This window comes from Emydura macquarii, unplaced genomic scaffold (assembly GCF_026122565.2).
Source record: "Emydura macquarii macquarii isolate MOO-44397 ecotype Brisbane River unplaced genomic scaffold, CSIRO-AGI_Emac_v2 contig_2636, whole genome shotgun sequence".
In the NCBI taxonomy this organism is placed as follows: domain Eukaryota; kingdom Metazoa; phylum Chordata; order Testudines; family Chelidae; genus Emydura; species Emydura macquarii.
In genome coordinates, this window is record NW_027132773.1 from 18280611 (window position 1) to 18424789 (window position 144179).

General features: G+C 39.8%; 1 protein-coding gene across 2 annotated transcripts; it reads left to right on the forward strand.

Moving 5' to 3' along the window:
- The first annotated feature begins 34014 nt into the window (after positions 1-34014).
- Positions 34015-104697, forward strand: MDFIC (MyoD family inhibitor domain containing). Of its 2 annotated transcripts, XR_010922856.1 has the most exons (6): positions 34015-34282; positions 34648-34812; positions 44337-44468; positions 79632-79907; positions 101006-101341; positions 102237-104697. XR_010922856.1 is itself a non-coding variant. In XM_067564237.1 (5 exons), the coding sequence occupies exons 2-5, from the start codon at positions 34719-34721 to the stop codon at positions 101251-101253; spliced, it is 750 nt and encodes a 249-aa protein (XP_067420338.1). In that variant the 5' UTR covers positions 34015-34282; positions 34648-34718; the 3' UTR covers positions 101254-101541. The 2 variants fall into 2 exon arrangements, 1 of the variants encoding a protein (XP_067420338.1); XM_067564237.1 differs by lacking the exon at positions 102237-104697 and having other exon boundaries at positions 101006-101541.
- Positions 104698-144179: the final 39482 nt, after the last annotated feature.

Sequence of the window (144179 nt, forward strand, 5' to 3'; positions counted from 1 at the left end):
GGAAAGGGTGGTAACACTTGCCGTAGTTTATAAACTATGGTACCTCAATCCTTTTAGGCATTCAACAGTCTGGAGGACTTAACGATTCTGGAGATTCTTGAATGGCAATGGCACATTTTGTTCCAAGCTATCAGAGGCCAGAAAGCTATGTATGCTAAAGGACCCAGAAAGTACACCCTTCCCTGAAATGTGACTACCTATCTAGAGTTTCTACTCTGGGAAAAGTTTGCAGCTATCAGCACCCAGAGTTAGATCCAAATCCATGGGGATAATCAGCATGATGTTGCACTAGCTTTCACGTGGATTACTGCCTCCCTGTAAGCTACTGAAAGCTCACTGCGTTCGTGCAGTTACTCTGGTGTATCTATGGCTTACGAGACAACCTATTTGGACTACATCTATGTGTGGACTACATGCAAACATCCGACATTGCACACACTTAATACTGTAAACATGGACTCTATGCTTACCACAGGAACTGCTGTGATCCATAATAGGAAATATGAGAGTCCTGTAGCACCTTAAAGACTAACAAATTTCTACAGGCATAAGCTTTCGTGGGCTGCAACCCACTTCGTCAGATGCAACCTCCCCCACAAAACACACTTCCAGCGTACGTTGGTAACAAAGAACTGCAAAGCACCACTTCCTTCCCTGGCATACAACCACTGGTGTATTTTGGACAGTTAATTTGTCATCCATGCACTACATTCCCTTCCTGCACAGTTTACAGACTGCTTGATGGCTCTGGTACAGCTGATTCGTACAGTGCGGTATACTAAAAGGGAAGGAAATAAGAAGCTCTTATTTTTAACATGCTTTAATCAAGCATATCTTTTCCCTCTACATGAGTGTCTAGTAAAAATTTCATTATAAAAATTGTTTAACTGGTTTTTGTGCTTTCCAGTATTCATTTTGAATCTACCACCCCTGGTAGTGGTGGTGGGTTAGAGAGGCTGAAATGCTGGTGTGCATTTTGCCATCAGCAGATATATGCTGCTGCCTGCAGCTGGTGGTAATAATAATTGCATTGGGTCATAACCCAGAAATCCCTCCCACTTATGTATTAATAACTGCAAACATGGAGTCAGAAACTTACAAGGCTCGGGGGCTACTTTTGGATCTTCTGGCAGTTTCTGCTGGCAGTTATGCAGCTGGCTGCTCCTCTGGGTGACCATCAAACAGCTCCTCTGAGTACAGATCCAGGATGTCCTGTAGCTGCTCTGCGGGCAAAGCATGAGCACCAAAGTCATTTTGCTAGCCTGATCCTCTTGCCACCAGCTCCCTTCTGGTGCTGTATTAGGTTTGGGTTTCAGAAAGTCACTATCCCAGCTGATCAGGCTATTGTGAACAGCTGGGGACTCAGTACTCCTCACAATTCCCAGCACACTGTCAAAGTCCTTGTAAAAGAATCAGAATGATGGGGAGTTCTCAGAGGTCTGGTTCTCCTGCCTGGCTTTCTGATAGTTGCTCTTGAGCTGCTTGATCCACTACCTGCGTTGGTTGCCAGTCTGTTGAATCCCCAATGCTGCCAGCTTCTCTCTTTCTCAGCACACGCCATCATTTCTGGTACTTATCAAAGTCAAACATCTTGCTTTCCTTGTGCCAAAGATTTACTAGAACCTGACACTAGTCCCATGGCCAGCTAGCAGTGTGCTTGGCAAAGAACGACGTGTCGTCGCTGGCCACAAGTAATGCAGGAGATGTTTCACTCTGTTGGCAGTGCAGGGGTCAGAATAAAATGCAAGAATTAAATGCCAGGCAGCTGTATGTGAAACAGGGGTTATTTCTATTTCCTGGGAGTTGTCTGGCTAGTCCTGAGTCAGAGAAGCCAAGGAACACAGGGATTGTGGGCTGGTATTGGCAGACTCTATCTGCCTGAGCTGTGTCCACACTGCAGAATGATGGAATTTGGACCCAAGTCCCCATGGAACTTAGCCTCAGATGTACCCTCTATGGTCCTGGGGCCCAGGTCCTGAGGCCTGTGGATAGAAGGGGGATTTGGTCTCGAACCAGAGTCTGAACCTAGGCATACATGGCAGTGTAGACATATGCAGAGAGGTTAAATGATTTGCCCAAGATCACACCAAAAAGGAATTATAACCCAGATTGCCTGACTCCAATCCTAGGCAGCCTTTACATAAGTGTATATATTTGTATTAAACATAGAAATTTATAGGTGTGCCTGGGCCAGTCTTGCATCTTCAAGAACTAAATGAAAAATACACTATCCAGTATTTCTCTGTTATAATCAGTGGGTCTTTAATTATTTGTTTGTTAGTAGTAATACTATTTTTGCTACTTTCACAGCCAATATTATATTGTTTTGGTGTATCTTTCTTCTATTTGTTGTTTGTTTTTTGTTACTCATAGATGCCCCAGGTCAGACTGAAGACTGCTGTGCTAGGTGCTGTACAAGCACATAGTAAGAGACAGACCCTGCCCTGGAGAGCTCACAGTCTAAGGCTTAGTACTCACTTACTAAGAAATTCAGTGGCAGTCCATGGGAGTTACGTAAGCTATGCAGAGTAGCTTACATAACTCCCGTCAACTTCCTAACTGCCCTTTAGCGTGCTGTCTCCACTGTGCTGCGCCGACGGGAAATGTGTTCCTGTCGAAGCAGCGCTATGCCTTTTGAGGAGGTGGTTTAATTGAATCCATTTCTGGATCGATTGAGCGGCAGTGAAGACCTGATTGATCTGAATAGATTGATCTGACGGCGGTGAATTTGCTGCCATCGGTGTGTACGTACCCTTAATAGATGAAACAGAGAAAAGAAAATAAGAACAGCTACAGTGGGTCAGACTAATAGTCCATGTAGCCCAGCATCCTGTCTTCTGACAGTGGCCAATGCCAGGTGCTTCAGAAGGAATGAACAGAACAGGTAATCGTTAAGTGATCCATCCTGTTGGCCCTTCCCAGCCTCTGACATATAGCAATCCCTGCCTATCGTGGCTAATAGCCATGATGAACCTATTCTCCATGTACTTACCTAGTTCTTTTTTTAACCCTGTTATAGTCTTGGCCTTCACAACATCCTTTGGCAAGGAGTTGTGTGAAGAAATACTTCCCCTTTTGTTCATTTTAAACCTGCTGCCTATTAATTTCATCTGATGATCCCTAGTTTTTCTGTTATGAGAAGGAGTAAATAACACTTCCTTATTTACTTTTTCCACACCAGTCATGGTTTTGTAGACCTCTATCATATCCCCCTTTAGTCGGCTTTTTTTTCCAATCTGAAAAGTCCCAGTCTTATTATTCTCTCCTTGGATGGAAGCTTTACCACACCCCTAATGATTTTAGTTTCTCTTTTCTGTACCTTTTCCAATTCCAATATCACTTTTTTGAGATGGGGTGAGCAGATCTGCACACAGGATTCAGTATATGGGTGTACCATGGATTTATAAAGAGGCAATACAATATTTTTTGTCTCATTATCTATCTTTCCTAATGATTACCAACATTGTTAGCTTTTGTGACTGCCCCTGCACATTGAGTTAATGTTTTCAGAGAACTATCCACAATGACTCCAAAATCCAAGATCCCATCATTTTATATGTATAGTTGGGATTATTTTCTAATGTGAATTATTTTGCATTTATTAACATTTTGTTGATCAGTCACCCAGTTTTGGGAGATTCTTTTGTAACTCTTTGCAGTCTGGTTTGGACTTACAATACTACTCAGGATAGTTATCATCTGCAAATTTTACCACCTCACTGTTTACTCCTTTTTCCAGATCATTTATGGATATGTTGAACAGTACTAGTACCAGTATCGACCCCTGGGGGAAACCATTATTTACATCTCTCCATTCTGAAAACTAATAACTTATTCCTATCCTTTGTTTCCTACCTTTTTAACCAGTTACTGATCCAGAAGAGGACCTTCCCTCTTATCCCATGACTGCTTACTTTGCTTAAAAGCCTTTGTTGAGGGACCTTGTCAAAGGCTTTCTGAAACTAAGTACACTATATCCACTGGATCACCCTTGTCCACGTGTTTGTTTATCCTCTCAAAGAATTCTGGTAGATTGGTAAGGCATGATTTCCCTTTAGAAAAACCATGTTGACTCTTCTCTAACAAATAGTATTCATCTGTGGTTCTGATAATTCTGTTATTTACTATAGTTTCAACCAATTTGCCTGGTACTGAATTTAGGCTTACTGGCCTGTAATTGCTGGGATCGCCTTTGGAGCCTTCTTAAAAATTGGCATCACAATAGCTATCCTCCAGTCATCTGGTACAGAAGCTGATTTAAATGATAGGTTACATACCACAGTTCTGCAATTTCACATTTGAGTTCCTTCAGAATTCTTGGATACCATCTGGTCCTGGTGATTTATTACCGTTTGTTTTATTGATCTGTTCCAAAATCTCCTCAATGTGGGACAGTTCCTCAGATTTGTCACCTAAAAAGAATCTCTCAGGTTTGGGAATCTCCTTCACATCCTCAGCCATGAAGGCCAATGCAAAGAATTCATTTAGTTTCTCTGTAATAGCCTTATTGTCCTTGAATGCGCCTTTAGCATCTTGATCATCCAGTGGCCACACTGGTTGTTTAGCAGGCTTCCTGCTTCTGATGTACTTATGCTTTTTTGCTGTTATTTTTTTAATCTTGGCTATTTGTTCTTCAGCTTTTTTGGCCTTCCGAATTATATTTTTACACTTCACTTACAAGAGTTTATGCTCCTTTCTATTTTCTTTCTATTAAAGTGGGAAAAAAGAAGTAGATTATCTCATTTACAGATATGGATCTGAGGCACAGAGAAGATAAAATGACTTGCCCAAGATCACACACAAAGTCTGTGACAGAGCCCAGGTTTGAACCCAGATCTCCTGAATCCCACTCCAGCACTTTAACTAGAAGATCCTCCTTTCTCCTATACTCTATCTATTACTAATGTCTTCTGAGAACTCACAAAGGCTTTTTTTTTCCTTCTCTGTGGAATCATGGAGAGAAAACATGACATCTATATGCATTGCTGCCTACCTCTGGCTGTTTGAATACCAGTGACTGTCTTTGAGGAGAGATGAGAGCTATTAAATAAATAATGAATAATAAAACAACAGTAATCAGAGTATCCTAATCGTTTGTGCTGTTCTAGTTTTCAAAGACAATCCTCTGCTGGCTACACAGGGGGCTGGTAGAACTTACATCAGCATAGCTACGTCACCAGCACTGCAGCTGTGCTGCTGTAGGGGTCTAAGAGTAAACCTACCCAGGGACACTGAAAAGAATTTGAAACAGCAATGAGGTTTAAGTGACATTCACACCTCATAGTCTGTGCTATTTACAATTATTTTGGAATCCTGCAAGAGAAGCATGAGCAGCTGACTGAGACTACAAATGCTGCAGGTAACAGGAGCATGGATCAGCCATTGAGACTATACTATTGCAAGTCTGGCTATGATCCTTCAGATACTAAGCCAAATGTTAAACACAGTCTAGATGAATGACTAAACACTAAACTGCTCTCTGGCAGCTCTCCTAAGAATGGAGATTCTTTACTGCTGTGAGCAGAGCACCTAAAGCCATCATATTATCCAAACTTCTGCTTTCAAACTCTATCTTTATTTGTCTCTATCTCTACATGGTGTTACTACTATATTTGAATACCACTTTATTCCTAGCTATTGAACATACTGTAGTGTTGTTGTAATACCTCTTTTACCATTTTACTTAACATCTTTCTCAATGTCTGCTATCCTATTCAACGTAATTTTGTCCCCTGGTGTTCCAACTTTCTCTCTCTCTTTTTTTTTTTTTTAAACGTCCCAGCCTACTTCATTGCCTGTTGATGTTCTGTATCTTGTTCTGTATGCTCCATACCTTATTTTTCTCTGGTAATGTGAAGCAAGAGATATGAGGCATGTTGGAGATGGGGCACAACAGGGACGTACAGCAGTGCCGCATAAAGATAAAAAAAACTGAGACAGGCATAACAGAAAACTAGGGAAGCTCACAGTCATTCTGCTTCGTCACTAAAAATAAGCTTTTGCAAGGAGCTGTATGTGATTCTCGGTGGAGACCCAACCACTATGCCACCACGCAGTGTAGATACCTTGGAGGAATCCGAGGCCAGGATGAATGAGGACAAGTCTGTGGATGAGGAGGAGGATGAGGTTGAAGAGAAGAGGGTGCAGGCGAGTGGGGTATGCCTTCTCCCTGAAAGCCAGGAGCTGTTTGCTACACAGGAGCAGGCCAGCCGGATACAGGAAATGGTGACAGACTGGGATGCTGGGGAAGGCACATCTGGTGAGTATGCACTGCAAATTGCATTTCTTTTGTTATATCCCCAGTCCACAATCTTGTACCAGCAGAATAAAGTGATCTGTGTGTGTGGTGGTGGGGCTGTGCTTCCTTATAGTTGGTGTGCTTAAGCATTGGGTTCACCTCAGAAAAGATTATTTATGTGCACAGGGATGCTCTGAGAATCCTCCATGGATATCTCCAGGAAGCTTTCATGTAGGTACTCTGCAATCCTTTGCAGAAGGTTTCTTGGGAGGGCAGCCTTATTTATTCCACCACAATAGGACACTTCCCCCATCAATCAGTTGTTAATTGTGCAGGCATCATCGCAGAACACAGCATAGCAGCATAAGGGCCAGGCCTATAGCCAGATGCTTCCAGCAAATCCTCTGTTCCCCTGTGTGACCCTCAGCAGACTGATATCACTCATGGTTACCTAGGAAAGATGGTGCATGTTTACATTACTCTCTCAAGAAAGTTTTTTGAAGTGTGTGTTGTTTGGCAGCTTGGGATGGTTTCTTGGTTCAGCACGCCACAAGTGCCTAAGCAGGACGTTGTTGCTGTGGGGCTCGGGAATCTGCAAAGGGGAGCCCATTTTTTTTCCTCCAGAGATGGTTAACCCTTCCCCTCCCCACACCCTTTCCACCACCTCTCTTCAAAGCCTGATTTATGGAGGACAATGGGAGCCCAACATCCATGCTGCTCTGGGAAGCATAGACTTGTGCAGCATGGGCACCGGGGATTTCCTAAAATAGATGCATTAGCCCCTTACTTACCATGGCTGGAACAGCACTCTGACCCCTGCAGTAGTTAGACAATGGTATGTGGTTCTAGCCTTCCCTTAGTAATTCAGGGGAGTTATTTTTACATTCTAACATTGCTTTTCATCTGTGGAATGAGTTAACAATGGGTATATTGTGCTTTGCTTCCCTTACAGTGGACAACATGGCCTTCAACACATCGTCTCATACTCCTGCAGAGCGCCTGTCACAAATAAGAAGGCAAATAAAAACACCTCAGGATAACATGTTCAATGAGATAATGAATGCCTCCACAGTTGCTGACACAGAGTTAAGAGCGTGGAGGATTTCATTATCTGACAAACTGGACATGGACATGGACAACAGGAAGGCAACACAGGAGTATGAGCGTTGAAGACAAGATGAGATACTGCGTATAATGCGTGATCAGTCAGACATGTTGAGCTTCAGGAAGCTCAGCAGCAGGGGAGACTCCTTCTGCAGACCCTGCAAAACTCTGAGCTAATGCACTCTTTCCTAGCCCCAACTCCCAAGTGGTCTAGGAGGAGGTTTAGCTCATTGCCGGTTGAGGGGAGCAGAAAGAGGTGACAGCCCCTTTAAGGAGAGGGAATGGGTGATTCTTTCCTGTGTGCACTGCCAAATTGGGCTCTGGTATCCCCTCTCAGCCCCAGACAATGCATGTGAAACGTTAAATTGTCATTCTTTTCTCCCCATCTGTGAAGGATCACCAATTTAAAAAGTACTGCTTTACAATTAATTACTGTTTATTGATAGGAAAGGAATAAAGGGAGGGTGAGGGTGGGTGGTGAAACTGTATTGGTGGGGGATGGGATGCAAAGTGAAAGCACGGCACAAATAAGTGATGCACATTACTGTTGTGTCTTGTTGCAAAAGCGGTTTTTCAATGCTTCCCTGAGGCACAGCACTCCATGATTGGCTCTCAGCATTGCAGTGGCATCCGGCTGCTCAAAAATGGCAGCCAGCCTATCTGCCTCCACAACCCAACTCAATGGGAACTTCTCCCCTTTTGTCTCACATACATTATGAAGCACACAGCAGGCAGAGAGAATTATTGGAAAGTTTCTTTCACTGAGCTCTAACCTAGTGAGCAAACTGCGCCAGCGTGCCTTTAAACATCCAAATGCACATTCCACCACCATTCTGCACTTGCTGAGCCTATTATTGAAACACTCCTTCTCACTGTCCAGGTGCCCAGTGTAGGGCTTCATTAGCCAGGGGAGCAAGGCGTAGGCAGGATCACCCAGGATCACTATTGGCATTCCAACATTGCCAATATTTATTTTTTGGTCAGGGAAGAAAGTGCCTGCCTGCATCTTTTTTAACAGACTTGAGTTCCTAAAGATGTGCACGTCATGCACCTTTCTAGACCACTCCACATTGATTTCAGTGAAGCATCCCCTGTGATCCACAAGGGCCTGCAACACCACTGAAAAGTATCCCTTTCGATTTATGTACTCTGTGGCAAGGTGGTCCCGTGCTAAGATAGATATGCCTTCTATGCCCACCCCACCTCCACAGTTAGGGCTCCTTCCACTATGTCCTCCACGTTTCCCAAAGTCACTACCCTTCTTGACAGAAGTCTATTAATGGCTCGGCACACTTGTATCACAGCTGCTCCCACGGTGGATTTACTGACTTCTAATTGATTCCTAACTGACTGGTAGCAATCTGGCATTGCCAGCTTCCACAGAGCGATGGCCACTTTCTTCTCCACTGTCAGAGTTGGTCTCAAGTGAGTATTCATGTGTTTCAGGGCTGCGGAGAGCTCTCTGCAAAATGATGCAATGAACGTGGTGTGATCACGCTCCTCTGAATTCTGCAGCTCGGCAGGTGAAGGTCGATTTAAATTAAATCGACTTCACTCCGCAGTGCAGACATACTCTGAGTTACATAATCATCGCATCTACTTAAAGGTCAGTCAAGTAAAGTTATATTTTGCTGGAGATGAGATGCAAACAAATGTTTGACCTTGCTGTGCCATTTTTCTTCTATCATTTGCCAAGAATCATAAAAGGAGATACAGATACCTTGAAATATTCATGAATATCTGCAGACCTGGGTTAATGGCTATCATGTCTGAGGAAACTAAAAAAGTGGCTGTCAACCTACTGAGTTACCTAATGTACAATACAATCATGTTCGATGCACATGTAAGTTTTTAAGTTATATTGTCCCTTTCCTCTCCCATTTTCTTACTTACCTTGAAAAATAATAAACTAAAATAAATAATAGAAGAAAATAAAAATGGTGCCATCCTACCAGAGGCTTAAATCTAAGCCAAATACAAAATACTGATTTTGTTTTAATAGCTATTAACACATGACCATTAAATTACTTTTTTTTATTAAAGTATTGTAGATACAAGCAGTCCTTTTACATTGTATATGGTCTGGCAATTGGGATTACTATCTGAGTAGATGTTAGGTGCCTAGTAGAAGGCGAATCAGTGTATTTTATGCTGAAGCAGTTTGAAACATGTTTAGAAAAGATGGTATTTTGATGTTAAGAAAATCAACTGCATAATACACTTGCAGCATTCTTCTCAAGAGTCTCAATGCAAACTAACATGTATTGCCTCAAAGAAGCAACGTGTATGTCAAGAGGAATAAACACTCAGTAAACCAGACATGCATTTTATCAATACTCTAAACACTAAAAACACATTCAACAGAATACTGGGAAAAGGTATGACTGCAAACTTTGTAACAGTTACATTTTAGATAAAGGAGACTCTTCTATGAAGTTGTATCCACTGACTTGAGCATAAATATTAATAGCACCAGCTACATCATGCTATTGCTGAGACCAAACTAGAAAGACTATCATTTTATAATTTATAAAAACATTCCTGATAGTACCCACTCATTATAGCAACATCTTTAATTAAAATGCTTATCTGTTAGTACATATGCAAGAACATTGTTGTCCTGTATGCCTTATAATTGTGGATTTTTACAGGTGTATTATCATAGTCTAAAATAAAGCTGTCACTATGTAAATGTAAAGGGCTGTTATACTATTGCTGAGCTTAAATTATTGAGGCCATTAAAGACCCTATTTTGTTAAATATTTCTAATAAGTTTGTTATCTAAAGAAAATTTGTTTCCATTTGACAGGAACTCTGGCTAAATATTTTATTCATTTGTCATTTTTTTCCCTCTTGGGAGGAACTGACCAATCTTCTCATTCTCCTCTATATTCGTCGGAGGTCAGACATCTTAGCACCTCTGCTTCATATTTCATTGCTCTTGCATTTCCTCCACATGGGGCTGTGACCTGCTTTTGACCACATGAATTGTGATATAGATGGTATGAAAAGTGAGTTGGCCGTGGTGAAATGTAGACAGCAGGTGGCTATTTAGAAAATAGTTCCAGGCTAACAGATATAATATTTTAAGCATGCTGGAATGGTTCCACAGATGATCTGCCATAAATGAATAGGTCTTTTGTTGTGGGTCTTGATCTCACCACCACCACCACCCCTTCATTAGGATGAATCCATATCTTTCTAATTGGGTGTCATTTTTTATTTTTTTCAGGTTTTAGGCTATTAGTAAGTTCAATTTTTTAAATACACACTCTTGGAGCTCTAAAACCATTTTTCCTTTAACAAAGTTATTGCTTCAAGGTGTTTTATTTTCAGAAGGCGCAACAGTATTGCTATGTGTATTTATGTGGCACACCGAAAATGTATAACATAGTTCTTTTTATATCTGTGAAATGGCATTACTTTCCAAAGAAGGGACAGACTGATTTGCCATGTCCTTAACAAGAAACCAATTGATTAATAAATAATATTGTAGGAGTGTTACAGAAACGTGGTCCAGTATGCTTTCAGAGATAATTATCCTGCCCTCTCAGTGGTACAAGAACCTGCAAACTGGAACTTGAGGGGTTCTGGACTGCTGACACTTTCACATCACCACTACAGACTTAGGTGAGGCTCCTATGGAAGGCCCCTTCGAGCAGGACTCACCAAGCAGTATTGCCCAATAGGACCTGAGTGGTAGCCCTTCTCAGCCCACTGATTGGCTGGTACTAGTACTTAAACCAGGAAACTAGGAAGGGAAGTTGCCTGAGCAATAAGACAGACTCCGTGCCTAGCTCTGCTCCAGATCCTGCTTGTGATAGACCTTAGATTCTGGCTTCCAACCCTGGTTTGTCTTCGACTCTGCTCTTTGACTGATGTCTGTAACCTGCTGCCCGATCACAGTCTCCTGATGCCTGACTCTCTGTTGGCCTGTCTTGGACTCTGACTTCCTGGTACCTGATTCCCAACTCCTGCTCCAACCACTAGATATGATTGCCTTTGTCCCATTTGGGACAGTTAGCTCAGGCCACCTTCAGGCCCCCCCACAAATCCATCCAACTCCTCCATAGATGATGGAAGGGGTAGGCAGTCGTCCAATCAGTGGCTCCCTCAGGGCCTGGCTCCTGCAGGACCAAGTCACCTGCCTGCAGGCTGAGTTCTTCGCCCTATAGACCCATGTTACCAGTGTGCACTCAAAGCGCATACTCTGCTCTAGCCCAGTTACAGGCTCAGGTGATGCAGCTCACTGCTGAAACACAAGCACAAGCAGTTCGTACGCTCATGGGAAAATGTTGCGACACTACAGCACCCGAACCAGACCCTTCGGTGCTGCTGCATGAACAGTTTGACAGGATCATTGGAAATTCTGGAGTTTCCTGAATCAATGCAGGCTTTTCTTCCTGCTCTGACCCTGAGTACACCTCACAGACCAGACTAAGGTGGGGCTAGTAGTCAGCCTGCTCTGCAGTGAAGCACTTGATTGGAACAGAACAGCCCAGTTGGAACAGAACAGCCCAGTACTCTCCAAATGGGACGTTTTCCTGCAAGCCTGCGTGACCATCTTTGGTCTGCACTTAGTCCACTCTGCAGAGGCTGTTGTCTGGAAGCTTCACTGGGGTAAGGGCTGGCCACGTCCTGTGCCACCCATTTCTGACATTTCATGGCTAATGTTGAATGGAATGAGAGAGCAAAACTTTACCAATTCCAGTTGGAGCTCAATGATGAGGTAAAAAATGAGCTAGCCCACATCAAAAACCCCACCTCCCTGGGCGCTTTTATTGACCTTGTCCAGAGCATTGGCTCTCTCCACTGCGTGAACAGAAAGAGGAAAGGGGAGGTGGCCCAACATCCCCACGCTTGTTCTCCACACCAAGTCCTGTAAAACCAAGCCCTGAACACAAGCAGGTCAACTTGGGTTGCCGACATCTGACCCCAGAGGGGAGAGAGAGTTAATGACAGCAGAACCTCTGTTTTTATTGTGGAGGACCAAGACACGTCCCTGGCTCCTGCATAGCTCAGAAGAACTCGGGAAATGGACCAGCCCAGGCCCAATAGGGAGTGCAGCCTACACATCACCAGAACTCCATGCACAAGAACCACCCCCATGTCCTCAAGTAGAACATGACCTGAGAAATATAGTGTCTTTCCACATTTCCAGTTATTACTGCAGTTGCAGATCTTGAGACAGGTGCAGCAGATCTCCCCCCAATTAGCTATGACAGACTCTGGGGCTGCTGCAGACTTTATAGATGTCGAGCAGACACAACTCTCCAGATCACACTTTGGCTGAAACCCACACTGGACCTGGTGGAGATGATTGATGAGTTGTCCCTATTGTTGGACTCAAGAGACCATCCCATTAGAGGCTGTAGTGGAAGATCACCAAGAAACAATATGCTTTGATATGATCTGCTCTCCATTCTTCCCAATAATTCTTGGTATTCCTTGATTGGAATGGCATGACCTGTGTATTTCCTGGTGGCGGTGCAGCATTAGCTTCCCCTCTGAATACTGTGAGAAAGCGTGTCTTCAACAAAGCAACCAACCGCCAAGTGACCTGCACCCAGGGCCCCAGATGGGATGAGCCCCCTCCCATCTCCAGAAGCAAAACCCAGGACAGCAGAGGCTAGCCAGGTAAGAGTGGCTCCAGGCCAGAACCTCAGCCTCCCTGACAAGAATCGTGACTACCTGGATGTGTTCAAGAAGAAAAATGCACACTCACTACCCGCTTCCCCCATACAGACTACGACTATTCAATAGACCTCCACCATGGGGCAAAGGTGCCCCTACATGTCCATGTCTGTGCCTACATGTTCATGTCTGGAGGCGCTACATGGGTATATCCAGAAAAATCTTACCAAGGGCTTCATTCAGTGATTCACCTCTCCAGCAGGGGAACCAGTTCGCTTTGTGAAAAAGGACAGGTCACTACATCTGTGCAGACTACTGCACATTGAACCAAGCTACTATCCATAATTGGTGATCCATGCCCCTCATTCTAGAATTGCTGGACCGCCTGTGAACTGCAAGATCTTCATAAAACTAAATTATTGGGGGAATACAATCTAGTTGCATAAGGCATAGGCAGGGCCCCCACATGGGGTGGGAGGAGGGAAGGGCACACTTTACCTGGGCTTGGAGGCCCTGGGGGGCCTGGCCCAGGCTAAACCCCCCACAGGTATGTGTGTGGGAGGGGACCTGTGTTACTGTTTGTACTGGGCCCAAAAAATTATGCTTGGGCCCTGGACATAGGGACAAATGGAAGACCAATTCCAAATGGAAGACCAATACGGGCACTTTGAATACTTGGTGATACCATTTGTCTTACGCATTGCCCCTGCAATATTCCATAAATCACATATTCATATATATCCTGGACCCATATATATCTATATATATCTATATATATATATCATATATACCTGGATACCTTGATGATAAATTGATATTTTCCAAGAACTTGGAGCACCACTACCACTGTATTCAGTCTGTCCTGGGGACACTATGGAAGCATGGTTTGTATGCTAAACTGGAAAAGTACACCTTTGACCAAGCCACCATTGAATTTTTGGGTACATCATCTCCCTGGAGGGAATCCAGATGTATCCATAGAAGATGGAAGCCATCCACAACTGGATGGTGCCCTGAAGGAACTTCAGCACTTCCTGGGCTTTGCAAATTTTTATAGGAGATTCATTGCCAACTTCTCCCAACTAACAACTCTCCTGACTTCCCTCCACTGCAAAGCATATGATTCGGTTGGTCACCTGAAGTCCATCTCACTTTTGACCAGCTAAAGGCCATCTTCATCGTGACTCGGATCCTGTTACACAGTTGTAGATGCATCCAATGTGGCCCTAGAGGTGGTACTCTCGTAATGACTCAGACCCCAGTCAGTTCTGCACCCTTGTACATTCTATTCTTGAAAACTTATCCCTGTAGAAATAAACTATGAAATACTGGACAAAGAGCTGTTCACCATAAAAATAGCATTTGAAGAATATTGTCACTACCCTTGGTACCCAGTTCACTGAACATAAGAACCCCAATTACCCTTGCAAAGCCCAAGCTTTGAACCAGAGGCATTTAAGGTGGGCCCTGTTCTTTTCGTGGTTTGAGTTCACAATTCTACCTGGGAAAGCAAAATGGAAAATCCGATGCTCCGTTGTGGAAGGGGGAATATTGTTGGGGAAGCGAAGAACTGACTTCTGAGCCCACCTGCCTCCTCAAGACTGGTAACTTTGCCAATTATACAGTTCAGTAAGACCTGATCTCCCTCATCTGATCTGCCTCCAAAGAAGACCTGCTTGCCCAAGTCCATGCTATTGTGGGGCTAAAATGCACCATTCCGCACAGGATGGAATAACGTTCTTTGACGAGTGCATATATATGCCCCCAGGGCACTCCTGACTGGAGGTGACATGACTGAACCACAATGCTCCATTGGCAGGTAACTTTAGCTGCTGGAAGATTTCCCACATAGTTGCTCATTTTTTTTGGTGGCCCCGTGTATGGGCTGAGGTCCAAGCATACGTGGACTCCAGCGAGGGCTGTGCACGTACAAAGGCGCCCTGAACCAGGCACCTTGGCAGCTTAGTATCCCTGGATGCTCCAGCTAGGCCTTCATATCCCCATCAGGCTAGACTTATTGTGGAACACTCAGGATTTGATAGCCACACCGGAGTCTGTAGTACATCATCTCTCTGGAGGGAATCCAGATGTATCCATAGAAGGTGAAAGCCATCCACAACTGGACAGTACCCTCAAGGAACTTCAGCACTTCCTGTGCTTTGCACATTTTTATAGGCGATTCATTGCCAGCTTCTCCCAACTAATAACTCTCCTGACTTCCTTCCACCACTGAAGGTAGTGGATCTGCATGACCAAAATGGCCCTTTTCATCCCCTGCAATCATCTACCTTCAGCTGAAACTACCATCCAGATCCTGCTGCACGGACTCCCCATCACATAGTTTCTGATTGAGACCCACGGTTCACCTCTCACTTCTGGCATGAAGCATTCAGGCTACTGGACATCTGCAAATCCACCTCTACCGCATACCACCCCCAAACAAATGGACAAACTGAATGGGTGAACCCAAATACTGAAGCAGTAGTTGAGGTGCTTTGTAAATTAACATCATCAAGACAGCTGGCTCACACTTCTTACAATGCTGACCATGCCTCCAGGGAGTCAGAGCCCCTTCTTGGCTAATTATGGATTCCATCCCCATTTACACCCATTACCAGCAGCTTTCCCAAACCCTGCCATCACTGATTGGGTCCAACAGAGTCATCTCATTGTGGAAGGGGCAAAAAAAGCCTACAAAAGGCATGTGGACTGTTGGCAAGAAGAAGCTCTAGTATTTACGTTAGGCCAAAAGGTTGGCTCGCTGGCAAACACCTCCAGACCAGGTCACCCATCACAAATTGGACAACTAGTTCCTAGGACCCTTCCCAATATGCCAATGTATTAACCCAGTTGCCTTTAAACTCCAGCTTCCCCAGTCTCTCAAAATACAACCAGTTTTCTACATTGCCTTCTGAAGCCCTACACTGAGAACCCCTTTTGTGAGCAAATCACACCAACACCTCCACCAGTCAAAATCCAGGATCATGAGGAATACAAAGTACATACCATCCTTGATTCCCAATGGACGCGTGGCTGCCTGTACTATCTAATGGCCTGGGAAGGCTACCGCCCGGAAGAGTGTACTTGGGAGCTTGCCTTCCATGTCCATGCCCCTGACCTGGTGGAAGAATTCCACAAGGATCACCTGGACAAACCTGGAATGACACCAACCCAAAGGGATGGTTTCAAGTGGGAGATGATGTAAGAACCTGCAGGGCTGGAACCATGTGGGTTCTGGGTTGCTGACACTTCTGCATCATCATGAGAAACTTAGGCTGGGATCCTACAGGAGGACCCTGTAAGGCTGGACTCAGCAGGAAGTACTGTCTAGCAGGACCTGACTGGTGGCCCCTCACAGTCACTTATTGATTGACTGGTACCAGTACTTAAACCAGGAAGCCATGAAGAGGTGCTGTCTGAGAAATAATACATAGCCTGCCTGTATCTGCTCCAGACTCTGCTTGTGATAGATTCTGGTTTCTGACTCTGGTTTGTCTTTGACTTTGCTCTTTGACTGCAATCTGTAACCTTGTGCCAAATCTCAAACTTCTAGTAACCTGACCCTGCCTGCCTCCTGATGTTTGACTCCTGGTTTGCCCTCTGGCCTGTCTTGGACTCAGACCTCCTGGTACCTGACTTGGCCTGACTCCCGACTTTTGCTCCAACCACTAGGTCTGACCACCCTTATCCCAGTCGTTACAAGTGGTAGCTCTTATTTAGTTATCACATTTTCCCTCACTCTTTGAGGCAGGTGAGTGTCTAAAATGTGACCAGATCAATAATACCGCAGGTGAGTTGGACTAGACTTTAACATTGTCTTCAATTTTTTTTGACTGCCATTCTAGTACCAGAGCCTTCTAACTTCTTTCTGAATTCCTGAAGAAATTAAAGAGCAACATATGCCACAATGACACAGCGGAATTTCAACTGCTTTATACAGGCTTCCAACACCTAACACTATGTGTAGACAGAAGATCCTTGCCAGCCATTTACAACGGCAGTAGTAATAGAAACCATAAATTATATGCCAAAGTATGTGTGTTCACTCTTCAGTATCATCACTCTAATTCTACACAGGTAATCCCTCCACGTGATGATTTGTTTTTTAGCCCAGCCCTTGAGGGGAATGACATTCACTTTTTGAATTACTACATCAACTTCACTTAAATCATGCTCTCTGTGTCATATCTCAGGCAGTAATTGCATCATAGAACTTTCAAACTTCCACATATCTAGAAAAATATTCCTTTTTTTCCCTTATGTTTGTTAAAACTTCTTCTGCCTTATTGGTTCATAGGAATAATGTTCATAAGGTTGCAATATTCTAGCAATAAATAGTTCTTGCGCTTACCAAATGCCTCGGCTCCACTTCAGCATTTAATCACCCTCAAAAGCCATACATTGCCTCATATACCCCACCACCATGAACGTTATCCCTTAATCAGACTGGATTAACAAGTTTTAGAGCCATTATACATTTACATATGAACTTTGGTTGGTCACGAGAGTGATGAGCCAGATGTAGGGGTGATGTGAATGGTGGCCTAAATTACATATCAATAAGTGGGTGTAAGTTGCTGTAACCTCTTATGAATGCCAAGAAGAAAGACAGACATGTCTGTAGCAGGAAAAGTTATCAACAGGATTGTTTAACTTATATGCGTTTTATATCACCATTTAAATTTGGCCCAATATATTTATTCTGATTCAACATTCAAGAGTTAAGATTATTTCTTGACCCAAATAATGGCTACAGAAAATTTGAGTCTTTTTAAATTTGGAATTTCTTGACACTGTAACAGTTATCTATACTTTAGGTCAAGTTGGGATGTCTATCAAAAAAATAGTATCCAGCCTAACTGAAAGTTATAGGTTTAATGCAGGAATTAGCAGGTGAATGCTATGATCTTTGATGTTCAGATATTCAGCTACATGATCATATGGTCCCTTCTGGACTTCACATTTATGAATCTATTAATTTTGTCAGTTTTGTTTTATTTATTGAGATGTTAATAAGCTAACACAAATGGATGCCTATAATGGCCTGTAGGTGCCCTTGCTATTAATTAAAAAAATTAAATATAAAAATCATTATAATTCAAACAGGAACACAAGCCCCTTCCCATTTCCCTGCTATACAACATAGCACCAGTCCTGAAATGCATTACAAATCAAAATTACCCACCCTCACATTCCACAAAGCACACCACCCTAACTGTCTGAGCCATCCCCAAATGTTGCTGAGCAGACAAGCTTTACAGTGTGCCTGGAAGGTCAAGACTTTGGCAATTTAGAAACAACGTAGGTGAGGAGTGGGTTTAAGAATTCCAAAGATTAGAGAGCCCATAGAGAAGATATCCTATGAGAATCTCTCTGTCATATATGAACCCAAGTATATCAAGGGCTTCTGCTGATCACAGCTGTGTCAATGTGGTACACTACTGACTAGTACAACACTGCTGACAAACAGAAAACTAAAAGCTTTTTTTCTGTAAGTGTATTCAGTGTTTGTGAAAGGTGCTGGGAGAGAGAGTGCAGGGAATTGAAGTCTTCAGTTTTTGCACAGAATATCAGAAGCAGCAGCAGTGCAACCATACTACGCGAACAAAGTTCTTTTACTGGAATCTGCCCCATTATCAATTCCCTAAGCCTCATAAAAAAGAAAAGATTTACAAACATATTTATATATTTATTTTGATATATAAATAATAAGTTTTAAAATGTAACCAAAAGCAAAGAAGGGAAAAGTCAACTTTTTTTTTAAATTGGTAGAGGGAAAAGAATCTGGTGACAAATGATTTAACTTCATTATTGTACACCTCACCAATAAAAAAAAAAAAATTGCAGCACTGAACAACACCATGAACACTGCAATTCTCAGTATCTAGTGCCACCATATTATTTTCATTTTGTCAACCTTAACTTGCCATTTTCACGTTTACAGTGGTTTTATCTCCTGTCATTAGAACAGTCATCTGTCACATTTAAGCGATAATTATAGTTCTTTGATACTTTGATTCTACTTTGGGGTTAAAATAAGTACCCCTCTCACAGAACACTTTTTAACTATTGCATAGTAAGAACTCCAGCTCTTCTGCTACTTTTTCCTTTCAAAGGCATTTTCCTTTTTTAGTGCTATAGGTTTGCCTTACTGTTACCCTGTCTCCTCTAATAAATATTGATGAGGATAAAATATTTTATCCTTTGCCACTCGTGAGTTCTAGGCATTCACCTTCACAAATGAGGATAAATGTATAATCTCATGGTCTACTGTAGCATATCCTTCACACATGCATAGTATGAGTATATCTAAAAATGGGTGTCTAGACAGATACTTAGATAAACATTTATATGTATGTATGGTATTCTATAGAATATTTCTAAAACCTTTGCTTTAATTTACCAGATTCAAAATAATTCCTATGGGGAGAGGGTATGTGTGTGTGTGTGCGCGTGCGTGCGTGCGTGCTGCAAAACTACAGTACAAATGAATACAACATTTCAACTATTATGTGCATGATTCAAGATTCTGACTGCATACTTTTATTTTTAACTGATCTGCATTTCTGAAAATATAAATAAAATTAAGAAAAGATTATACACAACTTTTAGAAGCCATCTTGATGTTTCCTTACTTTCTTTTTCCCAGTTTTAGGGCATGTTTTCACTTGCTGTTTGATTGAGGACACACAGTATGGATATTTGTGTTGAAGTTCAGGATGTTGATTAATTAGTCCATGTTTGTATGGTGCATTGAAAATTTAAACACTGTTTAAGTGTTTGGTGGTATTTTTATTACTGAAGTAGGGAATATAGGATAAATCACAGATTAGGGAATGAGCCATCATAATGGTTGCTACCTACCACTCACTGTGACCCATGTGCTCTACTTTTCCTCCCAATAGTTCCTGATATTTTTCCCAAATTCTTTATGACCAGAAGGATGAAAACAGAAGCTTTTTTTTATGTTAGTCTGTTTTTCTCTGTGAATTGATTATTAGGGGTTGCTGCTGGTTAAACACAGTAGATCCTGCATTCTTGGGTCAAAGTGTCTCTCTTTTTTGCTACATAATTAGAGCCCTGTTTTGCTCCCATTTAAGTAAATGGTTAAACTCCCATTGGCTTCAATGGGAAGATCATGCATTTATTTCTGGCCTGAGCTCTAACTGTATCCTGGAACCACAGGCTATTGAATAGCAATGGAAACACTACTGCTGTGAGACACAATTCATAGAGTTCTTCTTGGTACACCTGCTTCACCAGGAGTGAAGTTTCTAGATACAAATTGGCTCTTTTGTTGCAGAGCATACAATCCCAGCATGCTCTGTTTTTTGAGAGGATCTCCATAATCCTTCCCCAATTTTTAGTCCAAAGGCTGATCTTCCTGACTCCAGTGGGAGTAGGAATGGTTTTAACAAAACATAAGGTATAATCCTATAGCTCTTATACAGAAAAATCTCCAATTGATTTCCTTTCTATTATGTTTACAGTGTAAATGAATTAATAGTACCAAAATCTATTCTAATCTGACACCATAACTGATATCTGAGCACCTTCCAAATTTAAGAAGTTAATCAAAAGACTGTCTGTCTATAAGAAACATGTTCTACCCCCAATTCCTGAATTGCCTGAGGCAGGAGTGAGGTTTCAGCCATCTGCTTTTAGGGCCAAGTGATCTTTTTAAAGTCTGCCCCCACAGCTGTACAGTCAGATAAGCTGTGCACAAATTCAGGGCCTTATTTAAGTTATCTCCAATGTCTTAGGGATGCAAAATCTTAGATTCCATTGCCTGGTATGGATTCCCATGCCACATAGGCCTTGTCTTTGTTGCTAAAAAAAAAAAGCACCCAAAACCCTCTCCAGGGGTTGACCTCAGCAAGTGTACCTCATGGTAAAACTAAAGTGCCTGGTCTCTACTGTTTTTTACCTCAGGATAGATCATATGCATTAGTTACCCTAAGATAAAATATACATCTTTTTAGCAGTGAAGACCAGGCAATAGACATTACATGACAACATTTCTGGGGCCAGGTCATTTCCACTGGCATGATCAGGTTGCACTGTAGTTGTCTGTTTTGTACTTGGCTTTAGGTTGTGTTCTGAAGGCCCTTACTTTTATTAGCATCAAATATCCAATCATAATTCAAAATCAAAATAATTTTGCATGAATTTTGCATGTATTTTTAAAGACCAACCTGCTAGGATCCACCCTGGAAAGCTTCAGGAGTATTTTATTTTGTTGGTTGCTGATGATTAAGGTAATTTGCAAGCAGTTGGAATTTTAAGCAAATATGTCCTTCAAGAAAATGACACACAACAGTTGTCATGTTGGATTGTTACTAAATAATCAAATAAATCTTTTTTTTTATTTGTAATGTATTGCCTGTTTTAAAAAAGCCCACTTCAAACCCCCAAATAGCTGCATGTATAAGTTTATATAAAGCTGTTTATAAGGCTTGATAACATAAAATGACATTAAATAAAATTATACTTTGTTATAACTTTTACAGCATTTTCATTAATACTTCAAAAATGGTAAGAATAAAATATATTAGAAATAGAGGAAGAGAGAAATGAAGGAATTTGTACAATGTAATAATCTTACCCACTTAACTATAATGGTAACCATTTATTTTATAAAGAGAAAACACTAAAATTTCAGTGGGTTTTTTTCTCTCCACTGTAATTTTGATAAATAATGATGCCATGACATTTACTTGATCATTCCACTAGGCAAGATTACCCTCCTCTTATTAACTTGATTCCATTGTTCTTGCTGTATTTGGGAGACTTTCTTGGTCATAGTTTCTATGCTATGACCTCTTAATTTTCCAGCAGAGGCACTATTATATTTATGTATGGTTTTATAAACATTTGATTCTTGGATTGTAGATATTTGATACTTGCTATCAATTATTTGAGTATATCTTAAAACAGACTGTGAATACTGTGTCCGAAGTAATATTAAGATTATGAATTCCTTTAGACTATGTAGTGAAATACTTAATAATAATAATAATAATAACAATAATGCTTATTAAAGTAATACATCTGAACATATTTTGAAACTTCTGGCTGTCAGTGAGGTCACTCATGTTACAATGCTCAGTAAAGGTACAATTCTAGTTAATGGATTTTTATTGTTTACTTTACCTTATTATTAAATTGCATTCCCTAATAATAATAATGGGGCACTCATCATCATCATCATCATCTCCTTTTTCTAATGCCAAAGTTGGGGTAGGCTGAGATTATGAGCAGATTCCATTCAGATCTTTTTAGATCCACCTGTTAAACATGTTTGGGGGTTGCCCAGAGAGTTTTGTATACTGTATATTGTATACCATTTCCTAGGACATCCAGGCCCCTCTCAGCATGCACTCTTCCATAGAGAACAATGTTAGGCAATCAGTATGGAGACATTCTAGCAATGTGGTGGAACCACTCTAGTTAGTGCCTTTTGATGATTTCAGGCATGCGCTGCACTTTCAGTCTTCTGTAGAAGTCATCATTTCTTAATTTGTCTAGCCTTGTCACTCCTAGGATATGATGCAAGCACCTCATTTCAAATGCTCCTTTGGCTCCACATGCTTTGTCAGGACCCATGTTTTGCATTGCATTTAATCTGATTTTAGCTGTCATGGACACTGATTTAAGGTTCCACATGTTTTTATTCAGGCACATGAATGTTCTGCTGTCAGCAGCTATCTACTTGTCACTGTCATCTTCGTAGCAGTTCTCATGGATGGAGCCCAAGTAGCAGAACCTGTCTGCTTATTCAATATCTACACTGTTAATGACTAGGTTAGCCTCTTTCTTGATATTTGATGTTACTGATAGTTTGGTGTTCACTCAATTTTAATCCCATTCTCTGGCTGTTGTGAACATGTTAATTGCTGCTTCTTGGTTATAGTCCTCCGTGGACATCATCATTAGGATATGGTCTGCATAGGTGAATGATAATTTGCTCTGATATCATGCAGCCTCCATCAGTGTTCGTAAGGAAGGTGGAAAAGACGTTTTCTAAATACAGAGCAAAAAGTGTTGGACTGAGTATGCATCTCTGTTTAACTCCTGTTTTCATTTAAAAAAAACTGTCAACTCTCGATTAACTTTTATTGCATGCCAAGCTGTGCTACACAGACTGCAGTATTTGAATCAGTTTGCTGCTAAAACCATGCTACTTGAGGACTTGCCACAGATTTTCTCTAACGGAGTCAAATGCTTACTTAAAGTGAATAAATGTACAAAACAGGGGTTTGCTGAACTCTGTGCTGCTATAAGATTTGATGAAAAGCAAATCACTGATCGATAGTGGAACATCCCAGTCTGAAGCCAGTTTGTGACTCAGAAAGGATTTCCTCTGCTCCTAATACTTCAACATTTGCTCAAAAATACAAGAGAGTTTATAGTGTTTGAAGCTTTGAAAAATACATACACTATGGCGATCTTTTAGAATACATTTGATGGACACTTTGCTCCTCTTCTAGACCTAAAGGGCACAACAGTAGAACAATTCTGGGCAGAGGTGAAAGGTGTCATTCATACCATGAGTGAGGGGGTTTTAGTGACAGGGTTGCATCCAAAACAGAAGTACTGGGTGACATTAGAGACTGAAAACCTATCAAGAAGAAAAAAGGAAGTATATCAGGAACATGTGAAAGTTGAGGGTTGTCCAGAGTGCAAAAAACAAAAAAATACAGCTCAATAAAGAAATAAAAAGAAGAGTAAAAGAGGCTGAGAGAGACTTTTTTCAGAAGGAAGGCAAAAAGCTTGAAAAACAATTTTCAAAAAGCAATGAAAAAGGCTTTTTCAGAAAGTTTGATTACTATCAAAGAAGTAAACACCTATAGCAAGTCAGCTGTGTGATATTCAGGGGAATTTTATAGCAGAAAAGGATCAGAAGTTAGAAGATGGAAAAAGTATTTTCCTCAGCTATTGAACATGAATAGTTAAGTTGACCCAGCTGTCCTTGAGGCCATCAACTGCAAAGACCACAATAAAGAACAACACCACACACTGGAAGCGGAAATTGAAACCACAATCAGGTCCCTGGAAAAAAAAAAGCACTTTGGTTCAGATAGTATACTGCCTGCAGTGTTAAAACATGGTGGAAGAGGCATGATTATGCTCTTTTTGCAAGTTATTTAATCTCATTTAGATGAAGGACGAAGTATCTGAAGAAAGGTGATCTGACAGATTGCAATAACTACAAAGGAACGTCTTATAAGTATTCCTAGCAAGGTATTCTGTAAAGTGATTCTCAGCAGAATAGAAATAGAACGATCCACTCCCGATATTTCTGAAGATTGTTGCTCATCTCGGCTGCCCAGAGTCACTCAAGACCAGATACTGTCACCCTTAGTTATCTTGAGGAGTATTTTCCTTGATCCCTCTGAAATCAAATAGTTGAAGTAAAAGCATCCAGATCCTCAGTCTTGACAGTGCAAACTAACATAAACCTAACAAGCTACCTGAGGATTCTTCCTGCATGGGGAAATCCCTGGGAAGCCAGCTCATGCCATCACCACATCACGTCTACTCAATGGGACTGTGTACAGAGTACAGTAGTATTCAACATGAGTAAGGATGGTAGAATAAAACTATAGTTGCTGTGTCTTACTGCTTTGAGGGCAGGCCTTTGTACCCCTTGCTCATATGAACACTTGTGACCCTGGAATCCCTCAATGCCAACTGCAGAGGACACACCACACCACAACTCATATCAGGCCTGACACACTCATTGCTCCAATTCACTGTTGTCAAAGTCTGTATCTTAAAGGTGTTGTGTAAAGTATTATATACAAACTGGTAACACTTTGGTCCCAAAAATCATTGTGTGATGTATGTATGGGGTGTGTTCAGAGAGTTATGAATGTGTGCTGAAAATGTTTGTTTGGCAGGCAGCACATAAAGCCGAGCCAGCCCTAGACAAAGAAATATGTATTGTCTGACCAGCTTGATTGCAGTGGGCAGTGATAAGGACATTTATGTATAAGGTAAATAAAGCCATCAAGTTAGAAATTGAGGGAGATGACTGCTCAATGATCGCGATGGGACACTGGAGTCTGCACCCCCAAGAAGCTTTCCTGGCTCTTGAAACAAACCCAATTAACTTTGGAGTAATATAAAGGAGGCAAAGAGACATTTGAGTCGTCCATCATCTAGGGACAATGGAGAGCAGCACCCCCTGAGTTCATGGAGTCAGTAGCTGGAAACTAACTATAAGTAAGAAATCTGCTTGGACAAAGATAGTAACTTGCTGAAATTAAGTTTTAGTCACTAGAAAGTGTGCTTTGTTTTGTTTTACTTGTCACCATACCTGTCTCTTTTGTTCTTATCTATTATCACTTAAATCTCTTGTCTTTGTTGATAAACTTATTCTTGTTTTATTACAAAACCATTTCAGTACCGTGTATTAAACTGGAGACTGAGTTCTCAGCTAACCTAACAGGCTGCCGTACATACTGTCTCTCTCTGGAGGGAGTGAATTTAATAACTTTGGTGAGTGTGCAGTGAGAGTGACAGGACACTGCAGTGACATATCTTTTGGGAATTGGGGTTGTTACCTGCAAGGCAAAGTTTGGACTGGCAGAGTCCTGTAGATTTTGCTGGCAAGGCAGACAAGCTGGTGTGTCAGAAAGCTGAAGATAACTTAGGAGCAGCAAAGCTCTGACTTGCTGAGGCTGAGAGGGGTAACAGTGACTCACAGTTCTGGGTACCCCAAGAGAAATGTCACAGCACTCCAACTGGTTCCAGTGGCACTTCTTGTGCAAGTAAATGTTCACCAATGGGAAAAGGATTCCCATTCTGGCATTAAATGTACATACACAGCCCTGCCAGCTAAAAACTTTAGGCTCAACCCTGAGTAAAGGGATGATGCATAGCCATGCTGTCCCAGAAGCAGCCCTGGGAAGGAAATGAGAGAGAGAGAAAGAAATGACTTTATGAAATACCTTGCAGTAAGAAAATAGTTCATTGAATTGTTACCATTCAGAACTGGTTTTCCTCAACAGTTGCACAGACATAAATGAGAAACAACCCCACAAAATGGCAGAGGTGTATGAGTGAGAAGCATGAGTGAACAGCTTCTGTGCATAAGTATAGTAACTACTTTTTATAAAAGATTTTACTATGCATTCAATATTATGGACTCATGATATGCAAATGCATTCTACTGTTAATACATATTCACAGCATACACATTAATGGTTCCAAAGGAGCTGTTACAAGATATGCTCTGAATATGTATTAGTAATAATACATAATATGTAACTAAGAGCATTCTATATTATGAATCCATAATACTGAATGCATAGTATTGTTAATATCCATTCATAGCATACACTATAACAGCTCAGAAGAAGACATTATGGGGTATGTTATGAATGCATATTAAGAATAACACACAAACTTGACTAAATCTTTATGGGTCCCTTGATCAGATACCCTGATGTAACTTAGTAATATACTGTACAGTATTCTGTTCCAATGCATTATTCATTCCATTTGTATAATAGGCATATTTTTGATATTTTTCATTTTAATATTTTGAAAGGGTTGCATAGCCTTTTTTATATGGAAATCTTTTTGTGTGTCTGGAGCTGTGTGTGTGTGCGTGCGTGCGCCCGTGTAATTTTGCGTATTGTACTTTTACTAGCTTCACTTGATGGTGACAAATTATTAGTAAAATACTTTTGAGAAATGAAAGTAACTTTAATGAGCACTTACAATTGTATGTGTGTAAAATATAAACAGAGAGTGACACTGCATCCAAATATTTATTGAGTTATAAAAGAGAAAGGAGTAACAATCAACTTGAAAATCACATTTGTCTCAACTTTATTCTACCTGTAATAGAGACAAGTAACCCCAAAGATTACTGTAACTGAAAGATGTAGGTAAGGAAAATAATTGTTTTCAGTTTATTCAGTTTGTTTACTTGTACATGTGACAGTACTTTGTGTACAGTCAGCAGCACTGTTTTGTACTTCCTGTCCCATTCACTAGCAATTTTGTATTGTTGCTCATCTGCTGTTCTTTGCTGGGAAGATCCTTCTAAAAATCAGCGGGAGAGCAGTATTTGAAGGGTATTCTTTCAAAAACCTGAATGCTTATTGAAATTAAAGATTCTTATTTACAGGCTCTCTTTAAGGTTGTATTAAAATGTGAAAAATTGAATGCTGAGAATATGCTACAAAAAAAATTAATTTCAGCCCAACTCACTTACTTGTGTTTGATTTTTGAATAATTCTTCTTGACTTGTTTGTGGGAATATAATGAATTGCTAGTTGACATTTTGTTGTGATGAAATGTCAGTTTGCATGCTTCAGTATATGATCTATTCCCTTTTTACATGAGATCTATTACCTGCTTGAGTGAACTACTTGCTTGAGCTTGCTAAGAAATAGCTGAAACTACCATAAAGCATGCCATATGATCTACTTTGCTATAAGTAGGATAAAGCTTCTTGAGCCAAATTCATTTCTGGTGTAACACCTTTGGCTTCACTGTAATTGCATCTGGGATTAATCTGTCCCATAATATTTTATTTTGCTTTACAGTGTAAGTTACATTCCTTAAATTATAATGTTGCTGAACATGTTATAAAATAAATGGGTCTTGGACATATTTCTAACCTTGGCTGAAAACACAAAGATAACTTTATTAAATATAGACAAAGTAAATGGCAAAAAATTACTTTTTCAATAAAATGTAAATGCCCAGTTTTCAATTCGTATTGGGTTCAATCCTCCACCACTTACCTGAGACAGCAAAAAGCATGCAGAAAGCTGCCTTAAATGGATAACCAAGGATTCCCCTGTCAGAGAACCATCCTCAGGTGACAGAGAGCCATCACAGTCTGCTCTATGCTACCTGCTCCGCCCCTCATAGGAAACAGGGAAAGGCCAGGCTAGGCCAGGGAGAGGTGGAATGTGGTGCACAGCCCTCCGCCAACTCCTCAGCCAGTACAGTGAGCCTTGGCGGGATTGCTACAGGTAAGATAATTTAGAGCAGTCCTTAGTCTGCTTTAGTTTACAACATTTGTTATTTCAACTGTATACAAACCTAGGAAAAATTGGTGAGGGCCCTCACCATTTTTTGCAGCTGCACCAATTGTAATTTCAATGCAGGTGAGGACTGAACCCCCTGAGTAACTCAATGGAGGTGGGGATTGGGGAATTAGAACCACAAGCCAACACCAATAAGATTACAGTTTCTTGGCCAAGGCTAGTGGATGGCATAATGTATAAAAATGTGGGTACTACCACAAGTGAGCCTACACATTGTCATGATCTTATTAGGAGTACAGCAGAGATCAATTGTCTCATTTAAATGGAACATATGATTGCACTGCACTTGTAGCAGTGAAAGGACTATATTTTATATTTCTTCAACTTTATTTCAGGCATCCATGGATTTGACTGACTTTGCTTTACTTTGATTCACTCTGGAGTATGGCAATTTAGGGCCAAGAGCCTTTTAAACAAGCCATAGACAAATTTCATACCATTTGGGGAAAAAAACCAAAAAGCTGTGCTGTGGAAACTAGGCCTTAAAGGCCAAGAGCCAATGGTATCCCACTCCACCAAACATCCTTACTCTCCTTCAAATTTCTTTTCAATACCCACTTCTTTCACCTTGCTTGTTCACTGTTGACCTTCCACAACATCAGAACTTGTAAACTTCATTTGCAGTATCAGATTCTTTTACAACATAACATTCTGTGCTTTAACTTTCATCTGTCTCCTCTTCTGTACCTCCCTTTTTTTTTTTTAATCTTCATAGTCTTTTGCTACATTTAGCCCTTGGTACATTGTAAAGATCCCAAGGTGGAGACTACCTCCTTATTCTGTTTCTGAAAAGTGCTGTGTGACATTCGAGTGTTATATGAATATTAATTATTAAAAAGTAGGAATCAGGTTTTCAGAGTCAGAAGGGATGACTTCAACTTGTACTATCTATAGCCCAACTGGTCTGAAATGGAGAAAGTTGTACTGGCTATTCTTGTCCTCTTTGCACAAAAGGCCTAAAACTCTGAGGTTCTGAGTTCCCCCTGAGAGGTGCTGAGTACCCTTACTGACAGGAGGAACTTAAAATTTTGCAAGTATTTGGGTGGACTAAGCTAACATCTGGCATCTGTTGAGCTTCTCTGCATTGTGCAAACACTATTTTTATAAAAATGGAAATTATTTTGTTTTCTTATATTTGAAACCAACCAAGGTAAGGTTATGCATAAACATCATAGAAAGCACTGTAGTGAATGGTTTCACTGCTACCCAAATCTATCTTTCAAAAAGAAACAAACGATTATCCATTAAAATTCAATGACTAGAAGTTGAAACTTGAGAAATTCAATCTAAGAATAAGGCACAACTTTTTAACAGCATGGATAATTAATCATTGGAACAACTTAATATGAGATATGGTGGATTTACTTGAAATCTTTAAATCAACACAGGATGTCTTTCTAAAAGATATGCTCTAGTTCAACCACATGTTGTTGGGCTTGATTCAGGGTGATTCTAAGGCATGTCTTATGCAGAAAGTCAGATTTGATTATCATAATGGTCTACTCTAACCTTAAAATCTTTGAATAACAAAAAGGAATTGTTTTTTTAATATAGTTTTCAGAGAAAAAGGAAATTGATGAAACTCATACAATGCCTCCAAAAAAAAAAAAAAAAAAGCTTGTTTCCCCAAATTTATCATCTTGATAATAAATGGTAGAGTCCATCTTTTACACCAGCTCTGTGAGAGAGACAATCTACTATCCCTGTAATAGTGTTTCCCCCGGCATCCTCTCTGCCCAGCAGCTGTCTAGATCTGAACTATGATCATGCCCAACTTCCATTTAATCTCTTAAAAACATTTTAAACTCCCTTTCATACCCATGTCATGGACCATCATTATGGGTTGGAAGAGTAGGTAGGGGTTTTATCATCACATAATGCAAGAACATATTGTAATATATATTTGTGCAACAGCTCAGAGCTAAGGTTGCTGTGGCAACAGGAGTGGGATGGGGCATTTTGTCATCTCTCTGTCCCATACCATATGTGAAGGGTGGTAAGGACTGGGAGGTTGATGTTAGAATCTAAACTGAGAACTTCCTGACTATGGAGTGCTGCAAATTCTCAATTATAACACTTTAGAATCATTTTCTGAGCGATTATACTGTCTACCTTAATTTAGATGAACAATGTTTTTATTAGAAGAATTATAATGTGCTGTTAAGTGAATGTTGCCTTATTGCAGTGTCTTTACTTATGCTTGACATATTCCATCAATGATGACCACAACTGAGCCCATCGGGCTTCAGGATACAGAATTCTTGGTTAATTTCTTGCTGCACATTCTAGTAAATACCTCCCTGAGCTGAATAAGAACTTTTTTGTACCCCTGGATTTCTTTTAAGTTATCTTGCTCACCAAGCAAATTTCCTAAAGCTATATCAGAGCTGAATTAATTGGCAGTCTCAACGGAGAATGTGTTTTGCTTTTATTAATTTGTTTTAAAGCGTAATGGATTAGTGGTTTGCGCATCTGATCTAGAATATGTAGACTCCCTGAAACCTTGAAACTTGGCAGAGTGGACTCATACTATCATTCATGAAATTTACTGTGAGCGTCTTACGGAAAAGACTTGAAAAATTGAGATGTCTGCTCTACATGGACATTTATGATCCAATGGCATGTTTTGGAGAAGTAGCAGTTTGCTGCAGTGTACCTGGCTAAAATTTTGCTTCTCCCACTGTTTTGTAATGTGTGCTCATTCCTCCAGAACACAGACTTCAGAGTCAAGAAGCTCTGAGTTCTAACCCTACTTTGCTGGTGACTTGCCTTCTGGCCTTAGCTAGGTCATTTTACTTTTCTGTCTCAATTACTCTGTCAGCAAAATGTGAATAATAATACTTCAGAGGCGTGTTCTGAGTAATATTTCTACATGATGCTTTATAGATATGAAGTTTTCTGTGCCATGCACCAGTTGGTTGGTACCCACCATCCCTATATACATGACTATATACATACAGTTTGTGAAGTGCTTTGGGATGCTTCAGGATAAAACATTCTGTTACTTAAATGTAAAAATATTATCTGGATTACTTTAACAAAGTTACACAAATTCCATAAAAATTATGCATGCAAATGATTATAGAATAGAACACAAATATAAATAATACCTTTGTACAAAAACAAACCAACAAACCCATATTACTTAACTTCTTGCACATATCTTTTTCGTAACAAAATAACCAAACTGAAAAGATGTATTTTGTTGTAAGGTCTGAGGCCTTGTTTTTGGGCTAAGTAGTAGCAGCCATATTAGTAGAGACAGCAGTCATAAGCTAAGTAGAAGGTGGTCACTTCTTCACATTCCTGAAATTACTTCAAAACAATGTAATATCGGGCTATTAATAAGGCGCTACTGTTATAATAGTACCTACTAACACCAGATAAAGAAACCAATATTAAGATGTTTAAAGGAAACTTTGTTTGATAGCATTCTGTCTGAAAAGGAATCACTTATCAACAGTTGTGGTTGTAAAATCTACACTACTTATTGTTTTGTCTTTATGGTACCCAATTCTCTATCGTTTATCTGAAAGATTTGTCTGGTTCTTTGATTGTTTGTCTGCATAACTAAGTGTGTACTATTTAAATCAATTAAGGTGGTGGGATATGTTTGGTTAAAGGACTGTTTCATAATGGGCTAAGATTGGTGTTTTGTAGTACTTTCGTTTAAAATGATTGGTTATGGTAAAGCTAAGCAGGACTCAAGTTTTAACTATATAAACTGAGGTCCAAAAAGAAGTTCTTTGGAACATAACTCCAGGACACAGCCCACGATCAGAGCTGCCAGACCTCAACACCCTGTCCACCATACTATGCAGAAGCTGGAGTCCCCAGATGATCTAACCTTGATTGGCCACCAGGAGAAGTTTGTCTGGTGAGTGGTGAGCATTGTATATTTAGAATGTGTATTCTGTTTTGGTAATTGTTAATAAATAGAGAATAGGGATATTACTGTGTAAGGCTCCTTCACTGGTAAAAGATCCTGCAAACCTGTAGAGAATTACACCCGGAGCTCTACGAAATGGTAAAGGGTGGGAACTTCAATTAACCAGGTTACACCCAGAGCCCTATGGCCTAGGAATGGGTGACCCTGAGTTCTAGAGTATGAATTGGGTAAGGGTAGGTGCCTTTCCCCCAGAGCCCTATAGATTGAGAAAGGGTGGGGGTGCATTAACCAAGTTATACCTTGAGGCCTATGGATTGGGATAAAGGTGTGGTGCCCTAGTGTGTGGGTAACAGTGTTGTTAAATCTACCTAAGATAATTAATTGAAATTGAAATTTGATTTTTTTATATTTTTTTTTCAAATTTCACCATTTGTATTTTTCCTTTTCCTTTTTATTTCTCACCTTATCAATAAACAATAGTGATCAGTTTCTCTTTAGTAAGCTTCACTTTCAGGTCCTCATGCACTAGCACTATTAAGTATTACTTACAGTGGTTGTCATTAAAATGTCAGTATTTTCCAAGGGATACTACAGTTGGCAGTCATCTCCTATTCTCAGAAAAGATAAATTGTGATGTCCCAGATTGCACGTAATCAGTTGCCTCACATTGGTATCTGTGATGACAATGAATATACAGTAGCACCATAGGACTGCAATCTTGTTTCAACTGAAAGCAAATGCAAAACTTCCATTTATATCATTTGGAATAATGTTGGGGCCCAAAGATGCATGATGCTTTGTAGGCAAATAAGGATGGTTCCTAACCCCAGGAATTTATAATCTACAGTGTTTGGTTGCAAACACTGCAGAGAAATGTTATTCCTTTTAAAGGAAACTTCTGTTTAGAACACTTGAGCCATGTCTTTTTAGTGCTTACAGTATCAAAACTAGCATCCACCTCTCATCTGCTCTCAAAATTTTATTACTTAGACTATTTTGTCCATTTTTCCTAATTAGTTGTGTTTTTTCAGTCTCAGAGACATGTGAAAGTATGCTTTGATGAAAGATGAGGCTCAAATATGAGGACTGAACCACATGGTGTATGATGTTAGTGGGTTTAAAGGAAATTACAATTAAATCATACACAAATGTTGACATAGAAGAGACTGCAGGATTGTAGGCCTAAATATGCTCATATAAAGCAAACATTTAATGCATGTGCTTAATTTTACTATTAGGAATGGTCCCATTGAAGTTAATGGAATACTCCTGTTAATAAAGCTAAGCACATGCAGGATCAGGGCCTCAGCCTGACAACTGAAGAATTTCTTTTCTATATTGAGGAAAATAAACCTGCAAGTGAGAGGCACATGAGGTTACTGAAGCGGGGCTGACGGAAGAAAGGAAGTGGTTTAGCTCTCTAGGTTTCTTTTCTATAAATCTTTGCTTGTTCTTTCTTTCTTCTGTGCAGACCTTCTGTATAGTTTTATACAGATGTTTTTAAAATAAAGATTTAAGGATATATTATCTTAAGTGTGCAATAATCTATAAATGTTACACTGACTCTGCTGCTGAGGAAAGGTTTTGGGCTTTACCTGTTGGGCCTAGCCTGTGTCTCAATTTTGCAGGTAAGTCACCTCAAGGAAGTTCCTACTTGCAAACTGGTTCAACCTGAAAAGTAACCTAAAGTGTTTCAAACCACCGTGAACAATTTCTAAACCAGGCAGAGGTTATCCCTGTTCAAAAGTGCGACTCCATCCCAGCCCACTGCTACAGCTGCCACCCTGCTCAGTCTTGAAAGCCTCCTTTTTGGAAGCGGGGGTTCCCCTCTCCACCTCTTCTTCCTGATGCCAGCCAGTTTGCCCAGGGCACGGGCAGGGTTAGAGCCCCACCACGGCCCAGACCCAAGCCCCGCCACGTGGGTACGAAGATGCTCCCAGTCTGGGGATGGGGCGCATGACCTCGGGTTCCTCCTCGGTCGCCCTGTCCCAGGCCAGGCTCGGGAGAACCGGACGGGCAGCAGGACCTGGGGAGCCGCCGCCCCCAAGCCTCGATCGCTGCCAGCCAGAACTGGATGTTTTCAGTCTCCGGAAATGATGAAAAAAGAAGAAGCGTTTGGTGGTTGGGGGTGAGAGAAAAAACTCCCCGCTTTGGTGTGCGCGGCGCGCTGGCCGGGAGAGGGGCGGGCTGGCCGGCCGGCCGGGGCTGCCGCAGCTGTAGGAGCCCGGGGGCTGCCCAGGAGGGTCGCGAGGCAGCCGCCGCAGCTGGAGAGGAGGCAAAGAGGCGGCCGCACCGGCAGCCTGGAGAGATGCTGCTGCTGCTGCCGCTGCTTTGGGAGCCTCTGTAAGTTTCCTCCGCGGCCGGGCAGGAGCGGGGAGTGGGAGGAGGGGGCCCCGCTGCCGCCGCAGGCGCGGAGCGTGCAGGGGCCGAGCAGAAGGCAGTGCCAAGGGTGGGGGGAGACTTTTGCTGGCTCGGCGCCCCCCGAGCCCTTGGAGCCTGCCCGGCCACCAGCTCGCGCCTGTCTGCAAAGGCGCGCCTCCCTGCTGCGCGGAGTTGCAAAGTTGCTGCTGCTGCTTCTCTCGGGCCGGGCCGGGCCGGGCCGGGCCCCTCCCCGCCGCCCTCTTGCCCTGCAGCAGCGAGTGTCCGTCCGGCGTGCAGCGCGCTCAAGTCAAAAGGCCTCGCTCTCGTGTCTGTGTTTGCTCCTTCAGGGCGGCGTGTTAGGCTGGCCCGGGGGTGGGGTGGACGCTCCTGGGACGCGGCGAGAGAGCTGGGCTGGCAGATGTCCCGAGCGAGGGAACCTCTTCCTCCGGGGCCTGACGGGCCGGCGCCAGCAGCTCCGACGGCACGCAGCGCCCTGCTCTCACTCCCTCGAGGTGAGTTGCTGTGTGAAGTTTGCTCGCTAATTGTTGCGCCTCTGCTGGGAAAGGTGCGTTTGCTGGGCTGGTGGGGGATCGGCCCTCCTCTGGTGCTCCTCTTTGACAGAGTCCGGTCCGTCTGGTGCTGGAAATGTGTGTGCCTGTGCAGTAAACAGGAAAAAAAGTAGGCGGTTGTCACCCCCCCCCCCCCCAACCAAGTTCCCCTTTATTAAAACTGGAGCCATTCAGCGACAGATGTGCTACGTCTTACAGGTCACCATGCTTTCACTGCTCAGCCTTGTGGTTTGGTTTGTAAGCACTTACCTGTGATGCCTCTCAAATTCCCAAACGGCCCTCAGAGCAGATTGAGGGAGGCAGCAGGTCTATGACCGTGGCTTGTTCAGGTTGGAAGTCACTTTTCCCCCCTTTAGACTACACTGAGATACGGAGATACTGCTGATAAACTGATAAAGTGCTTTATTAACTTGTTTTTAGTCCACTATTCAAAGGGATGCGTATAATTTGTTTTCCTCTTAGTATGACACTCTCAGAATTAAATCTTATTTTATTTTTAGTTTAGCACGGTATGAATTGATTTCTGGAAAATCTTCATGTAAATTAGTTTGACAGGGTACTTGTGTCTTCTGAAGATAACATACAGGATGTGCGGTCAGTTACTGTACATACTTATGGTCTGTGGCAGTCAGGCTTTATCTTTTTCTTTTACAGCTGGCAGTTTTGATTTCAAGAATTCTGATAGTTATATAAAATGATATAAGTCTCTGAAGAATGGGAAGGAAGAACCTAATTTCAAATTGGTTCAAGTACCAGCTATGTATAAAGTTACAACTGTATGATAAAGCCACACTTCTATGGCAATATCTTTAAATCAATAGCTTCATGAAATCAAAGTTGAAGACTCATTTGAGAAACCAGGAAGTATCCGTAGCTAAATAAAAATTTTCTGGCATGGAGAAATGTTAAATTGGCTTATACTGATCTTACTGTTTTCTTGTCCTAGAGAGTGACTCATGACTTCTAAACAGCAAAAGTTTAAAAAAAAAGAAAGAACAAAAAAGAAATAAAGATTAGATACAGAAGACCAAGCATGCAGAACTGAACTGTTAGAACCATGTTTTTGCCAGAAGGACCAGTGTCTGTAATACATATTTATTACCAACATACTTTCTTTTTTTTTTTGGTCATATAATCAAATGGCCATGGTGGTTAAACTTCGCATGTAGGCCATATATAGAAATTATAGAAGTTTGATCAATGAAATAACTGGTTTAGAAAATAACTTTATTTTAAAGATATGTAGCTTTGAATTGAGTATTTGTATTTTAATATGAAATAAAATCATTTAGCTTCCAAAATATTAGGCTTTTTATTTAATGACTTGGGACCAAATATAACATTGATTTGGAAATGGGCAAACTGTGTAAGATGAAATTTGAATTACATCTATTATATGTATATCTATCATTTTAAAAGATTACATGGTAATAATCTGAAGCATTGTAAGTACTTTGATTTGGATTTATTTGTTCACTAGTTGGGCCCTGGTCATGCTATCTGGAGTGGTTCGCGACCGTGAGTGCCAGTCTCAGGGCAGATACCCCAAACTGGTGGTATGTTCTGTAATTAGATTTCACCAACCCAGTAACAAATGTGAACTCCTGAAGTATTATATCAGTCTTACCAGGGAGTCACAGACAGCCTTTTGGGGCATTCCAGTCTATCTCTCCACATAGGCAAGCTGGACTTAGTGATAAATGGTCACTTACACCAAAGATCACAAAATATTCAGGTTGTCCCCAGTCCCAAGAGACCAGTCACCTCAGATTAATTTGTACTTAGATCTCACACTAAAGACATGCTAGTAGCCAGTCTTACAGTAAAGTAACTAAGAATTTATTCACTAAGAAAATAAATTAGTTATTTACAAGTTAGAGCAAGCAAACATATACACAAAAATGAGTCCATGATTCCAAAAAAGTGACAGCACTATAGTAATCTGTCAATTCAAAAGGTCTTTCAGGGCAGACCCAAGGGTGACCCTAGGGATCTCTGCTACAGTTTAGTGTCTGTGGCCTTGAGAGAGTCCAAACAGAAAAGATGAAAAATCTTCATATCAGCTATATTTATTTCCCTCTTCCAGAATTGAAACTGATGGGACAAGGTCTTCCGCAGTAGCCTGTGTTGGGGCAACTAGCAAAGTCTTTGTATCATGATGTCTTCCAGTGGTTAGTATGGTCTAGCTAGTCCTCCTGTTTGGGTAGGAGAATCCCTTCTCCTGTCTGAGCTCACAAGTTCAGAGCAGGCATTTTTACAGTTACAAAGCAAAACCTACCCATTACTTTATAGTACGGGATACAGACATTACAAGTAAGATTAATGTATGCAGCAGCTTAGAAGAATTTTATAGAGTCTTAACACCTCCTTAAAGTTTTACACCTGTCTCGAACAATACTAACATACAGGTGAGCTGGTCTGGTTTTCAGCTATGAATTTATCAGGGCTCAACTGACATCAACACCTTGAAAAGAGCTGGCACCGGGTCTACCAGTGTGTATCAGTCATTCTACCAATCAGCTCCTGCAAACAGTTAAGCACAAGCTCAATTTTAAGCATGTAAATAGTACCATTGAAGGATTAAGGTCTTATTTACTACAACTTTAAGATTTGGTGCATTTTTGGTCCAGCTGACCCTAAACTTGAGTAGTATTTGTTGATGTTTCTTACTTTCTTTTAGCCTAAATCTCTTTTGGAGGGGTGGGGAGAAGGAAATAAATGAGTTTATATCATTGTCAGTCATTATTCTGGCATTTCAATCAGTTTTGCAGTATATAGTTACAAAGCCAGGGTTGTCCAGGAATTCCAGAATTGAAGGTTTATTAAAAATATTTAGGACTTGATTCTTTCACCCTTATACATGTTAATCTCCTGTTGCTTGGTAAGTTACTACTCAGTGTTAGGGCGAAAGAACTGAGTTCCTAGTTTTGCATCAGTGGTTTTCAACCTGTGGTTCGTGGACCCTGGGTGTCCGCAGCCTGTGTCTGAGATTTCCAAAGGGGTCTGTACCTCCATTCAAAATATTTTAGGGGTCTGCAAAGGAAAAAAGATTGAAACCACAGTGAGGTATATCACTCTGGCCATAGGGAGAGCCCTATGACTGCACCTTTGATATACCCTTAAAGGTTTAGCTAGTGCTTGTCCATTTCCTCTCCCAATAAAGGTTAGATCTGTTTGAGTGAGGCCATGATCCTGTCCAGACAGGCCCTTTGTAGTTGCCTCCTGTGCTCCCCAGCTCCCTGGCTGTCCCCTGTGCTAGTGTTCTGTGGAGTGTAGATAAGACTGTGAAGGGCTCCTATGCCTCTGTGCATCCATGCTGGAACAGCCATAATTTGTCCTTTGTGCAAGTGTTTTCATACTTGTGTGGCTAAAGTTACTACCCAAAACCACATTAATGCACCTAAATAAGAAGTCTGATCCACTGTTTCTGAGCACCAGTAGCGCCTATTGAAGTAAAATGTCTAAAATGTTAGCACTGGCCTCACGCTGTTTATTACCATCCACAGGTAGACTTTTTATATTAAATCCCGTGCATTTAAATAAACTGTACAATATTTGATCCTCCAAACACTCTGTGCATAGAACTCCAGCTGAAGAATCAGGCCATACCTTACCCTTTTTTGGAGAAACATGTAAGAGTATTAAGCAATTTTTTACCTTGGCCTGTTATTAACTAAAAATAATCTAGTATAACAATTAGTGAACGTTGCCTAATTTTCTACAAAATAGAGAAACAAACAGTTTTAGTATGAAAGGAAGATTAATAGCTGTGCTTTAGGGAGTAACAGCTATCTAAAAGGAGATTTAGAGTATTGAAACCCACTCAAACACTTTGCTTGGAAAAATAGAAGAAATCATAGAATATTAGAGTTGGAAGGGACCTCAGGAGGTCATCAAGTCCAACCCCTTGCTCAAAGCAGGACTAACCTCAGCTAAATCATCCCAGCCAGGGCTTTGTCAAGTCGCAGCTTAAAAACCTGTAAAGATGGAGATTCCACCACCTCCCTAGGTAACCCATTCCAGTGCTTTACCACTCTCCTAATGAAAAACTTTTTCCTAATATCCAACCTAGACCTTCCCCACTGCAACTTGAGACCATTGCTCCTTGTTGTGTCATTTACTACCATTGAGAACAGCCTAGCTCCATCCTCTCTGGATTCCCCTTTTCAGGTAGTTAAAGGCTGCTATCAAATCTCCCCTCATTCTTCTCTTCTGCAGGCTAAATAAGCCTTGTTCCCTCAGCCTCTCCTCATAAGTCTTGTGATCCAGCCCCCTAATCATTTTTATTGCCCTCTGCTGGACTCTCTCCAACTTGTCCACATACTTTTTGTAGTGGGGGGTCCAAAACTGGACACAATACTACAAATGCGGCCTCAGCAGTGCCGAATAGAGGGGAATAATCACTTCCCTCAATCTGCTGGCAATGCTCCTACTAATGCATCCCAATATGTTATTAGCCTTCTTGGCAACCAGGGCACACTGCTGACTCATATCCAGCTTCTTATCCACTGTAACCCCCAAGTCCTTTTCTGCAGAACTGCTGCCTAGCCCGTCAGTCCTCAGTCTGTAGCTATGTATGGGATTTTTCTGTCCTAAGTGCAGGACTCTGCACTTGTCCTTGTTGAACCTCATCATATTTCTTTTGGCCCAATCCTCCAGTTTGTCTAGGTCCCTCTGTATCCTATCCCTACCTTCCAGGGTACCTACCACTCCCTCTAGTTTAGTGTCATCTGCAGACTTGCTGACAAATTCTGAAAATGACATCCAGCACCCTCCTCTTTCCCTGCAAAATATACTTCCATCCTAAATTCAAAATATAAAACTAATTTAGTGTATGAAGAAAGAAGAATTAATGTTAAATGCTCAGGAAGGTGGCACATGTTTCAAGCTGCACAGGTGCTTAAGTCTCATTGAGTTTGGATACTTTAGTCCTGGTGTGAATAGGGATGCTTTTCTGGGGCTATAAGAGAACACTGCACCGAGATTGGACTTGGGCTCTGGTAATCCTGCTTCATTGGGACTCCTGGAAATTCCTACAGCTACTCCTGTTGCCATAATAGTCACATTTTACCAGCAGTTCCTGGGTGTTATGAGTAATGGGGATTTTTTTCAACTGTTGGGCAATTTTAAGCAATTTTTTTTCAAACTAATTAAGTACTTACTTTGTGTGTCTCCAGATACAAAATTATCTGGCTTAATATAGTTGTGAAATTGGTTTGCTTCATAGTTGTCAGTGTTGGTTCTAAAATGGCACCAAATGAAAAGCAGAAACTTTCATAAATGCCTAACTGCAGCTTGTCCTGTAAACCGACTTCTGCTTTCAGAATCATGTGCATAGTTCCAGTGAAATGATTCACGTCCACATGGCTCTGATACATCTGTAAAGCTATTAGCTCAAACTTGAATTTCTCACTCCATCTTTTATGTTAATTTCTCTTACTTTCTCTGATTCCTGACAAGATCTTCAAAAGTGAGGCTCCTAAATTGTTTTAGACACCTGATTTTCAAGTGTTGTGCACCCACTGGCTCTAAGTGAATTCAAAGGTTCTCAGCACTGTTGAAAATCATATATGACAAGGTTCCTGTTTTGAAAAATCCTGCCTTCACACACAAGCAAAAAAAGTTTCATTACTCTAACTTTTTTTGTTGAATAAGATAAATGAACATTTTGGCAACATATTTGATAATTGATTCTGATCATATTAATTACATATTTAGAATGTATATATTTTTAGACTGTACGTGCCCTGTATGTGTCCTTGATAGTTTTTAAAAAAAATAAGGTGTGATAAATTTAAGTGGTCTGGTATTTGTTTTTTTACACTTAGGCATCACTTAAATGTCTTTTTTTTTTTTTTTTTTTTTTTAAATAAATCTAAAACCTACACTTCAAGGTATTAATGTATAGTACATCCAAAATTGCCCAAAGCAACTGGCAGATGGAAAAATATGTGAATGTGTTGTAAAATGTTTAGTTGTATTGGTATAATTTGAGGGACTGGTTTTCTCAAAGCCATTTTTTGGGGAGGCAGAGGAGAAGGGGGAGAAAGTCGAAGCATTCAGACTAAAAAGCTGCCATTGAAATGAACTAAAAGTAACTCAGTGATCTGACTTTTTAAAAACAAAAAATCTGAAGCCTTCAAATTGAACAAACAACTGCAGTAATATATGCAACCATCTGCTGACAATCTTATCTTTCCTTTCCCTCCAGTTGTGTCCTTTACTTATTTTGCTTCTTGCATCTGGTCCCTGTTTGCGTCCTGATCCTTCAATGACCTCTGACTGTGCTAAACCCTGTTGAAGTCAGCGGGGGTCTGGGTAGGAGTCATCCCATGTGGACCTCAGTGCAATGTCAGGGCCTTATACCGTAAGAGTTAGATTAACATTGGGATTTAGGCACCTAATTGCTAGTTTAGCTGCCTAAATCCAAGAATTCTACTGGGAAGCAGATCTGCTCAAAGTGAGGTATGCAATAAATCTCTTTGTGGATCTAGCCCTAAGATCTTTGGGGTAGGGACTTTCTTTTTAGGAGCAGTTCCTAGCACAAGAGGGACTTGATCCTGAGTCAGCACTGTAATACACTTGAATAACAGCAATAACTAGGGTACGAATATGGTGCTTTTATTGTATCACCTGGAAAAACTTTACAAATGTTTTGAAAAGATTGGGTTTTTGGATGAACACATTCTAATGAATATCAAACAAATTGCCTAGGATGTTAGAGTTTGGAAATAAGCTGAGTTGAATACATTGTTGTTTATTTATGCAGTGTTAAACATTCCTATCTAAGATTTTAACACCCAAATGTAGAGCATAGTGATTTTTTTTCCATATCAAGTCGCTGTGAACAGCATATCTTTTTCCTACTGGCTGTCAATTTTGAGGGTTAATTGCAATTTGCATATAGGCTGAATAATGTAATGGAGAAGAGGAGGCTAGTATACAGAGAGAAAAATCTCAAGACCAAATTTGTCTGAAACAAAAAAGTGTTATAAATTCCTGCAGAAAACCCTTGAAAAAGGCATGCACCTGTTTTGCCTGGTCATGCCATTGCTGCTCATGTCAGCTTTAGGCTTTGTTGTGACAACTTTCCGAGTTGTTGGAAATAGTCATTGTAATGCTTCAGTTTATTGACCTTGCTTTCATTAATCTTTCGTAACAGAAAATTGAATCAAACAACAAAATACCTAGAAATGCATATTTTTAACCTCCACAAATGGAGGCAATGTTTGTCTTCATGTGTGCTTGGACAGCAACCAGCACATTGTGTCAGCACTTCTGGAATCAAGAAAATAATATATAATCCAATAAATTTCTCCATTATTTGAAGCTTAGAAATGCAATCCAAGAAGCCTAAGAACTCAATTATGGGGCAATTTCCTATTTAAAAAAAAACATATTTAAATTTAGATATTCTCTGGGGGGGGGGGGGGGGGGGGGGGCGGGCGGGCGTGGAAAGGAGAAGGAAATGAGAAATTAATTCAAAGGTTATTACGTTCACTGTGTGAAATTTGAAAAAATGTTGGGGTAGACTTTGTATATGTACATTTGGGGGCAGATTCTCACTTGGTGAAGTTAATGATGTCATAATAGTTTGCACTAACTGCATGCTTGTCCTTTTGATATCCTTTCAGCAATTTAAGATACTCATTTTTAGATAATCACCAGATCAAGAGTTATTTTACTGGTTAATTGCCATACTCGTTTCTTAAATTTTGTGCCTTTGTTCTCCTAATGTTAACAATTTAATCACAATTTCAGGACCCGTTCACAGAATAGCCAATTAAGTACTGCTGGCTAGCAGTATACCATATATACATTCATAGTTTTTCAAACAGTGGATACAAAAATGAGAGAATTTAAGTATGGTTTATTCCTCAACAATGAAAAGAAGTTGAATAATGAGAATAAAACTAATAGAGAAGAAAAATTACAGGTAATGAATTATAAATTATTAACAGACCATCAGCCTTTAGAGATTGGGAAGATACCGACTTAAAACCAAATTATAACTGCTGAAGGGGTGATGACAGCTAAGGAAATTAGACTCTTATGGTTCTACACTCAAAATTCCAGTTTACTTGGCTAAAATGTAATTTGGAACCATGAGTGCCACAAAATACTTTCTTTCAGTAGGACTGTTCTTTAGTATCATCTACTACTACATCAAGGTTTAAAATAGGCTTGTGCACCATCACCTCTTACACAGAACAGTTTCCACTGCACAGTGAACCATCAGTTGTCTATCCAGTAATTCAGGATTGATATCATCGTCTTAATTTTGCTACTCCAGTTAATTTAAGAGCAAAATCTTTTAAAATGATGATTTTAATCTTTGTCTGTATGATAGAAATACAGTGCATGAAATTCTTAGATGTCACCTTTTATTAATTTAATTTCCCCCACACTCTTCAACAAGTTAGATAGTTCACTTTATTTTAGAATAGCTTTAAATAGCACACATTTATAAATGCATTCAAAAAATGTTATGCAGTTTGAAAAATTACTTCAATTTGATATCTAAAAAGTGCAGTATTTTATGAACCATTTTAACATGGAATATAGATTTTTAAACTGATGATCTATCAGTGACTGGTGCATTGTGAATAAAATAATTTTCTATGGAAGATACCTAGGAAAGTTGTCATTTATTTTGGTGAGTGAAAATATGGGTCAGTGCTTGTCAGCAGGGGGAAACTTCAGATAGGAAACTATATCTAAACATATTGCTGTTGAATCCCATAGTACTTGTAAAGAATGTTTAAGAGTATCTTGGCCAACACTGTAAAGCAAGCTTCCTTACATTTGGAGCATGTTTATTACAAAAAGAAAAGCATTTTGTAAATTTGGTTAGAAATTCATTTTAATTCAACAATGACTTAAAAAAACCCCGAAAACTGAAAGTTCTGTTACCATGGGATTTTTGACTCCATCACTTTTGGCTACTCATCAACATAAGTTCTTAGTTATATGTTGAATCATCGACCTTTGGCACAGTTCCTGTAGCTTTTGTGAAATTCCCACATAGCAAGTACTTTGTACATGAGATGCACATCTGTATGGGCAAAAATACTAGATTTTGTGTGTTAGAGGTTTTATGTGAAAATGTTTGGAAAGTAAATAAACTTTCCTAAACTCCAAACGCAGTTTGCCATGAAATTGTCTTTTAAGGTGCACTTGCATAAGAATCTATCAAATGCAAGACCACTGAAACATTAAAGAACTATTCTGATTAGACAAGGAAAAAATATGGGAAAACTGGTTGAAAACTAACATAATTGTGCATTATTTAAAAGAGATAAATAACAGTATTTACTACTGTTTTGAAAACTTGGAATGATTAATTTTTCCCTTCCAAAGAAAAGTCTTACTTAAAAAAAAAAAAAAAAAAAAAAAAAGCTACTTTGTAAAATTTGTTCCTAGATCAGTGATTTGAAATTAAAAAAAATTTTTTTTCTTTGAGTTAGAAAAATGTGACAAAGAAGATACAGCTGCAGGAGAGAGACACATAACACCACCTTCCAATAACCAAAGCATACAACCAGAGATACAAGACCAGTCTGTCTGGGGAAATTGCACTGATGGTGACCTCATCAGAAGTAAGTATTTCCAGAACAAATTGCTGTCGTTTAGGCTTGCTTTACTATTGTAATGGAGTACTGACTGTTGACTCAGTTAAATGTGTGTCAAATCAATTATGTTGCAACTATAATGTATGTCAACAGAATTTCTTCCCTGGAATGATTCCTGTCAGCATTATCAGCAAGAGGTTGAAACCAAGATATAAACAAGATGTTTTGGTGATTAGTGTGTCTCTGCATTACAGTATGCTAAGGAACTGCAGTAAAATTTACCTTTTTAAGACATAATATAATGTGATACGATGTACTTTGCCTGTAAGTTAATGACAGAATGAGTTTATGTAGCAGACAGAACAGTTATAGCATGCAACTTTACTAGGTACTATCTCCTTAAGTTTATCAAGTTATGTATTTAAGTGGCAGAGTATTTAAGGCTCAGAGCACCTTTCTCTAGAGTTAGAGCTTCCATTCAGATACATTGAGCAACAGCATTCTACAATTTTATAAGGAATGTCAAGTCCTAAAGTAGCACTCTTGCAGAGAGGTCTTGCATAACAACATGTATCTTTGGCAGACACAGAACTAGAAGAATTTTGTAAAACATATCTTCAAGCATAATAGGTAAGGAATTAAATTAATATAAGATAGCTTTCACAAGCTGCACCCCCATCTATAATTTATTTTAAAATAAGAAAAAAGCACATAATGCTATTCTCATTTTCTCTTTTTAATCAGTGATTATGCATTGTCCAGTGTGTCCTCCACAGTTGCACATGCTTAAAGATAAAATATTTTGCTATTAATTGCTAGTGCTAATACTGTGTTTACTTTAACATTCTGTGACTAGTTGAACTTTTGAAAGTCAAGGGAATGGTAGCATGGGAAACCTCTCCAATTATAAAGTGTAGTCACAAATTGACAAGGTCCTTCACCAAAGGCTCTTAAGCAAAGTAAGCGGTCATGGGGTAAGAGGGAAGGTCCTCTCCTGGATCAGTAACTGGTTAAAAGATAGAAAACAAGGGGTTAGGAGTAAATGACCAGTTTTCAGAATGGAGAGTGTTAAATAGTGGTGTCCCCCGTGAGGTTCGTACTGGGACCAGTACTGTTCAACATATTCATAAATGATCTGGAAAAAAGGGTAAACAGTGAGGTGGCAAAATTTGCAGATGGTACAAAACTACTCAAGATAGTTAAGTCCAAAGCAGACTGCGAAGAGTTATAAAGGGATCTCACAAAACTGAATGTCTGGGCAACAAAATGGCAGATGAAATTCAGTGTTGGTAAATGCAAAGTAATGCACATTGGAAAACATAATCCCAACTATACAAATAAAATGATGGAGTCTAAGTTAGCTGTTACCATTCAAGAAAGATCTTGGAGTCATTGTGGATAGTTCTCTCAAAACAGCCACTCAATGTGCAGCAATAGTCAAAATGGCTGGGAATAATTAGGGAAGAGATAGATAATAAGACAGAAAATATTGTATTGCTTCTTTATAAATCCATGGTATGCCCACATCTTGAATACTGCGTGCAGATCTGGTCACCATATCTCAAAAAAGATATATTGGAATTGGGAAAAGTACAGAAAAGGACGACTAAAATGATTTGGTTATGGAAAAACTTCCATTTGAGGAGAGAGTCATAAAACTGGAACTTCTCAGCTTGCAAAAGGGACAACCAATGGGGGCGGGGGGCATGATAGAGGTCTATAAAACCATGACTGGTGTGAAGAAAGTAGAAAAGGAAGTGTTATTTATTCCTTCTCATAACACACAAACTAGGGGTCACCAAATGAAATTAATAGGTAGGAGGTTTAAAATGAAGAAAATGAAGTATTTCTTCACACAACGCATAGTCAACCTGTGGAACTCCTTGCCAGCGGATGTTGTGAAGGCCAAGACTATAACGGGATTAAAAAAAGACCTAGAACAGTTCATGGAGGATAGGTTCATCAATGGCTATTAGCCAGGATGTGCAGGGATTGCTGTTTGCCAGAGGCTGGGAATGGCTAACAGGTTGGATCACTTGATGATTACCTGTTCTGTTCATTCCCTCTGAAGCACCTGGCATTGGCCACTGTCAGAAGACAGGATACTGGGCTGGATGGACCATTGGTCTGACCCAGCGTGGCCATTCTTATATTCTTAATAATCTAGGTGCAAAGTGCTGCTTCAACTTTCAACCTGAGCAACTTTCAACCTGAACATCCATTTAATGGTCAGAGTTGCTTCACAATCTGCATGTACTGGGCCATCTTCTGTGGAGTATCACTAGCATAGATTTGTCCCACTCTAGTCCTCATAATTCTCAACAGTTAAGCATATCTTTTCACTTGTGTTGTCCCATGTGTATGTAAGTCTTCTCCTCCCCTCTCGGTGAGCAGCCGAGTAATACTCTTTTGAAATCTTAACTTCTCCCTTTTTTAGATAACTCACTCTGTTAGTATTTTTGCCATATATTGGTTGAATTGTACTACTGGTTACATGGTTTTTAGGAAACTTAAATTTACCTAAAGGTAAATCTCTACATTTTTTATAGTTTGGGATAATAGTTATTTATATATGATGACCTAAATATATGTAAAGCTTTATGCAATTAACAGGTTCCTTATCCCAAAGGACTGTCAGTCTAAGGGCATAAGCTAGGGTAGTTCAAAATATAGTGCAGTGTATTAAGGTGTGTCTGCACTACAAGCTTTTGAGAGGCACAGCAATGGAAGTAGTTTGCCCATTGCTGTAGTAATGGAAGAATTCTTCTGTGGACCTAGTAGTGTCTATACTGTAGATTAGGTCGTGAATTTTTCACACCCTTGAGTGATGTAGCTAGGTTGATCTAAGTTTTAGGTGTAGACCAGGCCTTAGGAAAAGCAGAGTAGCTGGTAGCCAGGACTGAAAAAAGCCCTTTGGAAAAAGTGGATGTCAAAAGGTTTTGGAAAAGAAGAGAATGATGTTCTAAATGTGATAGTAGCAGACAAAAAGATTCAAAGTTGAGGGTGAGCAAAGAGAGAGATGGGCTAGAGGAGATGAGGGTAGAATTGTTCACACAAGAAGGAGGATGGGGTCCTCTGTAGGTTAAGAGAAGAAGTTTGATTTTTATGTGGGATTAGAAAAGCGGTTAGGGAGGAAGACCAAGAGTTCTGGAAAAGCAAAATCATTTGGTAGCATTATATTAGATGGACCGAAGTATAGGCATAGCACAATGTTGCAGAAATCGAGATAGGAAAACTGGTTCATGGACTCTGTTCTTGGTGGTTGGATTGGAAACAGAAGGATGATTTTTTTTCCCCTATATGTATAGGAAGACACAGCAGGGATTGGCAAGTGCCTGGAAGTAAGGAGAGTCTAAAAATGACCCCATGGGGTTGAAAGCCTGAGTGATGGGAGGGATCATCTCATCATTGATAAGAATGGCGTAGGGTAAACATCAAATAAATATTTTGGTGGGATTTTCAAAAGGCATTGGCCTAACTGCTCCCATTGAAGTCAGTATCAGTTTAACTATTGGCTTCAGTGACAGCAGAGCTAGGTCAGTGCTGCGTACCTCTAAAACTCCCACCCTTTATATTTGAGTGTTGTATAGCAGTCAGGTGCTGCCTTATGAGGAAGCATGTGTGAATAACTGCTTTGTGATAATGAATATTTGTTTCTTATTTTGCCATTGTTTTTCCTTTAATTTTCTTAATGTGGAGCAAAGTGATCCTCCAAGAAAAAGTAGTAAAAATCACGATATTAAAGTAGATTTTCTCACTGTTCATCAGTTGTGGGCATGAGGAGAGACGTAGCTTTTAAATTGTATAACAGTATTTGGCTCAGTTACATAATGCAAGAGCTATTTGTAAAAGTTTTATGCATTGGCCTACCAGATAATTGAAGCTTGAATAACAGAAACAAGTACAATAAAGAGAACCTTGTTTGTCTAAAATATTGTTTATCATCTTAATAATAAGTACTTCAGCTACTCATGACAATGATTCAAGTAAGTATATTGCATCATTCAAGGAATATTGTCTATAAAAACAAGTTTGAGACTAGAAGTAAACAATGTTTTGTGCATATGGATATATTTTACATAACACTGCCTAGTTAAATTATTAGTTTTCTGTGTTTAAATTAATTTTAAGCAAAGGACACATTGTAATTTTTGTTCAAGAATCTTGCCATCTATTCACCACAGTCCTAATGATTGTTTCTTTTTTCCATGTGGATTGTTTGTCCGCCCACACAGTTGATACATGCCTCCTTTTGTCATAAGAACCTTTTAGTTTTCATATTATAAATGTTTCCATCTGTTATTTTTTCATCTTTTTCTTTTTTTACAGATGTTTTTATCCTGCTGTGTATGTAACTAAATTAATCAGTAAGTTTTACTGGTGCACATACAATTAAACTAGATTACAGTTCTAGGGCTCTGTGTAACGAGTTCACTATTTTGCTCATTTGCATTTGTAAATTCACTTTACCAGGCAGAGTAGATAAACTGAAATACCACATCCACCCACTGCCTTAGACAAACCCCTTCACTCTACCCCTTAGCATGCAGCCCGTTCCCCAAACCAGTCGCCTAACCATCTTGCTACACTCTATGTGCTTGGACTCCCACACTTCCCTCTGTTACACCTCTCTCTCTTGCGCCCCTCCCCCCTGGGCCCAGTAATGAACACCATTACCCTACCCCTGATAAGTGGCCTATCACCAACATGCATCTTTCTCCCAGTTGATGAACATTCAGGCCATACTGCAGGCAACTTACAAGATGGAGAACTGTATTATGGAAAGCAGTGACTCTTAAAAGGACCTGGGGGTCATGATGGATAATCAGATGAACATGAGCTCCCGCTGCAATGCAGTGGCCAAAAGGGCTAATACAATTCTTGGATTAATGAATAGGAGAATATTGGGTAGGTGTTGGGAGGTTATATTACACCTGTATTTGGCACTGTTGGAATACTGTGTCCAGTTTTGGTGTCCACACAAGATGGATAAATAGATAAATCAGAGAGTTCAGAGAAGAGCCACAAGGAAGATTAAAGGATTGGAAAATATGCCTTATAGTGAGAGACTCCGAGGGCTGAATCTATTTATCTTAACAAAGAGAACGTTAAGGATGACACGATCACAGTTTGTAAATACTTATGTGGAAACAGAAATTTGATAATAGAGGGCTCTTCAGTTTAGCGGATGAAAGTATAACAGGATCCAATGGCTGAACGTTGAAACTAGACAAATTCAGACTAGAAGTAAGGCATACATTTTTAACAGAGGGAGTAATTAACCATTGGAACAACTTACCAAGAGTGGTTGTGGATTCTGTATCATTGGAAATTTTTAAATCAAGCTTGGATGCTTTCCTCAAAGATATGCTGTAGTTCAAACAGGAATTAATTCAGATAAGTCTTACGGCCTGTGTTGTACAGGAGGTCACACTAATCCGTCACAGTGGTCCCTTCTGGTCATATAATCTATGAACACTTATGTATGAAGTTAGCTATCTAACACTGACATGTTAAAAAATGCATGCTGTGACATACTTTTCTCTTGCATTTTTTTCTTTAGTTTCTTCAGATTCATTCTGATTGGAAGTAAATAATACAAATTAATTGAGTTGGTATGCGTAGGAGCCAGTGAGTGATGATGTAAATTCTTTAATTGCCTGGAGAAAGGAAGGGGGCGTGACCTTTTTGTGTGTTTTTGTTTTGTATCCCATACTGTCCATAGTGTGCTAGGCACTGCCCATGTGTGCAGGAAGGCAAAGTGTCTGCTCCAAAGGGCTTGCAGTCGATGAAGACAAACATACAAACAGTAGTGGACAGGAAAGCATCCAAGCATGAGTGTTCCGGAAGGGAGTATCAGCCCGCCATTTCTGTTGTGTTCTCACAAGTGGATATACGGTGTGTATGGTGCTAATTAGGTAGTTAACTACCCAAGAGTTAGTATTTGTACCTGCAGCACATTGCCGTGCTAAAAATAGGCTTGCAAATTTTCCAAGTGGAAACTGCTCATACAAGATATACAAGCCTTGCGGTTGGGCTGGGTCAGCTGGCCTGGGCTCTGGGGCTCAAAAATCGTGGTGCAGACATTTAGGCTTGGGTAGGAGCCCCGAGTTCTGGGACCTTGCGAGGGGAGAGTTCCAGAGCTCAGGTTCCAGCCCTAGCCCAAATGTCTACACTGCGATTTTTAGCCATGTGAGCCTGAGCCAGCTGACCCAGGGCCATCTACAGCTGTGCTGTAGGCATACCTTCACAAGCCATGGAGGATGAGGCTTTCAGAAACAAAATTGCATATGACTTTCCACAACTGATATTTGTAAGTTTCACCTAAGTTTCCTTTCTTTTTTGGTACTTTTAGAAGGCTTTTGTAATTTATCAGATGGTTTTAGTAATGCAGTTACTATAGATTTCACATCTGATTTCATGTACTACTTGTTTCCTGCACTGTAGATTTATTTATTTTTACCTGTGAATAGTGTGATTAAGTGCCAGAACTATAATTCTCTTTGAATGCACAATATCTAAACATCTTAAAGCAAGAGAGAGGCCCTGAAGAAAGTTTGGTCAAATTCTACCCATGCTTTTAATCTCCATGAAGTCCATTGAAATAGGTTTCATGAGCTGTAAAGCAGCATAATTTAGCCCAGTAGAGAAAGACATAGCTCTTCTAGTGTAATTAGCTAGATAGGTAGAAGAATGTTTGAACCTAGCCTCAGAACCTGGATGAACCGTTGTCTTGTTCTGAGACCTTGTTCAAGGACTCTGTACTACAGCACTGCAACCCTCCAATACCAGATGCTTGGTTTTGAGGCCTTCCCTGGACTTCATCCTTCAAATGGTGATCTCCTGTAATCAACCTACTCTTGACTTGAATTTTGGTAGCTCTGTGGCTCCTAGTGTAGGAGAGTTCCTCTGCATGCCAGCAGCAGCTAGAGTTTTTGATCAGCCAGGTTTTTATAGCCTTGAAAAAAATCCCAGATTCTATTGTAGCCCTTTTCCTTCTGTAGAGATTCACCGGCTGCCTTTTTATTTCAGGATTCTACAAGCATTCAGGGTACTCTTTCTCTAATAAAACTGTTATATAGCCAACCTCTTATCAAGTTTGCTTTACTCCTTAGTTGTATGTTTAAATACCTGCTAGTAGCTTTTTTCCTCCTCATCTTAGTACAGTCAGGCATTCTGTATGGAGACCCTGCTTCTGCTGAAACCCTTCTTTGATACTTGGGGGAGGGGTACCTGACGGAATATCAGATCTGTGGGAACAGAGAGTCTGCTACCCAGACATGCGAAAAATAGGCTGGGACAGCCAAGAAAAAAGAAATACTCACAACCACTCATACGCCCGTTCACGTATACCCCATAACGGTACATGCTTACCCTATTAGTCCTGTCCTGTCCTTGCCTGTTGCTGTGCACCCACACCTTTCAAAGGCTCTGTGTGGTTCCCGCTCCCCCTTCCCCCCCCCCCCCAAGCTGAAAATAAGGAAGGTGCTTGAATGTAACTGCATTTGCTTTAACTAGTGTCTGTGAAAAAGGCTATGATGCATCAGCACTGCTTGTAGCAGTGCTTCTCTCCCCCAGTCAGAGATGGGATATTAATTCTTTCACCAGTCCCAAACTACAGTGTTTTCTCACTCAAAACATACTGGCACTGAAAATGTCTCTGTTACAGTAAAAACAACATTCAGAATGGTTAAGGAGGTAGATTTTAGACCATTTAGATACAAGTTTTACAGAAAGTGTAAAGTCATCATTAATGTATGTTTTAAGAAAAAGAATGTTGGGGGGGGCAGTTTCAGTGGCTTGCTCGTTATTTACTTGTGAGGATTTAACCTCCTTTCTGGTTCTCAAGAAGGACTTTAGCTTTGTGATATTTAGGAAAACAAAAAACATCTTCCATAAATTCAAATTGTCATGAATAATTGATTAATAATAATCCAATTCTGAAAATTAAATAGCCTAAAATATGCCCGTGTTTTACAGAAAGGTCATTGCTATCCATCATTTCTCTGCTTCATTTGCCGTTTTCTCCTCTACTAAACAGCCTCCTGTGTAAGGGTTCTTCTCTTGAGAAAGAGATACTTCATCCATCTCTGGGGAGATAAACCACTATGTACATTGTGGTGTCCAGTATCTTAATTAAAGAAAAGGAGGTAAGGAAGGTGGTGTGATTATATTAGTCTAGGAAATTTAAGATCTTCTCTATTACTCAAATTTACACAGAGATTTTATTTCCTACAGTTAATTAATTAAAACAACTGCTGTTGAATAGGGTCTATTTCTGTACCTGCAATGCAGTGTTTTTGGTAGTTAATATTACAAAAATGTCCTAATTTTAAATTGCATAACTAACAGTATAGTATCTGATTTTAGAATTATCCCTTCTGCTTGATTTCAATCCAAAGATTAATTTTTCTTAGAAATCTTATAGTGCATGAAACCGTTTAAAGTTATGAGAATGAAAAATGTAGTTCTGTTAAAAATCGTTTTAGTGCTTGTAGTAACTCAAATGGCTGTGTTCAAACTTCAGAGTTGGCATGTAGGATACGTGGTCCTCTATGAGGACTAGTCATTTTGTAAGTCTCTAAAATGCTTTTAAAAAATAGATTAATAGAAATGAATGACAATAGTGTACTGATTCTAAATAGTACATCCTCATCCTTAAAAATGTAATTGCACAGTGTTCCAAATAGGATAGATGCAGTGCACGAGTAGGCATGTGACCAGAAGTGTGTCTAAACAAACAGTACTGCTTTGTTTATTTCAATGCTTAAACATTCAAATAAAGGCATGTAGGATATGATTTTGAATGTTTGATACCCTTTGACCTGTTAAACACATTCTCACTTCTTGGAGAACCTAAGCAATTTTTCATTCAACCAGATTTACCTACCTTAACCTCTCACCCATCTACCAGACTCCTCCTTTAATAACTTCTGCTTTTCCCTCTAATGTGCTTCCTCTTTCTTAACTCTCAGATCTCCTTCAGTATTTGCTGACTGGCCTTATGCCATGTGTGTTTTAACTTGCTCTTCCCTACCAGTTGTTTAATTTCTTATCTAAAATTAAATCTGTTATACCTGGTGTTTATTCAAGTGAACTATTACAGTGAAGTGGAGAAAAGGGTTTGACACCCAAAAGACTCATGACCTACCAAATATTAAGATTGCTGACAAAGGGGAATACTTTTGAAATCACTTGTATTTCAAAATGTTGTACATCAGCTAGTCCTTTCAACACTATATACAGGATGAATAATGTGACATATTGTGACAATTTTCAACCAGTAAGTACTAAAACATTAATTTTGATTATTTAACTTATTTTAAAAAAGACAATACAGGACAAGTTATACATCTTGTACTATATACAGTACTTCTGGCAAGCTTGATCTTAGATTGTACATCAGTTGTGGGAATTCTGATCTTGAGTGAGAAATTTAAGGGCTTAGGTAGCCTGGAGCAGGTCATTGCATTGTTATGTGCTGCTTGTATTCGAAAGTGGGCTCCTAATTGGTCCTTTCCAGGGCACTTGACTTTAGTCCTGATACAGGTGCATCAAACCTAGAGGAAGAGAATATAGAAGATTTGAATAAAAGTTCAGTTGCTGTAAACTGGTAAATGCAAGTGAAAAATCACAAGCCAATACCAGCAGTACACAGACAGAATATCAATCTTGGATATTCCCAATGTGGTCATCATAGTTCTGAGGTAGCACAGCCAATGGAGTCGCATTATATTTCTCCATAATGGATACTATTCACCACTACTCCTGATGATTGAACTCTGATTATTTAGATTTTATTCCACTTTTCTTCTAGTTGTTCTTTGTTATTGTGAGGAAGGCTTTTGCAAAAAGATAGGCTTTATATTGTTCCTGGAAAGGGTCCATATTGGGATCATTCTTACTTTTTGCTGTAAGATGTTTCCACTTCCCTCATCTGAGAATGCTGTACCCCTTACTCTGGAGAATTTCACCCTGGACTCTGTCATCTGCAGTATTATATTGAGTACAGTTGTCTTAGATGAAAAGACAGCATCTCAGATAGCCAGGCCCTTATAGGTTAAGGTCCTTGAAGATTAGAACCAGGACTTTGAAGTAAACCAGATATTGGAAGCCAGTAGAGTCAGCAAAATGCCAGTGATGTGCACTTAGTAACCTTTTTTGCTTAAAAAGGGGACTGCTGCATTCTGTATAATTTGAAATCTCATTTTTAATCCACAACCACAGATAGAATGAATAGCAGTGGTTTAACCACCATAGCTAATTTTTCAGCCATGTGGAATGTGTGTAACTGTCCGGGTGACTGAATGTGGAAGAAGGTTTTGTTTTTTTTTTTGTTTGTTTTTTCTTGCTATTGCCAGTCCTTGGGTATGTAGGAGCAGTCATGACTCCAAAAGGAACCTTAGACTCTGCATTGAATGATCACAGTGTTGATGCACGTGTGCCATGTATACTAATGGCCAAGATTATTTGAGTCCTTCCCTTTCTGTATTACCACGTGTCTGCGTCAACAGCACTTTGCTGTTTTGCTGAATTTGTGCTGTGAAGATGGGAAAGGTTGCTTGGATGACAATCACCAGTTCTGCATGTAGTTTAGGATTTTCATATAAATTTTAAGATGACCAGATTTGCTGTGTTTTGAGTATAAAGTAAATTGTAGCTACATTTCAGAATAGTCTGTTGTTGTTGGCACCGTATCAGATAAATTCAAGCCAAAACTGTTACACGCTGAATTGATTTTAAAAATAGTTCACTGTAATTGTAATTACTTCTCTGAATTGGAAAATATTGTGTATATTTGTCTTGTGCCTTTAAAGTGAAAGAGGAATAAAAGTGAGACCATATTCAATGTGAAAGAATATTATGGAGTCCCTGAGTAAGTGTGGCGGTTTTCAGTAATACTGGTTTCAGTTAGCCATATTTAGCATTGAAAACACCAAATTACATATTGTACAAAAACATGGTCATGTATGGTTTAAAATACTTATTTTTTTGGCAAAAATGTCCTGAACTTGAATCATTGCAGAAATTGTTAGCCTTTCTCATTTTAATTTCTATATATATTTGTGGTGTGTTTCATAGGCAAAACTTGGTGTGGGGTTACATGGCTGAAGTGTGTTAATGGCATTCAATATAATATGTGTACATGCATAGATAGAGAGAATTCACTGTGGTTTGTAATCTGTCGCTTAAATCAGCCTTGGTACAGATGACTGGAGCATAGCTAAATGTAATGCCAGGTTTTTTTTGTTTTTTTTGAAGGCTCCAGGGGCGATCGTAGCAATTACAGGCTGGTAAGCCTAACTTCACTACCAGGCAGATTGATTGAAACTATAGAAAAGAACAGAATTATGAGACACATAGATGAAGATGATGTGTTGGGGAAGAGTCAAGGTAGCTTTTGTAAAATGAAATCCTGCCTCACCAATCTATTAGAATTCTTTGGTAGACTCAACAAACATGGACAATGGTGATCCAGTTGATGTAGTGTACTTGGACTTTCAGAAAGCCTCTGGCAAGGTCCCTCACCAAAGTTTCTTAAACAAAGTCAGCACTCATGGAATAAGAGGGATCATGGATCAGTAACTGGTTAAAAGATAGAAAGCAAAGGGTAGAAATAAATGGTCATATTTCAGAATGGATAGATGTAAATAGTAGGGTTTCCCAGGGACCTGTCCTGGGACCAGTGCTGTTCAGCATGTTCATAAATGATCTGGAAAAGGGGGTAAACAAGGAAGTGGCAGAGATTGCAGACTATGCAAAATTACTCATGATAGTTAAGTCCAAAGCAGACTGCGAAGAGTTACAAAGTTATCTCAGATAACTGGGTGGCTGGACAACAAAATGGCAGATGAAATTGAGTGTTAAATGCAAAGTAATCCACACTGGAAAACGTAATTCTATCTACACATACAGAATGATGGGGTCTAAACTAGTTGTTATCATTCGAGAAAGATAGTAGTAGGGATTTAGTTTTAAAGAATAATTATTAACCTGATAGTTAAAATTATTATCTATATCACTACTAAAATAATGAGAAGTTATTTTCAAGTTCAGGAAAATATTGCCTTAAAAGGTGTGAAGGCAGTAAAGGATTTTAAAAATATTAAAAAGCCATGATATTTGAATAGGACTTTAACTCCGATCTGCCTGCTGACCAAAACTGGGATTAGTTTTAACTCAGAATGTGCATTGCTGCAACAGAAAAATTTGACCTGCTCCCCCTGACTGGTACATGCAAGTTAAATGAAGGCATTCCACATAAGCTGCCATATTTACTTTCTGATGAAAAAGGACCTGGGGTGTATTTGGGAGGATTGTATGTGTCTATATTCCATTGTTTGCTTGGTAGTGGGCACTAGAGGTCAGGTTGTAAAACAGTCTATGAACTATACCCTCTTGTTATCTCTTGATCATTATTTTCTAAAATACTCTTCATTTGAGCTGAAAAATTTCCATGCTTCATCCCTCTGGAAGATGTGTGTATGTGGGGTGTGTGTAAATGTTTTGGGAAGTTAGAGTAAAATTTGTTCAGTAATTTCTAAATTACTTAAGGTTGACAAAATACTTCCAGTGTTTAAAATAAATTATCACTTTTTTCACAAAAATTACTCAAGGTTGACCCTTGAAACTTTGCATGGAAGTCACATTCATGTCAGTAATATGTTTGTGACCAAGTTTAGGTATGAGATAAGAATTGTCTGGATAACAGTTTTGAGAAGTGACTATAAAATCACTTCTGAGCATTGGTTAACGTCATAAAGGACTTTAGATATTGCAGATATAGCTAGATTTTTTCCCAGAGCCTGATTAGTAACAAACAATCTGTATTTCCTCTGCCCAGATTTTGCTGGGAGACGTTTCATAAAGTAGTCTTATATATATGTCTGAAAAATTCTCCACACAACCCACTAAAAATCCCTCTTCCCCTGCTTTATTGGGAACAAGAGAAAATTGTGTATGGGGGGAGGAGAAATTACACATCTTACCAAAATTTTTGTTGCATTGGGTCATCTGTAAATTCTAATCAGTTTAACTGCTAAAATATGGATTTACTATGTAAAATAGCCTTAGGTCAAGCAAGACCTGTCATTAAATACATTTTAAACCCAGAGCGTAATTAATGAAAATATTGTAGATCTATGAAATTCAGAATACAGTAAATTACTGGACAATGTTAATTTTGTTTAAATTTCCAAGAAAATTTCCAAGACAATTGAATTTCCAAAGAAAATGTTTAGTGATAGTAAAGGATTTGGGGGTCAGTCTGCCATGGGTTGATGGTCTGAATAGTAACACTGAGTCCCCCATACAAGTCTCATTATATATTAGTATACTGGATGGTGGTGACGGGTGCAGATTTGCGGCTCTGAGTGACTCTAATGCAGACTTGCATATTTCCAGTTTTATATGGTTTCGCTATTTAGCATTTCCTGGCTTTTTGGTGTGTAATTACAATATTCTTATAAAAATCTTTCACTTCTTCCTCAAAAGTTCATAATATAGTTGGTAAATACTGATTCTTCAGTGGAAGTTATCACTGTGCATCTTTATATCCTTGAGTCTGTCTGTCTGTCTGTCTGTCTGTCTGTCTGTCTGTCTTAAGAAAATTTTTTGTCAGGGAAAAGTATTTGTAACAGATCTTTCTTTACACTATCTCTTTCACAATGCATCCAGCAATGCACCCATGGAACTGAAATAGTTATTGGGTCCTTCATGTATTTCTTACATATACATTGGTAGTCTTAATTATAGACAGATTTAGTAAAGTGTGTGGTACTGCAGCAAGACTTAGAAAGATTACAACTAAAAGATTGGAAATTAAAGAGATGTGAACAAGAAAATAAAACAAAGTAATTTTAACATCCTTTTATTTTTTTTATCTTTGAATAATTAAAATGGAAATAATAAAATTCTACCTCCCTTTACTTTGCTTAGATTTCCCTATCAGTCCCTCTTAATCTGCCTACTCTTCCTCATCCCCCGCTCATATTCTGGTTCCCAGTTCCCACCTGCCATGCAGGAATGCTGCTAATGCAGCTTCCACATACTTGAGTTGCCCAGCCTTGCTGTTTGTCTGTCTACAGTCCATATTATTGGTGCTCTGGTCCCTGATCCTCTGATAGATGATCATAGAACAGATCAGATATATCGAAAAGATGGATAAGTTACTTGGCAGCCCTTCCCATAACATGGGCAAAGGTCCAGTACAGTAGTCTGCTTTGTCCTGATAAAGTGCTGATCAGGAGTCAGAAACTAAAAGTTACTGCTAATATTGAAAAATTGTTTTGATTATACAGATAATTTTCTTTTAAAAATATTTATGCCAATTTTTGAAGAAATAGGGGATAGGATATGGAGCATAAACAAGGTAGATGCAGAATAATGGTTACCATAAATGCATGAGGGGTGAAGGGGAGAGAGAGTTCTCTTCTGACATATCCTCTATAAGCACAGCACGGTCCTTCCACTTTGCCATATCCACAATCCCAGCTGCTTCCTTTACTTGCTACAGCTCACTTTATTTGGGTTCTCCAGCATTGTGAAACTGAAATAATCCTTTACACCAACCACATTGCTTTAAAATTATTTTTAAAGTGTTTTTGTTTTTCGGTAAATTTAAAAATTCATCACATACGTTTGTCATATGAGGAAATGGTATAGAAGCTATGCTAACTTTAATAAAAATACTTTAACTCACTGCTTGTGTTTAATCCTTTCCTATGAGAGTGTTCTTCTTGCTCCCCATACACACATGTATTTTTAAAACCACACGCACAGATACATACACAATCATCTTTCCCATCTTTCTCAGTAGTTTCTATTTTCATTATAAAAGCATGGTCTCAGCACTATTACAATTACTGTTTCTAGTCTGTCTTCCTTCCCCTCATTTGTAGGGCCCCCCCCCTCCTTTTTCTGGACACTTTTTTTTGCTCCCTCTCTACCTGTTGTCATGCTAGCCCCAGCTATTTGCTTTCCGGTGCTCACCAGAAACTTTCTTGTGCTTCTATCTGTCTCTCTTCTGCATCAACTTCCCTGCTTTTGAGAGTTTGAAAGTCTTTTTAGTTTCACTTCTCCACTGCTTGTGTGCAAAGGTAAACCGTGAAGTAGGGAATGGAGAAAGTGACTGGCATTTAAAAAAAATGCTACAACAGAAAGATTGCATTGATCCACTTAATCTTTTATGGTATTTATAACAAAATTTAATCTAGCTTGGAAGTCTTATTGCTGCTGAAAGTGTTTATTATGACTGTTTAGACTATTGGGGATTAAAGAACAGTGCATTAACAGTTTAATGCTTTTGTAGAGTCTTGTGATAGTTGATTTTTTTTTTGGAAGTCTCAGCTCCTCGAGTCAGGTGATTTATATGAGAATTTCAACATTCATTTAACAAATAAAAAGTTTTTAGTCCTCCACGGTTGCTGAGAAAAACATGAGCCATAACAGCTCAAAACCCAGACAATAGGGAAAATAAACCATTTTAAAAATCCAATATTTAAGACAATCTCATAATTTTTTGGGGGGATGGGGGTGACTCTTTTTAATGCTTGGGGTTTGCGATACTGCAGAGTACAGCAAATGGCAACATTTTTTTGTCCACGGAAAAGTCACAGTTGAAATTAGACAGTATAATGCTGTCTAAATGGAGGGTGGTCAGGTGGATTTCCGATATACGAGTTCTTGCCATTGAAGACACATTTAAGAAAAGACCTACATGAGGAGATGGAGGTTTTTGTGTTGGAAGAGGGGTGCTTTTCCAGGTACAAAGGCAGCAAGAAAGAAGGCAGATGCAACTGTGGAAGGAAGAGAGGGGAGTAATTAGGTGAGGCACTTCTTTGTAGAAAAGGAGTGATCTTAATAACTACCCTTTTCATGAAATGGAGGCCTGGAATCCAGAAAAGTGTTGGAAAATTTAGGATAACTGGAGTAGAATGCAATCCTTGAGGAGCTTGGAGGCAAAAGATTTTGATGATTATTTCTAGGGAAATGCTCTTGTACTAAGATGATGCATTCTATTTGTAATCGGCCCTGTGCACTCCACAGCAAACTGGGACCAAATGTTATGACATCAGCCCTTAAATTTTCCAGCAGCATTACTCTATTCTTTTGCTATAAAATATCCTTCATTCCCATCCCCCATGAAAATTTGCCTCGCTGTGGCTCATAGTTTAAAATGTTGATTGATGTAAATTCTGTTGATGATTATGATGATTTTCAAAAATGAGTGTTTCATTATGATCTCATAGACTATGAGGTCAGAAGAGGCCATTATGATCATCTAGTCTGACCTCCTGCACAATGCAGGCCAGAATCTCACCCACCCACTCCTGTAATAGACCCCTAACCTATGACTTCTGAGTTACTGAAGTCCTCAAATCATGGTTTAAAGACTTCAAGATACAGAGAATCTACCAGCAGGTGACACGTGCCCCACGTGGCAGAGGAAGGTGAAAAACCCCCAGGGCCTCTGCCAATCTGTCCTCGGAGAAAATTCCTTCCCGACCCCAAATATGGTGATCAGCTAAACCCTGAGCATGTGGGCAAGACTCACCAGCCAGACAGCCACAAAGAATTCTCTGTAGTATCTCAGAACCCACCTCATCTAATATCTCTTCACAGGCCATTGGGCATATTTACAGCTAGTAGTCAAAGATAAGTTAATTGCCAAAGTAGGCTATCTCTATGCAGCTGGCTTCACACCCCAGGGGTTGGCTCCCATTATGTTTCCCAGGCAGCCCAGTTTACAACCTCCTTGTCCTCATGTGTTCCAGGTTAGGGGGGAAATTGTAGCAGACTTCAACTGCTTGATTCCCCAGCTCTCAGTCCTCAGCTGCTGCACTGTTCTTCTAAGTTGCCTGCAGCCATTTGTGTCTGCCTCTCCTTGGCTGATATCTGGACTTCAGTTCTTGCTCATCAAGCCTCCTCTTCCGAGTTTTGTGAATCAGTGCAGGGAATGTGCATTATAATCCTGTTAACTTCTTCTGGTGTGGGAATCTGCAGAGCAAGAAACATCTTTGGTAGGTCATAGCACAGGAAAGAGGCAGAAAACAAAATGTCAGGTGTCTGGCTTCAGTAAAACGAATTCTGTGTCATCTTGGAAAAATGCCAAATTATTCAGTGGCAGAATTGTGGTGTCTGTAAGGCCCTGACTGAGGTGAATGGGGCAAGTCACACCTTTGATAGCTATAGATTCAGACGCTGCAGATTCAGGTGGTGGCATTGCATCTTTTGGTTCATTTTTTTGAGATTTTCTCCACAAACATAAGGACTAAAAATGTAATCCTTTTATTTAAAAAGACAAAAGCTGAAATTATGCAGCGCAATTCTCTGTCAAAATCCATAGCCATAGAACATGTGGGGCCCTGGTTATAAGAATCTAGATAGAAAGGAGGGGAGATTGTGGGGGCTTTTATAACCTGTGTGGGGAGGAAGACTGTCTGCATGTGATGCAGCTGCTCTCTCTGCTGTGGCCAGAGGGTCTGCTCTGGAGGCTGTTCCTGTTGGGTAGGTCAGAGGCAGTGTTTTTAACTGTGTGTCTTTTTAACTCCTCCTGAACTGGACAGATACGGAAAAAGGAGTTCAACTAAAATGTTTAACACTTCAACTTAAAACAGTGTTCCTTGGCTGTGAAATCTTACAGCTGAGTTATTAAGCCCTGTAAACAAGGATTTTGTAATGGAAATCCTGACGCTCTTAGCCATAGTATCACAAATAGGGCTCCTATAATAAATGTTTCACTGATGTGCCTGCACTTTGTGTTAAGAGAATAATCACTGTTAAAGAGCAGGAAACCAGATGCTTTTTTAAAATGGGAAAGAGTTCATACAAGCCTTAGAGCATCTGCCTTCTAAACACACTCCAGCCAAGGTATTTTTCAGAAAAAGAGCCATGTTACAGGAAGCGCTTGAATGAGAATCATTCAAAAACTGAACATCAGCAGATTTCGAACATTAGCTAGGAATATTTTTAAACATGAGGTCCATTAAATAAACTGCAGCAGGGCCAAATTATAAGTTTTACAAATTAAAGGAAAGATCTTCAATTTATAACAAAAATAAGCTCTCATTTTTATTGCTGAATGCTTTTTTATAATGTTATAACAAGACTATGGCAGTCTGTTAGTATGTTAAAGCTAAAAAACAGTATTCTGCTGCCATTCTGTTAATTCCACAAGATAAGGACTTGTGAGTGCCCCTGGCCTTATCTGTACTGTGAGCGTGATTTCTTAGGTATGTATATTTTGTTCCATGATCTGCGTGGAGAATCAGAATTTTAATTTGCTGGGGGAAAAAAAAGTTGTATGGGTAATTTCATCCCATTATGGCAGTCTGCCCTACCTCCTCAGTGAATGTTCTGTTACTCATCTTGTCCTGTTAATTTGTATTTTTGTTTCTCTCCAGTTTTTATGCCTTGTTGCCCCAGTTAGTCACTGATGTACTGATGTGACATCTTAACCGGTACTTTGCTGCCAGTTATGTGACTCAAATACGAATGCTGCTTCACAAATTGTTTGGCACTAGTTTTGAGCAGCTTGCTCTTTACTTCCTCTTGGGAAACTGAGTGCATGCGTCATCTTTACAGGAAGTTCAGGCTTCATAGACCGTGGTCAGTCATCTCACTTTCTACAGTCTTGTATAGGGCAGTTTACAACTGATAGGCAAAAACTGTTTTAATAGTGGGTTAACACAGTTTTTTGTGTATCGTGTTCGTGAAATGAATCTCATGTATGAAAGGATTGTCAGGATGGATGCACACTGTCATCGTGCAGTCCAATAAGAATCCTTTCTGGATCATTATATTTCCTCTGGGAGACTAGAGTAAATTAGAAGTAAACCTGCTCTCAGATGTGCTGAATATCAGATGGATCAAATCAAAGTTGCATCTGCAGTTAAATGTTCAGTAAATGAATGCTCATAGGTATGGCAGATAATTTATTTTTCACGTTTGTTTTTGGTGCTGAAAAATAACGTTTTTAAGCATTTGAAACATGTCATGAAACAAGAGTTTATCTACATGGAGTTTTTGTACCCATTTAACTGTATCGGTATAAAACTGTAGTTAAATCAGAACAAAAGCTGCGGATACGGGCTCCAAGATTCTCCTCCCCTTTCCCCCCACCTTTCTCCACACACTTGTGCTTTTTCAAACACAAAGTAAATGTGTTGGGTGAGATTGTGTGCTACCCCCCAGGACGTACCGCACACATGGCTGAAGCCGAAGGGAAGCAGGGACAGCCACCTTTTTAGCATTCTGATGCTGAGCTGGTGCAGCCCTTGACATAAGACAGCCCAGGGTGCTGCTTTGCATTATGACATCCCTACCTGGACTTGCTGTGCATAGTTTCAAAACCCAAAAGCTGCCCTGGAATCCCCATAGTGCTCTTTGCTATGGAGATCCCCTTCTTACGCCTGTCCTGGCTCCAGGCATATCTGCTGTGATGGAGCTTGGGGCCGGTCCAGGTTCCTTTATAAAGTATCTGTCCTGGGAGAATCTCCCTGGTGAAGGGACTCTCGTGGTGTACAGGGGATGTAGTGGAGGAAAATCTCTCCCAATATGTCAGCATACTAAGTGCAAATGCATGCTGCTTCTCTATCTACCGACCCCTTGACTTTTCACCTTAGGAAGTCCTCTTGTTGGAATCTCAAGGACACCATCCCCTCTTTCAGTTTTCTCTTTCTTCTCTCTGCCCTACACCCACCCTCCCAGCTCTCAGCATTGCAACCAGTCCTCTAGCAGAGGAAGACTGGCTGTTAAGCATCATGAAGTGCACTTTTATCCGCCTCTCTTCCTTCCCCTACCTCTGCCCCAGGCCTCCATTTTATGTCACCCCACTGGAACACAGAGTGGCTGACTTCCCAGCCTGGGGATTTGGAGTCAAACTCTGGCTCTGCATGAGAGGGAAGCATTGCGCTGATGATAGATCACAGTTCCATATGTAACCTATTTATTATCGTCTATGCTTCTCGCAGTGTTAAGATGACTGCTGACTTCTTTCCTATTTCCTTTGCATTTGACAATTCTAGGAAATCATTTAGCTATCTCCATATAGCTTTTTAAATCTTTCTGCTTTTTGTTTTGCTTTTGAGTGGCTTCTTACAATTTTTGTGCTACTTTCTACTCCAGAAAGTCCCACTGACTCTGCCTGCTTCCTCTTCTGATGCTGTCTTCTCCTGGGTTGTGTGATGTCTGCCACTATTTACTAACATTATTTGGCCCTTCCACAACTCAGATATCTTGGTTTAATAATGAAAAATATCAAGCCTTTCTGCTGCTTGTAGTTCCTGCCCTTTTGCTTCCCCTCTTGTTTCATTTTCCTTTCCACTGTGCTTTAGCTGCATCTTTTTCTGTCCTCTGATGCTTAGTATCAGCTGATGCTCAGCATAGCATCAACCAAAAGAGACAAAAAGAAAAGCAGAGAGAAAATAGGTGTAGCAAAGGGGTCAGAAACACAGATCAGAGGATCTACTCCTTTTTTTTTCTAATTTTCACTGATGTTCTGCTTCCCTTGCTCTTCAAGGATATTTCCCCTTCTCTGCCTTTATTCTTTCTATTTTTGAATCACTTAGCTCTTTCTGAATCTTATTGTTAGGTCTGAGACATTCAGTGTTGGCTAATACATGGCGTTATAGAACTGACAAAAACAAAAATTGGAAACAGTGGGCTAAATTCACTCCCAAAGTATAAATCTGTTGACATAAGAAACAACTTTATTGGACTAAGTCTGGTATGAGTAGCAATGGCAATGCAATCATAGAAATCAAGGGAGATATAATTTAAAGAAGCTCCTAACTTTTTGTTTTGTTTGCTTTGTTTCTTTTGTTAAAGTGTGCATGCATGTGTCTGCATGAAGCCCAAGTCATATGAAAGTTAAATATACAAGTCACGATGTGAATAAACCTGATTAGTTTCTGGAGGCATGAATGGCAGGAGCGGGGAGAATACTGTGAAATGGTGTTAGTCTACATTTACTATCTCCACAGTCAGTCCTTGCAGAGGATGGAAATGGCTATTTTTCAGCAGTGATTTTTGTGGGGGGGGGGGAGGGAAGGGTAGCTTTCACACAGGGTCTAGCTGATGGAATTACTGATGAGAATGAGAAACTCTGCTCTCTCTATGGGTGAGGTCATTAGTCTTGTTTTAGCAAAACAGTGAGAGTCCTGTGGCATCTTAAAGACTAACAAATTTATTTGGGCATAAGCTTTCGTGGGCGGAAACCCACTTCGTCGGATGCATGAAGTGGAAACTTTAGTTTGGTAGGTATATATATACATGCAAGGATAGGTGAGTTACATCACTGTGAGCAGGGCAAGTGTTAATGAGGTAAATTCAATCAGGGTGAATGAGACCGTTCACAACAGTGGATGAGAAGGTGTGAATGTGAAAAGAGGGAACGTTATTTTTTGTAGTGGGCTAGCCACTCCCAGTCTCTATTCAGACCTAGTCTGATAGTGTCAAGTTTGCATATGAGTTTCAGATCTGCGGTTTCATGCTGGAGTTTGTTTTTTGAAGTTTTTTTTTTTGTTGAAGTATGGCAACTTTCAAGTCTGTTACGGAGTGTCCAGGGAGTTGAAGTGCTCTCCTACTGGTTTTTTAATGTTACCGTTCTTGATGTCTGATTTGTGTCTGTTTATTCTTTTGTGTAGAGACAGTCCGGTTTGGCCAATGTACATGGCAGAGGGGCATTGTTGGCACATGATGGCGTATATCACAGTAGTAGATGTGCAGGTGAACAAGCTCCTGATGGTGTGGCTGATGTGGTTAGGACCTATGATGGTGTCACTTGAGTAGATATGCGGGCAGCGTTGGCATTGCAAAAACGGAGTTTTTTTGCAAGGATACGTTTCTGGGTTGGTCTTTCTGTTGTATGGTGTGCAATAGTCTTGTTTTGTATATCCTGTAGTGCAGCTTAGTAGGTGACACAGAGGAGCCAGTATCCTGTCTTTGGTGTCTTCTGTTAAACACTTATTACTGTTTTGAGAACAGTGGAGAGCATCAAAACAGTTTTAACTATGTGGTTTAGTATATCTGCATTTCACTGGACACCGGTGTGTGTGTATGTAGTAGTATGACCATGTGTTGTAAAGTACTAATTACATGACTGTTCTAATTGTCATTCCAACTGCTCAGTTTACCTTTTGGAGCCTAGTGGTAGACTCACCTTCTTTATAAAAATAGAAATCTAGAAACCTAGCTCTGTGTTTCTCAGTGAAACAGTCAATTATGTAGGTTTGTTAGGAACTTACGAAGCATAAATTCTGTAATTTTCTTGTATATTTTTGGGAAAAGTCTTTTAATCCATTACAAGTAAATTCTTGATATTTGACTTAAGGAATTTTCAGTAGTCCAAAAATTCACAGAAGAGCTTTATTTCTGTGATCTCTGATTGGTGCATTATTTCGGACTCTCATATATATGCCCTCAAGCCTATGGGAATCGTAACCAAACTTAAAGAAAGTGAACCAAATAAAGCAACATGCTCCATTAAATACAAGGAAATCTTGGTGGAAAATAGAAGAAAAATAACTACTGTTCCCACCTCAAATTTTCTAAAAATTGAAATGCCAGAAAACACCTCAAAAAGTTAAAATACTAATTGAGTAAGTGACGATAATAAACACTAATCTGCAAAATATTAGAATGCTAACCCTAAATTAATATTAGATTACATATGTTTTATAAGATGATTATCACTGTTGTAATTGGTCCTTTTATAGATGGTTTCAATTAAAAGCAATGAGTAATTGCCAGAAAGAGAAACAAAAACACTGTCATTCTTTCCCCATCCTCTAGCAGAGCAACTTCAAAGTGTACATTGAAAGAACTAAGTCAGTAGACAAAATAACTTATGGGGAATGGAAAGTTTGTATAAAGATGTTTTAATTTAATAAAAAAGGTTTCATTATGCACAGCCTCAGAGTTAGCTTTATTTCTAGTGAATGCAAATTCCAGAGGTGAGCACATTTCTACCTAGACTGTTCTTGCTCCATCTGGTATACCTGACAAACCATTGTTTTGTGGCTCCGAGGGGAAAAGCCAGCTTCTTACTGCAAGTAACCTGAAGCCTGGCCATTTAGGGCCTGGTAGCAACCTTTTTTTAAAATTTATTTATTTATTTTTATTTGTCTATAAATGAATTGACGATTGTTGCTGTGTACAAACCAGAGATCTTCAAAAGTCTTCCCTGCTCTGGAGGTTGCTAGCTACATTGTGATCTGTTGAGAGCTTCCAGGTTGGCTTTAAAGTTAATCCCAGGTATCAGCATAGTGAAGTTTAGCCTAAACATCACACAGATGTGGATGATGATGGCAAGAGTAGCATTTGTGAGGGAACAAGAAACCTGTTGACCAGTTGAATGGCAAGGAAAGGGCAGGAAAATATCCTAATGTTTTCTATAGTTAGAATAGTAAGAAATGGACAACTTAAAATATTTGAACAGAATAATTCTGCAAGAACTCATAACTAGCTATTTTTAATTGAAAAAATTGAATAATAATTTCTTAGATGGTGACTTCTTTAACATTTGAAATGCCACTTGAAGAAAGAGGATTCATAAATGGAATATTTCACATTCTTCTTCTTTGAATGCTTGCTCATGTCGATTCCAAGTAGGTGTGCGTGTGCCGTGTGCGCAGTCGTTGGAAGGTTTTTTCCCCAGCAGTACCTGTTGGGTTGGTGCAGGTGCCCCTGGAGTGGTTCCCTCATGGCGTATATAGGACAAGAGTGTCCTCCCCAGGATAAGGAGTGCTTGTCTCAAGCAGATTCTCATGGAGGCAGCTCTTTGGCCACAACCTCCAGACCCGGCACGTCAGTGTGCGATGTTCCGGCGTCCATTCGAGACCCGGCACCAAAGAAGAATTCGGCACTGAGGGAGTCCCAGCACCACTCGCCGGCCCAAGGATCAGCGTGGCACCATTCCAATTCACCAGTGCCCTGCAAGAAGCAGAGTGCAAAGTACAGGAAAGGACGCTACTGTGTAGCGCCCCTAGTCGCAGCCCTGTCTATGTCAGCCCTGCAAAGGGCACCTCTGAGTCCGGCACACATGGACTCTCCAGCAAAGAAAAGTGAGGTGGAAGAGCTGGACCTTCTTTCCATGCTGGATATGTTCGAGGTGGCAAGGGCCTTGATTGCCATGATGGCCCTTGCCTCAGTAGACATGGCGCCAGAACTAAGACCTCTGGCACAGCATGTTGCAGTACTGTCTAGAGGCAAGCCAACAATGATGCGGTATTGGTTGCCCTCACCACGGCACCGGTCTCTGGCGCATCGTCGATGGACACCCTTGCCCCAACATTGGTCACCTGTGTCTCGGCGCCGATCTTTTGCTCGGGTGCCGATCAGCCTCATCCCTGCACTGGTCTCCTAAGCTCCTATCATCTGTGTCTTGGCACCGCTCTACGGCTCCCCCATGGTCTTCACGAAAGGAATCTTGGTCATCAGACTCAAAGGCAGAGTCCTACTCCTCCAAGCGAAGTAGGCGCAGGTTGGGAAGGCACCGCCCTGTGAAGGAGAAGGGACAGGGCCCCCTATGCGGTCATGGCCTATGCAGTGGCAGATGCTCCAGCAGTGGCCCTTCCAGACCCCGTGAGCATACCATCAGGCACAAGGGTCACAGCCTAGAGAGGCCCCTACTCAGTTGTCTCAGAGACCCAGACAAACTGTTCCCCGGAGCATAGAGCTCCTCCATGCAGTACCGAGGTCGGGGGTCGCAGGGAAACAGAGCTGCTGGCAGCGGCCAGTATGGGGCTCGATACCGAGGAAGACCCCAGCACTGGAGAGTGTCCTGAAGCAGACATCCAGGAGGCTGACATCATACCAAGGGCCTCGTTGTCTTCCTCCCTGGATGAAGCAATGGCAGGATCAAGAGCTGTCCATATCCCTACGGACAACAGAGCTCATCAAGAGCTCCTGAGACGAGTGGCCCAGAACTTGGGGTTGCAAGCAGAGGACGTTAGAGAGTCAGTGTATCCAATGGTGGATATCCTAACACCGGAGGGGCCCTTAAAGGTTGCCTTGCCTCTGATCAAGACAATCTAGAACACAACGAAAACCTTGTGGCAAACCCCTGCCTCGATTCCTCCCACGGCAAAGGGAATAGAGAGAAAATATTTTGCACCATCCAAGGGATATGAATACCTGTTTACTCATCTGCAGCCAGGTTCGCTGGTAGTGTCTGTGGTGAACAAAGGGGGAGAGACAAGGCCAGCAGGGTCCAACACCCAAATCAAAGGAGCCCAAAATACTGGACTTATTCAGGAGAAAAGTCTGTTCCACCAGTGGGCTTTAGCTACATATCGCTAATCAACAGGTGATTCTTAGCAAGCACAACTTAAATTCATGGGAGGTGATGTTGAAGTTTAAAGACCTACTCCTGTCCAGCTCCAGGACTGAGTTTGGGACCATGGTGGAAGAAGGCAAGGCGGTAGCCAGGACATCGCTCCAGGCCACGCTAGATTTAGCTGATTCAGCTACAAGGACTATGGCTTCGGGCCTCGCTATGAGACGAAGCTGCTGGCTGCAGGTGTCGGGCCTTCTGCCAGAAGTACAGTCCATGATACAGGACTTGACCTTTGAAGAAGGGAGCCTGTTTTCGGAGCAAACGGACTCTAAGCTCCATAGTCTTAAGGACTCGAGGGTGATGTTAAAATCCTTGGGGCTCCACATGCCTTCCACCCAGAGGAGGTATTTTAAGCTCCAGTCTGGACAGAGGTTCTACCCCTCTCAACCCAGGCAGGACTTTTAAGAAAAAGGGGTAGAAGCAACAGGCATAGAATGCCACAACCATCTAACCCGAGTAGAGACTTGTGCAAAGAGCCCCCTGGGCCAAAACAGAACTTTTGAAGTTATGCCCAAGGGCGACACTCCAGGACAATACCCGGATCCTTGCCTTCCTTTCCTAAACCATTTATACCGAGCTGGGACCAGAATAACATCGAACAGATGGGTTTTGCGCATGGTAGAAATGGGATACTCCCTCCAGTTTTGTTCTGCCCCATCCTCCCACCCCCCCTTCCTCATCCCTCTTCAGGGACCACTCTCACGAGCAGCTTCTCAGACAAGAAGTGCAGCAACTGCTACAGGCCGGAGCAGTAGAGTAGGTCCCCTCAGGACCGGAGGGGAAAGAGGTTTTACTCCAGATACTTCCTGATCCCCAGTATTAGGTGCACCTTTATCGACAATGCAACCAGGCCTAGCTGCTTCAAGTGCAGCCTGGTTCAGGCAAGTTTCCCTCTGAGACTACCACATGGAGATTCTTTTCCATTTAGTCAATACGCCGCCCTAGTGGATGGTTTTCTGCTACCAAGGAGGACCTCCAGTACCTGCTGTCAGCACATTGGTTGAACCCTAGGGAAGCGCACAGCTTTCATGCCGTGAGGTGAAGTGATCCTAGGTTGGGTTGATGGAGCTGCCCGTGGTTCTCTGTGGTGACTTGAAGACCTCTAACTTGTTTAAGTAATTTTTAACTTGTTTGTTCCCTGTTATGTTTTGACTGTTTCCTTTTGGAGATGTCAAAGAATCCTTTAAACAACTTCCTGTTACCCTTCAAAGGAGGGGCAGGATCCTGCAGTACTTCCAGGGGAAGTGCTACAGGCATGCATGCACATATCTGAGGATACCTCTGGCATCTGAAGAACTGATTGAAGCAAGTGACTGAGGAAGTAAAGTTCTGCAAAAGGCTGGAGATGGGATCAGATTCAGGGTGGATTGATTTTAAATAAACTTGATTTAAATAACTGATTTTAATCATGGTTTAAATCAGCAAGCAGGAAACCTTGATTTAAATAGTTCATTTTAAACTTTTTACATTTGCACTTTTTAGTTATATTTCTTAAGAAAGATAATGGTTGGTGTAACTTGATGTAACCAGGAGAATACACATTTATTTAACCAATTATATAGCTTTACATACGTTTATTCAGATTCTTAATTTTTACATTTTTATTAAGTTAGAAAATGGTGACTAACCCATTTCTTATATACTAGATTTTTTTTTTTTTTTTTTTTTTTAAAGATTTGGGTGTGTCTGCATTTGGATGGAAATTGGAATTCAATCAAAATGCACAAAACATTATTTTAAAATTGTTTTTATTAGCTAAATATAACTACCTTAAATGTGCTGGATATATAAGGGGGAAATCAAACTTTTATTAAAACATGTTTTGCATTTAAAACGAACGGCTTTATTAAACAAAGGAAGCATTATCTGTTGTTAGTGAATTGAATGGATTGATTCTGGTCGCCATGCCCATCAAGACTTTAGAACTAGTAGATCTCATTCTCTCGCCCCTAGTTTCTCTTCATAGATTGGAAAAGGAAAACAAGCTTTCCCTGCTTTTTTCAACTCTGTTGGTTTCTCACCTTTGAATGAACTAGTCATTGAAGTGAACTGGTTGAATAAACTGAATTGCAGAAAAGGATCTCACTTCACCTGCAGAAGGATATACTTTTCTCAAAAGCTGGTTTAGCACTTCAGCAGACTCTGATTCCGGATGCTTAGCCAGTGACTTCCACCAGTTCTGTGGTTTAATGTTCTTTAAAATTTCAGCAGTGAGTACGTCTACTGCTTGATGATGGGTTTTTATATTTAATTTAAATGATTTTAATAGATTATAATAAGTTTAGGCCTTAACATAGGTTGTCACTTTCAAATTTAATTTTAAGTGGGTATATTTTTAAAAAGAAAAATGATTTAATTTAAATAAAAAATCTGATTTTTTTTTTTAATATTTTAAAAAATTTTTTATCCAGCCTGATGAGAATAGGTTTGTGACATCTTTTCACTCCTCAGACTTATGCAGTTGTCAAAGGCTATTCTCTCTCCCTATATTGAAAACTGATGTTATAAAATTTATTTTTCCCCTCCTATTATCCTTGGAGTTCTGTGGATGTTTTTTTTTTTTTTTTGACACGTTCTAACAAACTGTTCTCAGTGTGGGCCTTGTAAAACTTCTACCAGCAATTTCACTAAAGTATTTTCTTTACAAAGAAATCCCTGTTTCATAGTAATATATTGTATTCATTTTGAAGATGCTTCTTATAAAACATGAAGACATTTCTTTAAAAAAAAAATGGTTTATGCTGTTAGTTGGTACTTTGTTTTCCTTGTAAAGTCAGCATGATATAAAAAATTCAGTGTGAAAAATTGATTTTAAAAGATAGATTGTACCTTGATATGGTACCTTATTTAGTTAATGTATGCTTTCTGTGGTACAGAAGGTGCAGTATATGCTATTTATTTCCTAGAAAATATTCAAAAATAATCGCTGACAAAAGCCACTTCACAGGTTGACTCAAAGAGTACATCTTGTAATCTGAATGTTAATATTCTAGATAGCTATGCAGAGCTACCTATTGATGTAGTTTGAAGATTCGTGTAGAGGCTAGTCAGGATTCTGGTTTGAAGGGGGGTGGGGACGGAGGGGAAACTACTGAGGTCTTTATGCGTCCTACAAGCTTTACTAAAATGATATGCTCATGGAAGGTATGAACACGCTCCATTTGTAATTTCTAAAAGATAAGCTTTGTGCAATAGTCATTTTGAAATGTTGCCTTTTAGATCAGGATTTTCTTTTCTAAGAGCAATTGTATAGTCATCTTAGTTTTATATATATACTTTTATATAGAGACAGTTACAGTTGTGGAATTTTTAAAATTATTATATATATTATATATAACCCATGGTTAGTTGCAATTTTTTTTCTAAAGACCAGGTTCATGTCACGAAGATAAGCTGGCTAGAAACTAGGCTTTTCCCTGCTTTGCCGTTTGTCTCATCATTTCAGCCTGTGTAGAATGGCTATAAGCAGTTACCATTCTGATGAAGTGACTGCACAAGGTACAGAGCTGTGGAGATCCTGTCCTTTGATGTTATTGGACCAAACAGGGCCTTCCTATCTCCTAAAAGATGATAATTTTGCTTGGTGTATTAAAAGTCTTTGGGAGAAAAACAAGTGACAAGTGCATTTTTAAATTGCAGCAGTGCTTCATATTTTCTCAGTACCTTCCAGAAGACTGCCTTTTATCTGTATTAAAAAAATTGCAGAAAATTAGATCCCTAACATATCCAAGTTGCATGTTTTTTTACATTTTTTTCAAAAATGTTGCTTTAGTGAGCATTGTGATGTCATCTCAACCCCCACATAGTGTTGGATCTTCTGTCTAGATAATAGTCTGATGACTCAGTTGTTAAATTATTTCCTTAAGTGGCATTGGGCTGGTTGGTAAACTCCACATTCAGTTGTGTTGCCAGCTTTGGGGTTGCTTTTGAAATGTAATTAGGCAACTAATTAACTCTCAGGTTTTCTTCCTTCTGATGTTGTTGTCTTTTGCCTCACTTCAGCTCTGAAGAATTGTGTGTGCTCAACATATATATTTGTTTAAAAGTTTGTGTAAAACCACTAATGTCTTTATACAACTCTTTTTATGTTAAAAAGGGAGTTTCCCCATGTTGGCATGTATTTTCTCTTTAGACGCATCAGGGGTTTAATCACAGGTACAATAAATGTGTATTGTAGTTTTCTAAATGTTTGCAACTTATTACAAAAGTCATTTTTTATGTAGTGAAATGGGGAATGGATATGTGTATATATGTATATTTAAGTAAGCTGTTCTGTGAACGTGACAACTGGCTTGCATTCAAAATCTGAATAAGAATGCACATAATCACTTCAAAATTATCAAAAGCTTAGTAAATGTTAAAATACTGGAATACTTTTTCACCGTTTACTTACCTTACAATTAAATTATTATATATAGTTGGTTAAATAACAGCAGAAGTTACTGTGTTAAGGCCCACTTTGTAAAGAGACTCATGACACGGCAGCAATGAAACATGCTAATAGATTATATGTTATAGCAATATATTGCCTTTTCATTGCTTATCCACAGGCAACAGATTCATGTATAGTTATTACTAGCTACCAAATTATCTGCTAGTTTTCTATCAAGAGATTCACTCTATTGAATCATTAATCCAATATTTATCATTCTTATTGAAAATTCACTAGTGTTAACACTGTATAAAATATTGATCTAAATTTACTGGTTTGGCTACAGATCGAAAACATTTTAACCTGAAAAGCATAGTATTTCTTAGGATATTTGAAACTATTCATTGTGGATATTTAAAATTACAATATTTCTGTGTTGTGCAAGGAAAGAATTTATTTTAAAAAAGTCTCTAACATAAAGTAGGTAACCAGTGCCATCCTGGTTTTAAGATGCTGAATGTTCATACACCTGGTATTTGAAATTTTGATGTGTGTTGCATTAGTTACTGAATATCAAGAATAAAATTTTTGCTCATACATTGAGTGTAAAATGAGGTCTTTTGTAGCAGCACACGGCCTGTTTAGAATGATATAACAGACGCTGAATGTTCACATATCAAACAAAATGCCATCTTTCTGTAGAAAAGAGGTGTCAAAAAGTTTCTTTGTACCTTTAACGCATGTGATTATGTAGTACAAAATGCAGAGTTTGTAAAATTTCTTGAATATACAGGCAAAAAATGAATAATTCAAAACAACTCATAAGTTCTACATTCTATTGTATCTTTTATAACGCAGGCAGAAGATAGCATTGTGTTCCCAGTAGAGCTGAATTTGCACAAGTTACACCTCTGAAAATGCCAGATGGTCTATGGTCTACTTTTGAGAGCTGTCACATATGTAAAGATTTGAAAAAAGAAAGACAGCTGAATGAGAGCAGTGGATCATTAAAGGGAGAGTGAGGGTCCCTGGGTATCACTGTGTTTTAAGAAGCATTGTGTCATTTCCCATATTACTCCTTTTTTTTTTTTTTCTTTTTTTAACGTATACACAACCTTTAAAAATAAGGTAAAAATATTTCTGTTTTAAACCAAATGATTGTGGCTTAATCTTAGAACTGTCAAGTGCTTTTGTTCTTTATGCTAGAGTGCAGTCATATGGTTCCTAATTGGTTTCAAGTGTATTTTAACCATAAGATTCAAGTCTCCCTGGTGAAAAATTATCAATAAAGTTAAAATAAATTTAAATTGAGATAACTAATACATTTGGGGGGTTTTATTCAGTTTTGACCTACATATCATATATGAATACGGTAAAGCCAGTCAGCTAAAAAATTGTATGTTAATGCTAAAAGGCTGAAGTAAGAGTACTTTGGGAACCGAATTATTAAAAAAAAAAAAACTCCTTAGTAAAAATAATAATAAAATGAAGCTAAAACAAATAACTGAGTGTAGCTTGGTTTCTCCAGGACTTCCCAGTCACCCACTAATTGACAGAAACGGACATAATTTTGAAGATTGGATAATTTGTCAAGTTATTGTAGTGTAATAAAGCTCCAAACATGCACAAACAATTGTAAGCCACCATCACCAATTTAGCTGGCTTGGAAAAGGTCATCACTGTCAATTTTAGTAACTTTGTGTCTAGACACAGAATTCTTACTACATTCTCTCCTTTTCATCTATTGAGGAAGGTTACCCATTCCCCCAGCAACTCCAGGCTATTGGTGCTGCTGTAGCACTTGGTAGCTTTGCATCTTAAGCAAAATACTTAGCAGCAGAAATTTGAGTGGGCAAAACAACTTTAGTTTCCTCCGAGATCTGGAAAGGATTATTTTAGTTTTCCTATTTATATACATTAGGGATGGAAAAGAACCGTTCGGACAGAATAGTTAGAGCAGCTGGAAATTGAAAAGTAATAATTCTATTTCTGACTTTGCTAATGGTTTGCTGTGTGACCTTGGGCAAGCCACTTAACATCTGTGCCTCACTTTCCCCATTTGTAAAATGGAACTAATACCCACTGGAAAGTGTTTTGAGACCATTGGATGAATTTAACCATATATGTGTACCATTTTACTATTATATAGGTAAAATTTATATAGATTGTTCCTTACAGTATATTTGTAAAGCCCTGTCTAGTTCTGTTTCAGGTGGGTCCTTTCCAAGTTTTCCTTCCCTCAAAAATTGTTTCTAGACCTGTTATGGTTATGAGGGCAAGTTTCCAATGTTAACAGAATGTATAACAATGCAGTGCTGAATTCCAGAGTCTGTAGAGAAGACAGCCCAAGTGCCTGTGGTGATGTTCCTAGATCTGCCAAGCTTCAAAACACTAGTCAACTTCAGTATTGCTATTCCAAATCTGCAGACAATAGTGAAATGGTCAGGAATAGTGAAATCAGGTCAGTTTCAGACTGCTGCACTTGGCAAGGCAGTGCAGAAGCAGGGGAAGAAGTACCCAATAAACAAAGGCAGGGAGATTAGTACAATAATAGAGCCATCTTCTCTCCCACCCCACACCTCCTCTCTGTTGCAACACCACAAGAGACCAGTAACATGTAGAGCAATGAAGGCCTGCCAACTCCACTATCCGGTAGAAGGATTCTTTTTCCCCCTCCCCTCTAGAAAGAATCTCCTTCTCTCTTACCTGAAGAAGAGCTCTGTGTAAGCTCAATAGCTTGTCTCTCTCACCAACAGAAGTTGGTCCAGTAAAAACTGACCCTCCTTGTCTTTTGACTATCCTGGGACCACAATGGCTGGAACAATACATACCTTCTCCCGTACAGCAGTGAGAGTGACTGGGGCTTCAGATGTATCAGATGTAATAAGTGAAGGCTGATACAAAATGTAGACTCCAGGTTGGTCTGAGGACAAAACCCTGTTATCCCTCTCCTGAGTAAGAAGGGGACAGGGAGTTGGTCTTTTCACCCAACAGTGTTCCTGGATCTCCCCACTGCATACATATGTGTACCTTTCACCCTCTGCATTTTTTGTCTACTCTGTCTTAGTAGGGTTAGTCATCCAGCTAGTATTTTAGTGTCTGTAAATTTTTTAAATCATGATCTAAAGAACCAAGAAAAGGGAGGTAGTTAAGGAATAGGAAGAATTCCAATGTTTTCTATCACTGAAGCTTTGATCGTGAGTCAGCTTGGTGAGAAAGGCATGTGTCTGACATCGATAGAAACATTCTGAAAAATGGGAAATGTATTTATAAAGAGGGGGGAAAATAAACCACCTCCCTCTTTTTTGTATTGCCACAGCAGTGTTCGTTTTCCAATGGTAGGTTCATTTGGGATTAAAACAATATCTGGCTCAAGGGCACATAAAAATTATTCCCTGATTTCAATCGGTATGTTTTAGTATAATCTAATTGCAATTAGATGAAATGTTAATAAGAAGAAATCTGATAAACTGCTTTTAGTATTATATATCTGTTGTTGGGCTTTATTAAATACAAAATGGCTGATTTAGTGTCTGGATGAGAGTTATCCTGGAGGAGACTGAGTCAGAAGTTTAGGGCAGTGGGTCTCAACCTTTCCAGACTACTGTACCCCTTTCAGGAGTCTTGGTCTTGCGTAACCCAAGTTTCACCTCATTTAAAAACTATTTGCTTACAAAATCTGACAAAAAAATACAAAAGTGTCAGAGCACATCATTACTTAAAAATTGCTTCCTTTCTCATTTTGTCTATATGAAATTTTAGTTTGTATTGACTTCGCTAGTGCATTTTATGTAGCCTGTTGTAAAACTAGGCAAATATCTAGATGAGTTGATCATACACCCTGGAAGCAGGGCCCCCGCATGGGGGGAGGGGGTGGAAGAGTACACTTTACTGGGGCCTGGAAACCCTGGGGATCCTGGCCCAGGCTGCAACCCCCATGGGTATGTGTGTGGGAGGGGGCCCATGTTAAAGTTTGTACTGGGCCTGAAAAAATTTATTCTTGGGCCCTGCCTGGAAGGCCTCTGCGTATCCCTGGTTGAGAACCGCTGGTTTAGGGGAAGCAACTAGAAGACCTATACTGGATAAAAGGAATGTGTCCCACTGCTTCTTACTCAGGATTGGGATTGAGGGGTCATTTTAGATTCTGCAATGCTCATGTATGCGCATTTGTGGCCTGAAGCTGGTACTTTGCATGTGATCAAATCACATTATGTCACTATCATGTGACTTAACCCATTTTAAAACTCCATTGATCTAATTTTTTTATTTTTAAGATAAAGTGAGTGGTTCAAATCGGGGACCAATATTTCTAGTTGAAAAAACAAACATTTTTAAAATTAAGAGCAAAAAGGCATATTTAAAAACCTACCTACTCTTTTCCTTACATATAAACTTAAAAATCCTTGGAATAGATATTGTCCAAAAATATTCCCTCCTGCTCTGAGATATTGTATGTCAAGTTTTAGACCAGAGAGAGTTTGTATTAGATAGTAATGACACACTATTAATCGGAATTTATAACAGAAATATTTGTATATTCTTAACCACAGCATTGTGAACTCATGTTAGTATGTCCTGGACATAGTTTAGGCAACTGTTCTTTTGACTCTTTAATTTTGTAGAGGTTAGAATTCAGATTGATCCATTATAAACATTTTAAATTGTAACTGTAAATAGGGAGGGATCTGATTTTTGAATGGGTTGTTGTTTGCCCATACAAATCAATTAGCATATTGCTTTTGAAAGTGTTGCATCTGTCAGTTGAACCAGCTGCTCTTCCTTCAAAGCCTGTGTCCTAGTCCTTCCCAAAATCCATAGCCCTCACAGATTTAAGTTCAGAATCTTGCTACTTAGCTCAGTAGTAAGGTTCTCCTTCTTTTCCTGGATGACTGAGGAATGGTCTTTGGTGTCTGACCTCCCTGTCCTTGTCATCTGGGTTATTTCTACCAGGCTAGCTGCACTGCCTTCCTCCCGTTTCAATTCTGTACTGTCATGCTTCCATGCTCTTACTCCCTTGTCCTCCTTCCCTTCCTGCTCTGTCTCATTTGCCCCATTCTCCTCCTAATCCTTTTTACTGTTACCACATTTTAACTCCTTTTCTCCTCATTCCTGTATCTTCCTTCCCTTTCTATAGCTTCCTGTTATCCCTCTCTCTTTCCCACCCTCTCCACAGGCTTTCTCTTCTTTCTTCTTTGTCCTTCTTGCTCTTTCTGTCTAACTCATGCTGAATTGTCAACTGTTCAGGGCAGGGACCATGTCTTTATTCTATGACTTTGTAAGTGTAATATATTTATGGCATTATATGAATGTTTAAATTGCACTAATCTCCATAATTCTTAGTCTAGAGGTTTTGGTTTTTTTCATTAGCTTGTACTCTTCCATCCTCTCTGGTCATAAAAAGTTATGTTCCCAGTCAGGTCTCAGTCTGTTCAGATGCCAGTTGACAATTATGTTAACTCTTTCTCTTTTTCATTTTAAGCCCAACCTCAACGCTTGTCTCAGCCAAATACTTCAGCATTGGAAAAGAGCGAGGAAGAAACTGGCAAGATACAAAATGGTCATGCAGGTCTGAGTAATGGAAATGGAATTCACAACGGGGTCAAACATGTAGCTACAGATAATAGAAAATTTTCAGCCCCCGTTTCGCAAAAAATGCACAGAAAAATTCAGTCCAGCTTGTCTGTCAACAGTGATAGCAGCAAGAAGAGTAAAATAAGCTCTGCATATTCTCAAAAACCAGGTTCCTCTCCTGAAGGTAAGCTGAAATACTTATTATAAAAACAAAACAAAAACAAAAAACCCCCACACCAAAGCAAACAGACTAACCAAAACCCATTTTCTCTCATAATTAAACAATCAACTAAAAGTAATTGAAGAGCATGACTCATGCTCCAGAAGCAAATAGAAATCATTACGATAAAACACAAGTTACTTCCCCAAAGGAAAATATTAAGTATTTGAACGAAATTGAAGCAATAGATTTCCTGCATTCAAACATTTCTCTACCACAGTCAGATAATATTTTCAGACTGAATAGTTACAATTCTAAATTGGCAACATCCTCACAAATACAACTCAAGTAGTATAAAAGCACAGATTTGGGAGATCGGTAAACATTTAATTCCTATAATGGCAGGTTCTCCCAGGGCAAGATTTGTTGCTGAAAATGTGCTGTTAGCAGATTTCCTGAGTTCCCGTGTGGTCTGAACATCAGAAGTTAAAATGAGACTGGTGTTCCTTTGATTATCATGCATTATACTATACTTAGTCTGTAAATAATTTTCATGGAAAAATTGCTTCTTACCCTCTCTTCCCTATGCAAAGCATAAATGAATAAAAGTAAAATTTTTCCTTCTATTTAGCTGTGTTTATTTTTCACTGCTAACAATTACGCTAATGGCCTCTGAGTTCCTGAGCCCATTTTCAATCCACTGCCTTCTCATTAGCAGTAATATACTCAGAAAGCTTTGCTCCTGCCGGTTACCACAGGAACTGCACTAGAAGCTCTCTTAGTTCTATTGATGCTGAGGCAGGCTTTCATGAACAGTTGCAGGGAGGAAGGTGGAACTGGCTTCAGTAGTTGGGAACACAGGTAAAAATACAGAATCTTAGGGGACAGGAAATAGGAGGTAGTTTTTGTTCAGAGAAATGGGGGAAGAATCTCAATCTGGATGGGAGGAGAGGCAGTAGAAGGAAGATTAAGGAGGCGAGGGATCAGAAGATACGTGCATATCGGGCCTAACCAAAGCTTGTTACATTCGATGGAATGACTCCCATTGACTTCAGTGGCCGTTCCTTTTGCGTGGAAGTGTGTAATTACTTCAGGGGTAGAGTCATTCATGATGTTATTGTGGGGCTCATTCTGGTTACTGTGGTTTTATTTCCATATGATATTTTCAACTACCTCCTACTATCCTCTGGTTAACTCTCTCATTCTTTTCAAATTTACCGCCAGATGCCCCCATCTTGTGCTTTGCCAGAGCTCTCTACAACTTTATTTCACCTTCCTGCCCACTATTTTCCTCATACATTATCTCTTTATGCAGTATCAAAAAAACACAAGAACTAACTTATTCACATGGCTCGTGGAATGCACCTTGCTGAGTTTAGAAAATTCAGACTCTTAAAAGGACACTTAGTATTCCTAAAAACTGGTGCTCCTGTGATGGGTAAGGAAAAACGTACAATGTGAATTTGTAGGAGTGTAACTGCTGTTTAAGAAAGTCACAGAATTGGCAAAAAATTAAACCTGACATATTCGGGGGAAAACTGACGGCTAAGAGGTACCTGCAGGTGTAGCTATAAATTTCAATTCAAGGTTTAATATCAGTCATGGGACTAAAAGCCACAGTCGTATTGGCATGATAACCAGTTCCCTTATTGATAATCTCAGCACAGATTGAATGAGATTGGATACTGAATTATTCTCTTACCCTGGAGGTGGTAACCCTGGGTCAAGGTTGAGGCACAATCACAGGGCACTATGAAGAAGTTTGCGCTGCTTCTGCCTGTGCAGAATAATTCCAGAATAACTTCTAGTTGAAAGTCAACACGTTGATCCAAGATTTACATCAGTGTAACAGAAGAATCTGGCCCAGAGAAGAATCTGACTCACCAGTTATAAACATAGAGGAAGACTGATTATTGCAGAAATCGCAGTCCACATAGGTTGAGTCAAGTGAAAATTTGCACTGCTTTCAGAAATTCATTTTTCCACTGTGAATATTGCTGGTAATACACAAATTTCAGAGTACTATGCAAACATTAATCAGTATCCTGTGATGTGTTGCAGGTGGGTGGCATCTATTTCTTACAGATGGTAAAACTGAGGCACAGATATTAAGGAAAGTTTTCAGAAGTCTGTACTTGAGGCTATATGTCAAATTTTTGTTGTGTAACTAGACACCTCCTGGTGGTTTTCAGAGATGCTAAGTGGTTGAGACTCCATGACTTAACTTTGATTGTGAATGTACTTGTCCCCTCTGAAAACCAGGCTCAGTGTGTCTCAAGTTGAGCTCTCAAAATCTGTGGATATTTACCCACCAAAAAAAAAAGAAAAAAGAAAAATTGGATATAAGTGAACTGTCCATGCTTGCAGCAAGACAGTGGCATAGTTGAGAACATAACCAGGAACTCCTTATTCTCAATTTGGTTTTCAACAGCTGATTGTAAACCTCCAAAATAAAATTGGCAGGAAGTATTACTACTACTTCGAGTGCTTGTTCATGTCCATTCCATTGTAGGTGTGTGCACGCTCTTGTGCACGGTAACTGCAACTTTTATCCTTTAGCAGTACCCATAGGGCTGGCTTTGGCGCCCCCTGGAGCCCCGCACAAATGCGGTGGTATATCAGGCATTGCTGGCTCTATGCCCCCGCAGTTCCTTCTTTCCACCTGTGGCGGTTGCTGGAGCTGCTTCTGCTTGCATTGCAAGTGTTCTCAATCTCAGTCAATTTGTTTTTTGTTTTAGTTAGGTACATTAGACCTTAAGTGTTGTTAATAGTGGTAGTTAGTCACTTAGGATAGTCCTGGCTGGGACTTTGCTGGGACCGGGGCATGCCCTGCTCACCGGGCTTCATACCGTGTGCCTCCTGTGGGAAGGCCTTTCCACTGAGCGATCCCCATGATAGTTGCCTAAAATGCCTGGAGGAAGCTCACCATAAGGACAAATGCAAGATTTGTAAGGCTTTCAGACCTTGGATTCAGAAGGACAGAGAAATCCATTTGACAGCCTTACTGATGGAGGCAGCACTCAGATTGGCCTCTGAAACAATCTGCTCTACTTCGGTACCGAGCATAACATCGGTGCAGAGCATGCTGTTGGCATTGGCCCCTCCCTGACACTGGACTTCTTCATTGCTGTCGAAGAAGAAGCGTAAGCAGCGTACAGAGTGGGGATGCTCCCCTGCACCATCCAAGAAAGCAGGGTCAAGTACGGGGCCACACCGAAGTCAGTCAGTGGAAACTCGCTCACCATGGCTGAAGCCTATGTCTCTAATTAGAGAGCCACCCCTGACTCCTGGGAGTGGGGGGTGTGTCTGCACCTGTCGGCGCTGTTGACACCGGAGGCGTTTCAGGCAGCATGGACCTTGTTGGCCTTGCCCGCACCACGCCCTCCCTGTCCTCCACCCAGAGAGAAAAGGCCGGTGTCACAGGGGGAAGCCCACGTTCTGACCCCCCCGGTTGCCCCGGACACTCCCCCAGAAGTTGTTTCAGGTCATGGCCGCCAGAGCACTCCGCATCGGCGGGACACGGAGCAAGGTTGTCTTCCTGGCACTGGGCACGATCCCCAGCATCAGGTGGAGTTCGTCCCAGGAGGTAGTGCCTGTTGGGGTCGCCTGAAAGAGGCTCCTCAGGGGAAAGTCGGCATTGCTCCCCGGCACTAAGGAATTTGCCCGCAGAACCCGGTCGCTGGAGCCCGACTTGGCACCAAGCGAGAAGTAGCGCCGTATTTTGTCCGTGCCCAGGTGCCGCTCCTGGCATTCCAGTTTGCAGTCGAAACGTGGTTCCTTGCATCAGCACCGGTCACAGCACCAGCACCGGGTCTCGTTGTCATCACAGTCAACAACAACGAGGGGCTGTTCTCCAGAGTATCAGAGCACCCACGGATCGGGTCACCACTCCCCCGACACTCGGTACTATTCAATAGGAACCGCCGAGGCAGCCCCAACATGGTTGTCGGACAGGGAGTCGGTGTCCTCTTGAGAGGGCGGCAAGAAGGACAAAAAAGAAAGAAGAGAGAGACTGTGGAGAGAGCGGCCACCGGGCGAGTCGTTGCCACCAGCATAAGGTGCTGGAGCACCCTTTGGCTCAGGCAGCCCTGGGATGGCTTCAAGGTCAGTGGCCACCCCAGTGGCTTTATTGAGGACCCTGGGGGTCTCTGGTCTCCAGGTCCGCAATTGTTCAGGTCGTCTGGGGTGCAGTCCGCACCATGGGTGCTGGAGAAGGGTCATCGTTTGGCCTCCGACGACGATTCGGACCCCCCGAAGGGACCTCTGTTGGGATCTCCTGTCAGTGTGACGGGATGCCACCACCCACCGTGCCCTTCCAGTTTTCCTCCTCTTTCCCAGATGAGGCGGTCAACCAGGGAGACTTGGCACCCCTGGATGATTTCAGGGCGCATCAGGAGCTTCTAAAGAGGGTGGCTTCAAACTTACGGTTGGAGGCAGAGGAGCTGAAGGAGGCATCGGACAGTCTTTTTAATTTCCTGGCAGTGGCCGCCTCAGCCTGTGTTGCCCTCCCTGTGCATGAAAGGGTTTTGAAAACAGTGAAGGCCCTGTGGCAGACTCCTTCATTTTTCTCCATGTGTTTTTTCCCAAACCACACTGTTTGGAGGAGGAGGAGGAGGAAGTGGCACACGGTAGATGTTAGACGGGCGTTAGCATTCTACATCGAGTGCATGAGACCATTCCAGAGATCTACACAACTCTTCGTCGCGGTGGTGGATTGGATGAAGGGCTTACCTGTTTCCACCCAGTGCATCTCATTGTGGATGACTTCCTGCATCAAGTTCTGCTATGAGCAAGCAAAGGTGCTGCCTCTGGGAACAATTACAGCCCATTCAACCAGAGCTCAAGCTTCATCTACAGGCTTCCTAGCGAGACTGCCTGTGCAAGACACCTGCAGGGCTGCCACCTGGTTGTCTGAACACACCTTCATGTCCCACTACGCCATCGTCCAGCAGGTACAGGATGATGAGGGCTTCGGCTCATCTGTAATTCCGGCCCACCTCCAAGGTATTACTTGTGTGTCACCTATAATGGAATGGACATGAGCAAGCACTCGAAGAAGAAAAGACGGTTACTTACCTTGTAACTGTTGTTCTTCGAGATGTGTTGCTCATGTCCATTCCATGACCTACCACTCTTCCCTGCTGCCGGAGTTAGCGGCAAGAAGGAACTGAGGGGGGGCATAGGGCCGGCAGCGCCTCATATACTGCAGCATGTGCACAGGGCTCCAGGGGGCGCCGAAGCCGGCCCTACGGCTACTGCTAAAGGGAAAAAAGTTCTGGTAACCATCCCCGAGGGCATGCACACACCTACAATGGAACGGATAAGAGCAACACATCTCGAAGAACAACAGTTGCAAGGTAAGTAACCGTCTTTTTTTTATTATTTCATAGAATCATAGAAGATTAGAGTTGTAAGGGTACCATAGGAGGTCATCTAGTCTAACCCCCTGCTCAAAGCAGGACTCACCTCAGCTAAATCCTCCCAGCCAGGGCTGGGATGCAGCTTAAAAACCTCTAAAAATGGAGATTCCACCACCTCCCTAGGTAACCCATTCCAGGGCTACACCAACCTCCTAGTGAAAAACTTTTTTCTACTATCCAACCTAGATCTCCCTCACTGCAACTTGAGACCATTGCTCCTTGTTTGTCTCACATTAAGCAAAAGCAAAAGGCCCTGAAATTTCTTATGAGGTATTGTCTTGTAACAAGAGTCCTATATGCAGACACAACCTCTCACTAACTCAATTCTTTTTTCAAAATCAATTACAAAGCAAAATAAATCCTTCAGATGTGTTTAAATTGAGTCCTATTTTCCATCCACTCATTTTGCTCCCATTTCTTGGCCCAATTAAAACTTCAGGGGGTTCTCTGTAGATTTGCTGCTTTGTAGTTCAGCATAGACCCTCAATACATTGTAAACACATAGAGCAGGGGTGGTCAAACTGTGGTTCTTACTGTTAAAGCACGGCGCGCAGAGTGCTCTATACCCCTATTCGCCACCTAAGGTGGGGAGTTCGTGGCTTCAGCCCCTTGGTGGGGCAGGGCTAGGGGTGTCTGCTCCGCAGGAGGCACCTGCTGGGGCTCAGGGCTTCTGGCCCAGCGGGTGCACCTGCTGAGGCTTCAGCACTGCAGGGAGGAGAGTCTCAAGGCTTCTGCCCCGTGGGAGGCGCCTGCTGGGACTCAGTGCTTCAGCAGACATGACCCACAGGGCAGTAGCCTTGAGCCCTGCCACAAGGCTGAAGCCGTAAGGCCTGGCAGGCACGCCCTGGCTCTCAAACTTCTGAAGATTGTTGTATACAGCTCAGAGTCAGTAAGTTTGGTCACTCCTGACATAGAGCATGGCAAGTTCCGTTGTGATACATACTATGCTGGGCATCCTTAGAAATGACACTGACAGTCAGGACTGGATTGTGCACTTGCACAAAGGCCTGTGTAGGGGTGGCACTGAGCAGCACTGTGTCTGGGGGAGCACCAGGGTGACATTCCCTCAGCTATGCACAATCTGACCCTGGGAAATCAGGTCCACATCTCCCGTTTCAGTGTTGTTTTCCTTCCCAGAGAGGGAGCAAGGGGTAAGCAGGAGAATTCTTCTGTTGTATCTGCTCAGTGGACTTTGAGTGGGGTTTTTTTGTTTCTGTTTTTGTTTTTAAAGGCAGACAGGGCTTACTTTACTCATTTTATTTGTAGGGATCTCCCAAGTTACTTTTTGGCTCAGACAAATGAGCTAAGCCCTACCTGACGGTATTTAAAGGATAAAGTGATTGTTTATATGTGAAAACATGTCTATGTGCTATATAAACAATTACTACGGAACTTTTAGCAGGTACTTACAGTTTTCATTGTTTGAGTGAGTCTGTTTAATACAGTTGTTGCTTCACTTCATGTCATCATTTATAAATTGACCTAATGTTTTACTGGTTTCTTGTAAATTAAAAATACAGTACATTCCCTGTATTGTCACGTATAGTACACTGTCACGTATAATTTCTAGATACAGAATTATCCAGTGGATAAAATTAGACGTGTTTAATTTGGTGTTTAATGCTATGGTTTTTGGAAGTGGGAAAATTTATATTGGCTCTGAATAGTATGATCTAAAACAGCTGCTGAAATTGTTGCTAAAGTTCAACTGTTTTCAGTTTGAGTGCAGCATAAATTTATTGCGTTGTAATTAAACTGTATCGGAGTATCAGGCAGTGCGTACTCATCTGTGAGAAAAGTTACTTTTCTCTTCCATAACTTGGTTTATTCTGCCATTATGGGTCCACTTCAGAAAAGGTAATTTATCTAGAGTTTTAAAATGATTAAGCATACATATTTTGTTATGAAAACATTACCCTTTCGTAACTTCTTAAGAAGGCTAATTTTGATTATGATTAATCAAATATTCAATGTACTTTAACTATATTCAAATCAATAAATATAGTTAAACATACAAATACATAGTTACATCACTGGAGAGTGTGAACCTAATATTGTACATTTATACACCCAGCAGTGGTATGCACAAATTTTGAGCATAGTTTCTAAAGCTTTTTCTTACTGTGAACTTTATCTTTCCTAAGAGATTGTCTTGTGGCCATCCCCCTCTCTTTTGTTGACAATCACATCACAATGATAGTAATTGTTTATATAGGAAAGTAATGTTAAGAAATGTTTGTCAGGTCAGACCCTGCTACTGGTATCACATATCCAGTAAAATGTGATATGCGTTTGAGTGAATAAAAATTGAATAAATTAGGAACGATTAGGGGAGGCGGTATGCCAGATATCCATTGGAATAAAAAACCATGTCCACAAAGGAGTAACTCCACCTGCTGCTGCTGCTGTCTTGCGGCTAGCTCTTGGCTGAACAAAGGCTAGGAGACAAAACTCTGAATCAAGTCTGCGATGGAGAAAAGATCAGGAGGCTGGCACTGCAGCTCAGTTCTGCCCTCTGGCATCTCCTGCAGTGGTGCTGCCTTCCAAACGTCTTGATCACCAAGCCTTGGGCCTAGTCAGACCGTTGAGAGGTAGGACGTTGGTCCTAAGGGAAGCATTAGTCTCCTCATTCTTCTTTTTTTTCCTGCTTAAGCGTACACACTGATGGTTCAGGTACAATAGTTACCTTCTTCAAACTTGTTTGTTGGAATGTGAGGACAATGTGCACTGTCATGTCAGAGAATCTAGAGGAGGTCACAGACCTTAGAAAATTATGCTGTCACTGACAGAGAGCTGGAGAAGCTTGGAATCAACATAGCTGCTCCCTCTGAAACTAGACTAGCTGACACAGGCTCTCTCCAAGATGCATGTCACTTTTTTCTGGCATGGAAAAAGCAAACAAGATCGTTGTGAACATGGGGATCTACCAGAGGTGGCTTTGCCAACAACACCAGTACAGGAAATAATCAATCGTAGACAAGTGTGTGTGCATGAGTGACAAGGATGGCAGAGGAGTGGTATGATGTGCAGAAGGGGAAATGGTTGGGGAGGAGGACAGGTATGACTTATTAAGAAGAAGGGTTGATGTAAAGAGGGTAAAGATGTTAGCACCACATTAGCAAGGATAGATGGAGGAAACTCAATATAGGATCAAGGATGAAGCCTGTTGAAAAGGGGTAAAGACGAGAGAGCCAAGAGCCCAGGGAGCCCTAAAAGTAGAGGAAGAGTATCAGGTGATCTTTAGGAGGATAAAAATACAAATCAACCATGGACGCAGAGGAATGTGCAGATAATTTAAATAATAATGACAGAAAATGAGTTGTGAATGAAAGTACTGTAATAGTTTTCACAAGGCATGTAACTTCCAAGGAGGAAGTGAACTGGAGACAGCATGTTATTGTGGGAGTTAAGTGAAGATTCTAAATCACAAGGTAGCGGGATGGGCTACGGGAGAGGGGAAAGTATTGTTCTACAGAAATCACAAGGCAATAGATTGAGCATTGTAAAATTCTATACTGGCAAAGCTACAGGACAGAAGAAATTGGATGATGCAATAAAATCTCTCCTCCCTCGTTATTTCTTAATTCTTTTTATATAAAGACAAGACACAGTCTATCACTAGGCAGCCAGGTCTGTGGTGTGCTGACCATGTATTTCAGAGTAGGTTAATCTGTTCATGACAGGTGGTCCATCAGTTTACTCCCAAAATTGATATCTGTGGCAAAACCCTACACCTGCATGATGATGCTTTGGAGTAGTATAGGAGGTTTAAGAGCCATATTGACCACCCATCCAGCACAAGGTCCACTGCTCAGGGAAGAAGGGGATGGGGGTATACACTGCTGGGTATGCTTTACTGATCATTGGAAGAGAAGCAGCATCACCACCTGCTAGCTCCAGCCTTCCGTATATGCACTAGAAAGCTGAAGCCAACACCTTTCCCCATCTCACTCCACCCAGCAGACATCATCTTCTCATACAGAAGTTTGACACTGCTTCTAGAGCTCTCTGAAGTATTAAACTGAGATCCTGCCCTGCTACCATCCAAGGAGAAAACATTTCCTAGCTCTTTTCTCTAACCATTCCACCTCTGAATGAACTCGTACTGCTGTAGGCCAGCATCTGGACCTGTGATTTTAGGAGTTGCTATTCTGCCCATTCAGCACATTGTGACCCTACAGTTCTGTAGCAATAGCAGAAAACCTTTACAATCTGCAGTTTTTAAAGAATTGGATTGTGTATTCTGCTGGCTGTCCCAGCATCCCAAAGATATGTTGTTTAGAAACACTTTCTATCCAGACATTGTTGGAAAAAGATTCCAAGTGTGGTTCGTTACCTTGCCCTGGTAAGAGACCCACACAGGATTTCAGGCTGGACAGTCTCCAAAAGAGTTTATTCTGCAGAAGGTCAATTCCCAAGCCCACAAGTGGACAGTGGAAAAAGACCCCGAACAAAGGATTACAGACAGTTTTATACCTTATTGCTACTTAAACATTCATGACAAGACCATACATATCCCCCTTACAAGGGCACAAACCTATTTTATCTATAACTATTGGTCTATATTATTATTCATAAGATACTTTTACAGATGTTTTGCAGCTAACTACAACTTATCTATCAAGGTTGCAGAGCTTGCTGAATTCAGCCGAGGCTTATCTCCTTCTGCATTCCTAAGAACTTTCCATGATCTGTGCACAGAGTGAAACGGCCTTGCCTTATAAACAAAGAAGCTGCAAAAATGGAGTAACTATAGTCAAGCAGACAATTATTTTCCTTCAACATAGAAGGGCATAAGTGTATTCACTATTCCTATTTTGTATCCATTATTAATCCATACTGTCCCTGAAGAAATCTTGCTCTGTTCTATACCATCCGCTGCAAACACAAAAGAAACTCTGAAAGGATAAGACAATACTCTGTCTCTCTTGAAAAAGTAATTTTTGAGCTACAGCTTAGAAATAAAGCTTTCTCATTGGAAATGTAGTAACTTACCCAACTGAAGAAGGTAGATGGTTAAGTGGTATGTCACAGTGGTGACCATTGCATGCTGGATTGACCCATTTTTTTTCAAATATGTGAGAACACATTTGCTTTTACTAATGGAAATTGCCACATTGAAATTAAGAATGTTAACTTTTCTTTTGTTGATTCAAATAAATAGTCTTTTATGCAGACTGTTCGCAGTATTGTATTTCTTCTTATGTGAAATCTCCATTATTGGAGTTTTGCAACATGGTAGCCCATTCTGTATGGTCCTCTGCTAATCTCTTTGTGGATGAATAGTATTGCATTTAACACATTGTATTTAGTGTTCTTTATACCAGTATTCCTAGATTGTGGTGTACAGAGCACTTGCTTGGGAGTCTGTCTTTGTCATATGACACTGGCTCTCTTAATTGTTCTTAGCTATTATTACATGTGGCTAGGCTCCTCTTTGCAAATGAAGTTCTTGAAGCCTGTAAAAACAACTAGAAATGAGTAACTAGGTGGGAATATAGCTGTTGTCTCTAGAGATCTTCTGCTACATAGGTAAAGGAGAAAACAGTATTCAGTGACTAGACGTGAAAGGAAGAAGGTCCAGGAGAGACTGGAATTATTGTCCAGCTATATCCTTGTTAGGGAGTAGGAGGGTGAAGAAGAACAGAGCTGAGTAGCATATACAGGGGAGCAAGAGAGAAGAAAACCAAGTAGCAAGAAAGCATATGTATGGGAAAGACAGGAGACCAGGCAACAGAGAACCATGTGCAGAGGAGTGAAGGGGGAAAAGGAATGGACTAGATAGGAGGGGGAGATAAAATGAAATAGAAATTGTTTATCCTTTTCGTAAAGGTAAAATACTTAATATATTGACAACTAAAAATATTTTCTATTGCTTCTCTATGGGAGCATTAACATCACTATGGTAACTATGACATAGGATTGTTAGTATAAGGGGAGGTGATTTGTGCAATGAAAGATGGTCAAGCGTCTACTTGAAAATCTTTGTGACTGTGAACCAAGTTTGAGGACTCTTGTTTTGTACTTTCAACTTAATGCTCAACTTACAAAGCATTAAGAGTAGCACATTGCCATGTGCACAAACCAGTGTCAGTTTAATATATTAGATTCAGAAATGAATGAGAGCTTTATTTAAAAAAAAACAAACAAACAAAAAAAAAACATTAAACTTATATAGGGTGAGATCCTCATCTCCTTTCTGGTCCTTGTATGCCAAGTAAAAGGACCAGATTGGTGTACAGGGGGCCCCCCCAAACCTTGTATCTAGCTGAGGGAAGGTTTTCCTTGTATAGACACTGTGGAAGATAGCCATAAGGCTGCTTTCCAAGGATTTTCCTTGCAAGCCATGGCATATAAGAGGCATGGCAGAGATAGCGGTAGCAGGAGGCCTGGTGGAGACAAGGCCGCAGCATGCAATGTAACAAAGATTCCAGGCAACTACATGGTCCATTGGGCAGCCTGAGGAGGCAGTTGTAACTTAGACAAGTCCTTAGGGCTAAGTTACTCCAGAGTCTAGTGCAGTCCATGAACGGCAACATACAAAGGCAGCCTAAAACCACGTTTGGTCCCCTCTGCCTGGCCTGCAAAGTCTGTACCACACCTGAGAGATACAGCATAGAGTCTCATACAAAATGAATTTTTTAAAAGTTGTTTTAAATATCAGCACATCATGATTCATCAGTCTCTCATTTTTTTGCATATAATATACCTAATTCTGTTGTCTGTCCTGAATGTTGAAACCAAGTGTGGTGGCAGTGGACAGTCAAATGACACATTTTTCTTGTTCATGTGCTGATTTTAATAAACTGTCAAAGTAACCTTCTTTCTAAAAATTTGTGATTTAACTAGGGAAAAAAATTGAAGGTGAAATTCACTGTGTTTAGCCCAGACATTAAAACAGTTAATGTACATGAAAGGTTATCATACTTCTGTCAGTGATCTAATATTACTAACTGACATATATTTGAATGACCAGACATGGCCTGTTGCAGGGTACTCGCAATGATCAGTGTAAATTACCAGTGAGACCTGATTTGCAGATCAATAAGGTTTAATGTGCAAGGATTTCTTAGATAATTATTTCAATACAAAGCCAAAAATTAACTAAAACATATCCATACTCACTAGACCCAAGGAGTTACGTGTTCACTCCAGAGGTTGTACACAGGAATAGTTTTCCCGCCAGGTGATCAAGCCAACAGCATCTCCTGCGGAATCAGGTGGCAATGAAGCACACTCCTTTGTCTGGGTTGTGGCTTTTTATACTCTTTACATCCATTCATAGAATCACAGAAGATTAGGATTGGAAGGGACCTCAGTAGGTCATCTAGTCCAACCCTCTGCTTAAAGCAGAACCAACCCCAATTAAAATCATCCCAGCCAGGGCTCTGTCAAGCTGGACCTTAAAAACCAATAAGGATGGAGATTCCACCACCTCCCTAGGTAACCCATTCCAGTGCTTCACCACCCTCCTATGAAAAACTTTTTCCTAATATCCAACCTAGACCTCCCCCCCTGCAACTTGAGACTATTGCTCCTACTTCTGTTATCTACTGCCACTGAGAACAGCCTAGCTCCATCCTCCCTAGATCCCTCCTTTCAGGTAGTTAAAGGCTGCTATCAAATCCTCCCTCACTCCTCTCTTCTGCAGACTAAACAAGCCTAGTTCCCTCAGCCTCTCCTCATAAGTCATGTGCTCCAGCCCCCTAATCATTTTGTTGCCCTCCACTGGACTCTCTCCAACTTGTCCACATCCTTTTTGTAGTGGGGAGGCCAAAACTGGATCATAAGTGGCAATGTAAAGAGATTAAAAGTAGTTACCAAAGAAATAAACATAAGATCGCAGTCTAAACTCTGCACAGTAATAAGATTTGAATTTAAAATTATCTCACCCTTAGAGATGGTACATGCAGGCTACCAGTCTTCAGTTCACAGGCAGAGTCTGCTTTCCCCACCTGAGACCACCCCTCCCCCAGTACAAAATTTTTTGTCTTCCAGACACTCCTCCTCTCTCCCACAACTCAACACCTGAAGAAGACCCGTGATGATGTCATTCTCCCCCTTTTATGGCTATGACTGGCTTGCTGGAGCAGTCAATGCACGTGACATGGGGGCGGTTCCACTTCATTGTTGTACTGAAATGGCTGGTTTAGGTATTTCCCACCTCACAACATGTTCTAGTAGCATTTACAACAATATTTTATAATTTTACATACTATGGTAGCACATACCCTGTTGGATTGTATTAACGTTTAGCAGATCAAGACTTTTAAAATAATACCAAACAAGGTATCCTTTGTACAGAACATATAATTATAAGACATTGATGAATATGGGGTTTCTGGGATGTTATCAGACACAGGGTGTCACAGTCAGTTTTTAAAATGCTTAAAATACCATATTTTCTCATGTTTTGCACTTTTATATTTTTTCCCAGTCTAGCTGCGTATTTAGCTAAACATGGCCTTACTAATCTAGGGAAGTTGTACTGTGTATATGGCCTATCAATTTGTTTGTGTTTTTTTTTTTTTTAATTTTAGTTCAGTATTTTGCTTAGGGATAATGAATATTTTCAAAGTGGTGTGCAGAGCAGGGGAGAGGTTATTCACATAGGTAACGGGTTATGCTGTTACCTCTTGTATACTATTCTGTTAATGTATACAATATCTCTATTTAATTTAATAACTAGTACCATCATTTTACTTTTGCTCAGCTGGATTCTCATCAGCTTGTCGCTTGTTTATCTCGGACTGCTGTGCTGCTTTGGTGGTGGCTTGTCTCTTCTGACAGTGCTCTGTGTTCATCCTTGGCTTTCTCCAGGTCTGCTCCTCCTATGTGCATGAGACCTGTAACACCTGCTGAGACTTCTGTTAATCTCTGTGTATGGGCCTTGAGCAAACCCCTGCTGAGGACGTGAACTGCCACTTTGATTGCGGTTTTGCCCTTTTTTGATTCTTGCTGTGAGACAGCAGAGTGCCTGGAGATTTGTTTTGAGTTGTCTGAACTCCGTGAATATAGTTAGCTTAAAAAGCTGACCAAGGTCAGCATTCTGTAAGTGAGCTTATTTACCATTACAGACATGGAAACCTTTTGTCATATGTGACCTGCCTGCCTGGTATGAAAGCTTATTGGGTCAGTTTGTGACAGGTTAATGTCAAATATTACAAAAGAAGCAAAGATCAGCCTGCATATGTGTGTTTTCTTTACATGTTGTAATTTAGCTTTGGCTGATTTTGTGTAGTTAGATGGTCATGTAATAGTTCTCTTAAAATCCATTTCTTAGCTAGAACTACGCAGTTTAAATAAAAGAAATGGGTGGAAGTAGAACAAAGGAAACTAAACTGAAAAAATGCTTGTTTCAATCTTAATATTAAACTTGGATACTGAGGAATTGTTAATGTGTATAAAGCATTTGAAGTTGAAAATTCTTTGCTATTACTGCTGTCTATAATAATTTTATTGTGACTTTAAAAACTAAATTACATCCAAATATATAACTAAAAACAAGGAAAGATTTAACAAACTTTGGTTAACGAAAATTGTTTCCCTAATTAAGTTAACCCCAAGTTAGATCTTTGCTGTTTGTATGTAGCTAATGACTGATATCTTTTTTGAAGCAGTTATCATCCAATTGCAGCAATGTGCTGCATATATGCAACCTCTAAGATACAGAACACATTCTTAAAAGGAATATTGATACAGAAAGGGAACTTTTGTACTTTGTTTTCAGAAAGTATATTTCAAATTGAGAAGTAGGTATTTTTAAATCCTAGTTTGCTGTCAAATACAATTTTTGTGGCAGCCCTGTGAGATTTTTCATTCATTTTGGGGGTCTTTTGCTCCTTACAGGATATGAGGTGAGGCTCTCATTTGGCAAAAATAAATAGTAAGAAGTTAAGGCTGCTAGATCCAAACCTAGCTTGGATCTTTGTCATTCAGCAATACACGGTTTCAACCAAGTTAAGAAAAGTGTTGATGAGCTTTGAAGTAAGTCTTCCACATCCTCATCTGGAAGAATAGCAGAAGTTTGGGAATAATTTCCTGTGAATAATATTCTCCATAAATGAGGAATTTCTTTTGCTTAGAGAAGTTCCACAGGGAGATCATGATTTCCTCAAGTGCATTAGTTATTCAAAAGTTTTTAGCAACGTTTTGCAATTTGTAACACTTTTTAATCATTTAAATTTTAATAATTTTAATACATTTTAATAATTTTATGGCTTGCTTTAGAACAATTTGCTGTGAAAATTTTGCTCTACATTGACTTCAACAGAGCTAGACAGTTTATGCTAGCTTCTGCCCCTTCAGGCCTAGGGCAACAACATTTTTACCGATTCACTCTGATAATTCCAAGAAGGGAGGAAAAACTGAAGGGATAAAATGTTGTAAGAAGGTATTTGAAAAGTAATGGAAGTTCTGAGGTGATGTGGTACAGAAAGTGTTCCATGTGAAAGGAACTGCATAGGAGAAGGCTTTTTTTACCCTCAGCAGCAGTAAACCATATGATTAGAGAGAGGCTAGCTTGTTTTAGATATGCAGGGAGGAGAGTGAAAGAAAAGGTCTATGAAACAGGGTAGTCTCTCCGTTCCTGCCTTCCTCTGCGCACCCAGACTGCTTGGAAACTCTCCGCTAGTAAACAACACGTAGGTTATTTACAGTTTTCCCCCGTCATCTTTACAATGTTGTGCAGCATAGCATATAATTCCTCAGTCCTTTTGCCCACTGAGAGGAGAGGGAGGAGATCTCTCCCTCCTAGATCTGTCTTGTCCCTGGTTCTCACAGCTTACCTGCCCCTCTCTACCTCTTTCCACTTCATTTTGTATCCTCTTCAACTCCCTGAGCTAAAGGGATAATTAGCACTTTAACTCTCCCCAGACGACCCCAGTCTGTCTGTCAGTGTGGCACAACTTTGCCTGTCCAGTTTATTGTGGACGATTTCATTGGCGATACAGTGATCAGAGTGCTGTTGCCCAGAGGTCTGTCACAGTCTGTTACAGAGCAAGTTCTACACCTTATCAAAAATAGAGAAAACTATTTACCAAAGGTGCTGGACCATTAACTTTTAAATCAGATATATCTTGATTTATGGGGAAGGGGTATATATATCTCTCTGTTGATTTCACTGGCATGTGGGATGGGAAACTGGGAGAAGAACAACTAACGAATGATATTGTGACTGTGCAGGCTCTAGTTCCTCTCCAGCCTACACTGTTAGGAAACTTACAATTTAAAAAAATTAATAAAGAGAGAGTTCTTCCAGCCCAAAGCAATAGATTTGTGAAGTTAGCATGTCACTGAGGTGAATAGTGGCTTTAGCTGAAACCTTTGACTGCTAGAGTTTAGCAGGTGACAGTTTTATGCAAAGCAGCCCTACTTTGTATTACAGTATACGGCGAAAGACTGTGTCTGCAACAGAAAGGGATAGACATTTAAAAAGTTGCAAAAAGACACCCTCCACCCCAAGGTTGCTGACTTTATCCTTTTTCCATACTCTTGCTCATCTTTGGGAATGTAAAATGAAACTCATGTTCCAGATAGTTGGGTTAATGTGTTCCACTTCTGACTCATCTGTAGCACCTGCTGTGGTTTTTCATGTAAGTGGAAATAAACTCCGTTGGAAACAATCTTCCATTCAAGCACTATCATCAAAAATATTTGTGCTTATCCAAGATTTTCTAGTTAAGTAATCTATAAGGACTTGGATTTGGAGCCTGGGAAAAAATGTTAAGGAATCTTATGAAAGGAGAAGGAACATAACTGTCTGAAAAGGAGTATTGAAAAACCTAAGATTCTTTTTCAGCTGAATCCTGTATAATGTACTGGTGGTGTGCATGGTGTTGCCTTTAAGTGACTGACTTGTAAGGAAGATAAGGGTCCCTCTACCAGCCACTAAGAAAGGGATCTTCTAGCTCAAGTGGCAGAGACACTTAATGTTTTGGAGCTGAAAAACTAGGGTATGTCTGCCAGCACATTGATCTGTTGCATTTGCTCATAACCTCAAAGTTTCTTACTGCCATTAGAAAATCCAACATGAAATGTCTCCTCCTTCTCTATGGCTGTCAGTCTCCATTTGAAAGAAGTTAAGAAATACTATCTTTATGACATGCTTGGGTGGGATGTTGTGATAAATGTGCCTACGAATTTACCCTAATTATGAGCTCGACTGTAAGAAGTGAATGTAAGCTCATAAGATGTCATAATAACATGCAATAACAAATGTTGATGGGAAAAGGTACAAAAGAGTGACAGACTGAATTAATTCAAACGAAAAGGCCCACTGATACAACTGAAGGACTGTGTTAAGATCATGCCTGGTGAACAAGAACAGTGTGAGAGTGAAAATCAGTGAACCAAAATTGGTGTGTCAGAAACTAGGCCTGTTTGGTGGACAAAATAATGAGGGGATTGGCTATGCTGCCCCTTACTCCCTTTGTCTGTCCTTAAAGAAAGAGACTTTGTGAAGAAAATTTAGCTACTGGAATGAGCTTCACCATCATGGCTGCCACTCCACTGTCTCTGGAGCCCCAGACCTTTGTCATTTGACCAGACAGGACCAGAGAGAGGGGAGCCAGGCGACATCACCGTCTCCACTGGCTTTGGCTAAATCCCAAATACTACTTCGGATGTGAGACTTGTCTCTTCCCTCTGCCTCCCTTTGTGTGTCCTTTTTCTTCCCCACCTTATTTCTTCTCTTTCCTATTCTTCTCTTTTTCCCCTGTGTCTAATAAGAGTCTGGCTTAGCCACTCAAGACTAAATATTTTTCAACACTGCTGTAAGCCTGTGACCAAAACAGCAGCTAAAGGCAATGTCCTAAACAGCGAGATGCTGGTGCAAGTTTGCCAGGTCTTTGAGTGGTTGATAAAACATGTGCAAAGCTGTGTTTGTCCAGCAGTGAGGTTGCAAGTGAGAGGCAACACCAGAGACAGAAGTTGCATTCTATCTTTGCTGGTTTTTTCTCTCTCCTTTTGCCTGTGTTTGTCTTATTTTGTCTTCTACGAAACATCAGACTTTAACAACAGCAGCTTCAGCCTATCCTTACAAACTTCTCTTTTCCCCAAAAGGACAGTTTTCTTTAATGCCATCTAAGAGACTGTCAAAAAGGGGGATGTTCCCTTCTAAAAATGCTCCCCACCTACAAGGAAAGGGAACAAGGGATTTTGCTAAAATGAAAACCTTAAATACTTTACATTTCAAGTGCTTTAACTGTTCGTTTGTTTTTCCTTCTTTTTTGGTATCTTTTATAAAAGGTTAAAAGGATTTCTGATGGTGTGCTTGCCATGGTACTAAGCAAGCTGAGGTCTCTATACCAAATCCCAAACCTTGTTTAAAGTTGCTTAATGTTGGACAGCGACTTAGTTTGGCCCATATATTCTATCTAAGTTAATACAACAGGGACCCCTCTCTTACTAGTGTGTTCTGTTCAACATAATCTCCAGGTCTGTAGTACCTTTGGCTATGGGACCTGTGGTACCAACTAAAGTACAGAGATTTTGGAGAAACTACTGAGCGCCACCAAAAGCCTAAGGTTAAGCGGATGTGGTGATAACGCCTGCCCATCACAACATGTTGTATAATCTTCTTCTGGACAGCTGTTCAGAATCCAGATTTAAAACTAATAGCATGTGTGGAAAAAAAGTTTCGTTAATGTTTCAACTTTGCCCTTGAAATGTGGCCCAAAGTTTTTGTTCATTATACAGATGAGTCACGGGTCACAGAAAGGATAAAGAAAGCAAAACAGGTGTTATGCCTTTTTAAATTATTCTCTGAAGTCTGTGTGTCCTAAGTAAACTTCATAGGAAACAACAAATCATGTATATATCTTCTGAATGGAGGATGTGTGAGTATGCTATCAGGGCAGCTTAACTCAGAATAAACAGTTTGTGCATAAGTTTCTGCTTCACTCCTGTGAAGAAGAGATGAAAGAAAAAACATCCATAGTGACACCCATAATAGCACCAGCAGCCAAAATTAATAGTGCATCATTTCTTTGTGCAATTGAGCATACACAAATAGCTTTGGCCTTTGATAATTAGCCAAGAGTGAAGTAGCTTTATTTAGACCAACACAATTTGTCTGATTCAATAAATATCTACATAATGGAAAGCTTTGCAGGTTCCATGAAAGGACTTTCACTACATTAACACCTGAAAAGTAGATTCTGGAGAGTTTAGCTTCTTGATTTAAAAGCCAGTACATCAATGTAGTGCTATATCCTATGTGTCTTCGTTTCTGTCTATGATTTACACGTCACTAGAAAAGCAGGCAGTGATAAAGATGAGTGTGTGTGTTTCTATATTTTCACCTTTATCTGTGTAGGAATTGTGAAATGTCCTGCAATCTACTGAAAATCATTAGATTTTGATTTCATTAATGTTTTGTTAACACATTGTGTTCTACACACCTGTTTTCTTACATACTATTAACCTCTGTTATCTGCTTGTCTTGAGGATCAAGAATAGTAAAAATGATTCAGTTCCTCAAATGTGGATGCTCCTTACGCTCATGTAACTGTTGCTGTCTCCATCTAACTAATTTCTACATAGCTTTAAAAATTAATTAGATATGAGACTAATAAGAGAATTGTGTAGAGGAATAATTGAAAATGAGTGATCAGAACAGATTTTTTTCTTCATTGTTGAAAATATAGATGCATGTAAGGCATATTGATGTGGGTGTTTTTGAGATTAGCCTGATATTGACTTAGAGAAAGCAAAATCTTCCTGTTGTGCTGGCATCTCCTGTTCTATAACTACTTTGCTATAACTACTTTAATAAATATCAATAAAACAAGCAAGCAAATAATTTATGCATAAATTATCAGCAGCTGTGGCCAGCCCTCACTTAATTCATAAAGTCTGTGTTCTTTCTGTTTTTCTTTGTCTCTTGAGATTTTGTTTTTTCTCATGAATTATATCTCATGAAGATGATTCTAAGAACAGTTGGGCTTAATCTGACTTGAATTTTGACTTGAAATGGGGGTTGAGGTCTGGTTATTAATTGCATTCCTTCCCCCACCATCAGTTCTCCTGTGCCTAGTCACACATCTATAAAATTAAGAACAACAAAGAATACAGTATGAACAGTAAAAGTAAACAGTACAGAAATTGTACCTTTGCCACACCCACTGATCCTTGCAACAAGAAACTAATGTTCATATGCCAGCTCTGTGGTTGGTATCCTACAGGGCACAGATATAAAATATGGTGAGTTTACAATCTAGAAGACAGATACAAAGGTAGACCAAAAGGAAGCAGTCACTTTAGATAACTTGGCATTTCTTTCACAATCTGGTAATTTATGGGCGTCATGAGAGTAGTGAGTTTGAAGACAAGTTTGAATAGGAGGTGATAGACACTGGTGCACTGGACTTAGAGGAGATTAGAGGCATAGGGTATGCAGGGGTAGCGTGAAAACGAGTAGAGAAAGGACATGAAATCTGGCAGCAAGGCTCACATAATTGATTAATGGAGGAGGACATACAAGTTGAGAGCCAAGATTTAAGATGGGCTGTGTTGTGTGTGACCTTGAAGAGGACCCAAAATTTGAACTTCACATGGCAGAGGAGGGGGGAAGGTTTGTCAACTGCAAAGCCAGTAATTATTGTGACATATTTGCACTTAAAATGTAATACTGATTTGTCCTTATTCTTTCTTTCTTTCTTTTTAAATATGTGGTACACTACAAACCTGGTACTGATGAAGATTGCTGTGTTCACTCTATCCTGGCTTGCCTGTTTTGTGAGTTTCTCACCGTCTGTAATATTGTTCTGGGACAAGCTACCTGTGGCATCTGTACATCGGAGGCCTGCTGCTGTTGCTGTGGGGATGAAGCAGGGGGTGACTGTAACTGCCCATGTGACATGGATTGCGGCATAATGGATGCTTGTTGCGAATCATCAGACTGCTTGGAAATCTGTATGGAATGCTGCGGGATTTGTTTCCCATCATGAAATATTGGTATCTCTCTCTTTTTTCTCTCATTTTTTTATTCTGTTAAAAACTGGAGAGCTTTTTTAGATGCTTTTGAAGCAAGACAAGGTAAGAGTCTCACACAGCAATCTGGTATTTGCACTGTTAACTCACTATGTTTAAAGAATCTTTAGAGGAAACAAAAAACCTGTACTCTAACAAATGTTTTATGGTTTAGTAAGTGAAATTCTAGTTACTTTCCAACCCCCTTTGGCTGCGCAAATTGGGGTGGTTGACTGCAATCAAATTAAAGGCCTGATTCAAAAGGTCTTTCTTGGTTAAAATTGCCATTTGAGTTAAGTTTTTGGCCAAAGAAAAGTGTGCAAAGTAGTGCCTTAAATGTTCCCCCTCAACTACTTTAATGTTTAAACACATGAACAGACTTCCATACCTAACACACTTTTGCAAGAGTTCTTGAAAACAAAATTACTTTATTTCATCTTTATTTTAACCTTTTATGGTTTGAAAGTACCTTGGCCTATTATATTTTAAAGTGAATTTAAAACTATGCAGAAAGAATCTACAATTGGTCTTGGTACAATGTCACATTGAAAATGTTTCTTCTATTTTTAAAGTTTCCATTGGTTTGAGAGATATTCCCTGTGCTTATCATGTGGAATACTGGCAGTGGGTGAAATTCAGGCATATTAAGTCAGAGAGTTTTGCCATTGAGTTAAAAGGGGCCAAGATTTCACCCACTGTCTTTCAAACAAGAAGAAACATTTTATATGGGACCTGTATTTCCCTTCAGTGTTAATGTTACTTGAAGTGATTAATTTTTCAACAAGGTTTTGAAGGCTTAGGTAAGCATGAAATATATCATTTCTCAGTTAGATAAACAAAATTACTGTAGTTATTTAAAAGGGTATCATCAAAAATTAACTTCAGATTCTAAACCTACCAGTTTTTGTGGCTCCACAGAAAGATTTCGTAATTTGGTTTCCCCCCCCTTCCTCTGTTGTAGGAAAGACGTGCACAAGTAGGGGGAATGGACAGACAGAAGAAATAGTGAAATGGACTAGACAGGAAGTACTATCAAGTGCAGAAAGTAAACATATGAAATATCTTATTCTCAAATATCAGTTCTTTTATGTGTTACTTACAAACAATATGAAAAGACTTTTCAAATAGTTACTTCTAAGTTAATTGTTTCTCTTTAAAACTGAAGGAACTATAGTAATGTCTTTAAAAAACACTTAGGATTTAATGGGCCAAATTTTTCTCTTAATTACACCATGTAAATCTAGATTTTCTCCGTATAATTGAGAACAGATTCTAGCTCTGTGTAGCTAGTGATTACACAATTTCCAGATGTTGGGAAATAATGGTGCCTATTTACCTTATCATCTGCAAGTTTCTCCTCTCAATACTTACAGCTCATTAGTTCCGTTACGTAAACTACCTGTACATCTTGATCTCACATGTTTAACTTCTCTATCTAGACTCCAGATTTCTTGTTTGTAGCTGGTTGGTCCTAGTTAATTTAGGTCTCATTACCACAGCCCTTGATGGGTAATATCAAATTTCTTTAAAGTGAATTGTCCATAAAACAGTTCTTTCCACTGAAATAATTCAATTTATGCAAATGTGACAAACTTAAAGAGCATGTGAATGTGAAATTCACTAAGTCAACACATTGTTCTTACCTAGGGTCTGGTTCTGCAAACACTGACTAGTAGTGCTTACTACTGTGAGTTCTCACTGAAAATGATAACCTTAAGATAGGTGTATCCTCCACAATTCTGTTGAACTAGGGAGGTGTTTCCTTCTACTTTGACCTCTCCAGGATTGTGGTATATTGCAGTTTAATGCAGATTTTTTCAGCGGGTATCTTGATCCATTTTTCACAGCTACTACAGTAGCTATTCCCATTTGTTTTTACTATGTAGAGGGGGCCAGATTCTGATCTCACATTAAGGTAAATCAGGTGTTTCTCCACTTTCAGCCTTTTTCAGTGGTGTCACTTCCTTAAGGAAGTGTTTAGCTATTATGGTAATGGATGCTGTAATAAAAAACGACGTAGTTAAATCGATAAAACCACTGAGCTCAGAATCAGGCCCAAGGGGCTGATTCATGACTATTTAGAGTCTGAACCACACTGGGCAGGAGGAAGAGGCATGCTGGCTGAGTGGCAGTGCTTGGAGGCATTTTACCTTTGTAAGACATAATGCCTCTGCGGGCACTGCAGCGAGCAGTGGGATTTGCTGCACCATGGGAAAGTGTAGAGAGTGCTTCCTGCAGCACAGCTCTGGTGGATGTCAACATTGCGGTGTTGGGGACATGCTGTCTCGGACCAGGTAGCACTGAAGACTGTGTTAGTTGTCCCATCCCCTGTGCTGCTTGCTCAGCTAAATAAACTGTGGCTGGCCCTTGTTTTGAATGGGCTTGTGATTCAGGAGAGAAGGGCTTCCTGTGTCTTCTCCTTGTAGTGCACCTGTGCCAGAGCAGTCACATTTTGGTTTATAGGTTTCTGGAAAATTGAACATCTGCATTATTTAGCTTTTAGTAAATACTGAATTTTAAGAACTGTCCAGTGTTGCTCTTAAAAATAAATTACTACACCACAGGCTGCTATAGACGGGCAAACAATTATGGTCTATGTAAACTACTTTTTCATGGTTTAAGGTTTGTTTGTTCATGTAGATTGTTATACATACAAATGATTCTGCTTGTAGGACACTTTACAAATGAAAACATTTTGGGTTCAAAATAGAAAAAGGTGGGAAATATTTCAATCTTTTTCATATATTTTTCATATATTTCAATCTTTTTTTCTAAAGAATATACTTCGAATATTGTTAAACCAAAAACAAGAAGCGCTCTGTTTATAATTTATAATCAGAATCTGGATATTTATATATATCTAATTTTAATATTTCTCTTGAATATGCCCACTAGACTTGTGAAATATTAGAAAGTAAAATACAATCAGTTTATAGGACATATAAGGCCTTCCAATGACTTGGAACTATCGTTGGATTATTGTGGATTTAATTCCGAAAATTTTAACTCTGTGATTTGTTTGACATTTAAATATATCCTGCTATTATTTTTCATAGAAATATTAGCACTTTTGTAATATTTATCTCTGCAGCAGAGAATATTAGTGAGTAGTTTAAGGAACTTCTTTTTTATATTTATATTCTTAAAATTCTCTTTTGTTATGTCCACTCTGTAGGCAATCTTATGAGCACCTTGTGTAATAAAAACAAGCAGAACTAAAAGTAGACAATGTGAAAATGTAGTTTAAATAAAAACTCAGTATTTGTCAAGTTTGTAAAATTTCTGGTGGACATTCACAGTTTCAGTTTTACAGTTTACAGTTCTGCAAACAGGCCCTCTTTTTGACAAATTGGTAATTTGCTATTTGTATTTTATATAAACTAGATCCGTGTTATTGTAAAACACATTTGAAATAAAGAACTTTATTTTAAACTTTGGAATACTTTGTTATTATTTTTCTGTCTTATTACTGTTTTGCATTTTAATACCCTGTGGAAGTCTCTGTATACAGATAGTGCTTTATGCGAGAGTTCCTGCTGTAGACTGTAATCTTTGGGTAACTGACAGTGTGAGTGAACCAGTATCACGATGTATCATTTCTCACAGCATAGCAGAGTTAGACCATTTCTGAAGAAATAACTTAGGATTTCATAATATGGAATACATTTTGAATACATTTTGTATAACTTAAACACTAATAGGTCAAATTTATACCTGGTGCAACTCCCTTGACTGCAGTGGAATCACACTAGGAATGAATTTTGCTCAAAATGAATTATTGTATTTTTAATATATTCACTGAAATGTCCCTTTCAAGTTCCTAAAAAGCTATATTAAACATGGAGTAATCAGTTCACAGTATTATTTAGGTGGCAGTAAGAATGATGGAGTCACGAGATTGCAAACTTACGGTTCATCAATCCAAGAAAGTAGCATTGCTTTAATTTAAGGTGTGATTTTCAAACCAATTTAACTAAACCAGTGAAAAGGCTGTGTGGCACTTACTGTGGTTTAAACCAAACTTATTTCAGTTTGGCTTAGGTTGAGTAGGAACAGGGTTAAGCTATACCTAAATAAGCCTCTCAAACTGACAAAAGAGCGTCCACATGGCCTTTTACAATGGTTTTATTAAATCATTTATAAAGTGATGCAACCTCCCTGTGTACACAGGGCCTTAGAAAATCTAAAGTAATTCTAAAGAATCTCCAGAAAATGTTACACAAGTAATATTTTAGTTTGCACTGAATGAAATTCTGTGCTTAAAAGGGTACATAATGAAATCTTGCTTTTGGGAAAATGAGCTAAATTTCTACTAGAAAATAATTGTTCATGTAAAAACACTAATAAAAACTTTTACAAATAGCAGCTGTTTGAGGTTTACTCCAGCTGTTCAGATATAATAGTAGATGGCTGTTATACAATAACATTTCTAGAGAACAATTACATCAATCAGAGGAGACCCGATCCACATTTAGGAACTTGGTGTACATAATAACTGTATTTTAACACTAGCTCATAGTAAGAACTATTAAACTCAACACGAATCATCACCTTTTAAGAAAATAAATTTCTAAATGAAAAACGTTTTCATTTTAGGCCTAACTATTTAATTATGTAGTGCCCCAATAATATTTACTATGAGTGTGTGTGCATGCGTGCATGCATAGACTTACACTGAAACAAAATCCATTACAAGCCTTTATCAGATACCGTACAACTTTCTGCAAAACTACTGTTAATCTGAAATTTCTCTCTCTCCTCTCAGGCCCCAAAATGGCAAAGAGCTTTATGCCTGTGCTTAGAATTTTTTTCAACATTTGGAAAACCCCGTTAAAATTGTCACCATGTGTTCTCATTAGGATTGATAGAAGGTGAATCAGAACCAACAGTGGTGCTTGTATTTGGAATACCCTTCGGAGCATCTTAGTATATTTTAGTTCAAGAAAATAGCAGTAACCTGAGGGGCCCTACAAAGAAAATGAGGATTCACTGGTACTTGTATGCTGCAAATGCTTTCCAATTCCAAAGGCAACAGGATGTTTCTGGCCATCAGGAAATTGAAAAAGTTCTTTAAAATAGTTGTACAAGTTATCCTGCGCCCACTTGGACTTGTTTGGAGCACTCAGCTTTCTAGAAAATGAAGTTGAACTATCTGTACAGAGATCTACCCATTGATCTAGGAGCTTTGTCATGAGCATTCACCAAATGTTTGCCAGTTATTTTGGCACTGACTAGTGGAGAGAATGGTCTTTCCTCCTTTATCAGCCTTTGCCAGGGTAAACTATTTCCACCACCATTTGAGAGGGGTGCCATCTCTACTCTGCAAGATGGGGGCAGAAGTAGGCTTTGATTACAAGATTGGAACCTATATGTGGTTTGACTTTTTAGTATGTTGATTAGCTTTGTTTTTCAATAATGTGCAAGCAATTTAATTTTGCCCCCTGTGCTTATGCATGACAGTATAGTCTAAAATTAATTAATGCTATACTGAAATACAAAATAGTACATATTTTTCTATAACCTTCAATACTCATGTAGCATCTTATTTATTTTTATTCTGTAACATGTACACTGATTTCATTGCCATAACAGTCCAGGATAATTTGGGCACTTTTTGATATGACCCTCTCTCATGTGTAGTCAGCAGCCAGACACCAATTTTTTTCAACCAGCGATGCAGCCTTCCTCTAGCTACTTCATCCCGGAGTTGTACCTAACTATACAGCTAATTTATGTGCACTAAACAGACTAGTATACCTAAGTTACACACCTAACTTAGGTACATTGCAGAATAGTTACTATTAAATAAGCTTAGGTCATCATCCTGCAGACACTTCTCACTTCTGGGAACAGATCTTCAGCTGGTTCAAATTGTTATAGCCCCATTGATTTGAGTGGAACTATGACATTTTATACAGTCGAGGCTCTGCCCCTTTGACATCAATGGTGTTGGGCACATGCTTAAATGTTTGAAGAGTCTAGGCCTAAAATGGCCTATATACGCAAGCAAATACCACTATTTTGGTATGTGGTTATTTAATCTGTAGCACACTGAGTGAAAAATCAGTTTAATGGATTGTTTGTCCAACATAGGCAGAACAAAAGTTGCTCCGTTTATAACTTAAGTTGTTGAAAAAAATGTATATTATTTGGGAAATAGCATGTGATCATGTAATGAGACTGTATGTAGAAAGAAGCAAAGTAAAGATTCATTGTGCAAACAACCGTTGATATTTTCTGATTTTTGAGTGCTTAACTATGCAACTTTATCATTCTCATTTTCCCCCTTCTTTTTTCAAAAGAAAAAAAAATAGAAATTCTATATGGTCGAACTAGGTGGCTGAATGCTACTGAAATGCTCTGCCCATGCACCTTTCGAGGTCTTCAGGAGCGTCCTCTTCACCTTAGGTAATCTTTTTTAGAGCCCCTGTCCTACAAATGTGGGATTGTACAGCATTTCTGTGGAGTCCTTGCTTCATTCATTGTGCACCTCCACTAAAGTTTTCATTGTATAGCTAAGTTAGCCACACTCTGTCAGCCATACGTTCATACATACTGTGGTCTTTTTAGTTGTACAGTTAGAAGATTTAGGGCCTGATTCAAAGCTCTGATCCAAAGATTCCTCTGGACTTCATTGAGTTTTGGATCAGGCCCCAGGCAAGAGACTGGGCAGAAGGTACTGAGGTTTTAGAGAGTGTATTTTTCAACAATTACTAATTTGGACAAATTCATTAAGGAGTTTCCACCAGAAAACTCCTTAAATGAAGGCCACATTTCAACTTGGTACTCTTTTGTGTACTGGTATTAGAACTGGATTTTAAAAAAATTAAAGAACTTGTGTATACTTCAAAATGGCTCAACTTCAGAAAGAAAGATTTAACTTTCTGAAGCAACTTACCTTTGGGCAGTGATCAAGCCTGTAAAATTGTAATCCAAATGGTCAAATTTCTAGAGAGTTAAATGATTAAAAACAGAGGATGAGAAAGCAAATATATATATAACTTTAGCTAAAGCAAACCAATGCAAAGTTAGCTATAACAAAACAAAAGCGAGCATAAATACATGGAACAAAATGTGTGTTAAACATCTCAACTCATCTTCCTGGGTTTTAATGCTTCCTGGTCTTCCTCTGTTGTATTCTATTTAAATGATAAACTCAGCTCACAGTTCCTTGTTTTGGTTTTTTCCAAATGTTTAGCAAACTTTTGACACTTCATAATTGTAAAATATTTCACTGCATATTAAAATTATTTAAAAATGCTGGAATCAATCATGCACAAAATAAAACTTTTCACACGTTGAGTATTCCCCGATGCCTGCCTGTGCTTGTTTAGCCTGATCTCCATCTCTTTTAAATATTTGTATTGCAAAGGAGAGAACAGGGAAGGACACATTTTTATCAGTCTTCCTTTGTAGACGTCTTGGACCCTTTTGATGTGCCAAGGTATTTGTCCCATGGCAGGTTAAATTCTTATCTTCTCTACATTTGGCACTACATTCAACTCCAAGAAAATAGACTTCTGAATAAATATATTTTGAGATTTCCAGCTACAGTAAATCTAATACAGCTATGTTTACATGTAGAACATGTAAAGAAGAAAATGTATCACCCATATATAGTAATAGATCATGTTATCTATTCATAGGACCCTGGAAATATGTGTTCTTGAATAACTCTATTCACCTGAGTAGAATTGTAGCATTAGATCCATAATGGATTTCTTCTTTATATGACCACATTTGGCCATCTTTATCCCAATGAATAGAATCCCACAGCATAAGTGGTTTCTTTGAAACCAGTGGGTTTAACCATGGAATAATGGTCTACCGCTTCCTGAATCTGGTCCATAGTGAGGGAAAAAGTGACTTCATTTTAAGAAGTTTCCACTGTAAGGGTGTATTTGAATTCAAAATATGCAAATCCATCATCATTGATATTTTTCATATAAAACTGATTCAAATAAGTGCCTACTAATAAATATACTTTATAAAAACCTTGATTAATTTCTGTTTGATCGTTGTGTCAAGTTAAAGAACCAACAGATCTCATAATTTGAGCCAAGCTCTATATAATTTATAATAAAGTTGACAATCCTGAAATGGTTGTTCCTACTGGATGGCCTGCACATTTTTCTAAACTTGGTAGATAACACAGTGGAATGATGTAGTCTAGCTGCTGGATTTTGTAATAATTACAGCTAATGCATACTGGTAAGAGGAAGACCTGCATGCAGAACTATAAGAGGTGAAATATGATTAAACAACAAGGTTTTGCTAGCCTGCCTAGAAAACATAACCTTCCATTTATCTGTTTCTTGATGTGGTGGTAAGACACCTTGATTACATAATTAATGAGGACTTCAAATGATGGCTCAGAATCCACAATAACTTCAAGGTCATCATGAACACTGTCTGAAGGATAAAGAAAACCACCATGCAAGGAAACCACCATAGCTGACAACTAAGATTTGCATCATTGATCACTTTTTGGCAACTATCTTTTGGTGAAATTAAGTGTCAGAAAAGGGACATCATTCATGACCGAAATTTATATTAAAGCTTGTTACGTCAGAAAGAATAATTAGACACATATACACAATTACATTTTAGTAAACTATTAGGCCAGCTTAACTGTAACACACGTTCTGGTAAAATGTACACTAAACAGCAATCCAAAAGCAATTTAGCTGTGGAAGGCATTATTTTGTATCTAATTATTCACAAATTAATGAAGAAAATTAAATTCCAATCACTGAAAAAATGAAGCAATTGTGAGAATCAGAACTACAGATTAGTTAAAGCAAAGTTATGCAATGCATAACAGAATTAAAGCATTCTTTTATTTAAATTCAATGCTTAAAAAAGAACAAATCCATCATCTTGAAATTTGACTTGTAGCTTGACATTAAAAATAATATGAGTAGAATTTTCAGTGGGGTAAGCACAAAACTAGTTCAAGTAGTGTCACTCTCAATTAATGTACTCAGGTGGTGTGCCCATTAAAATTCCCACTTGTGGGTTCAGCTCTCTATGCAAATGGGGTCATTACCTGGAGAATTTAATTGGGTATGACACCGGGAGTAGGAATTTTCCTTTCAAAATAAACTTACTTGCACACATTTTCACTAGAAATTTGATTGTTACATATACTTCATATTGTTTGGCTGTATAAATATTTACCAAAATCCAGAATGTCTACACTTACTTATTTTATTTTTTTACAGGTGATTCATAATGCATCAAAATGATTTTAAAATATTGTTCTGTGTAGTACACATGTAAGACTTGTTAGAAAAGGCCTTTGGTGTAAACATGGGTTTTTTTTGTTTCTTTGTTGAAATGTGTTTATTTTACTATCCTTTAAGAGTTATCACTTTTTTTAGTATGTAAAACCAGAACTACTCAGTTTCTAAAATATGAACATAAAAATAAGGACAAATTGTACAGCATCGGGTATGTATGAAAACATTCCATAAAAGGAGTGGTATGAACTGAAACATGCTACATGTCTAAGTTGCATCAGTTATTACTTATATTACTATATGTAGCAGAAGAGTAAGCTTAAGTGAGGTTAAACTAGAAAAGATTGTCCCAAAATACTGTTAAAATAATAAACAGTGGTATGAAAATAAACACATGCTGCAGATGTAATATACCATGAGTCGTAAATGTTCCACATTCCTAAGTGTCAAAACCTGTTCAATTGGAACTAAGCCCAAGTAAACAGGCCTTGTGCAGGGCACCTACTTGGTAGTGGGAGATGAACTGTTGCACTTCGAATGGAAGGGAGGGCTGGGCAGGGTATACAGGCAAGGAATGTTCACTTGGAAAGCTGAACTGGCCTTCATTGCAATAAAGCTAAAAGTAATTCTGCTGCACTCTTACTTTTGGAAGGGCTGAAAGTAGTCCTAAGACCCCACATTATTATTTATTTATGTATTACAGCTCTCAAACACAGATCATTTGCAGGCTATCTGGGGCAGAGACATATATTATTATGTTAAGGGGACTGGGGAAAGAAAATGTATGTACCAGATTATTTTTTTTACCCATCCCCATTTATCACTGTTATATTCTTGCCTAGCCCTTAAGCTTCTCACGCTGTTTCTATATTTTCTTCCTTACTAACTTCCTTCACTTATTTCCTGAATGTCTTTACCCCTTTTTATTGAATTGCTTTCTACAGCCTTCTATACATTTGTATATAAATGTAATTGTGAAGTAAGAGTGTCAGTGTAATTTTCAATTTAATTTGAACCTTTATGCTAGCCTTACAGTGTGGTTGGAACCAATTTGATAATTAAATGTAAGCTTGTGAGGTGCATTTATATTGTAAACAAACCTAATATTCCAAATGATTAGGGTGCCAGTATTGTGCCAATATTAAAAAAGGGCAAACGGGGTGCCCCAGATTAGCCTGACATCAATTTTGGGCAAAATTATGGAATACCTAATATGAGGTTGATGAAGAATTAAACGATAGGAATGTAATTAATGCAAATCAACATGGTTTTATAGAAAATAGATCTCATCAAACTAATTTGATTCCATTCTTTGGTGAGACTACAAAGTAGGATGATAAAGAAAACTGTATAGATGATATATACTTAAACTTTTGTAAGGCATTTGACATAGTACTGCATGACTTTCTGATTAATATATTAGCGCTATACAATATCAATAAACCACACATAAAATGGATTAAGAACTGGATAACTGACAGATACCAAAAAGTAGCTGTCAACAGAGAATCATCATGGAATGGTGTGTTTATAGTGGGGTTCTGCCAGGCATCATTCTAGTCAACATTTTCATCTAAGATCTGGAAGCAAATACAAAATCACTGCTGATAAAATCTGTGGATGACCAAAAAAAAAAAAAAAAAAAATGGTGCCGTGGTAATTTATGATGAAGGAGGTCAGTTAACCTGGACTCATTCAAAGCAAGTGTGTTTCTGGTATGTTTTAGCTATACATCCAAGTCAGGCTGTAGTGAAAAATAAGTTATTGGGCTGAATACAGGGTGCTACAAAATCAAGGTGTAGAGACAGACTGTCTGAAATGTGAATGGCTTCTCGCTAATTTACTTTAATGGTTTCTACAATGTCTTTGTAGTTTCCTGTTTCCCTTCTTACAGTAAATTATATGGGCATAGCAAATATGAGTTTGCAAATTTTTAATCCATTTAAATTACACTTGTAGTGGTACGTCTAAGCTAGGTGTGAGTCCACCAAAACACAGATGTGTCTTTATGGCAGCTCCCTGGGATAACAGGACTGAGGCAGCTGTTTTCAATACTAATATTCAAATAGGATGGGTGGAGGGTATAGTTCTGGACTACTAATGCAAATAACGATTAATTTCTATTGCAAAAATGTAAAACACATAAAATGTTAATTTCAAGGGCAAAGCTAAATTGAAGTCCCTGAGAAAATACTCTAAATTAGATGAACTCCCTGTAAAACAAACATCATAGATAAAAAGTGAATTTACTTAATATACAAAAGTTGTTAAAATGGGGATGAGGGGGGGGAGAAGATGAATGGCAGTGCACTGCTCGTTAAGCTAAATACTCTGCTCTCAGTGAAATAAAACAGGAAAGCTCATCCATGCTATAGGGGTTTATTGAAAGTTCACGAGACAAAATGCAGCCTGAGGTATTAAACAGAGGGTCAGTGGGATTTCAGCCTCAGGAGCTGTCACCGTGGCTTCAGTCACAACCTTTACAAATATACTCAAAAATTTTAAAAGAACAAAATGAGGCGACTAACTGGTCACTAGGCCTGTGTGCCTGTGCAGAGGAGCAATGGGATATAAGACACTCCCTCGCTCTCTTTTGTGAGCTACCCAGACCACAAGGTGCAGCACAGGAGGGGAAGAAGTAGGGAATATGGTGGTGGAAGAGAGATGGGACAGTGAGGACTCTTTGTGGCTGGACGGTTACCCTTGAATGATGGAGTCAAGAACCTGTTACAGAAAAATAACTCAAGCATTAAAAAAAATGGCAATTTTCTTTTTTACAAAGTCCACAGATTTCTCTAAATATTTCAAATTTAAGGTCTCTCAGTTGTAGAAATTATTCATTTAGGGCTAAATTATCACTTTATGATTTGACCCAATCCAGGGGCGGAACAGAATTTCATTGTCTCAGGAGCAGCCTGAGAAACAGATTGTGACTTGGCACAGTGTAGGTTACCAACCGGCTGGTGCTCCTGCTGTCAATTCAGCACAGTATCCTTCCTTCTTAGAGCAGCGGGAGACCAGTACTCAAAATCTCTCTGAGTCACAATCTGTTTCCAGAACAGCTTCTGGATTCTGTCATCCAAGAGTAAATGCCCAGTCACAAATGTGTGTGTGAGAGGTTGAGAAGTAGAAAGTTTGATGATGCAGGGGGGAGAGGGGAAAATCTATTTCAAATCTCTAAGGAATGCAAATTGAGTGAGAAAAATATTTTTGGTAATTATAAAAAATATCTTCTTTAGTGTCTTTGTAATAGTAAAGTTTTCCTTGATACTTACTTTTAAAATTAAATCTCTTTTGCATATATATCTATATATATCAGAAATACTTTATTGCAAAAAAGAGTTGCCTAATAAAAATGCATCATATCATAATTGCATTGAGAGTTAGCATTATTAAAAGTATTATACCTGTAATTTTTACAGCTAGCAGTAGCACAGTGGTTGTCATATGTTATAGTACACACTATTTGAATATTGCAGAGCAGACATCTGCCAGAAACATTTCAGTTTAGCACGATGAATTTTCCCTAGCCCTGTCAAGAATCACATTACAATGCCAAAGTATTGCTTTGAATATTAGGTTGAAAACCAGATATAAATTTGTTGAGGTAGGGTTTCAAATTCCCTCAGAATCATGTAGTTACTGGTATTGTGGCTAGGCACATATGAGCTCCTTGTGTTCCATGGGGGATTCCCTAGTAGCAAATATCACTCATTTAATCAGTATGGTTAAAGGAAAGATATTGTTGACTGTGGGTGATACAACTAGGCTATCAGCACCACATCAAGGATTCTAGCACACACAGGGCATTCTATTTGCATGAAAGCATAAGGACTTTTTAAAGATTGTTGAGCCTTTTATAGACATTAGCATATGAAGTGCATATCCTCTGTTTATCAGTGGTCCTCCGTGGTGACCATAATACACAGATGCTTGATATAGTACTAATTATGCATGAGGTGCCAGCCACCTGAACTGTTTGGGTTAATATGTTAGTTGAATCTTTGTGTATATATATCAAGGGCTCAGTTCTGAGCTCAGATACACATGAGGCCTCATATAAGTATCTGAGGGGCATGTTGCTGTCTACACACGTAACTTGTAATTCTCTAGGACCTTAAAGTTTTGAAAATGGCGTATGTGGAAAAGAGAGTGTTTCTTCTGCATCTCGGTTTGAAGATTCATCAAAATGAGATGTGGTTTGAATGCGTGTGGGATGTCTTATTCTTTGCTCAGGTTAGTTAGTTTGTTTATTTTTCAGTAGGAGTCAATGGTGGGCTGAGCATTTTCCAAACAGACAATATACATGATCTGTGTATGTATCACATTCATATTAATGTGGGTATTAATATTCTTTGTATAAATCTTTCTTCATATATTGTATATTTTTTAAAAAGTGCATGCGTGTATTTTGCTGTATAATTAGGCCAACTATCTGCCTACCCACCTGAATGATTACATGTCTTTCAGCTAAATCCTGAATGCAAGGGCATCATGTGGATAATTGATTCTCATTAGATGGATTGTTTGTTTGGTTTTTTTATATTGTGGCTAATAATAATATATTTAGTAATTCAAGTATAATTAAAGAAAGGTGTTTGTTCTATTACAAATATTCCTTCTTTCTTAAATCGGTTCTGAACAACAGATTTGGAAGGCTGAAATAGATGGCCATTGCTTTTAATGTACCATATGATGGGAGATTTCTGCATTTGGTGGGATGCAAATTGTATTATTAGTGTCTTTCCTCTGCCTGGTCCTCCAGCTGCTACCTCCTGCCTCCCACCTTCCTCCCCCAAGTCATTTACATCCTGCTAACCACAGCATGATGACTAACCAAGACTCTCAGGACTCTGAGGCCAGGTCACTGTCTCTCAGGATACACTGGAATTTCCTACCAGCCAGAGATGGTAACTCTTAGATGCTGCTATGTGAGAACTCAATGCCAGGGAGGAATCCTGTACTATGAATTATCCTTACAGATGCCCACAGCTCCTTTAGTCATTTGCATAAAGAACATTGTTTCTTAATGGTAAGTTTTAATATTTGTACTAAGGATCTCATAGGCACTTTTTATAAGTCAAAATAAATATCCTTGTCTAGAGCATTCACAGTTGACATCTTTTTCTGCAATGCTCTTGTGAATAGCCCAATATACAGAGTGACTGATGAGAGACACCCTAGTCTCCTACAGCTGAATTAAGACTGATACACATGTTACACAGTGTGCTGCCTGACAAGTTGAATCAGCTACTCCAAATGCATGCTGCCCTATTCCAGAGCACTGGAAAACTCAAAGGACATCAAATTGAATTACACAGATAACAGAGTTCACCCTGTGGTTTTGTCTCAGAGAGGAAATCCCATTCCACATTAGGAAATTAGTGGAAGGAGAGCTAATGCATCAAGGGTAGCTCAGAACAGCATGTGAAAGGCCCACATATCTCTCTTATGGTGGTAGCTCAGAAGCCAAATTTATGCTAATGTGGCGCTCCCAAACAATGCAATAAAATGTAAACCATATCATCCGTCCTGTGGACAGTGTAATTCCAGACCTAAATGTAGCCCACTTTCTTTTTCCTACAGCAGGATACCACCAACTAGGGTACCACCTAGAGTCCAGACATATAACAACAAAAATATATGTAGGCCTGCATCTTTACATGTTACAAGATCTCATAATATCGTCAGTCACAGAGATAATTGAAAACATAATCTAGAAGGTCTTACTATAGCTATCTGGACTTTGAATGCCACAGTGATCCATTAGCATTTGGCACAAGGGCTGAATAACATCTATTTTCACATGTTCAAGCTAGAACCTTACTTTAAAAAAAATTAATTAAATTTAGAAGGGGGCAGGGAAAGGAAAGCTAAGATTCTCCAGTAAACTCTTGATTCCAGCAGCTGGGTTTTTAAGAAAAACACCAAACTTTGACACTCTTATTTTCACTGTGACCTTATCCTGTCCCCATTGAAGTCAGTAGAGCAAATTCTGCACATGGCTACACAGAATCTGGAGCATCAGCCCATCAGCTTTGATTTACACTGGTGTACCTGAACTCAGAACTTTGCCCACAGGCTCTTATACAGCAGGATCAGGCCTAGTTGGGTATCTATGGCTCTCATACTTTTTGACTGATTTTCAAACCAATTAAGCCTGATTCTTGATGTCTTCTAGTGTCTGTCCAGTTTCAGGTACATTTCCCTATTTGTCCTGTGATATTGTTATTTTCTGCTACATATTGTGAGCATAAGCTTCATTTTCCTCAGATTAAATTTTCAGTTCTCTTGGCTCTTACACATTAGCTCTTCTATCAATTCTTGTATTTTCTTGTGTTGTCAATGAACTATATATTCAGCACTGAAGTAGTTCAAGTTCAGTATTTATTGTCCATGTAGACGCTGAATACATTCAAAGGAGATGGCTCTGTCTTGTCTCTCATTCTTTGTTTTGGCAATTATTCCCTTTACTTGTCTAAGTATATGCGGAAAACTCATTTTCATGGTTATTTCTCAAAGCTGGATATAACTCTTTTTTTTTTTTTTTTTTTTTGGTATGTGCCTTGGTGCTGAACCGCTCATAACAAATCTATTTTTATTTAAATCAAAAGCTCTCTTATAGTCAATGAGTTCCATACACAGTGGTAGAATACATGTGCATATTTAGCAGCTTGGTTCATCATATATAGAGATGGTCTATTATAGAGAATTTTGATTCAAGGACAGATTATTCTCTTGATTGGACTTGAAATCTATTATTTCCGTTGTTTGATGCCAAAATGTCTTGATAAAATCTTTCCATACTACTTATAAGTGGCTCATAGGTCTGCACTTTCTCAGGTCTCTTTTTTGTCACCTTTTTTAGCTTTCTTGTTTTGAAAATGACAATAGTAGTATTTGAATTTTCTGGGTATTTCTGCATAGTGGTGCATGCTGTGAACAGATTTTTCTAGTTCTGCTTCTGGGCTCCCTCTGATCTTTATAATGTTCAGTGCAGTGCTGTCTTCCCCAGGCACTCCTCTTATCATTTTCTTAAGTTGTTGTTCTATTCCTAGGGCAGGGGGAATCTTATAGAGCTGTGCAAAAAAATATTCACACCACCAGCCAAACGGTTGGGGAAAAAAATCACATTTTGAGCAGTACACAAGGAGCAAGACATTCAAACAATTTTTGTTGTTTGTTTATTGTTTTGCACTTTTGAGCAACTGCCCCCAAACAAACAAAGTCAAGTTTTGTAGGTCAAAAGGGTAATATTTCTCCTTGTAAATGGCTGTGTTTAAAACTGGTGACATTCATGAAAATTTATGATTTATTCAATGACAGATTTTTCAAACAAACAAAAAGCAAATAAAAATAAAAAAGTACTTGTTTCCTGGTGGAAAGAGTAAAATTTCACTCTTGACCAAATTTCTAAATTATCTTGTTTTCCTTCTCTCCATTTGCCATATCACAGGGCATGTCTACAACACAAAGTTAGGTCGACTTAATTTAAGTCGACATTCAGCCGCTGCAGTAATTAATTCAGTTGGGCATGTCCACACCACACGCATCGTGTTAGTGGAGTGTGTCTCCACTAGCAGCGCTTGCATCAATGCAGAGAGTAGTGCACTGTGGGTAGCTATCCCACACTGCAACTAGCTGCAGGGGGGTTTGGCAAGGTCTTGCAATGTCTCATGGGACCAAAACATTGTTGGAGGGTGGAATGGGAAAATAGCTTTGACCTCCCATGATGCAATTTCCTCCCTCCCCTGATATCAGTGGCAAAGAACATATACTTTTTCATGCCATTTTTTGAAAGTGTTGCTTAGCTGCCCAAGAAGCATGAAGTCCACTCAGCTGTGCACTCTTGTTCTAAGCATCACAAACACCTCACACCTCATCCTGCAGTATTTCCAGAGCTGAGACTTGGATTTAGCTGGTCAGTTACTTGCTCTGGCAGTGGCTACATGCCCTCAGGTGCTAGATGACAGGGCCCTTCTCCCCAGCGTTGGCCCTCTATCGGGGTCACAATCCCCCCAAGTCCAACCTGCAAGGCCTCTTGACTGGTGGCATCTCCCTGCGCTGGGCCCTCTGCCCAGGCCCTCCTCGCTCTCCCCAGCTGCTTACTGCATTTGGCTCTGGACCGCCCCAGCCCTAGCCCCAGCTCCACCTTGCCTCAGCGCAGCCACTGCTCTGCCTCCAGCTCGGCTCCCTGGGCTGCTCCTCTGGCCCCTCTGCTTCTGGCTGCTGTGACTCTGCTCAGCTCAGCTCCTTGGACTGCCCTGGGTGCTGCTTTGTCCTTAGGTCAGCCCTGCTCTGACCCAGGCACTGCAACCTCCAGCTCACACGGAGGATGGGATCCCTGGCCTCCTGATTCCCTCATTGGCCTGCCTGCCCTGTCAATCAGCCTGATCTGGAGCATTAGCCCCTCCCCTTTGGCCCTGGGCACTGTCAGTCTCAGGGTCCTGATTTCTCATTGACCCTTCCCCTTTCCTTTGGTACTGGGAGATGGCCAGCCAACCCCCCCACTGAATTTCAGTAAGGGGCCAGCAATCCCCTTACATATATATAATTTATCTAAACTATCTGTTTGTTGTATCTCTAAAGCACCAATGCCAAACAAGAAGCACTGAGCATGCCCACAAAGGTTTATAATCTCTCTCTTCCTGTCCTCTCCCAATGGATGTTTGGGTGTCGGCTTATCTTATTTGTACTGTTAATCTTTTTGGCTCTGTTCACCACATTTTCCAACTATTTTGGCTGCTGCACGATTGCCCAACGATCTGCTCAATTGGCAGTTTCCGCCTCTATTCTCACCACAATATGCTGGCCAGCCAACCGCAGGTAGATGATAACTGGCCCTTGCTTACTTTTCCAGTTGCAGTAGAATAAAGCAGTTCCTCTTGTGACCAATGTCTGACAAAGAATAAATGACTTCTCACAGCCAGCTTTAAAACAAATAAAAATACAGGGCTTCCTGCAGCTGGAATGTTAATGTTACATGAGGTTTCCTGCAGCCAGTCTTCCAATGTGTGTTTAGTGCTGCAGCTGGTGTTTCTGAAAGCTTTCTTGCCTTTGGGATACTGATGCTCCGTTTCCAGTTAAACTGAGTAATGACTCCTCAGCACAGATCCACCAAAAAGCCCCTACTTTCTTTTGCAGCTTCCTTCTTTCTGGAGGGCTGGTGGGGAAATCAGCAGAGCCCGGTCCTATTAATTCACAGCGGGGTTTCTCTGCAATTCATGCAGAGAGGGCAGACACTGACTCTTCCTCTTCTTTTAACTGCATTGCTCTCTCTAGCTTTTTATTTAATTAGATGTTACATCACGGTTCTGTGATACCTTCCTTTCTAGCACTGGATGAATTTTACAATATTGGAAAATATAGTTTGTCAACAGTATACTAATCTTGTTTTAAAAGCTGAGCATTTCATGTTCACTTCCTAGGCTGCTCTTCTGGAAAGCATCACATTCTTAAATTCTTATCTGAAATTTCTATGAACCTGTCATTTTTTTTCACTCTTGACTTGCATATCAAAGAGATCTGTTTCTTTATATCATCCTGTCTACCTTCCCATTATATTTTTACATTATGATATTGAAGAAGTCTTTGATCATTTTGTAGTTTGCTTAGGTCCTTGTGTAATACGTTCACTTGCTTGTCTAGTAGCATGTTCACTTTGCTTGTCTAGAATGTTGCATGTCATTGAGACAATCTGCAAAAGCCTAATCTTGTCTGTCTCGGGTTTTGATTACTTGGCATATTTTGTCTGATGCACTATATAAGTTGTCTTAGCGTTTTGGCTGAGCCTTTGTTGATAATTAATATATTTTCTCCAGGGACGTTAATGAATATATTTCCTCCAGTGTTTTATTCCTTCTTTCCTTGATAGTACAAAATAAAACCACTATAATTTTTGAAGTGCCTTTGGGTTTCCCTCTCCCCCGCCTACACCTTACTAAAGTGGTTCTACTACATCAGTAATTCATTTAGGGTCTATTATATCACTGATAATGAGAAAATTAGTTTACTGATATCAGTGATATTCACTCTTCCTTAGCACTTGCATTATATTACAGAGTTAGTATGCAATGACCGTTAATTGTTCTTATGGATCTTCACAAATTCAGAAGGCTCCTGTTACATTGACAGAGTTCAATTTCTCAAAGGCAGCATGTTCAAACTGAAGACTAGATTTTGACACTGTTACTAACAATGAGTAGTACTTATACTACTTATTGTGGACTCATTCATTTCAGTGAGACTACCCAAGGAGTAATTTACAACAATGTAAAAGTGGCAGAATCTAATTCTAAGTGATTATTTGTTAATTATGTTCTACTTGTTTTTCTCATGTTAGATTGCCACCCTGGAGAGAGATGTAGCTTTTGGTTTGAAGGCAGGTAAAATTCACTTTTGACTATTCAGATTGGTGAGTACTTCTGATTTATCTTTTATTTTTTCCATGTATAAGATACATTTCATAGCTTCTAGGGGCATTTACAGTGTATTTAATAAAAAACACATCATAAAATATATTGCAAACTCCTTGGGGAAGGGGCTGTCTTTGTGTTCTTTTTGTAGAGCACCTAGCACAATGGGGTCCTGGTCTGTGACTGGGATCTCTCGGTGTTATTGCAATACAACTAATAATATGAATATTAAAGGTGCCTGCTAAATCTTTTGTTAGTTAACAAAAGCAACAAAACTGCTTCTCCAAACAAACACATAAAAGCCAAGTATCCGTCAAGCAACCATATGAGAAAGTCTGAACAAAAACAGAGGCCAGCTGGTCAATACACTTTGACATCAGCTGGATCAGCTATCATGCTGATTTCCAATGAGGCCTCCATACATCTTGGAAAACAGGTTTGTGGATTCCACCAGCTTCTTAAGGATGGGTTGCAGCTGGTTTTCAATATGTGTGTCCCTCTCCTCCCCCATTTAATTATACATTAATAAAAGTTACAATGAGACTCTTTCATTCAGAAGACTGAAAGGTACCAACATCTTATTTTGTTGCACGGTGTTCTGGAGTATATATAATAACAATGTACATCACTGTCGGAGGAAATTGCTGAAAAATAATTGCAATGAGATATTTCACTGATGGCTTATACAGATCCTGCTGGGAATTCCTCAGGTGCTGTTATTTTTAATAAGAATATTTACCGTAATAAACACTGTAGATCTCTATTTTTAGTTTAATATAAAGGTGTAAGTAAAAAATTATGAATTATATTACTCAGTGTATCTCTTGAATTATCTTAACCATATGGGGCCGCTTTTAAAATAAAGCAATTTATTATTTTCTAAAGAGCAGCTTGGGGACCATTTAATACATAGAACTGAAAGTGATGTAATTACAAACAGAGGGGCAGAAGTCATGTTATGCAGTCACAGTTTATAAATTGCACATTGAATATCTTAATATATGTCTACATAAATTATTAGTATTGGTTTGGTTCTGCACTTGTCTGAATGCAATGCTTCTGTGATTACATGTTTATTCCACCTGTTAGTAAGCCAGTAATCCACTGTTAACTCTGCCAGCAGCTATTTATATTATTTCCTGCAAATTTGATATATATATATATATATATTTGCAGCTTGTTTGCAATACAGAGTGCTTGTTTCCACAGTCAAATAAGAATGGGCCAAATCTCCAGAGATGCCGAGTACTTTTGGAAAGGATCTTGAGAAATTTACTCATTTTGAAAAAAATCTGTTATCAGTATACTATTACTTTTAATTTTTTATTTGTGTGTGTGTACCTGTATTTAAAATTTTGCAGCCGTGCTAGCAATCCCAAGGGTGAATTTAGTATTGAAATTTGTGTGTGTGTATGTGTTTTTGTTCAGTATTTTTCTCATTTATTTCAATAATAGATAAACTTAATCTTTTTGCTTCTACCTACCAGTCTAAGTAGCTGAAACAAATTTTGACAATAGATCATAGCATGTTAATTTTCAAGGTTCTAGCTCATCTTTTTTCTGTTACAGGCAGATTTTGCGGTTATTAACTTCTACTGAGGTATCATGGAGATTTAGTGAACTGAAAAGTAAATATGGACCAAGATAAAAGTTTAGATGCATGGGCTCACTGTATTGAGTAGAAACCATGTCTGATTAGCATGCCTTAATGTTCTTACATGTTCTGAGATGACTATATATTTTAACTTTTCCTTCATAGTTAAGACAAAAATAGTCAAAAAATTGAGAAGAGTAAATCTAAATTCATTTAATTGGCCCCTGCTATGCCAAACTCATGGCTAGGTCACTAACGCCTCACTTTCATTATGCCATTTGTTTTCAGGGACTTGTTACAAGTGTCCTCAGATTACCCATCACAAAGACTATGGCTCTGACACAGGGAAGGATGAGACACAATAATTACTGTCCCTCATTGTTTCTACATAGGAGGTATTGCTATCAGGTTTGCAGAAATATGTAGTCTAGTTTGGAGGTTTTCCAGCGTTGGTGTAAAAGCAGGAAGTTGAAAACAATGACTATTGTCCTCCTTGCAGGATGGTTAAGAGGAGGAACTCAGTGCTACTCTCTTAAAGGCCTTAAGCAGCATATTTTGTACGAGATGAGAACACTGATCTTCCATGTGATTAGATGCAACCATATATTGTTATTCTCATGGTGTCTGAAAGGGTTAAAATTATAGTGAAGGATGCCTTTTATGGTAGACGACCACGGTTTTAAAAAGCAAGGGTCATATCTATAGAGCTCAAGGATTTATTCACATTTCTTAGCAGAGATAATGCTGTACCAGTCTCATGAATGTTGCTATTTTGCATTATTCAGGGTAGCTCAGAATAGGGTGCTTTGAACTGAATTTTCCCCCCACTTTATTAAAAAATACTGAATTCCTGTTTTCCTTCTTTTTTGAATGTTGTACATTTTATAGTGCTTTCTTATTAATGCCTTTGTTTTAAAAATTGGGTATAGAGACTCCTGATCTCAGCAAATATCTTAGCGAGTATACTTTTGCTTTGGGGCAAGCACAACTTAATATTCATAAATCTTGGAATGCAGAGGCAGAACGTGAAGAGAATCAATGTGGATTCTCAGGCATTAGGTATTGGGGCTAAATATCTGATGTGAACAACTTATCAGAGGATTGGCAACATTATTAAAGTATCATGTAAGAACCAAGATATCTCTAAGTTTCAAAAATCCATGAAAAGAAGAACTCCAGTACTAGTTGACATTTCAATAAAATATGGCTACGAAGAAAATACCATGTATAAAGAGATCTCAATAGACTAGCGTTGAATGAAACAATAAAGTAGAAGCCAAAGCAATAAAATAAAAATAGATCCTTATGGATGAAGCTTGAAATATGAGAATCAATTAAAGCCAGTTTTTTAAAATGAAATGCAATTTGACGATTTTAAAAGAGGCACAACAAATTGCATCTCTTTGTGTGGGTGTGTCTTTTTAAAAAGAAATATTTTATTTATTTTTGATTGCTAGAAATCTCAATAGGTGCCCATTCCATGCTCTGAGTGTTTTTTTAGACAAATTAGCATTAACGGTATCAATCATGCAATCTAATACCACGAATTACTTGTCCCACTTTAGAGAACAGATAAACATCCACCAGTAAATATAATAAAAATAAAACAAAAGAGCCTGTAGCAAACATAATAGATCCCTCCAATCCAAGCCCATCCCCGTCCCAAAAACCTAGGAAAAATTATGGGCTTTGCAACGTAACCAGGTTAACAGATCCAGGTTGTGGCAGACAAAAGGGCAATTTCCAAAGTGGAGGGGTCCCTTATGGAAAATGCCCTGCCAGGAACTACCTCTCTTTTGTATTGAGGGACCTCCGTATCAAGTATTTTGACTGAACTCAACTGAGGTAGCATCATATGGGAGAGAAACTATCTCCCAGGCAACCAGAACCCAAACTATTTAAGAATTTATAGGTTAAGGCCTAAGGAATATTCAGTTCTATCTGGAAACCTTTTGGGATCCAGTGTAGATTCCTGGCGAGGTAGCACTGGGGACATCTTTAGTCTGGTCTGTTTGAAGTCAGGATGGAGCCTGAGCAATGTGGTTGACCTGGCACTCAGCTGTTAGCAGAGAAACAAGATTATGCAGGACTTCTACAGGCTAACAAGGTTTACTCAAGAACATATTCTGAACTGACAAGAGATCCTGAGCCTGCTCTGCTTTACCTACAGGACTGTCCTGGTAACTGCATGGTGAAGCCTGAGCACCAAGCCTGGTTCTAGGGTTGCAAGTAAACAGATGGGCTGGAGTCATTCTGGCCACTTTGCACCACTCAGGATTGTAGCTGGACTAGCCAATAAGAATTCCCATTGCAACCCCATTGCAATCAATTAGTTTACATATATACACCCTGTTTTATATATGTGTATGTGTTACATGTTCGCTTTTGTGCATGATCCATGAAGAATATGGGTTTGCTACAAGTAGGCAATAATGCCCCAATCCTGCAAACATATATGCATGATTACGGCCTTCGCCCTTTAGCTCAAGTTCATGCTCCGGAACTTCTGGGTTCAATCTTCTCTGACTACCAAGATAATGGTTGTTATACACAAGTATAGGTGATTGGAATCTTGAACAATTCTGTTGAAAATGGACAAGAAGGAATAGAATCTACCTTCCTCTCTCTTTTAGCTGTGTTCATTCTGCAGGTCTAACAACATAAAAAGCAGTAAAAGCTTTTTGTCAGTAAAATCAGCAGGCACAACTCAGAATACCCAAAAGGAACAGCTCTGTGGAATAAAACTTAGCTATTTTTACATAGTCATGGTCACTTTTCATAGTAGAAACAAAGTTTAAGAAGTGCAAAACTTACCTTTTTTATCAAACCTTTTAAATCTGGCAGTGGGTTAGCTGGGTTAAAATTTTGAATGAGTCTGTTCTTTCAGTCTGCATTGACTATCGGTTTTGTGATATCTGATGTTAGTTGTTTGTATTTGTGCATAGGTTTCCTTTTGGTATGTGTGTTATTAAATAAATATACATTAAAAATTGATTTTTCATGCCACCTCCTTCACAGATGTTGGTATTATTAAAGTGATAAACTGTAATTACTCTGTGAAGGCAATAGCTGGAAGTAGGTAGGCAAAACATGACGCATAAATGTGTGCACAGAGCCATTTTACAGTCCTGGTAAAGATCATATTATATTTGATTCAAAATAAGGTAAGCAAAACCTACCCCACCTCCATCCTTTAAATCAGTGGCACTTAGCTATAGAATGGTGTCCCAGAGAGGCAAAAAAAAAATGAATGTGTGGATTTCTATCTGCCTCTCTTAACTGTGATATTCAGTTTTTGTTTTAAATTACTATTTTTCCTTGGGTATCTACCACACCATTGTGAAACTTGAGAAGAAAGCCACATACAATGTAAGACACCTTGGTTGATTATTGCTGCTTCAAATTATTTATGAGTAGACAATTTTTGGATGAGATTTTTGTGAGAAGCACAAAACTCTCAACCCAGCATGAGAGGGAAGCTCAGCTAATCTCCTGATTTTAAGCCATTGCCAGAGTTGAGGTGACCATCAAAGTAACCTTGACTGCCAGCAGCCTGTCCTCAGCTGCCTCTGGAATCCCTGCTATGCTGTGGCCTTCGCCGTTCCTGATACATCCCTCCCATCCCTAGGCTAGCCTCCTCTGCCAGAATTTGTAGTATAGGCCCATACAGCTGTGAACGCTGTCTTGGATAAAGCCTGTACCCGAGGAAGATCTCCCCTGGAGAAATCCAGGGTGCTAATGGCTCTTTTATGCTCTCACAACAACATAAAAAGGCCACAGGGTGGGGATAATCTTACCTTTTGTGCATATATTCTGTGTACCAGGGACCACTGTTGTATTTTAATGAGAACCAAAATATCGTGGGCAAAATTCTGCCCTCAATTACTTGCGCAAAGTCCCCATTATAGTCAGTAAAGGGTTGTGTGCATGTTTCAGAAGGAACAGTTTGCTCCTTTGTGAGACACAGATTTGCTGAATTTACCATTTTATATGTATATTATTTTAAAATAATTTTACAAATCTAGTAGACTAGAATCTATAAAAATTATGATTTGAGATCTTTCAAAATGACAGTTCTGTGTTGAGGAACTAAGAATTACTGTAACAGTGAAATAACATAGAAATCTTTGTATGCCTAAAATATGCTAATTAATTAATCAAATATTATCATACGCTTGTGATAGAAGATTGGTAAATTTCTAACTGATTACTATGCTTTCTGTGTTGCACTACATATGGTGGTGTTATACCTGATAACTCACCCATCATGTTTTAAGCTTCTTCTAAATTAAAAATAAAAGTGCAGCAATTCGTCTCTTTGAGGATCTGTTTTGTTGTTATGATGACCAAAGTTGTATAACATGTAAATAAGATTGCTTACCAAAAAGTTACATCAGCTTACTAGTTCTTAAAGACATCATGCCATTTGCCCAACATTATTTGTCTTTGACATCATATTGGTAGTTGTTCATTAAATTTATTTCAGTATTTTGTCTTAGGCAATAGTCCCACTAGATGACTTTTTCTCATTTTCAAAGCTGACTTTGGTCTACTGTTTTAAACTCCCCATGGGCTTAAACTCCTAAATCACCTTTGAAAATGAGTTTTAAGTGACTTAGGCCAGGTCTACACTATAAACTTACATCTGCATAACTTTGTTGCTCATGGGGTGTGAAAAATCCACACCCCTGAGCGACACAGTTATACTTACCTAATCCAGGCTTCTCCCATCGACATTGCTATTGACTCTCAGAGGTGGATTAACTATGCAGGTGGGAGAAGCTTTCCCATCTGCATAGTAGCATCTTCACAGAAGCGCTATAACAGCACAGATACAGCTGTACCGCTGCAGCATTTTAAGTGTAGACCTGCCTGTAGGAGCCTAAGCTTTTGAAACTGTTACCCTATAGCTACAAATTAGCAAATAAATAGTTTTTTCTACTGTGAGAATTGTCCACAAAAAACAATTCAGTGTTCCGCAATTATTTATGCATTTCCACCGGACATTAGAGCTTTTGTTTTATTATGGCACTTTTTAACAAAAAGTTAAAAAGGAGAAAGGTCATAGAAATATTGTGGGGGAAAATATCAAGATTATGGGCGTGGCTTTTCTGTTTTAGTGCAACTTCACTGGAAAATTTGCTAAAGCTGTATATTTGTGGATAGATCTGAATGTAGCAGTTGCTGTCTAAGCTCTGCAAACCCAAGATAACTCTCTCTATTCTTAATATAGTTGTCTAAAACATATTGAATTTTGAAATTTTTTTATGAAAAAGGAACATTGTTTTCAGGAAAATGTTCTCATTTTTACCAGCTCTTGTTCTCTGAGAAATTTGCTCAATTCTTATGTCTACCAACCCACATGCAAAATTATTGGATAATTTTAAAAAAAGCAATGTGAGTCACAGAATCCATGATAAAAAATGAAGCTATACCAATCTTATAAATAGATTGAGTTTTTTGTGGAGAAAATACAGCCAATTCCCTCGATGGCAAATTCCCTCGATGGTTAGTAAAATTTACACCGTGCAATCCAGATATAACGGGTAGATTCTGGGCTAGTGTAAATAAGCATAGCATAAGCATAATTCACCAGAAAGAATTTGGTCCCCCAATTAGTGATTGGAATCAGGCAAATAAGTCAAAAACAAAATAGCAGATTATTATGATTGATTCTTTTTAGGGACTTGAAATTAAATAAGTGTAGGACATGATCCTGAACATTCAAGAAATTGTTCAAAAACAGTTTCTTAATATGAAAACATTCCTCCTGTAATGTTAACATCAGAATAGGTCCATTATCAGCCATGCAAATGCCGGTCACAGATATAATAAAGGTCAATAACTTTGGAAACAACCCAAAATGTTAAAACTACTAAATAACTTTAAAATAATCCTGTCTTAAGAAAAGATGTCAGACTTCCAGGTCCATAGAAATTTCATAGTGTTGAGTCCCATAGTTCTAGTAAATCATTAAATAAATAGGCCAAATCACTTGTTTTCCTTTAGTCAACTCTAGATGGCTACAAATTGGGAACAGTTTCTGAAGAGAACACTAGATTGCATCCTGTAACTGATTCATAGATTCATAGGTGGTTCCCAGTTGCCTCCCACTCCCCACCCCTTGATCTGCTACCAGACCTTGTTTGCTAGCATTATATTTGTGCAAGAATGTGGGCTAATCCACATTTACTCTATTTCAAAATCTTCTTCAATATATTTCTACCTATGAATTTTATGCATTATTTACAACAGAGGTTTTTCAGTAGACAGGGTTCATCCAGTGTAGGGAGATTCCTTTTCTCAGGGACATGTCCTACACCCTTCCACTGACTCTACACCACCTGGGAATTTCTCTTACATAAAGGCGGGCCAGTTAAGCCCACTTTCTGATGCCAGAGCAGACCAGAAAAACAGGCCTAGGGAGTTTAAGCGACTTAAAAAATTGTACATAAGAAGTTTGTGGTACGTCAGCCTCTTATTTACTAGTTCACAATGTATCATACAAATTGATTCACATTTCTGAAGCTAATTAGGCCAGTGGTGAAATGAAGATCAGAAAATCTACACACTTTTGTGATCTACTCATGGAAAACACTAGAAAAAGGCAAAGCATGAGTAACAGCATTTTTCAGAAGGGGTAACTAGAGAACAGAGAGAGTCAATAATTTAGCTAAAAAACACTATAGCCTGGAGTGTCATGCATTGGTTATATGAGAGACATACACTAGCTTTTAGTCAGAAAATTTGCATTTGCTTTGTAGTTCTTCTTAACAGCCTTTGGGGTGAAGGTAGGTTGCATGTGGATGTATGTACAGCATACCAAGATCACATGTGTGTCATGTCACTCATGCATCACATGAGGTCGAGGTCCATAGGCCCCATTATTAGTTTACTCAGCACTTCATTGTAATAGTCTGGTAGCTACAGCATTAACGAAATCTAAACAATTGACAACAAGGAAAAGAATAATTAAGGATATCAAAAGTCTTATACTACCTTCATAATAAGCAACTACACTAGCAAGTATTAAAAATGCAAATTCTATCAGAATACATGGAGGTTTCAATGAAAATTCTGGGCTTATTCCTGCAATCCGTAAATCACACAAGCAGCCCTTATTCACATGTGCAGTTCTATTGAAGTTAACTAGTTATGTTATAACTGCTGCAGGATCACGCCCTACATTTATCTATAGTTTCAAGTTCCTAGAAAGGATCGCTAATAATTTGCTATGTTGATTTTGAAATATTTTCTTATTTGCCTAATTCCAATCACGGACAAGTTTTCTCTCAACATTTAGAGATGTCTTCCTCTTCAACCTATTTTTTCTTCTACAGAACAAAGGGTAATAGAGTGAAAATATAAACTTCATATATATATTTGAGATGCTGTGCTCTTATTTCATAATCTCAGCGATTCAAAGAATAATACCTAATCTTGTTCCACACAGACTGCTGCTTATTTAGAGGATTCCACCTCAGGACATAAGGGGCATGTCTCAGCAATCAGCACTGATTCCACCAAAATGCTATTGTGGTGTGAAGCTGCATTAGCTTTCCATAGAAGTCCTTCCATGCTAGGAAACACTCTTTAACAAGCCTTCCACAGTGTGACTCCTGACAATACAGCTTCAATGGAGCTGCCACCCAGGGGCCTGAATCAGGGGTTAGGATGCCCAATGCCACTGTTAAGGCACAGAGACCTCATATGGGTGGCTTGGTATCCTTCTCAGACCTTTTAAGACTAGCACGGGTCTCAAGGGATTTGAGATATCATTTAGTTGTATGTTCAGGGTAGAAATGCTGCTAACTCCGCACAGAACAAGCTTGTGGATGGGATAGCAGGAAACTCCATCTCCCAAAATGGAAAACTCCTTGGGGATAATGTTAATTTCCTCCCCTAAATCCAAGTCCTGCATTCTGGTTCAGGATCAATTAATCAACAAGATTAATGGAAATATAATTTCTTAATTGCATAGGGTTTTTTCAACAAAATACATTATATGTTCAAAATCCATCACCATATTATTCTACGGCCATCATTTCTTTTGGTCTGCACCTCCACAGTAATATATCCCCAAACACAGTTCATAATTGTTCTCTCTTGAAAGAAAGGTTCAGTGACTACAAGGCTTGCAGGATGGCTGGTTCTGCCACTCTCTCCTGCCAAAATGTGACAGGCACAGCAGGGTTGAATAGAGGTTTGGCCTTTGAGTAATTTTCTAGCTCTGCTCCTGTTCCCTATTTTCAAACATCAGCCAATAATTATGATAATATTTTACATTTATATAGAACTTTTCATCCCAGAAGATCACAAAGTGCTTTACAAACTCCAGGCTTGTCTGCAGCATATAGCCAGAGATGGTGGGGAGTTCACTACTCCAAGAACTCTTAGGAGTACTGTAAATCAGACAGGGCCATTGCCTTTTGGAGCTTTGGGGAATGCAACGTGACCTGGTTGGTGCATCACCCACGGGCTGGGTGTGGTGTTTGCTCCTTATTTGCCTGGCTAGTGCCAAGGGCTGGGTTGGAAAGGGCCCTGGCCCAGAATCCTCTCTCTCCCCTTTACAGATACTGGAGCTGATAGTGAAGTTCGCCTGGTGGAATCCTTGGGCTCCCTGAGTGCCGGCACTCCCATTGTGACCAGCCTCAGTGCGGGGGATACAAGTGTTGGAGGGACATGCAGAGGAGGCACAATATGGCTCTAAAAGCATCCAGCCTCACTGAAATGCAGCCACCTCTGGAAGAAAGAGCAGTAGCCAATTGGTGCACAACAAGTGCTTGGTGGGATACGTCTCCCAGATCTAAGGTTACAAGTACTTTGAGCCAAAGACTCTGTTTTCCTCTGTTTGTACTGTGCCTGGCACAATGTGGCCCTGATCAACACCATGGTGTCTGGGACCATAGTAGTATAAATAATAAACACATGAAATCCACATTCAACTTTAAATTGATCAAACTCTGTCCAGATGCAGGTATGAAATTTTATGATCTGTGGCCAACGCACTTGTTCAAACATGTAGAGAAATTTCTGTCATTAATAATACTGATTGATACATTTTACAAGTATTCTGGATTAATTGTTTTCTGGTCGGAGGTCACTAGCACCTACGATAATCAAGGTATTATGTGGCATACATCTATTTTAAAATTAATGTGGGGTTTAGGCTGCCCAGGCTGCAAATAATACATAATTGATCCAATTAGCCTTCTATTGTTCTTGGAGCTAGGCCAATTACTTAATTTTAATGGCAATGGTAGAATCAGTATCACAGTTGTATTTTACTGGAAGCATGACATATTTAAAACAAATATCTGATGATGACATCTTGGAGAATTATTTAGTTACATGGTGTGATTTAAGACTGGCATGTTGATGACAGCCCATCAATTACTATTTACATGTTTTAATGATACTTTCAAATAAACAAATATGAAAGTTTACCCTTTATTGATCTTTGAAATCCTGAAAATTATTCATCTAAATTCTTGCTTCCCTTTTGACTGCTTCTGTAATTTTAAGGATAACTTTAGTCAGCTGGAAAGTGTCTGTTAAAAGAGAATAGCTCAACTGAAACAAATTCCTCTTGCTTTTGTCTCCAAGTGAACTGCACTGTGAAAGGACATGAAATGTGCATGCCCTGCCTGAGAGGTTTGCAGCAGAAGATAAGGTGCAATCTGACGGGTAACTAACAACATCTTCATAGTACAGCAAATATTCCGAATGGGAAAAGGCTGTTGGTTGAGAAACAAGAAGTAAATCAGGTCTTCAGGTTTTTTTTAAAAAAGGTTCTCTGTAGGTATCTAAATTTTTAATGTGAATTGTCCTTATAACCTCCTTAAGAGCTGCTATTAGAAGGTGAATTTTGCTGCATGAAGAAACTAATGGATACTCAGGTGTATGAAATGATATGCAGTGGAAGTATGTGTGAGAAGAGGAAAAAACACCTCTCACTTTGATCGGTGATGATATTAATTAAACTTTTGGTATTAAGAATAATACTTCAGTGTAGCAAGGGAAAATTTCTTATAATTTATAATCTAAAGTTTATGCTGATTTGCGCTTGAAAACAAAGTTTATTTATGTGTTTGTTTTTTGTTTTATATTGAGTTTGAAAGCTTCAACCCAATATTGCGTATGAAAAATCAAATTAGGGGTATGTCCCTGTTCTCAATTGTATTAAGTGTTGCAATGCATCTTATATTTATATCTAAATATTGGTAGGTAATGCCAGCTTTCAGGAAAGTTCACAAATTGCAATCAGATTCTGAAGAAAATAGACTGAAAATAATCTTCACTATGTTGTTTTTTTATGGATCATATTTTCAAAGATATGAACTATTTTATGTGTTAAAATCTGCATGAAAAATTGCATGTCTACACGTGAGCATGTAATTACAACACACACTTTGGGTATAGGCCTGATTCCATGCCCACTGATGTCAACAGAAGGCCTCCCATTCATTTCAGTGTGCTTTGGATCAGGACCTATTTGCATACACAAAATACTGCAAATTTTTATTATTTGAATTACCATGGAGCCTACGTTAGTACTTGCGTGTACAAATGGACATTTAAGCATCTAATTTCTCACTTGCATGCTCACATTTGTAGGCACAGTGGTTAGGCAAATTAGGGCAGTTATTTTGTGTAAGGAGAAGGGCTCCTGCGGATTTGCTAAGTGGATCTTTTCAATAACTTGGTGTTATTTATGTTTGTAAAAAAGGTTATTTTTAAGTTCTCCAGTTAGTCCTCATAAATTAAAACTGTTGATGTTGCATGGACAGGAAAATAACTTGGGAGCATGCTGAGTTTTACAATTTGATTGAATTAAAAAAAGTCCATTTTAAAGAAGCAATTGCAAAATTTACAATTAAGAAATAACAATCTCCTATTCATCCCATTTTACCACCTAAAATGTTTGACTGTCACACATTTACCCCCAAATTTCGATCCCAAAATGACAACAAGGCTCCTTCCCTGCCCTCCCCCTCTTTCAAAATACCGGGGTAAGGAAAGGACTATACAGGGTGAACTATGGAAAAAGTTAGTACTACTACTGCCACATGTTTACCCTATGGATTAAGTTTGGTGAACCCTGAATAGGCCCCTGAAAACTTGTGACTGTTCTGTGGTCCACTGTGCAAACTAATTTCTGTGGCAAATTTTAATACCTGCATTTAATGTGCCATAAAGTGCAACTGTGAAAGGACATGGGATCAGACACTAATCTCATTTACACTGAACTAACTCCACTGACTTCAGTGGAGTCTCTCCAAATTAACAGTGCTGTAACTGAGATGAGAATCCGCACTGCATGCTATTTTCTTCTTGATACACATGCATCGTTTCAGTTTAAATTAATTAGTTCTCTCTTCGAATGATTGCCGAGTCTGGAGGGAAGGCCGTCAGCTGTAGGTCATAGCCCCTGCGGACTATACCAAGGACCCATCGGTACGAAGTAATGCTTTGCCAGTGGGCATAATACGGCCTGAGTCTGTGGGCAAAGGGCCGGTTGAGATCCAAGAGGAAAGGAAGAGTGCCACCCTCGTGCACATCGTCAAAAGGATTTTTTTATTATTTTGGCCCTTATTAGGGCCTTGCTGGGCCCCTGCCGAAGAACCTGAACGGTCACGGCGGTTGGGGCCTCGGAACCTCTCTCGATCCCTCCTGGATTGAGTGGGTCTGGGGGGTTGCCTTGGAGGCGGCTGAGGCTGGGGGTGGCCCTTGTCCTGCTGGGTTGTAAAAGGAGGTGGTGGCGGGGCCACTGAAGAGTGGAGCGAGGTGGTAGCCTGGCCCACCTGTGTACCCCAGGGACCCCAATATGGCCACTGCCAAGGCCCCTGAGGCCACGCTGAAGTTGGCATCGGTGCCGACTGGGACACCCGGTGCCGCTAGACCTCCGCTTACTTCCCTTTGTGGGGAAGCGACTCCTGGAGGACGACGAAGGTGAATGCCGGTGCCGTCGTGTGCGATGCCAGCATGGAGAGGAGCTACTCGAGCTGGAATGTTTCGAGGCCTGTGGGATGTAGAGCCTTAGGGACCGCAGCATAGCCCTAGAATATTTCAGGACATGCAGCTTGTCATCGGTTTTGTCCGAAAAGAGGCCAGCACCATCGAATGGGAGGTCTTGTATGGTCTGCTGGGCCTCTTGGGACAACTCTGACGACTGGAGCCTCGAGGATCATCTCATGACTATGGTTGAGGCCATCGCTCTGCTAGCAGCGTCCACCGCATTGCTGGAGGAATGCAAGGCCGCTCCTGCCACCGCAGCGCCGTCCTCAATGATAGTCAAGAAGTCCGCCGCTTTATCCTGGGGTAAAACCTGTGGAAAGATCTCAGCGAGTCTCTGCAGTGAGGACCAGAGGTTGAGGTTGTACCTCCCGAGGAGCGCCTGGTGGTTCGCGATCCTCAGCTGAAGAGACGCTGTTGTATAGACCTTGCGGCCAAACAGGTCTAGTTTTTTGGCTTCTTTAGTCTTGGGGGTATTACCTTGGGCCCCCTGTCTATCCCTCTGGTTCACCGCATCCACCACTAAGGATCATGGCGCAGGGTGATTATATAAGTACTCGACCCCCGCGGTGGGTACAAAGTACTTCTTCTCGGCTCCCTTGGCAGTAGGGGGAACCGAGGCGGGGGTTTGCCAGGGGGATTTAGCCAACTTGAGAACCCTCTTGTGGACGGGGAGGGCTACTCTAGATGGGCCTACCATCCCAGAAACCCCGACTAGGGGGTCCTCCTCCTCTGAGAGCTCCTTTAGTTCTAGATTCAGGTTGCTAGCAACTCTTTTTAGCATGTCCTGATGAGCTCTGAAGTCAGGCAATGGAGTCTTACGGTCCGGGATGTGACGTAATCGGGGGATGAGGAGGAGGATTGAGGAAGTGGTCCCGTGGAGGGGCCTTCCTCTGGGTCTGATCCCCCTTCAGAGGGGTGGCCCTTGTCCTGCTGGGTCGTAGGAGGAGGTGGTGGCGGGGCCACTGAAGAGTGGAGCGAGGCGGTAGCCTGGCCCACCTGTGTACCCCAGGGACCCCAATATGGCCACTGCCAAGGCCCCTGAGGCCACGCTGAAGTTGGCATTGGTGCCGACTGGGACACCCGGTGCCGAGATCTGGACCCAGAGCCACTAGACCTCCGCTTACTTCCCTTCGTGGGGAAGCGACTCCTGGAGGATGACGAAGGTGAATGCCGGTGCCGTCGTGTGCGGTGCCAGCATGGAGAGGAGCTACTCGAGCTGGAATGTCTCCCTCTCGACAACTTGCGTCGACACTTTCCCCCGCGGGCACGGGAGCGGTGCCGGGAGCGGTGCTGCCGGTGCCGACGCGAAGAACGGGACCGTGAAGATCAGTGCCGACCAGAGGAATGGGACCACGAGGTGTGGGACCATCCATGAGAGGTCACGCGGGCCGGGGCCGGAGGCATAGTTGGTGCCGGAGGCGTCAGTGCTGGAGGCATAGCTGGTGCTGGAGGCATTGGTACCGGAGGCATCGGTATCGAGATGTAGGGCACTGGGATCCATGCCAGGCTGGGTGACGGGGATCGAGACCGGTGCCGTGAGCTGCGGTGCCGAGATGGGCTCTCCACGGAGTACTGGGAGTAGCCCTCCGTGAGCTCCTTGACCGCCCTCGGTGCCGCGGTGTTGAGGAGCTCGAGGACTCTGTGCCGGAGCTGGGAGGGGAGCCCGCACTCTCTACCCTCCTTGACCATCTGGGGGGAGACTTGGACTCCTGTCTCCGCCAACCACCGGGGGCACCCAGCGCGGATTTACCTTGAAACGCAGGTCCCCTAGCCCTCGGGTGAGGGGGGGATGGAGGCGTGGGCAGGCCCATGAGGGCGCGTGCCAGGGTGAACGCCTCCGGCATCGACGGCACTACCCCACTCCGCAGAGTCGGGGAAGGCTCCCTGAGTGGAGATGCCGGTGCCGGAGTAATCTTGACGGCACGTGGCTGGGGCATCTCCTGACTCCCCCGGGGCCAGGTAGGTGGTGCGGGGGAGTCTCGGCGCACGGAGTCCTTGCGGCGCTTCAGTGCCGGGCCCTGGGTCGACGACGTACACCGCTCGGTGCCGCAGGGGAACGCGCCGGTTCAGAGTCGGGACGGAGGGCGGACTCCATGAGGATAGCCTTCAGCCGCGCCTCTCTCTCCTTCTGGGTGCAGAGCTTGAAGGCTCTGCATATCTTACATTTGTCCCTGTGGTGCTGTTCCCCGAGGCATCGGAGGCAGGGATCGTGAGGGTCGCTCACAGGGACAGGTTTGGCACACTCGGTGCACAGTTTGAAACCCGTTGAGCCAGGCATGGCCCAACGCGAAGAAAAACCCCTAAGGGTTTCCTAACTACCTAAGTACTTAACTGCTGCGAAACAACACCAACTACTAAGGGGCTGTGACTTGCAAAGCAAGAGGCAATAATCCAGCAACCGTCAATGGGTGGAAAGAAGGAACTGTTTTTCAGAAGTCGTAGCTGGAGGGGGCTGGAGGATGGAGAAGAAAAGTGACCAAAAATCATTTTTAGTTTACCTCAATTCAGAGAACTGTACATATGGTTCCTAATGGACAGCCCACTGTATTTACCTACAACATTCCTAAAGACGTTCCTCCAGAATAGCAAATGAGGTATGTTGGCCAGCCAGACATATTGCTTATGCTGTACCTGTTGTATGGCTAAATAGAGGATTTCAGTTTGCTGTGCTGTTAATTCTTTCATCCATTCAAGAACGCTACATTTGTTTTTTTTTAAAAGCCCCTTGGTTTGGATGTAAACTTAATCTAAGCATTTGGTCAAGTTCCAGACACAAAAATAAATTACAAAAGAACAAGTTGGTTTATTAAGCGATTTATAAGTCATCCTGTAGTTAGTTTAGATTAGAAAACCTCCAGTAAGTGAATTAGACATCATACAAATTTCTGCTGCTGTTACAGTTCCGTCCGGAGTCACCAGAGAACTGCCAGTGAAATACCTCCTGAAGAATAGTACGTTTTCAGAGCAGAATGCTAACAGGAGAATACCAATGATGTTAAACACCACCACGGGCCAACAGCCCATCCCTCATCTTCTACTTAATGAATGAACTGTGAAAAGCTATTGTGCAGCTTACAAAAACTGAAAGGAGGAGCTGGTTTTCCTTCAGTTTTTCCTTCTTCTTTTCTAATGCACTCTAAACCTGACTACTGAAAAATCAAATCAGTAGAATATAATGGAGGAACCAGCATATATATGGGACTGAAGGCATGACATTCACTTATTGCATTGGTATGAACAAAAGCATCAGTTTGTTTTTCTCAGCAGATTAAGTTTATTTTTGAAGAACAATTCGTTTTAATTATGGGTGCACTATGGTAGGGACAAAAGGAATGGAGGGAGTATAATGAAATACCATAAACAAAGTCTTTAGTAGGGCTGGTTGAAAATTTTCCATCAAATTGTTTTCACTGGAAAATTGGGTTTTTGACCAAATGAATTTTTTCACAAAACACATCTGCTTTCCATGGAAAATTTCAATATGTTGTCAAAAAAACCAGATGCTTGAAAACTGAAATATCTGAATTCAGATATCTTGGCATGGTGCCTTATGAGAATTGTAGGTCCATTTCATCAAGTCTCCATTCTCTTTGATTAGCAGGACTCCCCAACCAGACTATATCTCCCACCATGCATCATGAGGAGGGACTCCCATGATGCAACTTCCTCCTGTTGCCATGACGGGAGCCTGTGGTTCATCATTGGAGATGTATTCTTACCTGGGAACCAGCCTATAGAGGAAATAGGAACACAAAACATCCCAATTACAACTCTCAGGAGGCATTTTCTATCTGAGATATTTTGGTTTTGCTGAAATATTTCAGTTTTTGATATTTTGTCAAAAACTTAAAATTTTCCTTGGGGATACAAACACATTTTCTGACTAGCTCTAATATTACATTTATTTTTGTCACACATCTCTAAGTAGTACTCCTCCTTGCCTTCCAGGCCATCAGGAAGGTAAATAATAAAAAGTAGATTTGTTATTATCCAATCTCAAATGTCACCAAGAATGAAATTTCTGTCCTAATGGGCCCTTAGTAAATATTAAAAGCAGGTCAACATAAATGATCTTATTGCAATTATTGTTTTGTTATGAGAGAGACAGAAGAAATAATTCAATATAAATAGGTCTGGCTGAAAATAGGTCTGCTCTTTGATGAAAATGTTTTTGAGGGAAAGTATCTATTTCCTTCAGAAAATTTCACATTTGCTTAAAAAAAATTAAGTGGGCAAAATTTGTTTTGATTTTTGAGGAAAAAATCAAAATTTTCTCTAGAGGAAAAAGCATTTTCCAAACAGCTCTAAATAAGAACTCTTATAAATAAAAATGAACAGCCATTTTACAGCTTATGAGAACTGAGGCATCATTTCTTTCCTTCTTTCTTTCTAACCATTGCAAGTTGCACTACCGGAAACTTAATTAGTTTATTAGATTAACTTTAATTTAGATTAATCGGACTATTTTACATTTAAAGCAGTAGAACATGTCTGATACCTTAATTAATTCCAGTGCTATAACACAATTGCCACAGATTTACAATCTTTCATATTATGCAGAGAGTCTGCTCTCCCTCACTGAAAAAAGTCTCTGCGTCTGCTGATGAACTTGGAAAAACATCAAGATGTGCATATAAAGTACCTAAGTATCTGCAGGGCCGTACTTCTGTAACATATTTTATTCCTACTCCCTCCATATTGTTCAGTGTTTTCACTTGTGTTGTCTCTGCAATTTAGGCCATGATCCTACAATAAGCTCAGTGCAAGCTAGTCCCTGTGCCTATACAGAGTCCCATTAAAGTCAATGAGTTTCTTCGTTTTTGTTTATTCTTCTGCAAAGCACTTAGAATACTGTGGGACTGGATAAATGAATAATAACGCCTCTTCTCAAAACAACAGCAAAACTAACAACTCAAGGTTTAAGTGAGAAAAAGAAGGGGAAGCACAGTCCCTTCAAGGATAAAATTATTCTGTAGTTAACTATGTGTAGTGCACATAGATACTAGAGAGATGGGCTCGTTAATAAGACCTGATCCAAATCCATTGAAAATGATGGAAAGCCTTCCATTGACTTCAAAGGGCTTTGGATCAGGCTGGGGCCGATCAGATTAGGTAAACAGTATGTGATGTATGCATCATGATAGGCATGTATTTTAATACGTGGAGTATGAGTATAAAAATCCACATAACCTTTTGGTGTGCAAGTTACATCTGCCCTTTTGCTCTGTTGTCTAGTGCTTTGTCTTGAGCTGATTATGCTTCTCTCCCCATTTATGAGCTAAGATGTATTTATTTTAGTTTCAATATGTTTTGAAGTTGAGAATCTCTCAGTGCTATTTACACATTGAAGTAAAAGCACGTATAGTACCTTAAACGTGTGAGTAAGGGTTGCAGGATTAGTCCCATACTTTCCCACAGCAAGTGAAACATTACAAGCAAGCACAATTTTACAGAAAGACTTTGACTAACAATGCTAGGGATAGTGCTTTCAATTTTTAAACAGACTGGGATTTTTTCTGTTCTATATCTATTCTTTTTGATGTTAGCGATAACCTACATATATCGATTTGCCTCCCTGGTGACCTGGTGAAGTTTGAGTACATGTTGGTGGTATCTCTATTGAAATGCTGCTTATAGTTCATCCAAGTTGTTTTTGCTGCACTAATTTATCCCTGCACAAATTATCCCTTGTTCGAGGGAAGAGAGAAAAAAAAAACAAAAAACAGTGTGAAGAATATTTTCCACTGGTCTTGCCAAACCTGTTAGGGAACGTTCCATTTATACTTCCAAAGCTAATGTTTACCTTTTCTAATACTCCTGATTCTTTTCTTCTAAAGCCCTAATATTTTAAAAGTTTTACTTATCTCTTTAAAAGTATTACTGTGCCTATGTGTATTAGGTATTCATCACTTGCTCTGAATTCTAGATTAAATATGAAAGCGTGACAAATCATTTGAAAACATAATGATAAGGATGAAATTCTTGCCAATCTCTTTTAGTATGTGTCTGCCCTATGCACTCTACCTTATTATAGGATATATGTGGATATCTATGGAAAAAATGCATACCCATGGAAGTATATTACTATTTTCTTTAATTAAATGACCTTTGCTTCATGAACAAAGTTTTTACTGTATTCAGTAACTATATTCTCCTAATCCTATTTTTAATATAATTAAAGTGCGGTCTTTGGGATTTTTGTTTATTCAAGGCTATTTTTGCAGGCCGTTAGCACATACTGCAAGCTATTTTGGGTAGAAACAACAAACAAACAAAAGCCCAGCAAGACCCCAAGTTATTTAATTTCAAAGTTGTTATTGTGCATACACAATCACTCATTCTCAATATAATATTCCTATGCATTTTTAATACATGATTGACTTCCCATGCACAGGCATTCAGCAGGACAGTTTCTCTCTCCCTCTGCAAAAGAATGATCCTATTGCAAAGTAATATACCTAGAAATTACTAAATGCATGAAAACTGAATTGAGCTGTAAAGATCCACTATGGTCTAATGAGTGAAAATTTGAATTTAAAAATAAAATCCTTTTTTGTATACCTGTATATACCTCAAACTATTCTGTGCAATCTCTCTGTACAACTATACTCTTTGATATACAAAATAAGTAAACAATTTATTTAAAAATCCATACATGTAGATATATATGGTAGTCTGTTATGCTTCCAATACTTATTATAAACTATTATAAAAATATACACTGAAAAGAAAAAATTAAACATTAAATTTATATATGAGAATCCCTTTGTACTGCAAATCTTGTAACAATTAAAAGTTGGAAATTCAGGGTTAAGTCTCAAACTGACCATAACTCATTCTATTTGAATACAATAGAGTACAATGAAATTCCCTACAGTGCTCTTTGTGCCAGTATCTCTGAGCACTTTACAGTTAAAGTTAAAATCAGCAACACAGCACTTAGTTTTCAAAAGGAATTATTTTAGAAAAACTAAGTAAAATCAATGCCTTAAATGTTTGAATTTAATATCCCAAGAACCGGAACCGTCCTTATTTCAATTGGCAATGTGTTCCAAATCTTGTGAACAAAATGGCTGAAGGCTATATGGGTTTATGATATCAGAAAATATTTAAGAAGGATAAAACTATCACCTACCAAATTCAGAGAGCAGATGTGTTAAGTCGTGAAAGCTTTGCAATGGCCTGCATGTCAAATAATCAAGTAATAATGTGTTTGCATTTCTATAACACATTCCATATAAGGATCTCAAAACGCTCACCGTATTAGTTATGAGAGAACAAAATGAAGTATTTGCTCATTTGGAGTAATACGCAGTAATATGCAACCATTTGATAAACCATCTGCCAATTAGACATGCTAAGGCATGGCTTGTATAGCAGGGCTATTGTATAAGTGCTTATAATGCCTTCCTTCCTTTGCCTATCTTGCCTGTGGGGCCCAGTCTGATAGTCTTGCTCAGAGGCTGTCTTAGAGCATGTCGTTGAGATCAGACTCCACCAGAACACAGCCAGAGAAGAAAAAAGTGGTGACCCCTTTTAGCCCAGTGGTTAGAGTACTCCTCCTGGATGTACTCCAGGAGACCTAAGTTCAATTCCTCTCTCTGCTTGATGGGGAGCAGGGATTGGAACCTGCACCTTGTCCCTCCCCCCCAGAAGAATGCTCTGATCACTGGTTTATGGAGTAGGGTTTTGTCAATTTCTCCTGTTGAATCTGTTCTACTTTGTGCTAAATAGTTAATACTGCAGAGAAAGTATTAGAATGACTGAATTATGAAGTGTAAGAAAGACAGAGAATGAGCACCCAATTACTAGGATACTCTCTTGGGCTGTGAGACACCCAAGTTCAAGTCCCTATTCCACTATTTAGAAAGTGAAATTGACAAGAACCTTCCAGGTGGGCAGCTGGCAAGCTGAAAACATTCATTTTGGTTCTCCTAAACCAGATTTTCTGGAAATACTGTCTCACAATAAAAGCTTGCTTTTCTGCTTTACATCAGTTAGGATAAATTTTTTTTCCCCCCAAAAAGTAAAAAAATTCATGCTCAGGGATTTCTGTTTTCTGGCCCTAATATTAAGGGCTACTGAGGCGTTTTATAGCTGGATACTGAAGGAAATATTTATCTTCTGATAGCCAACCTTCCATCTCCAACACGTTTTAAATATTTTTTTATTGGGTTAGGTAAAACAAAAGTTAGTTTATAGGTTTCTGCTACATCTAGCAGAAGCAAACATATCAGTTTAACAAGGAAATAAACACGGACTTTTAAAAATATTGAATTCAACCAGGGATTCCAGGGCTTGTTTTAAGTTTTTGGGCTTTTTCTTATGCTGTACACCAGTACTTTGTTGACTTTACATTGCAAACCCTCTGTAACCCATTCTTCATGATTAGTGTTTTAAGTGATTGCCAGTGTCAGGTTATGCAGTTTTTGGCACATGAGGACAGGATGTTTAGATCTTTCTGCATGTATGAGGATGCCGACTACTCACAGGTACATAGAATTCAGAAATGAAAAAATACTAAGAGGACACCCAGCTCAGGATGCTGCTAATGAAGAGTTGTTCCTTGTGGGTCTGATCCAATGCCCTATGAAGTGAATGGGAGTCAAATCAGATCCTATATTCTAATATTTTGTACAGTCTTGTTTTATATGTGCCCTAGACAATGGCTTATAGCTTATATATTTTGCTGTTCAGAAGATTTTCTGATATTTAATCTATTCTATCTTTCTCTTTTTCTTAGACCTAAGGTTCCCTCTAAATAATTTCCCCTAATTTTTAGTGTTTATTTGTAGATTGTTATCCTGACTCTGTTTAGTTGTCCCTTATGCAAATTGCTCATACAACAGTCGTCATGATGAACATTTGTAGCTTGAACCCTACTCTTAGAATAGGCAGTAGTACGCTATTCCCAGCTGTTGTGCTGACCGATAATGCGCTTGCACAAATAATGGTCTTGTTTCAGGAGAGCACTTAAGCATGTGCATAATTCCCATGAACTTCAATGTTAAAGTTAAATATATGCTTAAATGCTTCCCTGAATAGGGATATTTTCCAGAATCAGGGCCAGAGTGGAAAACAAAAAATTCCCAACATTAAAAAATGTAATAAAAATAAAACACTGTTGCAAATATATTCTGGGATAATATTTATTTTCAAGCTTTTTACAAGCATTGCAAGGAATCGTCACCATCAAACACCCATTGTCTACTGGGGACTATTGTGCCTGCCAGAGTGTTCACAGTTGATGGCCTGACACCAAGCATTGTGTATTCCAGGTTTCCCAGGTGTGGCTCAATCCTGTGAATTGTCAAATCTCTGGTAAGACCCTGCAGGCAGTCTCAGGTAAGGTCAGTGCGGGCATCCATTCGTATGTTGATGGAGAGTCTGAGAGTATGGTGTGCTGGGATATTCTTGTCCCTCCTGGTGATATGGCCAAAGAGCATGCAATGCTACCTTTGATTATAATATTTCGCAAGAAATGGAAAGTTTTAAAAAAATGAACCCAGAAAACTATGATGTACTTGGCAGCTTCCTTTAATGTGATGATAACAACTACTGGAAGTATAAAATACAGTATATTGCTTGTAGAGGTTTACTGAACTATTCATTTGGCTATAGGCAAATACAGATAA

Coding starts and splice junctions, on each gene's coding strand:
- MDFIC (XM_067564237.1), top strand. CDS start 34,719: ATGTCCCGAGCGAGGGAACCTCTTCCTCCGGGGCCTGACGGGCCGGCG. Junction 34,813..44,336: donor CCTGCTCTCACTCCCTCGAG/GTGAGTTGCTGT, acceptor TCTTTGAGTTAG/AAAAATGTGACAAAGAAGAT. Junction 79,908..101,005: donor ACCAGGTTCCTCTCCTGAAG/GTAAGCTGAAAT, acceptor GTACTGATGAAG/ATTGCTGTGTTCACTCTATC.